We start from the raw sequence: 144179 nt of genomic DNA on the forward strand, positions 1-144179 counted from the left end.
AAAAAGAGAAACATCTATTTTTAATTTGCACAGAAAAAAGGGGGAGTTCTACACAGCAGTCTGAGTGTACCACACCAACACTGCACAAAAACCATAGAGTCCAACTCCTGGAAAGAACACTGAAGTCCCTTTTCTCTCCAGACTCAGGCCACTCCTCTCCCAGCTCGCTGTCTGACAGTGCGTCACCAGGCAGTCAATTCCAGACAGGACACACAGAACTGAGGAGATGGTGCTGGGGAGTCCTGTCGCATTGTGATCTCTGCAGATTGCACCACACTTTTCTAAATGTCCCTTTATTACTTCCTTTAAAACTCCAGTTAATAAATTCTATTTTATTTTGTGAATGAAAAAAAAATCAAAAGCATCATTCTTAACAAATTGTATTGAAATGTTCCATAAATTACAATAATGCAATATGAAAAAAAGAGAACAAATCAAACAATAATATCCAGAAAACTATAGTGTGTCGCATATTTTGATCACTGAATTCTTCTATAGTAGCTACAGTGAAGCTCAGTGAAAAAAATCATAATATTTGCCTCAAGCTTTAAATATTCTACTTGTTTTATCACAGTCCTTCACAGTCATTTTGGAATGTTTAACTTTCCTTCCTGTAAAAAAATCATTTGTCCGCTTTTGTTAGCATCTTTGCTGTTTCGCCCTCAACATAACACATTTAATTTGTGTACTAACAGTAGTTTTAAAGCTTGTTTAACAAGTGTTCTCTTCCCTCACAGTAGCCGAGGTAGTACAGGTGTTCTGAACAAAATTATCTCCGATACACCGCTAAGTGGGAAAAACACTTAGGTGGGGGTAAGCTGAGAAGCATTTTGGTGGAAATAGTTTTGTCTTCAAGAATTTAATATGCTAAAGTAGGATATATTTAATTGGGTTAAAATCTGCAGTTTTATTTGACTTGCAATGTTAAATGTTGATGATCGTCACTCACATGTCACTAATTTTTCAGATGGGTCTCTTTTTGGTTAAATTACTGTTTATTTGTTGGAGCACCTGTATGAAAGGATTTAATTCCCTTTTGGAAATGCTGGACCAGTATGAATGGGGGAATAAGTTTACTTAAGTTGCGCATTTAATGGCAGGTGTGTTTTTATGGGTTATAATGAGTATTTCTTTTTTGCTTTTGATTTTCTCTTTCATGTTTGCTTCTCTCTCCTTATAAGATCTTCCTGCTACCTTAGCAGACAGCAATCATCCCACATTGAGCGACATACTGTTTTCCTAAATAGCAATCAATTACCACACAGTTAGAGGGAATGCATAGGCTGTGTGGAGGTGGTAGGCAGTTTTGGGACTGGACCTGGGATAGAGGAAAAACAAAAGAAATAGGCGGCAGTTCATTATGACACCTGGAAATTTTCAGCCAATCGCATTCCACAAATTGCTCAAGCTTGTTTAGTATTGCCAAAATCTCTTGGATTACCTGGACATCCCTGTCCTTCATTCAAGTCTCAGAGTTCCAGCTTTTATGATGAGCACCTGGAGAGTGGATTAACTGGCTAGCAGGAGAATATACAGTAAAATCACCGGCCAGTTGAGGATTGAAAGCTGGCTCTCTCTTCCTCCTCTGCCCTGTTTCTTGTTGCAGAGAGCAGGGCAGGGGAGGTATACTGGAACTTATTGTTTGGGACTGTCAAGATGGAGGAGGATACTAGCGAGAGCCAGTGATACCTTGTTGTGCTTGCAAATAGCACGCTAGAATAAAAACTGCAATTATTGTATCTACCTGTCTTGTGCTGGTCTAAAGATGCACTGGTGACTCTGGGGGTTCTGACAGAATCTGGGGAGAGAAGGGTCCCAGCACTGGGAGACGAAAAAACATGAAGGAGTAAACTTCACATATGAGATTAAATCAATACATATGCAAGAGCTGGATGAAGATGGTCACATACTAAATCTTATGGAATTACCCCTGGGATGCCTTAATCCAGGCATGGCTCAATAAAGGGTAAAGATGAAGATTATGAGGGGTATAGACCAGTGGGTTTATTCCTACTTGTGCTTACACAAATTAGGGAGCAAAGGATGTCTTTTGTGTGGATCTCTATTCCATTTTAGATTCACTCTGCAGGTGTTTAACTCACATCTCTGAGGTAAGGTGCCTTGGTCAAGGATACACAAGCAGTGACCACAATGGCGGCTTGAATGACTGAGTCCATAACTCCTTTCTTTCCTTCCACACAGCCCGCAAATTCTGTTGGCCAAGAGACTCAAAGGGAGACTTTACTATGAGAGATGCTGTGAGATGAGGAAACGAGAATGAAGATCTTGCGTCCTAAAGAAATGACAGTATAATAATGATTACAAGATATACAATAACACCTTCTGGAACATAAAGACAGCAACACTTAACAAAAAAAAATGTTAACTGAGTGATGAATATTCACAGTTCTGTTGAATGTGGAAAGCTCATAAGCCATCACAGGTAAAACAATTATTTGCAGGTAAACAGAAGGGAACCAAGATTGGAATCAAGGTGAGGTCACACCTTCTCCAAGCTGCAAATTGTCGACAACGCCTGAGCTATGTTCTGTTCTGCTCGGCTTCACACAAGGGTAATTTCCACTGCTGATGTCCTCACAATTTTTTATTTTTCCTTTGTTTATCATAGTGTAGGCAAAGATTAAAAAGTATATTTTCAACAGGGAACACTCTCCCTCTGTCTCAGAGATCAAATTTGTTCTGCGCAACATAAGCAACATCAGCTAATTTTATGAGCCCTTATATATTACTTTTACTTGTTTGTTAAGGAATTGTCATAGTTTCTAATAGTTTCTGGGACACCGTGCTTTTAAGGTGAGAAACCACACATTTTAACAATTATATTATAGTGACTGAAGGCATTTGTACGACTGCCGAAAAGAAAGAACAAAAACAAATTAATATCTCTCCTTCAGCCTTACTCTTCTGTATCCTTTACATAAAATAATTGGTTTTTAGTTAAAATTAGATTATTTAGATTATTAATTATATTAAAATATAATCCTTCTTTCCATATACAGTATTGTGATTAAACCTCCCTAACCACATCTAGTTTCAGTGATTCTCCAGCTTATTTGTACTTTACTTTGTAATATTTTGAGAAATATTTTATATATAGTAGATTTTTACGTAGCCTCTTGGCTTTTGTTGGAAATATGTTATATATATGAAGTCATTAGCTTGTTAATATATTATATTGTAGATTGGATTGAATGATAGTCTGGCACTATACTGTAGTGTACATATTGGACTGGTCCCAACAGAAAGAAAAGCACTTCTTACAAGATGGCAGGAGGAGCAAAACACTAGTTTGTGAAGAATCGTGCAGAGGCCTTCATCTAGCAGTGACTCAACAAAGAAGATGATGTTGATGGTGATGTTAGAGTACATTACTGTATATTTTTGGATTTTGCTTTGCTGTAGTGTTGAAGGTTATACAGTAGGCAACAGTTCTGACGCTGATCCCATTGGATGTTCCTTTATTGCGTTGTTCTTATGGAAGGTTGGCCATCTCTGTCCAAAGAGGCTTTATGTCTCTGAAAAGAAAGACTTTACTTGTCTCTCTGTTTTAGGTAGGTGCTTATATGTGAAAAATCTTCTGATAAAGATCTTCTTATAAACTCTTAACTAGTCACAATTATTTACCCCCTAGAATGTCTGTAACTACAGGTATGCATTGATCACAAAGCAAAACATTTATACAAAACTGCCACTGAACATACTTCCTTTACTTTGGCCATTCCAGGTGTCTTCTGATTTATTGTTATCTGGATTCCTTGTTCTACCTGCAACTTAGTTTTCAGCTCAAGTGGACAAAACTGTAGGTATAGCTTAAACAAGTATTAGGTCTGTATAACCAACAATGGGCTGGTTAATGGTAGTTTGTCGGCTGTGCATGCAATAGCATGACTAATAAAACATATACAGTATTAAGAATATATTACTGACAAAAGATATATAACAACAAACCATTATGCATTTGTTACAATGATGTGTGACGTGTTAGCAGTTCACTTACAAATACAGTAGACCTTATAGGCATTAGCAAAACTCAGCACCTCTTGAATACTGTAGTTGTAGCATCTGTTTCAATGCTTGAGAAGACTCCCCATAGAACCTTGAAGATTTTTTTCAATATTAAACACATTTACCAAGGACCAGATATTAGAGGAAGAGCAAAATAATGTTGTTAGTGACCTACAGTCTCAAGAACCAGTTTCAAACAGCTGGCTACATCATGTTTTGTATTCCATGAATAATGTTATAGAAAGAATATATTCTGTGAAAGTTTTACAAGATTTATGAGCTGCTGTTTAGGTCATAATTCAAAGTTCATGCTCACATATATCAAATTGTGAAGCACATAGATTATGAGGTAAAACACATTTATCATATTACGAAGCACATACCGACTCGCACGCTATACACAACACAATGCAATTTTTACTCAACCTGACCTTATACGGAAGCACACCCACTTTGCAGAGCAGGGAAAAGCTATAATGTTAGGAACAACACATTACTCATTATCTGAATCTCGCAGATGTACAGGATACATCAGAATCTTCAGAGCTAAACTAACCTTTTATCTAAATGAACAAATCCCCACATGGAAAAGACAGCTTAACAGTTGTCAAATACTTGTTTTTATTTAAGCATTAATTCAAACACAAGAAACAATCACAAATCCCTGAAGAGAGACCTTAGTTGTAAGAGCATGTGCAAGGAATAAGCAAAACACTACAAAATAGGCACACAAAAATGGGCGTTTACACACTAAAAAGGGAAGAAAGAAGCTAATTAAACAAGTTTTAAATATAAAATGGATAGTCTTAACTTTTCCACTATCAATTTACTGTAGAAGCCTTTATATGCACTGTACAGTACCGTTTAAACACCTGTGTTTAAGTCTGTACAAATATTGATATCGATTTTCATTTTCAAATGAATATCACAAAGTGCAGTCTAACCTTATCTCAATCTTCGACCAACCTCGGTGGGCTAATATTTTCTCTGCAACAGGAAACTATTTTGGATTTTTTTTTTAAATTCTAATTTATGTCCATAATGAGTGCTCTTAAAGATCTAGTTAACAGGTCAGTCCCAGTTAACAGAGTCCCACTATATTGTATAAAAGTGACCCTTTGTTTCATATTATCTTTCACAGTAATGCTTTCAACAGCTCTCTGGTGTGAGCTGGGTAGGGGAAACACCCTGACATCATTCTATACATACCATACAGTATTGTGTGCAAATCTAATCATGCTTCCCTTTATTAAGATCATACTGTAGTTGATTACATATGTGACCAATATAGTTACCTTATTTAATTAAATTTGATGTTACTTGGATTCAGGATTTAAAGTAATTAAAATGTATCCAAAACACAATATACTGTATTTACCTGGACAGTATGTAGTGATAATTTTGACTGAATTGACATGCCAAAGACTTTTTCCTATTCATTTGAACCATCCCTGTCTTTCTTCTTCTCCATATTTCTCTAATTTAATGAAACTGTGGCGGTTGGTTATGTTGTCTCTTAGTTCTTAGGTCCTGGGTTCAATTCTAGCACAGGGCACCTTCTGATTGAGGGTTGCATGGCCTACTAGTGCTCATACTAGTTCTCCTACTTTCCAAAGACATACCTGTTGGGTTTATTGGTATGTCTAAATTATACCCTCATTCTCACACTTGTGTGCCCAGTGATGGACTGTAAACCCTTCCAGATTGCATGTGGAAAAGGCACCATATTGCCAACACCAGAAATCAGTGGAATTCAGATAATTGATGCATTACTTATATATACATTGATGGGATATAGAAATGGGAATGCTAGCTTGTGCTAAATGCTGCTTTCTGGTCTTTAGGAAATGAGCAATTTCAATGTCTTCTTCCTTGGCTGCTGACATCTCTCGCCACACTGTACTGCTAGTATGATAAGTACATCTGCTTTTACTAGAGCCATAGCACAGTGTCACAATGATAAAGATATGCTGCTTGAGTGCCTTTATGTAGACTGTAAGAAGAAATGTGAAACGGTCTAGAAATACAATTCACCTAAATTGCTTTGGTCTGTGAGCCCTTCAGAGTAAAACACAAATCTCACTTTGTTTCACATGCTTTACTTTTTATTAAATTTTCATAAAGATCTTTCCATCTAAATAAGACACCTGATTGTCCCTAGGCAACTTAAATATGTACAGTAAATTTCACTTTCCACCGCTGGACCCTAGAATCCAAATCTACTCTAAAAAAATTGTTCTGTTAATGCAACTGAAAAAAAAACAGAAAGCGAGGATCTTATTCGATAACATTCCTGTAATTAAATTGAAAAATGCTTTCCCTCAGAAGTGCACCCTTTTGTGTGGTCTTGCTTATTAGTAATATCCTTGTGGCAGTTTACATAGAACTGATCCCAGATAGACTGAGAGAGTGCAGTACTTGGGGATCAGGCTAATGTGCTGTCGCACTTCAAGAGAAGATTGCACACACACCAGAAACAGCTTTCTAACCATTCTGCTGATGAGGTTTCACAAGGCAGACGACCCAGTGCCAGAGTGTATGTCACTCACAAAGCAAAGCACATTTTTCATCATATAAATAAATAAGTTACATACCAAGATATAAATAACCAGGCTTATAATGTAGAATGTAATGCTTTTCCATGATTGACAATCTCACCAGTTACTTCTCACATAAAAATTACTTAATATTTTGGAATGAAAGGATTTGTGAACACAGTCCACCACACACAGCTCTGTAGTCATTGTAGTAGTTAAGATGCCTTTATAAAACTGGAGATTAAAACACCAATTTAAGGCAGGCACGCTCTGTTTATTACCAGTAACAACCTGAATATCAGCATACACCTGTAAGCTACTGCATGCGTGTGGGTCAAATTTCAAAACTAAAAGCCCTGTGGAAGTACTAGAAAAACCTAATCATCAAAAACAATATTGCTTTTTGCTATTGTACTGTATGTAAGTCTGATTTGAGAAGAAAATAGGGGTTAGATATCTTTAGGACTGCTTTTGATATTATTATGGTCAGTACACATTGATATTTTCTAGAGAGATGTTGTGACATTAGGAATCAGCCGGTATTGTGGCATCTTCACTATGGTGCATGCAGTTGAGACGTCTTCACACTATCTGTGAACCTCAATGCAGGTCTAACTGGAACCAAAATACAAAGCCTACTATCCAATTGGCCAGTCAGTGTGCACAGAATGCAAGAGCTGGGTATCCAGGAGGTTGTTACTGTACCTAGACAGATCAGCAATCTGCACTAATATCTCATTCTATCATCAGTACTGTAGCCAGAACATCTTAAGCATCGCAACATAAGGAAGATTACAAATGAGAGGAGATCATTTGGCCCATCAGTACGCCCAACTGGGAATACTGATTTCTTCACAGTATCCTTACAAAAATATTGGAATGTCTGGTGCAAGTCTGATTTCAGCTCTTCAGTTGAGGAATCTCTTCATATTGTACCATGTGTCATGCCACAGTATGCAAGGTTAACCAGGATCTGACAAATGAAAGCTATCGATTTGAGCCAGACCATGAAAAGTAGAGAGAAATGATTAAAAAGGCATCAAGAATAAACATTAACGCCCAGCTATACTTTAATATGTTGAGTGTGTTAAAGGATCAGGGCAGTGGGGAGTGAAGTGTGGGGATTGTGATAACATTTTATGTGGGTAGATCCATTCACACTGAAATTTACAATATGTTTTACACACTTGGGCACACCCCGACTACCTGTGCCTCTCTAATGTGATATCAGCTTCTGTTCAGGAATCCGCATCAGTGTGACACAGAGTGGCACAAAGGCAGAGATAAGATACCAAAGTCATTTAAAAAGGAATTGGCTTTGGACTCAGCAGATTGAGCTCAGTGAGTGGCATAGTGAGCGGACGATGTCAGGATTATAGGGATCAGTCCTGGACTAAGTCATTAGCAGCCAGTAACAAGAATTCCCAAGGTGGCCACATGTGTGGTTGTCTGTACTTTTGCATTCCTGGGTTTCCTCTGTTTTCAGTGCAACAGTGAGCCTGTATTGCTGTCAATGATAGATGCGCTGCTTCTCCAAATGGTGCTCAGACCCCTGCAAGGCATTTTCAAGCCTGTGGGGTGACATGAGACAAGAGGCCCCGACAGGAAAGCATGTCAGAGGAGGGTATGTAACATATCACAAGTTCTTATTCTCCATCTACAGCACAAGGGCAGGCCAAATTCATTTACAGGGCTGATTCCAAATTAAGAGCACAGAAATCTGATTGGTGACTCCTAATTTTACTAAAGAGAAAAGTCTTCATAGAACAGAACTTTATGTGTGTACAGTATGTGCATTTGTTTTCAGACTGCATTGGTCTGAGATGTGCATGAAAGCAGAGCATGTGGCTGTATTGCTCCCAGATTTTAAAAGCACACCTTGTGAACTACAGCTAATTAATTCCATTTCACAGTCCACTTAATGAAAAGCAGCTTAGCTATTACAATCTAGATGTTTAAACGAAGGTGGAGATTGGTCATGGTTTTGTTGAATGATTACTTTTGAGTAAAAAGTATAAAAAAATAGTATACCAATGGTACCACTCTAGCACTAAGAAACAGCATGCTACAGGAAAGCCATTGATGTTGGAAAAAGGAGTAAAAGTAAAACAAATGTAAAAATGAATTTGTGTAACTTGTGTGTTAATTAAAGTTGTATTTTTGTACACACACTTACTGGCTGTGTGTGAGAGAGGAGAACATTCCAGTATTTTCATCTTGGCCTCATCCTATAGCTTCATTCATTTGCCTATTATGAAAATCTACATGGAAAATTACTTGAATAAAATGTTTTCCTTCTGTTTTTTGGCAGAAAAAAAACAGTCTCCATCTTTTTTATCTCCTCCTGGCCTATCATTAAATTTTGAACAGTTTTAGCTGAGGAAATAAAGTGCAATCATTAAGGAGACAGCAAAAATATAACTTTTTTTAAAAAACGCAAGACTTAGCTGGGGGTGGGAGGACTTGGTTCTGAAGCTTGTTAATTACAAAATGCATTAATATTTTATTAGCCCCTTATCAGTAATTAATCAAGCACTTTGATGTAAAGTTCATCTTACAAAAGCACCAGGAAATTGTCCCTCAGATATTCACCAGCTTTCAGCGATGGACTAGAATTTCACAAGATATGGGTTAATCCCTTGGAGTCTTGAAAGCGGTTTTTGCAAGGCCGTGACACTCTGTAAGGACAAGAAAAGAGCTAAGCGAGGAGGTGGCATTGACAACTACTGTTGGGAGGGGTGAAAGACAAAGTGGTTTCAGCAACATACCGCTCAGGGTCTGGATCTGAAATAAAAATGCAGAAGAGGACACTTCATTACAGTAAATATTATCATTTTTACACTCTCATTAATTAAGTTGCCTAATTGCAGCTGTCAAAAGACCCTTGAGTTTGCAACAAGGATAGCAGAGCTACTTTGATTCTGGTGAAGGCGAAGACACACCACTTAAGCTTTTCAAGGGACAGGAGGGGGAAAAAACACATTTACTGCTTGCTCTTAAAGAACAGGCAGGATTTTACATGAACAAAAAACTGTTCGGGAGGGAGATGCCAAAAAACCCTGAAGGAAGAAAACAACAACATTTTGATGAAAAACTATCAGGTTTCATTTCATGGGCTGATTGATATGCTGTCCCCCCTGCGCATTATCGTCTCTGTCATTACTGCATGAGATCCATTTTCATGCAAAATAAAAATCGATCCTCTTTTAATACAACTCCCAAGAGGGCCTTTAAAGTGGAAGTGAGCATAGGTCCTACCAGTCAGTCTAAATTATTGTTGTTGTTATTATTATTATTGTTAATAACAACAACAACAACAATAATAATAATAATAATGGTTAAATAAGGATAGCTATCTCATATAACAATTACCAATTTCTCAACAGTCTTTGTATTTGCTCTGTGTAGAACCTACCATAATACTTTATTTACTGGACTATGTCCAAAAGTTCAGAAAGTCCGGACTTCTGTGGCTTAGGATCTAACTAACATTACTCTGCCTCTGCATAGTCCCCCTTTCTGGCTGAAATTGCATGGGCTGCCTGTGAAATTTAGAGTGGTTTTTAAGGTGCTCCTGCTTATGTATGAATGAAATAGTTCCCGGACATATTGCATTACTGTAGTCCAGCACTAAATCTGCTGATTCAGGTCTTTTCATTCTACTGTTTTCAGTCCTGGTCCTGTGAAGCCCCTGCCCCATAGGCTTTAAGAGAAAAAAAAATGTTATCCATTTCTAAAAACCTGGAACCATTTAACAGTGCTCAATTAATCTAGTGGTTTGTTAAATTAAATAATTTACACATCATTTGGAACAAAAATCAGAATACTTGTCAGCACTAAAGGACCAGGGTTTCTTTAGCTGAACAAATTACTTGCTTAATTAAGCATTGACTCCCGAGTGTTTTGTAATCTTTAAATAACAGATGATGTAGGGTGTCTGTAAGACTAACTAGATAGGGGTTCTCCAGGATGTGTATTTGGGGCACCTGCTCAAATTGATGGACAAAAACCTTCACTTGTTTTACAGACTGCAACTATGGATGTTTTTAAATCTGGTTGACTTCTGTTTTTTTTCACTGAAGTGTTTACTATAGAGCTTTATTTTCCTTTTGGTTCCGCTTGATTGATTCTCTTTTAATATTATAGTTTACTATTGTTCTGTGTTTTAAGTGTGTGTGTGTTGAAAAGGCTGATAGATAAAATGTAGTATTATTACCAAAAACTAATAATAGTATTATTACTAAAAACTAATAGGGCAGAACGGTAGCACTGTGGCTAAGGATCTGCACCTGTGGTTGGAAGGTTGCTGGTTCAAATCCCACAGCCCACAGCTAGCAGAGGAATCCTATTCTGTTGGGCCTCTGAGCAAGGTCCTTAACCCCAACTGCTCCAGGGGTGCTGTACAGTGGCTGACCCTGTGATCTGACCCCAAACTTCTCTCCCAGTCTGTGTGTCTCATGGAGAGCAAGCTGGGGTATGCAAAAAGACAATTCCTAATGCAAGAAATTGTATATGGTTAATAAAGTGATCTTATCTTAATAGAAGTTGCAGCAATAGATACTTGTTTTTTGATTTTCTAGTTAAAATGTGGTCTGTGCATTTAAAGAAGTACAGATGCAACAGCTGCTGCCTGAAACATCTCCACTGCAGCTGTCCAGTAGGAGATTTTACATATGTCTGTACAAATGGCATCAGTGGGGGCCAGCTTGTCCACTAATAGAAAGTATAGGTGTCAACAGATGCCTCCCCAGGCATGAATCAGGTCTAGTTTGCACTCTAAAGCCTTGCCTGGGTTGAGTCATAGGTCAGGGGGTGAATGGGAGTTCACACAGGCCATTGACAGATTGGCAGTAGTGTGTTGTCTAGACCTGGGGAAAGTCATTGGACGTTCAGCCCGTCCAGGAAATATTCCTCCAGGCAGTGGCCCCAGCCATGATGAATTGACCTACGGCCCCCCTGGACAAGGCTGGCAGAGGCTTGCACACTTAACACAGCTGTGGGGCCATTTTTTAAACAGATGTGCAGCCAGGCCAGACACTCTGAAGACCAGCAGCTTCCCAGTGTGATATGCTACTGGACCCAGATGATAAATTAGACAGAGAGAGAGGCTGCAGGAACCTTCTACATTTTTATCTGCTTTCGGCACAGGAAAAGAAGGCCAGGAGGTTTTTTTTTAATGAAATTATTAAAGAATTTTACAACAGCATGGCCAAAAAAATGATATACTGTACTGGGTTTTATTAGAAGAAAAAATAACAGATCCATCCTTTTTTACCAATGAAAACATTTTCAGTAGGCCGTCTTTTTAAATAATTGCAGATTGTCAGGCTTTCCAAAGCTGAAAATCTTTCTGTAGCCAGAACTTTCCAATGTTTATTATAATAAAAATGTTTTTTATTTATTTATTCATGGGTGTGGTACTACCGTTGAGAACCTTAAAGCAAATGGTATTTATTAATTGGATTATTTTTGTCCTTAACTAAACTGTTCTTGTACTCATGCAGAATTTAGATTAAATACTGTACATATCAATGTATAGTTTTGGGGTGTTTATTAAAAATTGTTTTGTACACAACTGATTTCTGTGATTGTACTTTTGTCTGCAGTTTAATTCACTGTAGTTACCACAAGGAGAATCAATATGAAAGACTTTACACAGAAACCTTGTCTACAGGACACAGATGGACACAGTTTTCTTCTGTATTCAGGGTCATGTAAGAAGCAATAGGAATAATAACAGTAACAACTGTTTGATTTATGATTTAGAATATTAATTAATAATAATTTAGATTACACTAAAATTTAGAACATATTATGCACTAAAAATAAAGAAAGATAAAACAGTATAATCCTCTGGGTGACTTTTTAAATATAGAGAAGATTTCACTCACAATCTTTTGTTTTCTTAAAAGCTAAACCTTGGTACTGTAAACATACTACTGTATCTAGGTTGCATAGATGTAGCAAAATAGAAATGAATAGAATTTTCTCCCCAACAACACAAAGGTTGGAAATTTAAATTAGCACATAATGCTACAGTTACAGAAAGCACTATTTAGATTATATACTCTAGCTGAAAATACAGGAGGTTTTTGCTGTAGGTTCAGGGGTTTGAATCTTAGTAAGTGGTTCTATCGTTTGAGCCACACTGCTTTTCCAGTGGTGTAAGTCTATAAGGGCAAATAATCTACTAGATCATGAGCAGCCACAACTTCTCTGAAGCGTAACAGAGCAGAACCACTGCAGAAATCATTCTACCAGCTCCGAGATTACAGTTGTCTTTCTGGTCTGTGTAATAACTGGAATGACAGGGAATCTTGTTTCCTGAATCAGGGCTTTAATTCAGACGGAATGAAAACACATCCCAATGTTCTTAGGACAGTGGGCTGAGTTAAGTTCAATATGTTAAGCTCTTGAAGGACGTGCACTCTGTATTAATGTATTGACAATAGTCATTTCTGTAGATGTTTTTTTGGGGGGGGGTGGAGAAAAGAGGCCATTTCTCTGATTGCTCCTCTGACTAATATCTCTTTGCCCTCTTCCTTTAGTACAAACAATTTTTATCAGCTAGGGACACCTGACAAAACCTTACAAAAAGAGCAGGGAAAAAATCGAAAACTTTCGAGAAGCAAAAGGTTTTTTTGCTTTTAATAAAGCGAATGGTGGCGAGCATCATTATTAGTAATGTAACCCTGTGGCCATTTTGTTATGTCTGGAAAGGTTTGTGTCATTCTTTCATATAATCATAATCTACGTGATATCCATTCATTTAGCACCAAGAGACAGATTCTACGTGCAATTACAGAAAATAAAATAAATTTAGTTTGTGATTTAGCAAACAAACACTGGATGTGCATTTTTCCCTTTGGAAAAGAATGCTATTTTGTGATGCATAGCATTTCAATAAAATCACAGAATCTGCCTATGTTTCTGTTTAATTAGATTTTACTTGTTGATAATGCAGTACTAGTCCTTTTATTTTAAGCACTGTTGACTTTTGTTTTAGGTATTTTATACTGGGAGCATACAAACAGTCTATAAGAACTTTCCATACACGAGGGTTCATATTCAGTGGATGACACATATGGCAATTTTGCATCTATTTTATTTGAAAGCAGTCAGCACTGGTGGTACACATGTGCCTGTTGTATTCAGGTCATACGTGAGTAACTAATGAATTGCTGATGACCATCTGATCACAGGTAGCAGCTGTGAATCCACCCACATGGATCCTACCAGCACAGCAGAAGTACAGAGAACAGGCAAGATATATTTTAAAAATAAATACGCCTGTTCTTTTAAAAGTTTTCTTTCGATGTACTTAAAATTCATCAGGCTACTGAGTGCCAGTGAGATGGAGTTGGATGCTTTTACAGATGGATGACCAAGGCTAACTTTTAAAGAACACTAGTTTTTCCCACAATTCCCCTTTGTGTACTCATACAAAAAATGACAGACATGTGTAAGACAAGGCTAAAAACTATTCTTCAGGGCTTTTGAGCTTCCCAGTCCTTTAAATGAGTCTGTGCACACCACATGCCGTATTTATGCAGCTTTTAAAAAATGAATATGATTTTTTTTAAAAAAACAACATTTTGACAAGAGTATTGTGGTTAATGAAAATCAAACACAAAAATAAAAGGTATATTACAAGACAAGACGCTCCTTTGGTAAATGTCATACTGTGTGTTCCCATAGCTTTCAGGACAGAACAGGACACACAGCATAACTCAGGGAGTTGTGCGGATCTGCGGCTTTCACAAAATGGATACATTTAAGTGCATTAAATTTCCAAAGGCCCAGGAGTCAATCAGTGGCTCAACCAGCAGATCTCTTGCTCACAACACAGGTTACTGTTATTACTGTTAACTATTATAGTTCTGAAATTGCCTTATTGATTGTGGGTTGTGTCATCACCTGACCTTCAGCGAACTAGGGTATCCTCATTTTATCATACAGTATAAGTGCCTGTGGGCAAACTGGCATCACTCCCACCTGAGGGAACTGTGGGGCTTGTGGGGAACAAAAGCTACAAGATATGACTGTGAGCCTCCCAAATTAGTGAGAGACAAGTGACGGGTCTTTTCTTTTAAAAGAAATGCAAGAAGCATTGTTTTATTTTAATCATTCCAAATTGTTTTAACTTAACAATTTGGTAGCAGACTGCAAGAAAAGGGCATAATATTTGACACATCCATCCATCTTCTAATAACTTTATCCAATACAGGGTCGCAGGGGTGCCAGTGCCTATCCTGGAAAGCCTGGCTCACCCTGGATGGGACACCAGTCCATCACAGGACACACATGGACACATAGAGTACATGTGTTCCACTCGCACCAAGGACAAGGCCAGTCTTCCCCAAAGCCAATGAAAGTACAGTACCCAGAGGAAGCCTTCATGAACACAGAGAGTACAAACTTCATGCAGATAGGACCCTAGGAATTGAACCCAGTGCTGCAAGGCAGCAATGCTTATCACTGTTCTACTGTGCTGCCCAAATCTGACATACTGACACAAAGAGGTTTATTACTAATTCACTGATTCTTGTGAGGGGAATTCAATTTTATTGCTAGTATGTACTGTGGGGAAGGTTTGGGTGGTAATTGACTAGAAGCTTAAATGGTGTCGTTCAAGCATAAATAACAATTGATTAATAACAAAAGGCACTATGTGATGCTTGCATTTCCCCAAAACATAAAACTAATTTTAATGAGTGCACTTCATAAGAATAACAATCTTAAGAGTGACTGTGATGAATGCCAGTTTTGAACAGAAACTGGTAAGATAAAAAATGGAAATTTCTCTCTACATTATTGAAGTTTCAAAGCTTCCAGGACAATAAAGCAATCAGCATCATAAACAAAAGGCTTGACTAATAGTGTCCCTAAAAGAAATCCACTTAAAAAGGTGCAGTTTTACAGCTTCGAAGTACAGATACGTGCTAAGACAATACAAAAACCTTTTAATTTCCACTGTGCTTCTCAGGGGATCGATAGACACTGGCTCAACAGCATAGGCTGAGAAAAAAAGTGAAATATCAACATTTTCTCATCACATCGCAAGCTAACTACCCTTTCCTGTCCTTCAAGGAAAGCACAAAGAGGAACCCTTTCTAATGCATTAGGCCATTTCTGTGGCTCTGGGGCAAAGGTCAGGGAGAGGCCTTCTCCTCACCTCTGACCCCTGGCTGCCTCCCAGCACCAGATTTATCAGCACTGGCTGCTGAAAGTTCATGGGGTTACCTCAGTGTTCAAAGTCACCCAGAACACCGGATTCAAGACAGGATGCGTTTTCTCAGCAGGAGAATAACAAAATAAAAGATGTAGCTTAGGACAAAATAAGCTGCCTAGTCTTTTCACTGACGTCAACAACCGAAATCTTTTGTCTTCACATTTTCCTCAGGAAAGTGAAATGGGGTTTTGAAAGACGGAAATGTTTCTTATTTCTCAATTTCTACAGAAATCAAATCTGTTTGCTGGGAAAAAAATGCATATAATGAGAGAATCAAGTGGAAAGCTGTGGGAGCTTTTGAGCAGCAAAGAAACAAGTAGAGGTTAAACAACATTTTGGTTCTGTATCTTTCTTCAGTTGTACAGTATGTGAATATATATACTGTATATAAACAATACACAGCAGAAACACACAAAAGCACACAAATGCTTGTGTCACAAAGACACAAAGGAATTGTCGTTTTTCGTGTTATTGTATATTCCAGAAAAGTGGCAGCAAATTCCAAAGAAATATGACAAACATTGATTTCCACAGGTAAAGATAGTGGAAGGGAGGTTTTATAGTTGTATGAAAGGTTTCTACATTAGAGAGATAGTGCTACAAATGTAAAGACAATAGAGGCAGGTTGTTCAGAGAAACAGGACTCAATTTGCATGTTTGCACAGTTAAATCATATTCGATTTTTTAGCCATTATGTATATATTTGTAAAACATAAGTGACTATATACAGTACATTTCAGAAATAATTTAATTAATCTGAATATTTGTCTCCGGTAAGCTAAATGAAAATGATTGTGGATTCTCCCTATAATGTGCATCTGGGGAGAATTCAAGCTGTTTTCTTATTTATTTCAGTTTCTACTGTAAAACATGTCTGATAAACAACCAGCAACCTTTATCTGCTGCAGATTCCTAAAACAATTTAACTGAAGAATGTTTCATTTTACATTTTGACTCTTCTCAGGTGGTTATTGTGATCTCTTTGGGGTGGGGATAGAGTGTTAGTGAAATAGAGCTGGCAGCAAGTGAACCTTGTCTCAAAAAGTAACCCTTATTAAATAAGTTATAAGGCTTATGTGGTTGGATTTAAAAAAAATGCTTGCTGACCAGCTTTTTTACCATATGTAATGATTGCTCTGCGATGTTCAGGCATGATAAGGAGATGGTGTTAATCATGCAGGAAGCAACTGTTGAGATAATGTCACTCCTCAGGACCCTCCAGATTGCTGAAACCCCATGCAGTTCAAACACCAGTCTTCTTCTGTCAATGGCAGCTTCAAAAGTGCTGGACCTTCTCACTGAGTTTCTGCATCTTTTAGTATTCCATCATTTCATCCATTTTCAAACTGCTTCTTCCAATTCAGAGCTGCAGGGGTGCCAGAGCCTATCTCAGCAAGCAAGGGGCAAAGTAGGAATAATAATAATTAGTAGTACTAGCAGTAGTATTGCTGTACCTTGCTCAGGGATACTGGGGTTTTAACCCATTACCCTCCAGAAGGGTGTCCAGAGCCTTATCCCTGACTAATCCACACTGTTGCGTCAGATATCCCTGTGCATGACATGACAAATTAGTGAGCAGACCTTTAAAAAAATGATGGGATAGCATTCCAGAACCTTTCATCTAGAGCTGCCTCTTCTTCAGATGCTGTCAGACAGGGAAAGGCTCTACAGCAGATTATGAGTGGTAGACTTATAAGTTCCAGTAAAGGAAAGGATTGGGTTATATATACTGTATATTTTATATTAGCTCCATTTGATCACAAAAAGACAAAGAACTTCAGGGAACCTCCAGAGTGTAATTTTTTAATTACTGGAGCCCAGCAAAATCAGCTTCTTTGTTGATTTTGCCAGGCTCCAGTAGTTCAACTTCAATATTGAACAACTTATTTTTTTCTAATGCACGACAGAAACCTAGTCTGTGTTATAATATAAGGCAAAGCAGCAAATTCAAGTACAGACAATATCAGAAGTCATATATTACAAGCAGGAAATATCAACTTAAGTCAATTTCCCAGTACTGGACTGAAGTGTATCTTATGGTTCTCATTTCAGCTGAGTTCTTACTTATCAAGCTTATTGAAGTATGTGGGCTTATTTCTAATATTTTCTGCTCTAAATTAGAAGGACACGATTAGAAATTAACATGAACAATGTGCCACATGCTGCTTTTCAGTACACCTGTCATTTAGGATTATTGTTTAAAATGGCCAGGTGGAATTGAACTAACTAGTCTATACATCACAAAGAATGATTACTGTTGGAGGGTCTGACGTAGTGTTACTGCCACCTGCTTCAACACATTATTAATCAATAATCAATAAGGGTTGTTCTGGAAACTTGGAGAGCGACAATCAAATTTTAAAACTTTAAATCAAATTGAAAGAAATCTGTACAGTACAAATTAAAGAGATTATTTTGGAAGAAGGGTGGCATGGTGGCACAGTGATTAGCATTTAGGCCAATTCCTAGGGTGCTCTCTGCAGGGAGTTTTCCCCTGTTCATGTGTATTTCCTCCGGGTGCTCTGGTTTCCTCCAATAGTCCAAAGACAAACTGGAAGGTTAATTGTCTTCTTTCAAAATTGGCCCTGGTGTGAGTGTGGGCATGTTTGTGTCTGTGTGTGCCCTGCGATAGACTGCCACCCTGTCCAGGGTGTATCCTTCTTTGCACTCAAGATTGAAGAGCTGAAAACACCAGTTTCATTCAGAATGATGAAGCCCATATTGGCATTGTAACGAAAGTGTTCTTTCATGACCCTATGCAGACGATACAATCTGGGGTAGAGTGAGGAAAACACAGGGAAAAAAGCATGCGGGAGTCTGGAATGAAAACAGGGGGCGTGTCTATGGTGCACTGGTGTTCGGGGGAGGTGTGGCTGAGGCAAACAGTCCAGCAGTGAGTCCAAGGGGGAATCCGAGACGAGGCAAAAAGTCCAAAGCCGGGCAGTCCATCCAAGACAAACGGGATTAAAAACAGGAACCAGGTCGGGACCGGCATGAGAACAGGAACTAAAAACTTGACGGGAACAGGTGCTTCCTGGTCCCGGACTCGCCTGGTACAGGAACCAGTGCAGAGCAAGGAACAGAGTAAGCGTCTGGCTTTTAAGGTGAACTGAAAAGGGGCTGGAACAGGGAGCAGGTGCAGGAGATGAGTGAAAAACAAGGAAGGGCTGGAGCGTCCTTAAGAGGAGGGGTTTACGAACGTGACAGGCATCAAAGAACTCTCACGAAGAATGAAGTCCAGACAAATCGACAGCTGTCCTGCGCCAGGTTCAAACATGGCTAAATGACTGCAACCCCATGTGGAACAAGGTGTAAACTCTATCCCAGGGTTCGTAGAGAAGAAACAAGTGTGCTGAGCTTTCCAGCATCTCTGAGGTACCCAAAGAAATCAGTCTTTATGTATTATACTGTAAGAATCCAATAAGAGGTATTAACATGAATATAACATGAATATAACATGTTATATTCATGGAGTTTTGCACCTTTCTATAAGCTGTCTATAAATAAATATGTGACATTCAAGGGAATTGTGGGATAATCCCTAAAATTGTCACGTTGGCAAGGTGTCCACATCATAAATATCTTAATTTTCTTCAGACACTGTTAATAATGGTAAACAGTATTTACTGTATATCCCCTGTAAAATTGTTATAATTAGATTAAGTTCATGGAGAAAATGCTTTATGAATGGTTTTATGATTCTTCTATTCTGTTTGCTTTGATGCCTCAAGATAGACACCTGGGTTTCTCTTAAGTGCAGCTTTTTCAGGCTTTCTGTTTCCCATCTTATGTTAATAATTTGCTTGTGCTACCTGAAACACTGCAGTTGTGTTTGCCCAGTCTTGGCTTTAGCTTTCTGCAGCTCACTTGAGGTCTGTCCATGGCATCTCAATATAGACAAATATGAAAGGTATCAGGAGGCTTCACCCACCATACTGCCTGTGATCACCATGGAGGATTACAGAGCAGAATAGGAGCTTGAACTGCAGGACAATAAAATAAGAGGCTGGGCTGTATAATTATATATATATAGTAATTATATTACTACAATACTACTGTACTGTATATACATTAAATACAAATATTCTTGAGTTTGGGGGGAAAGTCATGGAAAAAGAAAGGGAAAAGGAACAGGTAGCAAAGCTCCCCAGGAATATACAGTGATGGCACAGCAGATAAGAACCTGAAACAATTATAAAATCCCAAAAGCATCTTCTATCACACATCTGGCTGAGCTGTGTCACAAATTATAGGGTGTTTCTGCAGGAGAGCTAAGAATGACTGGAGGTGTCAGCATCTGGGGTCCCAGTGCATTATCATTATTCTCTGTTTGCGTGGAGAAAGTATTTACACATGTTTATATTGAGAGAACTGTATTAATATGAAAAGATCAGACTTGATGGACAATCACCACTTACTAATACATGTAGAGTTGCGAATCCATTAGCTGGATAAGCTACCTCTTGTGATAATTTCTGGTTGGAAATTTTTGATTGGCTCCAGTCACTCTCCAGAGGAAGTATAAAATTGCTTGTTACTCTTGTGTTGCTGTGAGACTGACAAAAGGAGAGGGATATGTTGACAGAGGAGCCTTCACAAGTGGCAGGCTGATGAAACACAGCCATGGATTTTGAAGTCTGTGGAGTGAATAGGTTTATGGCCACAATTAGCATGACAGACGTTGTGGACTGTGGTCAATATTCAGTTGATCTTCTATAAATATAAGTCTATTTTAAAGTCACTTAACAGCCATTGTGTCTTCACTTTAGAAAAACTTCAATGCTCTTTGTGTATAACTTAATTATATAACTTAATGATAAAACAATAATTAATATTATTATTGTTAAAAAACATTAATTTCCAGAATTGCAGTTCTAATATGTCGCATGTATTTCTATTATGTTAGAAGATTACTCTCCTAAAATGTAGTTCAACTTCTGGCAAAATAAATGAGCAACCATTTATACATATCAATTAGATATGTTATTAGCCACTTGTCTTGTTTTGGAATTTGCAGGTTTTTTGTTTTTACCTGAAAAACAGAAAATGCGGAACACTACATATAGATTATTTGTTCAGACATACAATAGTCTGTTAATGAAAGCGCAGAGCTGTTCATCATGTCCTGTGTGATACATACCCACAACCTTTTATTAACTGCTGTGGTTCAGCCATCCTCTGCTGACACTACAGAGTGTTTGCAGAAAAACAGCGACTCACTCACAAACATACACCTAGCCAGGGACTGATTGCCCTGGCACTGCCAATTTGCGCTATTGCAGGAGTTTGGTCCAGCCAGTACTTTAATTGCTTAATCGATCCTTAATTGTTTAATTGATGCTACTGCAGATATACACAAATCATTAAGGAATAGCTGGAAGAAAGACATACAGTACATCAGCATCTTTTTAGGAGAACTACGACTGCTTTGCACTGCACTAAGTTACCATTTAAATGTATTTTGAATTTAGAAGCAAGCTTAAATGGTAAAGTTCTAATTATAATTATTGTTATTTTCTTTTTTTCAGGAAATAGTTATTTTAACTTAATTTTCTATTTCGATTGGACATCCTTTTTGGATAAGTATTTCAAATACCTCCTCCCACTACTGAAGTGTTAAAAATGTGAATAAAAAAACTCTTGTAATTCCATTTTTGATTTCACTTTGGAAGACTTCACTTTGTCATTACTGAGAAAAAAAAACGCAACTCTGCTTGTGAAATCTGTGAACTGTTTTGAATATCTGGCCTTGAGTACTTAAGGTGATAAATATATTAAAATCACAAGCCTTCAGCAAGTAATGACGATGATTACAGGCTGTCGTCTATCTCACCATCTGTAGAAAGTGTCATTTTTGTGATTGAGAAAAGGACCTACTGCTTACTAGTATATCACCCTGCAGCTCACAACTGGCAACCCACTGAACATATGCAGGTGTGAGCCTGGGCAGGGCTTGGATGGGAGACCTCCTGGGAAAAAAACTTAGGTTGCTGTGGGGCCAGTAGGGGGCGCTCACCCTGCAGTCTGTGTGGGTCCTAATGCCCCAGTATAGTGATGGGGACACTATACTGTAAAAAAGCACCATCCTTCGGATAAGACGTAAAAACCGAGGTCCAGACTCTCCACAGTCATTAAAAATCCCAGGGCATTTCTCGAAAAGAGTAGGGGTGTTACCCCGGGGTCTTGGCCAAATATCCCATTGGCCTTTACCAGTCATGGCCTCCTAATGATCCCCATCTATGAATTGGCTTCATTACTCTGTTCTCCTCCCCACTGATAGTTGGTGTGTGGTGAGCGTTCTGGTGCACTTTGGCTGCTGTTGCATCATCCAGGTGAGTGCTGCACATTGGAGGTGGTGGAGGGGAGTCCCCATTACCTGTAAAAAGATTTGAGTGGAGTGTCCAGAAAAGGGCTATATAAGTGTAAGGAATTATTATTATTTCTGTTATGGTCTTATCGACTAATACCTGCCTGAGGCCAGGTGTTGCCCATGATGGATATTCTGAAAAGTACACAGTGACCGTTAAACTTCAGGTCTCCTATAGGGTCACTGTCCTTTTCAGTTAGCTGACCTCAGTCCATCACCTGCTAGGCTAGTTTTCACCTTTCACAAACATTGTCTGGTGAATAACCACAGGTCACAAAGGGAAGCAGGCAATCCCATTGTTCTAATGGCAAAAACATGCACGTACGTTTGTCTTTAAGTAAGTTTAAAAATATTTGCCTTTCTTGTTTCCCTCAAGAACCATTATAAAGACAGTTTTCTTCATTATTTAGTAAGAAGCATGTTTTTGGCTTACACATCCAGTATCTCAAGATTTAGGATCAAGGATTTGCAGCTTAAATTTCTAAGCTGTCCCAGCTTGTTGTCTACAGTATGTAACTGATGTTCCATTTAGTGATGTTAAAATAAGGAAATGAATAAGTGAAACTTATTGCCCTTTAATTTTATCTACCACTATTTCTGTACAGAATATCAGTATAGATATCTTTCAGTGCAGAGGCTTTGAAATATATTAACATTCTTCATTGACTTCTGTATATCTTTGCTATACATCAAAGCACATAAACGTCAGTACAGAGCTGTGTACTGTATAATGCTTTTTCACTGTAATAGACACCCAGATTTAAAAAGACCAAGTTTTATATACTGGAGCTACAGTATGTACAACAACGGAAAAAACAGGCTTGGTCATACAGTAGGTCACACTTAGTTAATGGGATTCATTTCTGGAGAATGCTGTCCAGGCAAGACACAGAATGGAAATGGACTCTCTTCACAATCAGGCAGAAACTACTTTTGGAGAATCTTGATTCTAAACTTAGATCCAGGTATGAATATCACGGTGCCCAGATCAAACCATGATATAATTGCATCTCCTATGCACCTCTCAAACACTGTATCTCATCAACAGTTAGCCACCTTCTCCTCCCCATAATGGAAACAACAACCAACAAATGACTTACTGTACATGCATAGCGAGTCAGGGGAGCTGATGTCTTGATTAACTTCTTCCTTAGTGCAGCACTGTTGGGAATGCAGACAGAATGTGGCTTTGACTTTTCACTTTAATATTCTAAAGAAAATATGCCTTTGGTGTGTGTAGAAGTAGAAGTGTTGGTGCTTGTGTGTGCAGACCATTTACATTTTGAAAGGATTTCTCCATACTGTATGTCCTGAAGGTGTGTGTATAGTGAAATTTGCTTTGGGAAATACAGTATAATTGGATATAATATTCAGATGAGCACATGGTGAATTATTTATTTATTATCTATGAATTTGTTTATACTACAGCATATAATGTGGATATAGAAACATCTCACAACAGCTCATTCAAAAAGGGAAGAGAGAAGCATAGAACAGAAACTTGTTCGACATTAGACATTACATTGCTCTACATTACATTAACTTTGCTCATATTTTGTGTCCATTTTCAGTGCTGTGCTGGCTGTGTGTCCAGTTCCAATACTGTGAGATGCCTGTGTGTCCAGCAACATACTGTGAGGCTCATGTGTCCAGTTCTAATAATGTACTGTGTGTCCAGTTCAAGTACCATGCTGATTGTGGTTCTTGCTGCTGCATTGCTCCTGTTTCATTTTGTGCTACTCCAGGGTAATCTAGCAGTTACAATTTGGTTTAGGAACAACACAAATTGGGCCCTGCCTGAGCAGACATGCAGCCTGCAGAGTGGCATTATCAGTAATAATAGAGTGAGAAATGGTTACATTACAATCTGTGGCTAAAATGACGGAGTCACACCTTTGAGACACTCCTCTGACTCCGTATGGAATATCTGCAATACCTGCTTCGGCATCACCTTTTCCACAGCTCAATTTGTGGATGACTCAAGCAAAAAATGTCTTTAGATTACAACATAACCATGGAGCTCTCTTGTGTTGTAACCTTTCACTTCAGGCAGCAGAGGCATAAATTATGCATTGTGTGCATTTTGTTTTCTGTTTTTTCCCTGTACCGTGATAGGTAGGTATTCAGTTTTACCTGTTTTAGTGTAACCATAATGAAGTGAATGAATTACCACAGTTACAGTCATAGTATTGGAGGTAGACCATTTAGTTGAAAATGTCTTGCTCTTGTATACAGTATCCTATCATCAACATGAACAAGAGTGCAGTGGTGCTGTGTTTAATACCTTAATAATACAGATCCCTGACATGTAAATATCTCTCCAATCACTAACTGTCCCTCGATATTTCTTTAAACACGGTACCTGACTTTGTACATGACCACCTACTGTATGTTAGGCCCCATGGGTGTGTAGGCTAATTGTATTTCTGTCAACTTCACTGGGAATTTGGCCCTTGTTGACAGGTGCGTCTCAAGGCTCTGCACCATAGTACAAAAGGCATTGAGACAGGGGCACTGAGAAACAAAGACTCTGTGAAAAAATGATCATATGGTTTGTGACTGATTTTATTAAACGCAACAGCATCAACAGGATATATTATGGATAGTAATGGATTGGGGAAGAGTTAGTGTGGTGAGTCTTGGTAAGTAGTTCACTACCATTTCCATGTGTTAAAGTAGGAAGAAATCTAATTTTAGAACTACTCAAGGACCTGTGAAAGAAATAGTAATGGAGAGATGCAGTGCAAGTTTTAGGGCTCAAACATGCCTCAAGTAACAGCTGAATGTACAGTATTTTAAGTGGAAAGTTATTATCCCAATCTGGGAAGCATGTCATACTTATTATTCTTAGGCATTATGTTTCCTGATTTACTCAAAGTAATTTTTTGTGCATAAAGTATTTGTCTTTAAATAGCATACTGTAGCCTGTTATTTAAGTTTTAAAGAACCTTTTCAGAGATGATTCCAAGTACAGAAAGGGCACTGAGAGAACCTCTTTGAGTGAAATTCTTGCACTGCGGATCAGCAGGTATTCCTAAAGTAATGAAGCAGATCTCAGAACTACAGCACCAGAAAATGCAAAAGCCAAAAACATCAGTCAAAAGTAAATAGCAGGTGTGACAGATTGTTACCTTCTTAAATTGTTCTAAAAATATCCTAAGAGCCAGCAAAAGTCACATTCGAAGCTGTGCACAATCTTCATAAGAAGGCTTATGAAAACCACATGTTCTCCAACCATGCTTTTGCAGGCTTAAAAGTTTTTGAAGTGTCTTCTGTTATCCTGTTTACTATCTGTTGTGTTATTTAATCATCGCTATATATATCAACTAGAAAAAGTAGTGCCAGTGAATACTTTTACTGTAAATTCAGAAGCAAATTAACAAGTACATGGCACTAGCATAACATAATTACAATGGTGGCTGTACATGCCTTTCTTCTGAGGCTACAGAATGCAGGAATTTGACTCACAGTCCACCGTTTATTAATAAATGGGATAAAGTTACCAATACTCATTTCCCTCTGAGGCCCAAAAACACCTGTCAGAAATGATTTTTAGCGAGTGTTGAAACTCTATTTTTGCAGTGGAAGAATACCACCCACAGAACAGGGAAAGATTAAGGAGTTGAGCTAAGCTGAGGTAAGGACTGAGAATGGAGTTTTACTCATGGCTTTACTTATTACACCGCTACATGTTTTTCCCATCTTGTGGGATCAAAAACAAGGGTGATGTTGGACTTCAGCAGCATTTTAATAGCAAACATTACTCACCTTGAAACAGGCAGATGCCAGGGTTTCTAAAAAAAAATGGAATGGACTGGATTTATTCCACAATCTCTTAAGGTTTGTTTCTCACACTTCTCCTGAGATACAGTGTGTGTTTCAATGTAACCTGTATCTATCTCAGTTTCCTTCTCCACCTCAGTCCCCCTTTATAACAGCCAAAAAGACCACCAAAACCAGAATTGTCATGCTTAATCATTATTTAGCACAACATAACTGTCTGGTCAGATAACTACATCTTACTGGTACTTCAAGGTACCTTTAATTCCTCAAAGTTCTTGTGGTCACATAAAAGCACAACATTAAATAAAACTGTGTCAAATGCCGTGAGTGGGTTCTTACCAGAATGTCCTAAAATGGCTCTCAATTGAGCAAGAATGGTCAGGTATGGTGAGTTAGTTTTCCCAGACTTGATGCCGAGATGCCTGTGCCTGCCTGGAGCCTGTGCTTCTGTTGTCAATGAGAACATTCTGGCTCATTCAGTCCTGTAGGTTTAGTACTTCTGTGTCTGCTGTGTGACTGAGTGTGAGAAGAGCGCAGTTTATACTGCACATGTGTATTGGTTCTCTTCACCTCTCCTCCATGATGGTACAAGAAGTACAGCAGAGAGATAAGCTACTCATCAGGCTCTTTCTTTTCAGTTTTCAAAATGACAAAATTACACATTCTAGAGGAGATTTATTTTTATGTTTTCTCAATACGCAAAGGCCAAAACTAAAACAAAATAAAAGCCAATATAAAAATCCATACCTTTACGTTCACCTCTAATTAGACCGATTCATTAATAAAATAGGGGCAGAATCCCCAGACCTGCTGTGAATGGAGAGAGTAACTTCATTCAGCCACACAGTGTTCATTGTTACAGAATAGTCAACGCATTCTAACATTAAATATATATAAAGACTTTTTAAGTGCTGGCTGGACAAGATCATCGTAAAAAGGAGGTTGAAAGTTCTTTAATGGGCTGGAGTACATTCATTATAATAGTTCACCATGTAATGTGATGCCTTGTCAAATGCTTGGGCTAAGTGCACATACACTCTGGATAAACAGTGACACTGGATTTATGTCTGATAACACTACACAACACCCAGCAGATGTGGGAAAGATCTGACACAGCTGTTTAAAAACAAAAATATAGTTACTGAAAAATACAGGCTGGGAAAGTGTCTCACCCAGCAGTAACAGCATTTTTTTTTTAGAAATTAGTCAATTTATCACAAATATTTTTAGGTTTCTAGCCTGCAACTCAGGCTGGTTTTCAGGTTGTATCTAAATTTAAAAGTTAGATATCTTTTGAAGACACACAACCTTTAAAACAGTTATTCTATTTCCCCAGTGTCAAAGTAAGACTTATTCATAAAATATTTATACAGGATAGAATGCTTAGATGTAAAATCTCATTTGCACTGCTGGCAGAATTTGCTATATTTTTGATAGTTACAAATCTCAGGAAAATCAAAACAGAAGAAGATGAAAATACTGACAGATCAAAAATAAGCCTAGCAGTAAGTATTTAAATCTTTGTACAGGAACTCTAGACTTATGATCAAAACAGCTAATCATGGTTGGTAATGCATTGTAACTGACCTGTTACACTGTCCATTTAGAGACCGCTTTATCCTAACAATCTGACGTGTTGCCCTCACATGAAACATACTGTAGATAGATTTTGGTTGGCTGTGGATGATTGAGCCTTCTGTCTATTCTGGAGAATTAGGGAAGACATAGCCACACGTTTCCTTTCATTTGACGGCTATTAATTATTAGCATTTATTGCATTTATGTAGCTCTATTCATCTCAGGGGATCTGAAAGTGCTTCATGCAGAGCAAGGGACATAAGTCCAAGGAAGGTTACAAACAGGAGGAAGCCATTTGGCCCATCAAGCTGGTAGTTAGTGGCTGATTAATCTGACAAGACTATTCAGCCATTTCTTGAAAGAAGGCAAAGCATCAATTTTAACAACTACAGCTGATTCAGAGCAGCAGTATCTTTTTTACTACTTGGTTAGCAAAATTGTACACAATAGTCTAAATGATGTCTTACTAGTGTGTTACCATTGTACAATTTTACTGTAATGTCCTTTGATTTAAATTCTACACTTTTAACACTTAAATCTCTTTTATGTGTGTTTCTATTTTTGAATTTGTAGTTTCCAAATTTGTATTTATGTACATGCAAAACCTTGTGCTGGCCTTGAACCACTTCATCCTGAAGCCCCAGGTTTTAGTCCTTTTAATTTAAGCCTGGAACAGAGAAGACTACATGCGGACTTGATTTGTATAGTTAAAATCCAGAAAGACCAAATCAGCTCCAGGGATGACTTAAAGTTCAGCAACAGCACAAGTGGAAATGAAGCTTATTCACGACAGAAAACAGGAAGCAATACTTCAGACAAAAGTTTGTAGGAGTCTGCAACCACCACTCACAACACATTTGGAACAGACTATATGGCATCCTTCAAGAAAGGGATGAATAGAATTCTCAGAACATCAAGTGACTTGCAAATCACAATGAGATTAATTAAATAGTGTCCTCCCTTGACTACCTCCCCTCATTGAAGGTCTGGAGTTTCAGAAAATCCATGTGAGCATTAAAATATGAAAGCCTGTTTAATAGCTTTGAATCAAGAAATGGTCATTTGAAGAACAGCAGCTCTAAACCGTAAAATTGACATGTTGTCTTAAATCCATTTCTCTGTAGTTATCACGTTCTCCAGCTGTCTGAGAAATCATTGTTCACATCGCTAGGACATAGTCAGAAATGTGGTGCTGTGTCACGTTGAAGTTCATCCAAAATGGTAGAACATAAAGCTGAAACAGCTGGGAAAGAAGAGCAGAAGAAGATGTTTTCTCGCAAATGTTTCATAATTATATTAGAGTGTGTTCTGCCCAGGGACAGCTGTTGGTACCAGGCCTTAATCTGCATCACATGTAAAAATTAGTTTGCTGTTTTGATTGTCCTACTATTAATTTTTCATAGGTGTTTTCCTTGCAGCAGTATAAAAATATTGTCATTTCTGGCCAGCTCGTGTATGAAAGTGTTATAAACAGCAGTGTTTCGAAAAGCTGCGAACTTAAGCTGTTCCAGATGTTATTTTTGAAAACGATTGCACACTCACTCTGGAGATTGCAGGCTAATTTAAAATGAACGCCACTTTTCAGAGACTCAAAAAGGAGGAACAGGGGTGAAGTGGTGCTTTTATTCATTTTAATGTTGTTAATAGTTCATTTTCAATTTTTTGGAGGAAAAATATTTATAAATTGACACTTGCTTCCTTTTTCTACCACCAGTAATAATCGCCACTAATATAACACTATGCCCGTTCATACATCGGCTTTTTTGACACAATAAAGGCCTCCTCATTAAGCATCATCTTTTAATACTATGAACCATGTTGTCATGGAAAAGAGAAATTTAATGATTCTCAATTTTCAGCCAATTCTCAATTTTCAGCCAACAGTATAATTTGCCAAATATACAGTTAGTATAACAATATATTTTTTTTCATTTATGCCTGAATATTTCTGTCATAAAATCTTACTGCTTTACCAGGAATAATGACATCCTATGTACTGTCTTACATAACATCTTACATCCTTACCAGAAAAGGCTAAATTAGTAATATAACAATACTTAGTGCTCCAGATTGATTTGAATGAATCAAATATGAAAGTTTCTGAGAACTCTTCTTGCAGATGTGTAGATTGAGGATTAAGCTGAGATATTTTCTACATTTGTCAATGTGCTATTGTAGTGCCAGTTGAACAACTTTAACAGTTTTAAAATGTTAAATGTACGAATAATTCCATCCAGTTGCTTCACAAGTGCCTGGATTTAAGATGTAAAGTACATAAAGTTCAATAAATTTCTTGCAGTTTACCAGTAAGTGTACTGCATTTAAGAATTAAGAATCTGATCTTGTCCTTATACTATCTGAAACTGACAAAATAAAGATTAAGGGATACTAAATTAAAATCCTCTCCTTAAAATAGCAGAAGCACTGTTGCACGGGGGTGGGGATTTAGAAATACATGTGTCACATTTATGAATATTAATTAAATCTAAAATAACATGAATGCCACAACTAGAAATATGCCTGCTGGACAGAGGAGCTTGTCTATCACAGAGAAATAATTCACACAACAATACAAGACTTTCTCAAACTTCTGTGCAACATGACCCAGAGTTGAAGACCAGGTCTAAATAACGTTGCCAAAACACCAATAGAACACCTTCCTCCATGGCACAGGACAATGTGCACAAAGGAGAACAAAACTAGGTTGCCTCTGCCAGCTCATTTGACCCAAGCGTCCTTTCAGTTACATCTGTAAGCCTTACATATTTTTACAAAAGATTATGGCAAACTGAACCCTCTTTACAACATATTTATCAATAGCTAAACAATACCATTCGACAAGGGATTAGGCTTGTACTGAGTGGGGATTAAAAAATGACCTCTTAAATCAAAATTCCTCTCTATTTGCTGAAGAAAATGAAATGATCCTTAGTGGCTTTTAGCTGCCTATAAGGAAGGCTTGTTGAGTTTTGCGCATTACGAGAGCGATATACCAAATCCCATTCCTCGATTCCCCTCAGCTCCCTCAGTTGCTCATAACCAAACTGATTATCTTTTTCACGTGTTCATCACCTACGAACAGGATAGAGTAAGTTGTGTTGTTACATGCTGCAGTACCTTTCGGGTTCCCTGCAATTGTGTTTTACTTCAAATGATGGGGTTGCCGCAGTTTCAGACTGCGTTTATTCAAAAGGTGGAATTATAATAGAGGTTGCGCACTTTTTATTGGAGGCAGGAATCTTTCTATGGCAAAAGCTAATTCATGCACTGTGACTTTATTTTGTGCAAAAAGGATGTGGAAGCTGGGCAAGGCACTGCTAGATGGTGTCGTCTCGTTTGGGCAGTAATGCAGTGCAATAGGATCTCACTCCCATGTACTTGCAGCAGTATGTGTAGCGCATTGAGTTTCAAAATCTCCTGAAAAAAGTGCAACGTTTCTTCACGGGCACCAGTGAATCAGGGGAAATGTTACTGTTAGTGCAATGAATAAAAACGAACATGAAAATGCCCTTTAGATGCCCCATAGGTTCAGATGGCCTCTGTCTGCGATCCTAGGAGCCCTGCTGAACTAATTATGTTCCTCTACTACGCAGGATTGCTTTTCTTGAATGTAGCACAGTAATCCCTGCTATTGACTATGGCATGGTATCATACTGATTATTGCATTACTGGTATTTATGTGTTTTTTATTATCACGTCATATTATATTTTTTCTTGTCTATTGAAATCATTCTACTGAGACTGATAAGACTAGATAAGAGCATCTGCCAAGTTAATGAGCTGATCACCTTCCATATCCATTTTCACACACTTCCTATTGTCCACCATATGCACACCTTTGCTTTTTGCACCTGCTCAGTTTTGTAGTAATACATTGCAAAGCACTCTGTCAGAGAACATAAGAAGAGTTTAGCGGTAATGATACAAGCATCTTCACAGTGCTCAATGTGTCTTTTCAAATTATAGCGCTTTCAAAAATGAATTATTTTTCTGTGCATAATCTTTCTAATTATGTTTCTATCTGAAAGATTTGTCTACTATGAAACAGTTGCTCAAATGTACAAGATGTGATTTAAAGGAAGAAAGGCAACTATAATTACATAAATCTAAATGATTCTTCTGTGTCAACTGTTTTGTGTATGAAATGGCATGCTTTATGGCTGTAATGTGTATTTAGTAACCAAGATTTTAACTTCTTAGAACCTGGAATGTATTATTCTAAGCCTATTGTGAAGAACAGGTTACCCTGGAACTGCAGTTTCCAGAGCAACCTGAATGGAGTAGGCAACAGTCTTACTTCACAGTCTGGAGTATCTGGTCATATTTTTAACATTGTCTAGAATGAGTTTTTTTGTTTTGGAATACTTTCCTTTTGATCTTGACCCAAGATCAAAAATGAACACGCAATTCAAGTCTGTAATGAAAGAACATGATTTGAATGCTGAGAAAATGCATAGCCATTATAATATAGATGTGGCAATATTTCAGAAAATTCGGACTACGTCAGATTCGTGGTAAAAAAACAACATTGTGTGACTGTAGCCTGCTCAAAGGCACACTACCGCTGTGTGTAAAAAACAGCAAAAAGTGATAATTACAGAAACTGCAATTATTTCATATCAATTATGAAGTTTTTTTTTTTCCTTTCTAAAGTGCAGCAGATTGCTTTTAAAAAGGCTGAACCAACTAAGGGGTTCAGTTTGAATCTCAGATTATTTTTTCTTGTAGAAAAGAACAACACCACAGCATTTGAGGAGTGTATAAATGAAAGCAGAGCTGCATTTCAGCAAGGAAGGTAGCTTTATTGCCTCTCAGCTGCAGGGCACTGGGCTCAATTCAGGCCTCAGACATCTGTGTGGAGTTTGCATGGTTTCCTTGTGTGAGACTTTTCCGGTGATCTGGTTTCTTCCAATTCTGACTACATTTAATTAGCAAGTCTCGACTTTCTCCCTGTCTCCCTGGAGCTGTGATGGACTGGCATGCTGTCGAGGGTGAGAGCAGTTATGTGCTGTCAGTCCTGCCTTGTGCCTTATATTTCCAGAATAGGCTTCAGCATACCACAGCCCCCACAGGATAAGCAGCTTAGTGATAATGGATAGATGCAAAAAATAACCATAAAACTTTTACTCTATCCAGTGAGCAAAAAATAGAACAGATAATGAATATTTTTAAAAGCACTAAATAATAATAGGAGGGAAAAAATAAAAGGTCAGTTGGAAGCCTCAGTGTATTTAGTTATCTTAATACTAGAGATTGGCTGCTCTCCTTTCTAGTGGGAAATGTGCCTTTTGCAAGAAAAGGCATCTTCCCATAGGATAATTCTCAGCTCACAGAATAATACAGGCTCTTGTCCTCTTCAACTATGTAGATGTTTTTGTGTAGTCTCCTTTGATGAAGTGCACTCTGGGAAGTCCGCTTTGATTAAGTGCATTCTGGGAAACTGAGATTACATGACTGAGCTTTGACCAAAACATAATTTGTTTTAGTTTTCTCTGCCAGGAATCCTGTAAATAAATAATGCAACTGATTTCCTAATGAAATTAATGTATTTCTTTAAAACCTTTTTGATTTGCAATGGTAACAGTGTTGTTTGCATCTAATTATTTATTTTTTGTTGACATGGTTTCAGTAATACTAGTTCTTTAATAATCCTGATGAGTTAAGGCCTCTTACATCTGCATTTAAACATTGAAATACTGTATTTAAAGCATGATGTTTTTTAAATCTGAAAACTCAGATGCAAAAAACCTTTTTCCAAAAGAGAATGTATAACAAATCTGTTCTTTTTTAAACCCGTGAAGGGGAGACCTTGTGATGCCAGAGGCCTGATTGATTCTTCTGACACTGAATGTGTTGATATCTCAGGGAAAGATTATTGTCTGTGTTTTGTGTAGTGTGACACATACCACAGCCCTTTGCAGGTTTGTAGAAAGGTAATGCCATTTGTTGTTTTTAACATGCTGTAATGAGGGAAATAAGGCAGGAGACTCAAGGCAGAAGCTTCCTTCACATTGTACCACAGGTATGAAGATGAAAATGAAATGTTCTTATAGGAATGTTGACTGATTAAACTTTCTGTACTGCAGCATCTGCGTTATCAGTATTGTGCTGAAATTGTGATGCCCATGCACATGCAAGAATGGTGCAACTCAGTGTGAGGCCTTGCACGCAGCACAGAGGGTTAATGGCATGAGTGAAAGCTGTGCAGCTTTAAATTCCTGCTGCCAGTGTAAAACTTAATGAAAACCCTGGAGTATACAATAGCATTCTGAAAACAAGAATTTGTGGCTGCTGTGAATCATCGCTCATGGCAGGGACACAAAATAAAACATGGGAATAGTTGGAAGACCAGGAAGGGCTTCTGGTACCCAGCCTTGAATTTATTACCGATACATCTTAATTTATAACAAAGTATTTACTTTGCTCAAAGAGCCTTTATGCTGAGTGCTGAACAGGCATTCTTCTTGAGGGAGAAGGTGTTTTTTTTTGCTTTGTTTTGCAGAGTTTAGTTACCTTTTAAGACAGAATATAACTGCTAGAATGCAGTTTAAAAAAAAAACAGGTAAATTGTATTATATCAGCTCAATACAAAGAGCATATCCATGTATATTCTAAAAAAAAGAGCTGAGAGCAATACCTTATGTACTAATACTCGTTTTCATTGGAAATGTCTTTAGGTTTTGCTCTTTCAAGATTGTGGTGTTAATGTCCAAAAACTGAAGGGTTTACCCTCAATGCTTTTTCAGGTTCGGAGCACAATTCCAGGAGCATTGGTATCGAACCACAAGACCAGCTTCCAGAGAATTCTCAAGCAAGAAAATGTGAGCTATATTCATAAAGCTTTTGCCACCAGCCAAGGTGTAAACATTTTATTCCTAATTAGTAAAAAGAAAACAATGAATCTGTGAAGTGTCACATGATTATTTCAGGATGCTAATTTAAGAATCCCTGTAGGCAGTTTTAAATGTCTCTTTTTGATTCTGTCACATTAGGAGTTTGGCTTTCCTTTTTCAGAAGAGTGGAAAAGGCTTTATGAATAGAGTCTCAGTCTTTGTCTCCCTCAGGTCATTTTTCTTACTTATTTTTTCATCATCTGACATACCTGCTCATATCTATTCACATTAAAAAACTAGTGTTTTTGGTTAAGCTGGGCAAAACAATGCCACCCTTTATTTATGTTTCTTTGTACTGTACACTGTGAACAGGCTTTCCTGGGATTGACATGAAGGATTGGTGTCATTTTCTGGAGCAAAAGCTCTTGAATGTTATATGTGGTGGTCTTTAGAAAAGAAACCAGAATATATCACATGGGGGAAATATTTTTTCACACATCATACTCTTTTGCCAAACTTGGTACTCACGACTGATATTTGGATATTTGTGATATAGATACATACAGTATTTGTATTTGAATACACTGTATATTTGAATTAGAAAATGTGTCGTGTTGCTAGAGTACATACACAAAACTGCATAAGGCTTACATAAATGCATTGCCTCCCTTTACAAACATTTCTTCTCTCCAAATTATGTCTTTCTATAACATCTTTCTAGCAACCATGTAAACTTGTAATTTCTTGCATTTCAAAAGAAACACAAATTGTGTATTGTTGCTTTTTCTCCTTGGATTGAGGGATTTTCGCCACTCTGTCTCTACTCTTCCTGCACCATAAAAGTACTTGCTAGTACATTTTTCTATATCCACTCCATCCAAGTTATTATTAATAAGACTGTCACTTTTATCCAAAGCAACTTGCATCTTTACCCACTTGTAAATCTGGGCATTTTATTGATGCAACACAAGTGGAGAACCTTGCTCAAGGGTACAACACCAGTGGCCTTCCACCTACAATTTACACCCACTACCTTCAAGTTACAAATATAGAGCCCTAACCACTGCACCACACTGCTGCTAGATTAAAACCAGCCACCATTTCCATGTTTGCTGTGCAAACATGTCAGTCACTGGTGGTTGCTATTTGCTGCCGTCTAACTAACTTTCTAACTATCTAACTGTTACTTACATTTTACATTTTAACTACTTGTAAAATTCTGGAACAAATGTCCTAGCCATGATGTTGAAACCAATACCCTGGTCTCTTTCAGGAAACAGGTGATTGAGATCCTTTGATCAATTACTTATAGTACTATACCTAATGAGCAAGATGAGCTGAAGAGTCAACTTCTTGTTTGCTGTCTTTCTTAATAATAATAATAATAATAATAATAATAATAATAATAATAATAATAATAATTGCTTACACTTATATACCACTTTTCTGGACACTCCACTCAAAGTGCTTTACAGGTAATAGGAACTCCCCTCCACCATCACCAATGTGCAGCACCTACCTGGATGATGCAACAGCAGGCTGAATGCACCAGTATGCTCACCACACACCAGTTATCAGTGGGGAGGAGAACAGAGTGATAAAGCCAATATATTGATGGGGATTATTAAGAGGCCATGACTGGTAAAGGCCAGGGTGAAATTTGGCCAGGATGCCGGAGTAACACCCCTTCTCTTTTCAAGAAACACCCTGGGATTTTTAATGACCACAGAGACTCAGGACCTTGGTATTATGTCTCATCACTATACTGGTGCATTAGGACCCACATAGACCTCAGGGTGAGCATCCCCTACTGGCCTCACTAACACCTCTTCCAGGAGCAACCTTAGTTTTTCCCAGGAGGTTTCCCATCCTCACACTGCGTAGGTTCAGTGGGTTGCCAGTTGTGAATTGCAGGGTGATATAGCTGCTTATTTATTTATTTTAATATGAACTTTGTAGATCCCATTTCCTTCACCAGTCAAAAGACATACTTGGAGGTTTCTGGGAAAATGGATGGATGTACTGTATAAACCTTGTAGCCACTGTTATGGTTGATGCAGGTCAATTTCTGTAACATTGAATTTCACAGTCCCATTTTTACTCCATCATTATCAATCTCTACATTTGTGTCCACTCTTCAGTACATATAGGGCTCCAGCATCATTCCCTTTCATATTTGTGGGTTCACTGTTTGCCTCAGGAATGGAACTATATTTAGACATCATTAATTTTCTTATATAACATCCTCCTTATTTTTAGGTCTGCCTAGACAGTTCACAGTTAACTGCAAATGTTTCTACTGAATGGGGTTTGCATAATGGGTTAAAACACTTAGACTTACATTTTGCTGGTGCAGGAAATGTTGTTTTTCTGGGACATGAAGCTTTAGAAGTAGCCCCACAATTTTTTATACCAGAGGTTTTTCCTATGGAATCCACCCTATCCCTTGTGTGTACCTCCTAGATTTTCTTTAAATACAGTGCTTAAAGAAATTGGTGCTTTGTCACTTACATACCCTGTTAGAACGTCTTCCTAAGATTTAGATTTGCAGATTATTTTGGGGTGGTTTAGCCAGTGTTACAGTGATGCTTTGTTGTTTCGCAGTAATGAAACTCTTCTTTTAGGTCACTCTTTAAAGTAAGGGCAGGCACGGTACTTGATACATTTTATTTTCCAACAGCCTCAATCTGTAGCCTTGGTGTCAATCTCTTGATGTGAACATGTGGCATTGGAGCATAAACTCTTGCTAGCCCATCGGGCTAACATCTCCTGCTGATGCAGTTCTAATCTAATCTGTCCAATTGGCCCCAATTTAATTTGGATCTCCTACTCAGAATGCAGTCTAGAAGCATCAGTTCTTCCCTGCTGTAACTCCATGTCTTTTTTGCATGACCTCTGCTCTGTCCATACTTCTGGCTCCTGTTTCTACAAGTTTGTTTCTGCGTCTGTAAGCATCCAAAATGAAGCAATGACAGGTGCCCTCTTCCACCAGCTTTGAGCCCAGGATAGACACTTTATCAGGGTGCCATGTGATTTTTCACTTAAGCATTTGGCTTGTTTATATTTTTGAAGGCCTCATGGGAGAAGAGGAGGTTATTAGTATTCTTAGACACGAAGGCCTACTTGGTTTGTTCTTTGAGGATTCTAGCTGCCTCATCAATATAGCAAGGCTGTCATCCATAAAGACCTAAACATACCTGTGGCCCGTACTATATGCCCTTTCTATTTGCTAACACAGTATATTTTGCACTCTACATGAAAGAAAATCATGCTATCTCTTCCTTAATTATGCTGTAATGCAGATTTTTTTATTTGTTCCTTAAAGTGTTGATTATACTCTGTGTATTCTTCAAAGACGTGTTGCAGGAGGAGCTGATTCGTCTTGGAATTTCAAGTACCTTGTCCTCATAGCCAGATTGTAATGCCAGATCTCTGAAGTTGGAGGGTTGAAGGTTCAAAGTCCTACAGCAGAGTTTTGTACCTTGAGTGAGCTAGTACTTTTCCCAATTACCTCAGTCCACACAACTATATTAATGGGAACCAGCACTACTGGGCGTAGGCCCTGTAATGGACATGTTCTACCATCTATATTGGAGATTGTCTGCTACAATTGTATTTCTTCATTACTATAAATGGATAAATAATTGTTTCCATTTGATCTATGCAATTGAATATCAGTATTAACACAGGCCTCCTCCTCTGTTACTTTCTGCCAATAATGGCCTTGGTGCTGGGCATAGATCCTCTGGTTGAAATAAATGTATACTCCTCGAAATACAGCATGGGGGATTTCCATGTGTGAAACTTTAAAGTTTACAAATGATTTTACTGTGTTCCTAAAAAGTCAGAAACAAGTGACTGCATTGTCTGGCATGCTTTGACATGCACTGTTTTTATGCCATTGGAATTCAAAGACGCTTCTCTGACACTGGTTTCAGAGATTAGGGGTTTCAGGGTTTGCAGGTGCTGAACCTGCCTGTTTTAAAGACAAATAAGAGTCTAGATCACAGCCTGTCAGTGCCGGCTCTGCGGGGCGAGCTAGCTCTGATGCAGGAGCCAGTGACATCATCATCAACCTGTCTCCCCTCCCCTGGCTACCGCAGAAAACTAACCACCTGGAGACTCGCAGCACCTGGAGTCGGTTTACCACCACACCCGTTCCAGGTGCTCCTCAAAATAAATACTCTGACCTGACACAGCTCGGGCGCTGTCTTTGTGTTTTTTACCCGTGTCGTGCTTTGCTTGGATTCTCAGCCCTTCTTGTTTTGACCTCGCCTCCTTGCCTCCCCCTTTGCACTTTGGAACTGCATTTCCTTGGTTATGAAACTTGCTGGCCTGTCTCAACCCCGCCTTTTGTATTTCCCCCTTCGTGCCTTTGCTCCATGTCATCCTTCTTGCTACTGCTTGCTACTGCTAAGAATTTTGACTGTTTTTTTTTTACCTGCATCACACTCTGGACTCCCTAGCTAGCCACAGCACCACGTCTGTCTGCAAGTGTGGCCACTCGGCTCACCAGTCAGCAAGCAGCCTGCTCTTTGATCCCGTGATCGCAGAGTGCGTGTTTCTAACTCCCTCTGGTCTACATGCAGCTCTGGTTATTCCCCATGTGCTGTTTGCTCCCCAGCTCAGCAGCCTGCTCACCCTGGGAGAGTGATATTACACAGCCACTTTCATAATCATAGATAAGTTTAATACAAAGCTTAAAAGAAGGTATATCCGTCCTTGAGCACTTTCATTGTCACTTTATGCAATAAAATTCCCCCTGTCTAGTAGTACAGTAGGTGTTGATGGCCTTTACAGTCAAGTAAAGTGACTTTTTTTTCCCAGTAAAACAAAAACACATCATATTCCAGATAACTCTCTATCAAAACTTTTCTGTTTTTATTGCCAATCTGTGCTGTTCATGCATGAGGTCTAGAAACAGCTGTTCCCATTACTTACAGGAATCACCTACTATGTGATTTTTCAATTTTATTACTGTTAGTTCCTAATGAGCAAGTAACACATTTTAGTCGAGAAGTCACTGATGGTGAAACTTGGAAAAATGAGGTGCTCTCAAACACATTGGAATTTGCTATTAAAAAGAATAATCAAATTGCTGTGTGTGCAGTTGCCAGATTGAACAATATGTTTAAAAATGTTCAACAATATGATGACAATATAATGTGTAATTCAGTCAGTTTTTATTATAACTTTGGGCTGGTTGGAGATAATAATCTGATCATCTTTATTTGATCTCTGATGATCTTCAGAAATCAGAGCACAGGCCTGAGATATCCAGCTGTTATGTTTTGTGCTATTTAGTCAGGATGCATTTTTAACTTGCAGCAATTACTTTAATAATAGTAATTATAATAACTTTTATTATATAGCACCTTTCATTATGCATTATATCACCTTAAAGTGTGCCCAAATATAAATTAAATAAGATCAAATAACACTTTATTCGGTTAACATGCATGTTTTTTAACTTGCACATTTATTATACCTTTTTTAGTAATACTGACATTTTTATTGCCTGTAATTGCTTGTAAGTGATTGAAATTTTTTAATGTAATATTATGCTGTCTTAAATTCTCAGGGGTCATTGTTCAATATCTTTACTGTACATGATCTTTATTATAGGGAATACAGGCCAAAGCATACGGGTTTACTGTCTGTGCTCAGGAAATGCCCTGGGTATCCTGCCCTTCTTTTGACCAAGAAGAGCCTCTGGCTCCTGAGAGCTGTGCTGCAGTGTAAGACATTGCAATCAGGGTTGAATTCAGTCCTGACTGCAGGATGAAAGAGACATACTGTAAAAGGGAGGACGCACTGAGCATTTAGTGTGTGAATATACTGTATTTGCAACATATATTTTTATAAAACATATAATTTAAAATAAGAATTTTCATTAAATGCAAAAATTGTCATTGTGGTCTTTAGAATTATTTATTTTCTGCGTTTCACGTCAATAATTTTTAATAGTTGTCTATTGAATGTACCAGACGTTTCACAAAAAAGTTTAATCATCCAAATGATCGCAATATGGATATGTGTAATATGATAAGAAATAATCTTCCATGATTATGACGTCTATATGAATGAACTAAATATAAAATTATGATCTTTTTTAAAAGCTACCTAATACCTAATAAATTCCTACTCCTACTACGTGTATGTCATGGTATTGTATGTCCAAAATCTCCAATTTGTCACAGAAATTATGTTAGCACTGCAGAGGGATCAAACAGTTTGCAGCCTTATACAACAATTTCCACAACCTGCTTAACTAGTTTGTCATTATGAGACAAGCTACTAGCAGGGTTTTGTCATTTTTTTCTCTTTAGAAGTTAGACTAAAATATCTCTGGTATGTTAAAAATGGGTATATTTAATATACTGCTAAATTCCTGAAAGTCAGTGGGGTCTTGTCATAGATCAATTGTTAAATACACTATTGAGCTTTGGGAAGAGACATTGCTGACAAAGCTTTCTTTCAGCTTTGTGAAGAGACAAAATGAATCTAACCAGCAGCATACGCCGATAAATCTCAAATCTCATTCTTTCGAGCTATGCAAGTTTGTAAACTGATAGAATGTGTTTTACAATTGCAAACTCATGTCACCACCGAGAGATATGCAATTATCTGCTAAAAACTACCAAATGATACAATGTGACTATTAATAAAGTTGCAGTAAAATGTAAAATAATCTAATCTTTGTATCTTGGAATAGAGAGGATTACACGGGCACTTAACTGAGGTATTTGAATTCCCGAAGAATACTGACCAAGGCAACAGATGATTTCAAAATCACAACAATACAAGGGCCCACAGACACTTTCGAAAGCAAGACAAAGGTTTTCATGTTCAGTTATTTACGATCAGCATGTACACCTTTGCACAGGTACAGCATACAGCATACAGTTACTTATGACCTCAGATACTGCGCTCTGCTTGATGGCTTATTCCTTCTTTTTGGTAATCAGTGATACCTTAATTACACATCGTTTACCACTCAGTTGATAGTTTTCATTCTGCATTTGCTGCACTTTAACTGTTTTTTATCTTCTATTTCTTTTCAATTGTTTTTGAATGATGTATTTTTTATGTACCATGGTATGTTTAATAAATTGCTCTGAATAAGGAGCTATAATAATAAAAAATGGATAACACTAACCAATTAAGGTTTTCGAATAAGGTGTGATGAGAGGTTGCGATATGCGTTTTGAAAATGTTACAGGTCATGCTCCTTTTTTGCACTTTCCACTTCCTCCTGAATATACTGTGACAAGTGTCACATCCTATCTGTAGCAAGCCTTTGTGTGAGCCTGTGAGTTTGTACGTGCAAAGGTGAGGTTGAGGCACCTCAGTGGAAGATACTGTAGGTCTGCCAGTTTTTATCTCACAATGGAGGACAGAAGAAGCACCTGAGGGTGTGTTGCTGGCAGAAGCTTCACAGGAGCTTCACAGGAACCTACTAGGGCACTCTTGGTCCATCCATCCACTGTCTCCAGAATTCAGCAGGGTTACTAACCGAAGGCAAGTGTAAATTGTCTATCCACACTGGGTCAGACCACCTGGGAGATTGTTTCACACAGCAGCTACTGCAGCTGCTAACAGAATTCACAAAGTCCAAAGCACTGCAGTAGAACATGATTGATTGACTAATATTACATTAGTGCTGACTGCTGGTTCACTCCAGAGATAAAGTAATTTCTTTGTGTGTTTATTATTGTTATCAGATTTCACCCTTTTTTCAATATACTGCACAATAAAATAACTGTTTATTTAAACCCTAGCCACAATATGCAGGAGAAATGTTTTATTAACAGTCAATAATTCAGTGTGCCTGTTAGCTATCATCTGAGCAATGATGGTTTATGCATTCTGAAATAAAAGACCTAAAGATCACTTATACAACTGTAGTGCAAATAAACTTGCAAACATCATAGAGTTTTCAGCATAGTACTTTACAGTCACATTGATCTCCCAAAGCATGCATGATTTTCACTGTTTGAAAGGTATAGATCTGTGAATTTCAAGCCCTGGAATTCATCTTGATCAAAATATATTTGGGCCTTTTATATGCAGGTTTACCCTGGCACATTGAAGAGGCAAGGTTGTGTGATTTGAGAATGTTAAACATTTGGACACCTGGTACCTGGTGTTTGACTGCTGCATTTTCAAGTAAATTTCGATCAGTTGGCAGTGCTCAAGTGGCCCAGCTGGTAGAAACACTAGCTTAAGTGCAGGATAAGCCCTAAATCCAGGCATTGCTAGTTCAGGCCTGAGCCAAGTCATTAGCTGATTATGACCTTTGTTAAGATCAAAACACAAGGGCGATTCCATAGAGATGCACTGTTCCTCCAATGGGTGCTTATTCTTAAGTTTCACATTCCCCTTGTGTGGTACAGTGGTAGCGATAAGTTTTGACCTGTCACAATTGTAGTCCCTTCTCCTTAAGGGCGCTCCGGCTCTTTCACTTCAGACCTGATTTTGTGCACCTGCCCCTTGTTCCAGCCTCCTTCCAGCCCCCCTTAAAAGCCAGACGCCCACTCAGTTCGGGGCTCTGCATTGATTCCCGTATCGTGCGAGCCCGGGACCTGGAATCGCCTGGCTCCGTTATGGTTTTAAGTTTCTGTTCCCCCTGCCGGTTCCGACCCGGTTCCCGTTTTTAATCGTCAGTCTTGGATGGACCGCCCGGCTTTGGACCTTTTGCCACCTTTTGGATTCTCCCTTGGACTTCTTCCTGGATTGTTTGCCTCGGCCACACCTCCCCCAAACACCAGTGCACCAAGGACACGCCCCCTGTTTTCATCCCCATATCCAGCATGCCTTTTTTCCCTTGTGCATTCTCACTCAACCCTGGATTGTGTCGTCCGCACAGGGTCCGGAAAGAACACTTTGTGACATGACCATTACTAATTGCTAGTTCCAATTTAGGAATGTGCAAATAATTTTTAATTCTATTGAAAGAAGGTGCATGGTATGTGTAATGTAATGTAATGTAATGTCTAATTTACATTTATATAGTGCTTTTAAAATCAAAGTTCCCCACGAACAGAAAGGGGCCCCACCATATCCACTCCAGAAATGCAGCAGCCAATGTACATCAGCAGCTTCGAAAAAACAACACATCAGGTGGAGATGTGAGAAACTGCTTCATAAATTGAATTGATGAGGTGATTAATTCAAGGACAGATTACACACACACACAGAATGGAATTTAGCCTCTAAACCAGGGTTAACACTGATATTCTTCCGAAAAGCTCCATGGGATCTTTAATGACTAAGTAGTCATGACCTCAGTTTAATGTCTCATCCGAAGGAAAGTACATCCGATTGCCCAGTATTTATTACAATGTGAAGCATTTGTATTATAAAGAAAATCCTTGTAATAAGCTTTAAATCATGTCAGGCACTTTCTTCCACAGATCAATGCCCAGTTCCATTGGAATAAGTGAGGGCATGCTAAGGGACAAACATGAAGCAGGTATTTTTGTATTCAACTGAGGTGGGTCAATACCCGACTGAGATGGAGAGATCCAAACCCAGACAGCCACTGGAATTGCAGTACAAAAATATCCCAGACTGCTGAATAAATCTGCTGAAATCTGATAAGACAATGAATACATTGGTAACAATTTTTGAAAAAGTGCCGTGATACTCCTCGGTTTTGAAATGCTTGGACACTAGGCAAAATACACCGCACATTTCCCCCTTTGCTGTGTTAACATCTTAAAAACGGTTGCCGGGTAACAAAAGGAAACTCAGTTGGCACTTGTTTTCCAATAAGGCAAGGACGCTGCAGCGTTCATGCTCGCGGGATCCTGTCCTTTCCAGTCGGAACTGATAGACAGCATCTGGAAGGCAGCCTCATCCAGCCATTCCTGGTTTATCTTTCTGCTGCCCGGAACCAGCCAGCCTGAGAGGTGCACAGTGAAAAATGGCGTAATGAGCGCGGCTGTCGTGATGTTGTTGAGCTGGGGGCGAGGGGTGGAAATGGGGCCCAGTGCAGCAGGCTATCTGCTCGCACTGGAAGAGGCTTCCTCTGAGCTCCCTATTGTAATCAGTGCTGGCCCAGTGCCGCCAGATTATTTAGTGTATTCATGAAGCTGCTCATCAGCCGTCAGGAGAATGTGCAGTAATCCTTGGATGAAATAAGGCCAATCACAGGAATAATGAGGAAGGTAATATCTCCCAAGAGGCCGCAAGTGGGTTTTCATCAAACCCGGCTGCAGCTCTTCAACCATTTGCTTTACAAATTCAGCCTTTGATCTTTGATTTGGGTTAGTAGGGTGTGGGAGGGGGAGGAGGGGTGAGGCAGGGAGAGAGCAGAGAGGGATGGGGGGGTGTGGCCAGTTGAGAAAAAACAGGGATTTGGGTCTGTCCCCTCTGTCCAAATAATAAAAGCATACTTCCCGGAGGACCTGGCTCAGAGTGTCAGTCAATTTGCAGTGAAGTGAACACGCTGCCTAATGGTTTAACTATAACAGTCACTTAAGGCTCAGTTGGAATTCTCTACCATACCCTCCCCCCCTTTCAGCTTCATTCAGATGATCAGTTTGATACAGCTCTCCTGTTCATTTGCATCAACTCAGCCACGTATTACAGGTGGTGTGTGATTTCACCGGTAATCAAAACTTTCACAAATACACATGGCAGACAGGTGTGATGTCAGTTGGAACAGGCTGTTAAATAAATATATATTTCTATTGAACACATTCTGTGAACTGTTAGCTTCTTGGTAATAGCACAAAGCCCAGTTTAATAATGCATAGCATTTCAAATTTTAACAAAAAATAAGCTGCCACTTCCTACTGCTTACTCTGCTTATGGAAGTGAGAAAGAGTAAAGTCAAAAAGCCAGGAATCTACTCCATTTCAGTAATGCTGCTCCAACACAGCAAAGTAATTTAATGTTGATTTGGAAATGCAGCTATCAAATAAATGTTGCTCTCCTGTGATTCATCTTAGAAGAAAAAGATGAAAAACTGTAAAATAAAATGCAGAATTCAACTTTCTTTAAGTAGTGTGTTTCAAATCTTAAGTGTGAAGTGAAACACTTAAGAAATAAAGGTGGCATATTTAACTCTCAGTCAGGATAACAATGAGGACTGTGTCATTTCAATGCATGTCTGCAGTACCATAACCAGCTCAAAAAGCAGTCATTTGTTATATTTTTTCCTCAGCATTACGATTTCCCTTTGGATCATTTACCAAAAAAACTCTAAATGTCTCTTTTCACTGCAGTGTAGGAGGATTCATTTGTTTATGCTTGAATGTTTCTCACAAACTTTAAGCAGGAATTTATGTACCTGGATTTTCCCTTTATCAAAGCAATGTATCTACCAGTTTACTGCCTTAATACTATTTTGTTCCTTGCTTTGTTTTTCCTTTTGTTCTAGATTTTTATCCCGGAGATGTGTTCATGTCTTTTATTCTAGCTGTAAGGAACACTAGCTAAAAAACAGAACACTGATATGATTAGTTTTGTGTGTGTGTGGCAGTCTTTATGAGTACAGCAAGAAATTGGAGACTTCATATGAAAGTAAAGCAGTGGTTTTCAATTCTAGTCATTCAAGACATACTGTACAGCAGTGTTGTTTGACTTGGCGGATCAACACTTTTCCAACTCCTCTGCAGTGTCAACCAAAGAATAAGCTGTACATTTTCCATAAATGGTGCACTTTAATGGTGGTTGAAATGAGTCCTTTCTTTCCTGTAAAAACACTAACTCATCCAATTATCAACACATACTGTATATACGAAGTCCTTCAAGTGCATCCTGACAGTGGTCTGTGTGAAAATTTCTTACCTCTGATGAAAAGACTTTTGCTTTTGTGCATCATTTTCTGTACATATTTATTTTACAGAACATAATACCAAACAAGGTTTATCATTCCATTTTAAGGGGGTCTTGGAGCAATAGGTAAAATGCCATATACTGTATGAATAAGACATAAAATGTTATTTTAAAAAATGAAACAGTTGATCTCAACAGGATTTGGAAAAACTTGTTACAATCTGCAACACTATACAGTATCAATCTCATACTGAAAATCGGTTTCCAACACTTGAGTATATGATATCCTTTGTGTCACGAAACCTGCTAGAAAACGTTGTAAATGAATCAAAAGTAGACTACTGATGAAAGTAAAATCAGTTTAAAACATGGTCTTCATCCATCGGATCTCTTCTCTTTGTTTCCCTAAAGTCTTAAGACCCTGATTATTTAAAGGAGAACTATAAAACAATTGTTGGATTACAGTTTTGGGGCATTGAAGGCTCAAATGTTAAAATAGTGATTGAAAAAGGGCAAAATAAAGAAAAATCAAAGGTTCAGAATTAATGTACTCAATGAATTAGAAACTCTATGGTTAGTCTGAGCCTGGAAAAACTTTGGAATTGCATTTCTAATCTGTCATCTCTAACATTATCTTCAGCAGTTCTTCTTTCTCTGAACTCCCCCCAGCACTAACAATCCTGAGATTTTTAATTTACACTACAGCATGCTGTTGTTTTGTTCTTCCAATTATACTGTCTACTGCCACTGATATTTGCAATGTGCCAGATGTACATTTTATGTATAGTTGTAAAACTATACAAAACTATTACTCCATGCGAATACCAAACCTACACCTCAGAAAATAACCAATATCCTCTTGTATTAAAACAGAGTAGAACGTAGAACGGCATTAAAATCAAACTATCATCAAAAGAACATGTTATTATATTATAGACATAAATTCTTATTTTCTGATACATATACTGTACTCCTAGTCATTGGGAATCAGTTCTCTTTTCACAAGGACATCTTTCATGGTACCCAAATGGATTGGAAGAATTGCACATCTGAAAGCGTTGCTACCAGTTTTTAAGTATAGAGTCTATATTTGTTTATGTGCCTGTATATCACAGTTGCTAGCCGAACACAAGCCTTAATAAGTGTATAGTGGCAGATACACAAGAGCCACAGAGAGAGAAACACCTACACCAAACTGCTCTGGTGAGGTTACATCATAGAAATGAGTGGGATCGTCTTTTACCAATATTTATAATAGTCATTTAAAAGATCAACGTACATGCTAATGATGACAAACATGTTTTAAGGGGCTGTAGCTGTATCATTTTTTAGAAATTCCCCGTCTGTTCTATTAAGTGCTACAAATTAGCTTCTGTAGGTTAACTTCGAACTGAAACATTTTGCATGAACCCAGGAAATAACCCACACAGAAGACATTGTGTGACATGTGATGATGTAAATAAATGGCCTGCAGTGGCGCGCCAAATTGAATATTACTGTTGCGTTCTAGAAGCCATCTGCCCCGGAGCCTGATCACATGACCCTGAAGCCTCCAAACTTGCAGACTCATTTTCCCCTTTCCCCTCCTGTATAAATAAGGGTTTCCTTACCCTTTTCCTACATTCTTGCGTCAAAGCCCAAGCTCAGCAGTTGGCTCCGCTATGCTTTCTCTCCTTGCTTTGCTGCCTTCCCTCCTTCACCTGAGTGACTAGCGTGCCTGTGTAGTCCGAAAGGGGAATTAATTAATGAGCTGCAGTTTCAGTCTCCTGCCTCTCTTGTTACACCGCCACCCATGCAGATGAAAAATTAGGGGGACCACAACATTACTACTTTATTACTGAGCTATGATATTACCACAGGGAGTCAGGACCTCGGTTTTACGTCTCACTCGAAGGACAGTGCCTGTTTAGGGCATAGTGTCCTCGTCACTATACTGGGGCATTAGGACCCACATGGACCACAGGGTGAGCGCCCCCTGCTGGCCCCACTAACACCTCTTCTAGCAGCAACCTTAGTTTTTCCCGGGAGTTCTCCCATCCAGGTACTGACCAGGCTCACACCTGCTTAGCTTCAGGGGGTTTATATGCCACTATGCTACCCCATCCTCCACTTTCACCTGGCAAAGCAAACGAGCCTAGCTGTACACAAGACTGCTTGTCACACACACACTTGGGCAATGCAAGTCACATTTCCATTTCTGGTGATGCAAGTCAGTTTCCACTTAGTAAACTGTAATGATTATTTTGAAGGGCTTTCTGGTTGCAGGAGTCAGTTCTTCCTTTTAAAGAGATATTTTAAACTCCACCTTAGCATCAAAGTGTGTTTTAAGGTTCCATGAAAACAGAGCTTTAAAATACACACAGATTCTGCTGTTTGCAGTTTCCACTCACATAGGAAACAATGGGGTCTTGCTTGAAACCTAGAGCAAGGCTACAGTAACTGCCACTGTTGTTAATCATCGTGAGAAATGTTAGTGGTGAAAGGTCAAATTAAGGCCTAGGAATAAGGCTTCGCTAAAGTGATAAAAAGACACAGCATCATAGCAGCCCAAAGCCTGCTGACAAAACAAGACCCAAATCCTTGAATGGACATTAAAGGGTACAATCAGCTGTCTTTTTACTGGTGAAGATTACTTTCTTTTGTTCTTTTGGAGAATGCCAGCCTTAGGGTTCAGAGAGCCTATTGAAAAAATGTATTGGATTCTTACAGCTTGATTCTGAAACCACACTGCTGTACGAAACTAGTCTAACTACCAGATAACAGCTTTCAGCTTGTTTATTGTTCTCAGCACAAAGGAGTGTCACCTGGGGACTCTTTCCTGGGGTACCGGAGTTATTTGTAAAAGAAAACAAAAATGTTTTACTTGTGGCAGAATACTACTGTATTTTTGTCTTTTTTTAAGATGTACACTGTACAAGACAGATATTAGATATTAAAATGCTAAGTGTCCTTGTTCTTAAACACTGGTGATTGATATAGAAAGATGATTGTATTCTTGATGAAGAGCTAGAAAGTTACAAGCAGTTTGATACTGTAGATCTCCAAGGAAGCCCCATTTCACAACAACTTTACTTCTCAACTTTTTTTTTTAATGCAAACAACATGCAATTAGTAGCACATGCTGTATATCTAGGAAGCACTAAATACCACTTTATGCTTAATATGTATATGGGAAAATCAATTTGGGGATTTTTACTTGTGGTTCCACAGACCTCCACAGACTGGTTACTAAGAAACCTAAATTTATTTAATGTTCAATTTAGATATGATATCCTGGGAGCATGCTGTAGTCTTGAGCACTAAATCCAGTATTTTAATATCTAACTACTAAAAGAAGTAACATTAGATGGTGGCAGAACGTGAACAAAAATGGCAAAAGGGAGATGAGCAGTGTGAATGAAATGTGAGCAAATGAAGGTTAAAAAATATCTTTAAAAAATAGCTTCCATTTCTTGGAATCCTAAAAAGTATAAAGAAACAGTTCTGTCTATCATTCTTGTAAAAAGGAAATGATTTCTTTAAAAACACATACATTCTGAACCTCACGTCCTTTAAGATAAGGCTTGAGATAATTTTTTTTTCAGTTTTTAGTTCATGCAGAAAGTCACTTATTCTCAGCAGGGGACATGAGTCTAACGTGGAAATATTGGGTATAAAAGAGGCTTACTCCCTGGATGGGACTCCAGTTATTAACTAGTTAAAGTGAATTACAGTACGAACCCACGTTTCTCAAACTCTGGGCCATGGATTGGTACAGTACCAGTTCCAGAGGCTGCCCAGTCCCTGCAGTAACCCTGAGCAACACTGTTTTTTGTCACGCCCGACATCCCTCCCTAGAGGGCGCTCCACTGCTCTCATTATTGTCCGTGTGATTAAGCTCTCCAGGTGTACCCTTTTAGAGTTATTATTTAAAGACCAGCTCCTCCAGTCCTCGGGGCTCATCATTAGGGTAAGATGTCGCGAGGCCAACCTAGCACCAGGAAACCCTACGTCCGTCTCTTGAGGGCATAGGCCTCATCCCCGACACCTCCCGCTTCCTGAGCCCGGGGTCTGGAGGATCTCGCCCCGTCACTCTTGGACCTCCATGTTTTGTTTGTCCGTGTGCTCCCCCCTCCCGGGAATTTTAACTTTGTCGCGTCCCAGGATGGATTTCTTGTTGATGGACTCTCGGACTGTGCTTTGACCTGCCCTTGGACCCGTTTGGATTTGGATGCCGTTTTGTCTTCCCTGTACACTGTCTCACGGATTGTCCCTATTATTTTGTGCACTATTAAACCCCTGTGTGTTCCCTTTTACCATGCCTCCTGTTTTCTCCAGCTCTTACCGCATCGCATAGGGTCTTCTACAAGATCTGACATAGATTTCAGTCCGTGTTCGCGACATTTTTAAGCCTATGTGGCCCTCGAAGAAGGAAGACATTTGTAAGAAGGTTGGAAAAACGGTTGAAAAACATCTAGAGAAGACAGACACAGGCGCAGGAGAAGTACTCAACCTCCACTCAGAAGACACGAGTGGACACCTTGAAATTGTTCTGGTTCTCAAAACTTCACAAAGTCAGTGATAATATTCGGTGTAAACACGGTTTACGCTGTCTTGACCTGAATAGCTAGGATTGCGAGCACCTGATTACTGCCACCCATCGGCGGTAACATTGTAATGTGTTCATACACGTCTATAGTTCATATTAGTGTTGCCTTGATATCAATATAATGAAAGCTTCACTCTTATCATTTTTTGTTCCTTATCTTATTTAATCTCCCTGCTAGTTTGATTTATTCCCCAAAACAAACATAACCTTATCTCAAACACAATTATACTTGTATTTGTCTCACATTTTCATGTGCATGAACAACAATCAAAACATCAAAATAAATTGCTCATGGACTAACGATTGTGGAAAATTATGTAAAACAAACCAAACAGTTTAGAAAATATATGTGGATTATCAAATATTCAAAAACCAAAATGATCTATATGAAAACACTTGTGAATATTGTATTGCAGACTCCTAATTGAAGCTGCTCTTAAAAACAGCAATATCTGTGTCAAAACACCTTTCAGGCGCATGATTAAGACATAACGGCTCATCACAAAATCATTCAATCATGGGGATCATAAAAGCACATCTGTACAGAGCTGTGATTTTATTCTTAATTTAAGAAAATAAACTGAATTGTAATGGAATAAAGCATTGCGTATGCTTTCTTAGTGTTATCACCAGTCCTGCTAATTTCTATCTCTCCTCTGGCTGGGAATTGTGTATCTTAACCCCCTTTGTACAGTACATGTTTCTCTTACAAGTTCTGCTTTTCTTCTCTGCAACAGAAGTATTCAGAAATCTTTCCAAGCTGTAATGCTTTATTTTTGTCTCTTCAGGAGGACTCTAAATTAGCAGTTAGAAAGAGAGCTTTCTGTTGTAAGACTTTAACTTTTGAATGTGTTTTTTATGAGTCAGCAACTTGCAAACAGATCAATTAGAAAGTACTCATCATCTACTTAATTCGAAGCAATTCTTTTCTTGGTCTTACATTTTCTATCTGATCTCTCAGTATGGAAATTGAATTAATGAGCTGAACCCTGTCCCATGTTTACAGCAGGTAATGATTTAAAACAGTGACCAATGCTCCTGAACCAGCAGAACTGCAGGATCGTCTTGTTTTTTACCAGATTCTACCCCAACATTTAATGAGTTAATTGAATCAATTTGGCCATTGCGCCTAATTATCAAATTAAATCATTATATGTCTTGAAGCCATTCAGGAGTTTGAATTTCCCCAAAAAACCTACAGGGAAAGAACTGTATCAGTAATCCTACACTTATACAAAGCAATACTATATAAAGAGTAAATCATGTAACATATTGTAATGTAAGAAACAGTGTTGACATGCAGATGAACTTACTGTTTATTAAAGACTTAATTTATGAAGGCTTTTTTTCTTCCTTTGGCAATGTGGTCAGCACAACTTTATTCCTGGATGACCAGGTGATTTCTGGTTTTCTTTTCACCTGAGCCTTTAATCACCTAATTGAGATCATTATTTGCTTAATTGGACAAGATGAGGCTTCTCCTTGTTGGAGAATTTACAGAAGCCTGAGATTTAAAGAGACCAATAAAACATACTGGACAGAAGCTCTTGAGGACTGGAGTTAGGCTTCCCTGCATCACATGCTTCAACGTAGGGCAGGGGAAGGCACCAGCAGTTCATAAATGATGCTTTCGATGATGGTGTCATTGTTGAGGGACAACAACAGTCCAAGAGTTCTGTTTTTGAAGCTGATATCATTGATGAGTGTCAATAGCAGTCCATGACTGATGTTTTTGATGATGGTTTCATTAATGGGTATCAACAGCAGTCCATGACTGATGTTTTGGATGATGATGTCATTAATGGGTATCAACAGCAGTCCATGATTAATGTTTTTGATGATGATGTCAGTGATGAGTATCAACAATAGGCAATGATTGATGTGTTTGATGATGATATTATTGACGAGTGTCAACAGCAGTCCATGACCAATGTTTTTGATGATGAAGTCATTGAGGGTCAGCAGTAGTCTATGATAGCTGGTTTAATCAGGTGTTAAGTGTGAGGTGCCCCTAAAACCTGTAGGAAACCAGCTATCATAGACTACTGCTGACCCTCAATGACTTCACCATCTAATGCATTGATCATAGTTTCTTGGTCTGTCCATGAATGTGTGCTGTGGTGGGCCAATGAAAGGGTACAATGTATTTTCATTGTACAAATTTCACTACATTACATTGTATAATTTTCACTGTACAAAAGGCTTAACTTAAAAAAATAAGGAAAGAAGAGCACACACAATAAATATGTGGCTTATCATGTAATAGCCACTGTTTCACTTTACCTTCACTCTTCTTTCATGCTTTTTATATCAAACTAATCTAAGCCAGTTGTTTGCTGTAAGAAGTTCTACCCAAGCATATACCAGTATTTCTGCTTTTCTCTAGGTGGTGGAAATGGTAGGAAAGACTCCTATTACACAGCAATGTGATCCATTTCAGGTTTTATCAGCTGCAAAATGATATACTAAAATCACAACATTTGTTAATATTCATACACACCTTTCTGCTTCACGTTTGCCATATGTACAAAGACAACAATATGTAAAAATATGTAAAAGCTGGAGCAGACTGAATTGTAACAAATCAGAATCTTGAAAACAAACTTGTGCAATCAACCTATTGCTAGATACTTCTAGCAGCATTTATCATGAAAGCAGACCAATTTTGGGTAATACAAATAAGCCCATTTTCTAACATTCCATATAGTTCACTTTTCAACCTAATATATCTATTAGGTGCACATGGTACTAATACCATGAGATCCAAATGGTTTTAAATTTAGATGCCATTAAATAAATTCTTTACTTTAGGCAGAACTGTATTTGTGTTTGTTGATGATTATGTTATTTTCGTGCAGACAGCATTCCGAACAATGTCTGAACGTCAGACCCTGGACAGACAACGTTTCACATCATTTGCTGTATCCAATGGTGATAATGAGAGAGCCCAGGGGCACTCATTAGGCATTGTTAACTTTGCTGCTGGACTTAGCTCTTTCTTTTGAAAGCTATATTTCTTGTGTGTTTCTTAAACATTCTGATGGTCACTCTGGCCAAAAGGTGTGTTACCACAATTCAGCCGCTTAGAAAAAGCAAAATTCTTGGGTTTGTGAATACTGTAGGAAAGCGAACTTCAAATTAATATTATCAAGCCCTCACTTTATACTGTCTGTCATCTTGACCCTCTCTCTCAGACTTCCACAAGCTGCATTAAGTTAGTTATGTTGCAGAAAAAAAAGGCAAAGTGAAGTAACTGAAAGCTCCACAGACATTTAAAACACACTGATGCCCAGGGAAGGATTAATACAAGCCAAGCTCAAGCAAAGTGTACTCTCTAATCCCTGCCTACATGCCCCATTTACTACATATTTTATATCTGCAGGAAGAAGAGAAAGAAAAATATTTTGCTGGCTTTGAGTTGGGAAACACACACATAAAGGCACTCAGATATTGATAAATTCTACAGTGAAACATAACAGATGAAACTCTAGTGATTCCTCTAACAGCATCGTAGATTTTCTGCAAAGCTAAATTACTTATCCCTGCAAAGGGTCTTCCCTGGTTCGCCTGCTCTGTGCCTCAAGATAAAGCAGTCCTTCCTGGATTCTGCACTGGCCTCACAGTCTCAATAAATTTTACATGAAATAGTTATAAAAAACAGTTATGTTACAGGCAAGGGTTTACATCATTTATTACCAGGGATTTGTGCAACACTCAATCATAAAATCTTTAGTAAAACCAAAGTAAGTAGGCTAAATTTGATTGAATGCAATTTTTATTTGAGATTTCGTGCTTCGATGAGTGATTATGTCTTTAGGGAACGCTGACCTTTAATTTAAACTGCTGTAGAAAGTCTGTTTTAGGTTGAGAATCTCAAACCAAGAATTTTATACAACCATACTCAAATAATACCATATATACAGTATATATAAAGCACATAGTATATATATAATGTTTATATAGCATACATAGTATATATAATGTGGATGTGTGTATGTATAAAATGTGAATAGTTATATTACAATTTACAGTATCTCTTACGATGGGTCTTTCAAATAAACTAAGTCAGTTTCATAACCCTCCTCAGAATTATTTAAAACAACCTGGAGAAGCTTTGAAATGCAGTTATGGACATGTTCTAATCTCTGGTGGTTTAAGAGTTATGGCTGCTGAATATGAAAGAGAGGGTGAGGCCTTGTTTTGAATGCAAAGTTTGGTATTGATGGTTTTTGAGACCCCCGAAAATAGAATCATTAAGTGAAGCATAATAAAGTCATGGATGTCTGTTATGCAATTGGACAACTGATTGTAATCCATCCTGTGGAAATCTTATTCCATTATATGGTTAGATTTCACCTGCTGGTGGCTAAGAGACAGCACAAATGCTCTGCATGAATGCATTATTAGTCATGCAACACCTCGGCCACGCTATCATTAACTCTGAATAATTGGATTATTCAATTTTGAGAATATACTAGTCATTTCAAGGTAGTTTAAATGTTTAGACATTTATATCTTTTGAAAATAATAGTTACTGTGCAAATTCCAATCACCAATATCCAATTATTGCTTGCAAAACTTTTCTAAGTTATGGAACAATGATCTATTGCCAAATGTCAAACTACATTTTAAAAGAGCGTTTGAAAAACTGAGGGTGAGATATGAATCTCTGGCCACATGTTTATAGAGAGCTAAAAAATACAAATTTCCCATTATTTCCCCATTCTGAGCCTTATAGACCCTGGTGACACTCACGTGACTCCACTGTCCTGTTTGCACTTCTAATACCTGTTTTATAAAGTCCTCATAAGAACATAAGAAAGGTTACAAATGAGAGGACACCATTTAGCCCATCTAGCCTGTCTGGTGATTAATACCTCATTTCTATTCAGAAGTGTACTTATTGACCTTTTATCACATTTTGGGGGCCCAGCATTTCCAGTAAAGACACGTCTTACAGTATGTGATTGAATTTTTAACAATGCTAAAACAAGCTGTAAAACTATAAGCTACAGGTGACTTATTCCTTAATCAGCCATGTTGGATCAGGTACTGTATGTAGTCAAAGGGTTTCCAATTCTGGTCCTTTTGTCCTATAACACAGGATGGTTTCTAAACTCCCTTAAATCATTAACAGCTTGAGGCCATGGAGTACAGATAAATCAGCTCTGTTAAACCTTAATTGGACTTGGTACGGAATTTGTTTCTAACCGAAAAGATAAATAAAAATGTGATGAATTTTGAACCGTGAGCACCAGAGCTGAAAACCCATGGTGTAGCCTGTGATCTGTTGTTGCCTATCTGTGCACACCAGATACGTAGAAATAGAGGTTGTGTTCCACAAAACTGAATTTGAGCACTCCCTCACTTAAAAGAGTCATCACACCATTATGGCAGTGCATTACAGAGTCATTATTGATTACATACTGCACAAACAGAGGTATAAAACAAGGTATAAAAGTAACATGGCATACCTACAAATGTCAGCTAATAACAAAGTTCTGGATTAATAAATTCATTAGCTTTAAGAACATTGGAATAGACATAAGTGTTTGGCTGAACAAAACATCTCAACATCATGATGCTTACAGTAGGTAAGTGGATGTGGCAGTAAGAAACCAGCAGAAATGACCAGAGATGACAATGGACTGACCAATCATACCTGAAACTGGCCATCTTGTGCAAGGTGTCATATTGTTTAGAGCTGGTCTGTCTTCCCAGGGAGACCCAATCCACAGTGAGAATCATGCCGAATGCACACACAGGAAACTGCTTTGCATAAAATGTACTCAAAACTTTAAAGGTTGCAACTATTTTCTGTTTTCTGTAATAGCCGCCAAACTTATTATGCTATACAGACTACCTTCATTTAATTATGTTCACTTTTCAATTAGTTAAACTATTTTTAATGAAACCCAAGAAACATAACTGTTTAAAATATTGACCACTTCCAAGCATTAAGTTTATAAGTTCACTTACAGTATATGCGTTATAAGGAGTTTTAATACTGCATATCCAAACAATGATGACATCGAACATTACCACAATAAAATTGGGTAGAGTGCACAAAGAATGATTCGTTAATTTGCAGCCACAATTAAAGCACTTGAGAAAAACGACAACTGGAATCCGGGCCTGCTAACGCCACTTTGCAAGACAGCGAGAGAGGAAGGGAGAGAATGAGAGGTGGGAGGAGGGGGAGAAAGAGAGAAAGGGGGAGTGAGAGAAAGAGAGACAGAGCGAGAGCACCAGTGAGAGAGAAGCTTCAGGCTTCAGTGCTTCCTTCCAGGTGTCTTCGCCCGCATGATTTCATCTGTGAACCATAATCAACTTCCTTAATGAAATACGTAATTAACATATTATAATTGTGGTAAAGATGATTTTGACAGAAATCATTTTCCATATCTAATACTATGCTAATTTAATCTGTTCCTCACTCCCCAACATGACCTTTTGTGATTAAGTTTCATGGCAGATTTTTTTCTCTCTCTTTTTTCCCGAAGTTTTGCATTTGATGGATTGATTTATCCACAGTGGCACAGACCCTCTTCTGATATGGCTGTCATTTTTTATAGGAAGATGTGCGGGCAGATGGCAGAGAGAGGCAGGAGATACACAGAGGTGGAGTGCTTCCTGTGTGGTCCTTTGCATAAAAGATTCAAGGGAACATTTTGAAATACAGCTGAAAAATGGTCAGAGATACTGAAAGAGAAGGACCTCTGATGCTTTGAAGGAAATTAGAGGAGATTTTCCATTTGTCAGTGCAGCTGTGCTATGAGAGTTCCCATATGGATACAGTTCCTGCCTGTGAAATAAATGCCGTAAGTCTGTTCATTGTTGATTGTGGGTCACTGTATAATAAACCAGCACTTTGCCATTGCATAATGGCCGACCAACTTTGCTCAAACGCTCGTTTGAGTCTGCAAACGTCTCACCTCACCAGAGACTCTTGACAGCAGCTGATACACTGTGTGGGTGCTGTGTCACTGCAGTTTCACACATAAGAAACAGATCTGCCCTTCAAAAAATTGAAAACTTCGAAGATTATGGTAATAATTTTCACAATGTCTTGTTCCTGGGACATATGTACGTATTTACTGTACTGTATTTTCCTAGTGTAATAAACTAAGGTGAGAGAGCTAAATTAAGAGAAAACCAAACCACATCGGCTAAATGAATATGGTTTGTACTCTCAAATGATGAATGTGATCAACATTCATGGCAGTAACTGTTTCTGTACACTTTTAACTCCTGTCTTTGGCATTCAATTCCAGAGATACATGGACACGGTTTCCCAGAGAAAATCAAAGAGAAAGGTTTTGTCTGACAGCTATACTGTTAAAGTATAGTAAACATCAGGGCTTAGGTTTGAAATGAGGTTTTAACTCCTTTCTGAGTAATGTTCAGAAAGCATTAAAGGTGAAACTGAAACAAACACCTACAGTAGCAAAGTGCCAGGTTTCAGAAATTGTAACTGTACCTTTCCATTTGTGGAAGATGACATTTCACAAGTTACTTCTTAGGAACTTCTCAACAAGCTTCACAGCCTTGCTGTTCAAGCTTTTGGGTTCTTTCAAGAAAAAGCAGGAGGAGGTCCCCAAATCAATTAGGTACTGGCATACAAATGAGCTAAATGGGTCACATGGCTTATTTTTTGTTCTAGGCTTTTTATTCCTTTGCCTTTCTATTATACCTGCAACATAATCATCTGATTACTAATGACATATTAAAATTATTGAGATTAGGATCCTTATAGATTAATGTCTTTATTTCTTAAGAGGAGACATGAGCTATTGCTTTACCACCTTCATGGAGGCCAACAAATGTGGTCTGGGCATGCACCATGACACATTTGTCTGTGTACAACAGACCATTTGATGTGAAGTTCTAAGTGTGATGGCCTAGGCAGACATACAGTACTTACTGTATGTAGTTACTATAGATCTCCACTTCTAGTGGTTGATGGCCACCTAAGTACATGGCACTACTTACACCCTTGACCGCCTTCAGCAATCATCTACACCAGACACTTACCCCTGCAACAGAACACCCTGCATAACCTGTAAATATATATCCAATACCAAGCTCATTCAAGGCACCTCTGGGACATTCCGGATCACTCAGATGATATCTTGTACCTCCAGAAAACATATTTACAGCATCTCTTAAAGAAAATGCCCAGCTACATATCTACATAGGGGAAACAGGAAGGAGACTGGGAGACCGCTTCAGAGAACATGTCAGGGCTATTAGAATCAAAGATTTCTCCAAGCCCTTAGTTTCTCATTTCACCTCTAACAGCCTCACATTGATCTCTCCGTCTGTGTTCTCAAAGAGAGGTTTCTCAACTCTTATTGCAGATAGACATCCCAAACCAAAATCATCCTGAAACTAGGATCACACCTTCCCCCTTATTCTAAACGACAGACTCGTTTTCTTCTAATCTTCTCTACTCATTTGCAGGTTTCAGCTTCACACCTCTCTTCACCTCTCTCGACTTCGCACAACCTGAGTGCCCACTCTGCCTCCCTCCTGCTCCCTCCTCTTCTCCACTCCCAGCTTTTGTTCTCCTATGCTTTATCAGCTGCTGTCTTTCCTCTCTTTCTTATACCCTAAGAAGGCTCCAAAGCCAAAACATTGTGTTTCTTTTCTTCTTTCTTCAGCATGAAATAAACCTTTACTTGTTCCTCTTCATGGCACTACATCAATCAGGTCCTAAGGCCCAATTCCTGCCCTTCCAACAGACTTATCCTGACATGACAACATTACAGCGGTACAACATACTGTCTCACAAAGCTTCTTGTGAGTTAAGAATGTGACAATGGTAGAATGTGGCAGCTCATCCTACTGCCCCATTGAACATCCATGCCATCTAGGTCTTGGAGACCAGTGAACAGACACTTGCTTTGACTGGCTTGAGAGGAAAGGGGTAGAATCCCACTAGAAATCAACAACAAAGCAAAGCAAGCATTAAAATGTGCAACTTGATATTGGCTATCATGACCACATAACTACTAAATTGTGACTTTCACAGTTGAACCCCTGTTGAACATCAGTATTAGTCATATATGTTAATCCTCATAATTCATTTGCCTGTGTCATTAACAATATCTTCAAATAATCTTGGTTTACCTGTAACAAAAACATTTGTTTAGCCAGAGAATAATAATGTTGCAGTTGTGAGTGATGTTTCTTTTTTGCTCAGTACAAGTAAATATAGAAGATGGAATATCCTCTCTTTTACAGTACCTCTATTTAAATTAAGATTTTGGCACATCTGTGTTGTAAGTTTAACATACCTACCCACCTGTCTCTGCGTGAATGTTACTTTGTTTAATGTGTCTGCTTTACACTTCAGAATAATTTGAAAATGATGAGGCTTTGACAAAAGACTGAAAAGCAACCTGTGAGAGATGCAACATTCAATTTGTGTCCCTAACTTGCACAGCTAACCTCGAAGCCTCATCTCAAATAAGCCCTGCAGGTTGAATTTAAAAGGATAATTTGGTCCATTAGACTCTTTCAAAGGCTTAGTCTTTAAATTTAAGTGCGATCACAGTACTACCAGTAAATTGTTAAGTATTAATAACTAACCCCCTTATGTCTATAATTTGAATGCTTTCCAAATATTGTCTTTATATCAAGGTTAAAATGTAGTAGAATTGCAGAACGTTTAGGTTTGAGAAGGCAAAACCCATTTGTGTTCTGCATTTTTAAACAATGATAATAATGGTTATAATATTTTCTTCTCACTCGCTTGGCAATACTAAGCCATGAACATTAGCTGAGAATATACTTCATATATATGTATTATTACATCTTTGGCACTGCCTCACCTCCTGTACATCAAGCAGTTGAATTTGGGTCTTCTGTTGCTTATGATCAAAGATAACTTTGGAGTGGCAAGATGTCTCTTTACATGTGAAATCAAAGCAAAAGAAATATTTAACAGGTTGCGATGAACAGCAGTCTAAAGAAAATAAGACAATGGATATGTCCCTTGTCAATGCTGTCATGAAACCTGTTGGAAAAAAATAATGTTACTTCCTTAAATGGACAACCTTAGCTGAAGTACGGGAGGGATAATGACAGACAAGCTGATTTTTACCTGGCTATTCTAAATCATAATCTTCACCCATTTTATATATACAGCTCTTTGATCATTTCATCTCTTGCATCCCTCCTCCACCCCAGCTCCATGTTTGCATCTGCCCCTTGGTTAATGTCTCTCTCTAAATGGGGTTCCAGCCTCCTTGACCTATTGAAAGGGGGCTGCCCCTTAACCAAGATTGTTAAGCCAAAATTTATTATATTTAAATACCAATGAACATTCCAAAAGCATTTGATTTTTGAATGCTGTTAATCCTTGTGAACTGTGTTGTGACATACAGTATTATGATGACACAATAAAAGACCTGCACAAGCTCCTTATGTTGTCAACCTGGAAGAAGGCCTAGCAGATCCATAAAACATGGAAACAAACTCTGAATTCAAACTTCAGCTCCAAATTAAACCCCTGATCAGCCTGGAGTCACACTTGGAGGCTGATTGCCCACAGACCGATTGCCCAGCCAATGAGAATAAGGTATGATTTTCAAACTGGGCAATCAGCCAATTAAGCAAACATCCAAGCAAGCTAACACCTGAACCACATTACCTACTGTAGGTGTGGCAGCCTCAGCCCACCACAGTTACTTTTAAATTAAAAAATGTAGATACAGTAAACAGTATATGCAGGAGAGAACAAATTCACCTCAGGTCAGATTGAAACAGTATTATTTGTGGATATACAGTAAATTGCACAATGTGTTTCTTTCCTTTGCTACTCTTCAGCTGTGAAGTCTAACAGGGAAAACCGTGCTGAAAGACACACACAACTGTTCACATGTGCTTTTGTTCTTTGAAAGGAGTTTATTTATTCAATTAAGAGCACAGGCCAGACCTTCAGCTAGTTTTCTGAGTAACTGAATACCTGAGTGCCCTGCAGCTCAATGACGTTGTACGATGAATAAGGGAGGGGGGCCAAATTGCAGGTGGTAACTGTCACCAAATGCCACCCTTGTTTAATGCTATTTCTCTCAGTGGCCTGCGCTGCAGGATCGCTCAGTACCCATCTCCCCAGACTTCACCCAGCCTTTCTTGTCTGCTACTCCTTGCGTGTCCCCTGCAGTAAAGTTTTCTTTTTTTTGTATGATTTAATGATCCAATAATGAGGTGGAGGAAACAGAGGATACATAATATGGAACAGCTGAATGCGAAGAATATGCGATGAGTGACAGAGCACATGCCACTAAGTAACGAATGGAGCGATGTCAGTGCCCCTGTTGTTTCCTAAGGAAATATGGCTGCCTTCATGTTGATTTAGAGGTTTATTATGGCCTGCCTTAGGCACAGTTACAACTTATCATAACCTGTTGTTATTAAGTGTTTAAGCTTTATCAACATCAGAACAAAATATCACAAGATAGCATTCAGGTTTAACTGGAAATTTAAAGTTAAAAACATACTTTCATCAAATATTTGTTTCCTTTATTTATGCGGTGGTTACTTGTTTTCTTACAATCAATTCTAGCCATATTGCTGTCAATCATTTTTCTAGTCATATCTAAGGCCATATTTCTAGTGATGAGAAATGATGGATAAGTGTCAAAAACTCAATTTAACTTCAAAATTCTTATTTGCCTGCTTCAGAATTAATAGCATTCATCAACACATTTTAAAACCTTATGCTCTTAGTATTGTTAAACATCTCTCCAGAAATGAATGGAGCTACTCACAGCAAACCAGGGTTTTATCTTAACCAGTCCCTAAAGAAAATATACACAGGAAATATTAATCACTTTTTAGCATCACTACATGCAAGTTCCATATTAGTGCTATAACATTCTTCATCTAGTTTTCAGTATCTCAGGTTACAGAAACAACAGAATATTTCATCTCATGTCCAGCGACCAAGGAGAGCCATTTGTCAGTTGATCTTAAAGACCCCATAATTACATGCCTTCTTTTTTCCAGGTATGTGAGTGGAAGTTTCATATTCATTAAAATCTTATTTTTTATTTAAAAAAGCTGATGAAACCAAGGGCAACTAGTGTTTGGAATTACATCTTCTGGCATTTGACAGTATGCATCCAAACCTTTAATATTACCATCTAACAATTGCCAGAATTCCTATTAACTCTCTGAATTATAATGCTAGATTGATAGTTGTTTGCAAACAACTAGGGTTTTATCAAGGCTTACCAGTATGTCAAATTCAGGGTTGTGCCTTCAGAAGCCTTTCATGTAAGAGGTTTGAAGTCATATCCTGGTAAGGACTTTCCCAGAGTTCAGAATGACATTCATTGAACATGACAAAATTTGGATTTTTTGCAGAAAAAAAAGTGAGCTCTATATTTAAGAGACAGGAAACACTCCCCTTTTTAATGTTATAATCCTTTATTAGATTTCTGAATTGCATGTTTTTTCCAGTCATAGTCCAGTTGCATAAGCTCTGGAGGTTTCAGTGTCTTACTCCCTGATTGTCAGCCAGTGCAATTCTACACAACACTCAGAGCCCAGTGGGTTTTGAGCCCTCTAAGGCTCAAGTAATGGATCTAGGGACTATAAGAACTTCAGAATTCAAAAGCCAGAATTTCAATAATTCTCATTTTGCATTTGTCTTACACTGTACCCTACAGTTTTTTTTTATAATTGTACTTAATGTGTGTCATCATTCATAAGTTAATCATATGTTTCTAATGCCACGGTGCTATTGAATTTGAATAGCTTCTACAGAACTGCAGAAGACAAAGACAACTTCTCATTTTGCCTATTTGTGCACATAAGTTCAAAGTTAACAAGCCACAGACAGCTGTATTTAAAACAAAACCATTCTTTGTTTTGATTAAAAAAAGAGTAATTCATATACTTACCCATAAATAAATGTGATTGCTTCTCACAACTCCCATCCTAATATGGAGATGTTCCTTCTAAGATAGCTTCTCAGTAGCACATTCATTTCGGATGGCTAGTCTGATGAAGACATGAGTGGAAAACATAATACAGGGCAAGTCAGTAACAGTAGTAGGTTATGGGGTTTGATACCTGTATAATATTGTGATTTAGTTTTGTTTTTAGGTTTCTCTTCTTTTCTGCAACATGCAAAATACTATGAAATAGTCCTCCTACTAAAAGTGTTCTGATATTTCCATCTAGAACTAAAGAGAAAAGTGTAAAATCAGTCACATTCACTAGTTAAAAGAGAACCATCATACAGAAAATCACCTTTTCAAACAATAATTTTGAATTCTTTTTCATTTGTATTCCTTCTGTGCTGTCCTTGAAAGCATCACCACCCTGTACAATTCTTATAATTACTTCAAAAATGATAATTTCACCCCAAAGGTGTTTTGTTTTATTTCTTTACAAATCATATTTCAGGGTGGCTTTAATATAAATTTACAGAATCCCACATCAGGCTTTAAAGGCACAAGAAAATCGCTCTCCTATCGTCATAGGGAGCTCAGAGTCTCACAGACAATTGAACTCGGATTTGTTGTCTTTGTGCCTGAATATAAAAAAGGGATTTACGTGAAACATTTGCCATGGCTAATTTTTTTTTCCTTTTGCCCTGCGGAAATGCTAATGTGAAGTTCATCGCATTTACAAATGGGAACCGATAACGTCTGAAAATACTCGCGTGCGCTCGTACACACAGATCAGGCAGTTCTGAGCTGCTGAACTGTCGCACTCACACCCCACATCTGCATGCTGCTCAGCATGACTGACAGGTGTACGTGGACGCCACATCAACTGCCAATATGTTATGAGACTGCAGTAACAATCAGGAGTCTCTGAGGAGCCTTGCTGCCTCGTTCTACGCTATCAGACATGAAAGAAACAATTTCAGGTGCCAGAAATGGAACTCTGATAAAAGAAAACATTTTGGGTTCTGTGGCTCTCCAGCTTGCCAGAGGCAAAGGCTTTGATAAAAAAAGGGTTTTAATCCTTGATTATACTCAGCAATCTGAGACAGACTACTGAGTTACTCTCTTGGACAGTTCCTCCACTCTTCCTCCACTGCATCAACTATTTTTCCTTAATTTAGGATTTTTTTCTTTTTTTCCTGGTTGCCTGTTACCAGTTTGTAGGATATTGGGTTCTTTGAAGGAAACACTCAAAGGTAGAGAATCAGTGTTTTGAATAAAAAACTAGGCTAGAGAAGATAATGTCTTCAAACAAGGTAATCTGAGGTAATACAAATGTCACATAGTTCTTCTACAACGTGAAATACTTTACCACACTACCAGTTTGTCTTAATAATAATGTTGTCTTTTTTGCAGGATTGCTAGCAAATTATGAGAAAAAAAAGGCAAAATGGTACATATGCTGAAATTTTGCAAGACAGGGAACATGTTTGGTGTTTGACCAAGACAGGAAGAAGAAAGCAGGTTTCAGCCCACAGAACTAAGGTGAATTAGATAAGCCAAGTTCGGAGCAGGCCCTACTCCAGCACTGCGGAGACTAACCTACTGTACTTGCCCCCAGTGTAGATTTATATAAATAGGTTACATGAGACCCTCCATCTCAAATGTGAAAAATAGAAACAAACATGTTATAGGATCTGTGAGATTAGTTTCTAATGCTCTGACTTTCTTTATTTGTCTCATTTAGGCCTCTACTATTATGGTCTTTTTTAATATTATTAATATATCATCATAATAGTTTGTTACATACTGTAACTGTGAAGCTAATATGAAATGCATTTAGCCCCAAATGATTAAAAGCAGCAGAACTGGTGTCAATAATCTGAAGATCAAACAGGAAATAGCATGTTGTTTCTCTTAGCAATTTATGTCGTTTAAATGCTCAGAACATAAGAGTATTTATACATGAATGGCTAGAAACCAATGTGGAGCAAATCAGAATCCTCAAAGGCCAACTTTTGTCAAAGTCTCTCAGGCAATTATCTGAAGATTAAGGTAGATAAAGATCATTAAACTAACACAGTTTGTCTCATCTTTTTGTTATGAGTTGTCTTGAGGAAGATGGCCAGACATCTGTCTTCAGACTATATTACAACAGACAGAATAATATTAGCAACCATGTTTCAACTGTGATTTTAATGATAGAGAATATCTAGTGGGTTTGACTTGGTAGCGATGGAACCTATGTCCTAACATGTTTAGTGCAATTAAAAATGGATTTCCTTTTAAGTTATTATTTAACACTGGCATGCATCAACCTGAAATTGTTAGATGGGACTCTGTGAGTTGAGTTTGACCAAATGTGCACTGTGTTCTAGCGCAGCATAATCTACAATCACTGCGTTCTCCACTGACAGGCCTCAGAGCTGATGCCAATTGTTTCAACGGCACCTGGGTGTGCTTTGCTGTTTTGATTGCTCTGGCAATGAGACTTGGACTCAAGGAACCAGTGGATCAAACTGTAGAGTACATCAGGCCAGAGAAACAATCCTTGGAGATTTATTTTATTTCTTTTTTTGTGACAACGTTTTCATTTTTGTTTCTTCAAATCCACATGTACTGTAGTGTGCTAGACACAAATGATTCCGTTGGATTATGTGGCAGTGGGTAGGATCATTTGTACTGTTAAAAGCTGTTCTCAGAGACCTTTTTTGTCAAATTAAAACCATCCATTAATTCTAGTGAGGGTTGTGGCAAGTTTTATATACCAGAAGTTCTATACCTTTCTATACCAGAAGCTAAAGGGACAAGATGGGACTGAAGTCACATTAATGTTTTTTCTGCTGACAAGGATGCCAGTCCATCACAGGGCCAGGGGCAAAAGGACAAGATGGAATAATGAGATCAGCTCTAGCACCTGGCCAAAAACAAATCTAACTAGGTGTGAACACGTAAGCTCCACAAACATTTGGAATTTCAACTCAGATCCTGAAGCTGTGAAGCAACATCTCACCACGTCCCAATCAGATTTCACCATATTATAAATCTCAGGTCAGATCGTTCTGCAACAGTCTTGGCAATCGAACTGCTGTTTGGTTTTTCTTCCCTCAGAGCCCTGTTTGCTACATGTTACTGGGGTCCTGTGAGTGAGGATGAGGTGCCATCACTGAGTTGAACATTGTTCCACCAGATATCCCAGATTCTGTTTTGGAGCACCTCACAAACGTATTGTCATGACATTTTTTTTGTTGGCCGTGCTGATGTCTATACTTACTGAACACTTACGTGCTACAAAATGTTTTCCAAAACAATTTCAAATGGAGTGTTAGGCGCATCAAAAATATGTAATTGTACATTTTGCTCTGGTGCTCACAGTAGTGAAAATACGTCTGTCGTTCTAAGGTCCGAAGAATTGTGCATCTATAGGAGGATATAATGTGTGCCAAGTATATAGCATATAATAATTCTTGTGATTAGACATTTCTGCAGATTTTGCAGGTGGTTACCGGTTGTTAGGATCATAAGATAGCTTCTGAAAAGTTGTCAATATAAGATGTTAGATAAACACTATGCCTCCAGTTACAAATTCTGCATTACCAACAGAAAGACAACACCAAAACAGCATTTGTACAGAGCCCATATCTGTCTGCATGCATTCACTATTAAAGAACAACTCCCACAATGACACAGACATCATGCAAAACATGCAGATTCATCTGAGTTACAGAATGGGCCATCTCACAAGTGTTTTGTGCAGGATCGTGGATAGGTGTTTTGGATGTGCCCTCTATTGTGAAACTGAGCTTGCTGCCATGATGAGAGTAGTGCTTGAACACCCCAAAGTATTCCTGCACAGCTTTGACACGCAACACAACAGTGACTGAGTGCCTCTTGGTGCTAATGTGCACACGGTTCATCCACACTGCTAACCGTGTTAACATGCAGTCCTCACTGCTATGGAAGTTTTGGCAACCAGAGACCTTTTTTTCCAGGAGTTAAACAGTACACTCCAGGCACTCGTTCAAATTCTCATTTGAACATCCACATACCAGGGATTTTATGGAAAAAAACCCAAAAGCACCCACTTTTCTTCACAGATAACCTTCCTCCTAAAGTTGAGCCGCTACAGATAAGCATTTGTGGTGTCATTAATTTTCTAAATGGGCTTAAGTAAATTACAAGCAATTACAGTAATGTATGGTGCATTAGTACTGCTTCACCACCCTGAAACACATGTGGTGCATCATTAAAGGCAGTCAGTACACAATGTGTACAGTATGTGAAGAAAGACAACCAGAAGCCTGACCTGTCTCTTAAACTGTGTATAGTCAACCTATTTCTCAGACAGACAAGAAATGTACAGTACATAACATGTAAGACACATGAAAGGCATTGATGCCATCATACATACTGTATATAATACCCTTTCTTTCATCAGATGATTATACAGAATTCTTGTCATTTTGATGGGGGGAGGAAAGGAGGCAAAAATTATTCTGACCTCAAGCATAATGAATTGTGGGATATACATTGCAGGTAAAATAAAAAAAATGTGTTCAATTACATTCTCAAATTGCAAATCAGATATGCATTTAAAAAGTTCTGTGACTCCAATGACCAGAAGTACCTGTCCTTAAGCCACTATAAACTGTGTTGAACTCTACATAGGGGGTTTCTGTAAAATAGATTTTCATGTTTAAGGGCACAACAATTTCTCCCTATATCAAAGAAGTAATGCAGAGGTCACAGGAAAAAGATTGACTCTCTTTATCACATTGAAGAGCAATTAAGCAGGATCTTTCTTCAATTTCACCTGGTAAACTAATGCAACTCAACCTAAGCCAATCCCACTGTATTGTATGTGCACATCATGAAATATTACATCTCCAAACACATCACAAAAAACAAGTTAAAAAACAAACTGCTAGTTTTTGTATAAAATCCAATTCAAGTTACATTACAGTTATAGTTGTTGGTATTATATTGGTTGCTGTCTGTGCTATGGTGTGGCAATAAAGGACCATAGCACTACAGGGAATAAGTTTTATGTGAGATATTGTATACTGTATTCTGTAGTCATAAGAAAATAAACTGCTAATTTATGTATTTAAATATTACAAGAGCTTTGCTGTTGTATGCATTATACATGTAAGCCAAATTAAAAATGAGAATAAGCATTTATGTGTAACACAAAATATCACACATATCACTGAGTTTGTTTAAGCAAGAAAATCATTTTTAATCTTGTGCCAGATCTGGAGCTTTAAATCTGTTTACAGAAGTGAATCTTTGCAAGTTTCAGCATCAGGCCTGTAATCCAGACTGAGCCATAGGCTGCTGACAGGTGTACAGAGCCTGCACTGACATGGTGCCTCTCAGTACTGTATATGTTGTGAGTAGACTTGACGCCAGTTGCAATGCATCTGATAACACGTCATTGCCAGAACAGAACTTGGGCTCCATCGCCTCAGAGACTCTTATTGGGAAGTAAGAAAATGAAATACAGTATGGAACAACCACACATTTATTTTTTCAAACATTATTCTTGGCCTCCAAGATCTCTATTTCTGATCTTTTGTTTTTTAATGGAAGTTCTAAATTGGTCTGGCATTACTAATAATACCACTGTATTGTTACTATTCCCACTAGTACTTCTACTTACTAATGGTAATAATGCCTATGTTTCTCCTGATGTGCCTACATTATAAATGGAGATTATTTTTTTTCCCTTTTGTGTTTTGTTAAAAGACAGAGAGATTTCCCTTTTCAACATTTACTGTATATAAGGGATGAAGAGAAATCTGTTGATACTTACTATCTTTTAGGTCTTGCCAGTCTTGTGACATGTAGATGATATTGAGCTTGTTTCCTTTCCAATCTGGGTAACTGATGAGCCTTAAGACTGGTGTTTTTTTTTTTATTTAAAAATATTGTAAACATTTTTGTTTGCAATCATAACATCTGTTATGAGTAACATTAGAACAACATTTCTTTCACAGAACTAGAAAAAGGTGGACAATTATCTTCCAAATATGTTTTTTTTTCAAACCCACGTATAAAAAATAACAGGGCAGTATATGAAGTACCAAGTATAAAAAATAGGGTTCTGGACTTACATGTCCACAAATGTCACCTGATTCTGTGGGATTTTCTATCTCTGAGTGCTTATTCCAGGTTATCCCACTCCCTACTGAGGAGCAGTGAAACAGGATGTTTCTTCAATTTCAGTTGGGCTCTGTGATTGAATGTTTGGGAAAATTAATTGAACCTATTTTGAAACAGAGTACTGCTTTCCATTGTTCAAGCATAAGTGGCTCACTTGGTGTATATTATCTGTCATATACAGTATATACAGTATAAAAAATGCAATATTCAATTCAGAAAAAAACACTTTGTTATGCTTTTGTGCTTGTTCAAAGTCTTATCAGACTTCCTTCAATAATTAAAAAGGCATAATGAACTGTGATATATTTTAAATATATTTAGCAAGTATGAAGCTTAAACTAATGTATTACAACTGCAAAAAAAATTAGCATGATTCCTTAAAGATTGTCAAAGGCTGTTTTCATTTTTGTATTTTTCAACAAGACCTACAGTACAATAACATTAAGCTGTGATACCATTTCATTGTTTTACATGTATATTTAATATACAGTACTATATTGTATATTATATTTAATAGCTTCAAATCATAACAGCTAATCCATTCATTTTGAATTGCTAATAGGCTGTGCTTACAAACTTTCTGTTAATTTAGCACACTAAATTAACAGAAACACACAAGCAATGTTCACTTTCTGTGATGTTGCATTCGTTATAGAAAAACAGTAAAAATCATGTTCAAAATAGAGCCTTTATATTTTTTAAACACATTCCTTTTTTCACAGAACACACTACCTTTACTTTTATTAAAAAGGACCATTATTTTGCATTTCCTGCCATAGTCTTCAGGTAGTTATGCTTTGTCATTGTTTCCGAGTTTGTAATCTTGAGGTGAGCAATAACTTTTAGTGCTTTTAATGCACTTTATTCTTCTATTACTACTGGCAGAGCACAGTATAATGTCACTGATTATATGAGACAAAATAACAGGAATTTTGTACTGTACTTGCCAAAATCGTCCTTAACCAATGCTTTTTTAAATTTTCAATATTGCTGTCTAGCAAAGTCAAAGTACCTGTTGCTAAGGTGTCTTAGTGCAATTGGTTTATGTGAACAACAAGATAGCACTTTACTACAGTGTGTGGTCTTCTTATCTTTTCACAGAAGAGCTAAACAGAGAATAAAGCCTTTCGAGACATTTTAAGGCCCAGTTCTGAGTTGGAACTCTGACTCTCAGTTTGATGAAGACTATCACTGTGACAGGAAACCAAGGACACCCTTTAACTTAATGAACAGCTTTTAAAATAAACTCAGTCATTAGGATGTAACATATTCCTTAAATATGACTTTTAAGTTATGCTTAAATTATTTTAGAATTTAACATAAAGATTCTAAAACGTCCATTTTAAATAACAAAATAAATAAACTTTTATAGTTTTAAAATATAAAACTTTTTATAAGGTAAACTACTGCACATTAAGCTAGAGAAAGGAATGCCATATATGGTATATATATTTAGTGAAAAAATAATATTACACTTTCAAAGAGAAAAAAATATTTATTAATTGAACCAACAGAAATCTTGCTTGCTTTTTTAAATATAACTCCTTTTAACAATTAATGTTTTAAACAAAATGATAAGGCTTGGTATCCTAGTACTTATTGCAGTTTTAATCCTTATTCTGTTGTTGAAACAGGAATTTTCTGCTGCAGAATGCTTTCTAACTTCATCATATCAAAAGGACTTCTACCATTCTTTGCTTAATGCTCCTTGAAGAAGCCAAATTAATATGGAAAGATTGCAACAGGAAAATAAAGACCATTTAGCAATTTAGCTACATTACTAACACAACATAATTACCACCTGAAAGGAAAAGAAAAAAGAAAAGAAAGCATTACTATGATATATCATCTTGTCAATAAGCAGTTGTGTTTCATGGCACTGTATTTAAATTATTAGCCTGCAGTGTTCTCCAGTGTGTTTCACAAAGTTGTCAGATGAATGCCCTGCTAGAGATAAACCTGGTTGAAAATGTACATATTAACAGGTTATAGTTTGCTAACATAGTACAGGAGGGAAAAATCTTATTTCCCTCTTGACGAATGCAGACAGACCAGACGCGATGAAGAGAGATGATGCTATCAACAAGGGTGTTAATAGGTCATTGGCATGTGTCAGTCAGTGAATTACCAACATGTGTCTGAAGATTCCAATCTAATACACTCTTCCAGACACTGTTGGACACTGCCATTAGCCAGACAAGACATGAATTAACCCAACATAAACTGATAAGTATCTAAAATGATTTCTGAGGCTTCGGGCAAAAAGAGTGGCTACAGCTATCAAATACCTGTGGAGATAAACGATGTAGGACCAGATTTATCAAATGTACCGGGCATAAAAACGCAATTTGCACCTTTTATGTGAAGAGAAAAAAAAGTACTGTCTGTATTTAAAACTTCATCGCGCTATAATACTCTTTGTGGTTTGGACTGTTTCAAAAGTGATGACTTCTGTATCCTGTCTTGCACACAAAAGATCAAGGACCTGTAGTGTAGTGCAACAGCATGCAGGTGAATTGAAACAGAAAGAGCTTTTTTATTGTACTGTAACATTCTTCCACACTCCACATTAAAAAACAGTGAAAATACATAAACACTTCTACTATGAATTATATGCAAGAGTGTGCTTTTCAGTGTTTCACAGAACTGACTTGTTGGCTTGCGTGCTTTGGTTAACAGCCTCCAATGTCTGCACAAAGGCTGATCCCATACCTTGCTTCATAAATGAAATAATTGACAAAGAGCACTTTTAAAATACAACTAAAAAGTAACCCCTAGCTTATAAACGACTGTCTGTAAGTCTGGACAAAGTTGCCCAGATCTTATTTTGAGCGGGGGCAAAGCAGTGATCTCAAAATGGCAATACATTAAGGACAGCAAATGAGCTGTGCCATTTCTTCTTGAATCCAATCTGAAACGATGTATTCTCTGTCTTTGTGTTCTGCTTCCTAATTCAGCAACACTGTGTCTGTTAAGAAGGGAGCTACTAAACAGACTGTCTAGCCCAGGGGGAAATGTGCTGGCATCCATCCACAGATTAGCCCTCCTGCAGGAGAGAAAATGGAGCAGCACGATAAAAACCTTCTCCCCTCAGCCATCTCCGCTTGCTGCCTCATTCTGCGTGGAGTGGCGGCATCCCGGCCTGAGAGCTTGAGAAGAAGAAAAAAGATGAAGTCGGACAGGCTATGCGTTTGAAAACACCAAGTTGCCTCTTGATTGAGCCAGAAATAATGCTTTTTGTGATTCCCAGCTTTAACAGATGGAAACTGTATGGCTCAAATTAGTCCTTTCCTTTTTGTCATCAACTTTCAGTGTTGCTATGTAGCAACTGACAGACAATCATTGACAACGTGGCAATTGCAGCGTCTGACAAATCCACATATTGCCCGATATCTGCTTTCCAATGGGCTTGGGTGAGAAGCCGCTGCTTATACGTTGGGGATTTCTGGTAGAGGTGTCTGTGTGTGTGCGGGTGGTGGGCAGGGAATTGTGGCACATGGAGGAAAAATGTGGAAACAGATGAGCAAAGGGCTAGTGCTCAGATACATGTCATTAAGCGTTATTATCCATCCAATATTCTGCCCCTAAAGCATGACTTATTCAGACAATTGTGCTGCTTAATTACTGTACGGTACAGGGAAGGTGAAGTGAGGAACTCCTTCCTCTAGCCAGCCACTTTCACAGTTTAAATCCCAATAAAAGGTTTGTCACGCACTGGCGACTCCCATGACTTTGGCAAGAATCAGCCCACCCCCACCCTCTAATCATCTGCAAGAGCACGAAAGGGGTGCACTCTCATTAAAACCTCATATATCCATTGCCATAAAAGCTTTTTTGAAAAACAACAACAACAAAAAAACAAACAAATTATATCATTTCATGTTATGGCTTGCTTTGAGGCTTTGTAATTGGCGTGAAGATCATTTTCCAATATAAAGTTCAAGTAATTAAAGACATTAAAGAGCAATACCCATGTTACCTCACATAAGATGCTCTACGAAGTAATGTTAGTGATGGGATGTAGAGCTTTTCGACACAATTAATGGAATGTGAGGTTAGCAAATGACTAAGAATGGCAAAAAAAAAAACAGGATATGCTCATTTACTCCGAGCAATTCTGTTTAAGCCACCTCTTTCTTTTTATATTAATAAAAACATATGAAAACGGTATCAAAAGTCAGAAGCGCTGGGATCTTGTCTGCTTTAAAAAGGGGCCTTTTGTTTTGTTTTTTTGTTGCTATCACATGTGGCGATGTCGACTTTTCACAAGATTTTAAAAGCTTAAAAATCCCAGCTCTACTGCCTGTGCGCCTTTTGGTGTATGAAGACCCTGTGGAAAGAAAAGAAGAGAGACAGAGAGTGCGAGGGGGAGAGAGAGAGAGAAAATCAGGACATTGTCAGTGAGCTAGCTGGCACTGTATTGGATCGAGGAGGGTTTATTATTCTGAGCAGCACTCAATCAAATGGTGCCCCTATGAACAGAGAGTAATGTTGGCGAATCATCCTGGGGGCTTTTTTTTCTGTGTGTGAGTGGTATCCATCTGTCAGCTGTCAGTGCCAGTGAGAGATATACAGAGCTGTCACTTCTCGTCAGCCAGCGTTTGTGAGGCCTTTTGCAGCTGCTATGCAACACATACTGTCCTTATTGAAGGCCAGCACGAAGCCCAGGAAAAAAAACAGCACTGAGCAGATAAAAGAGAAAATGAAAAAAAAAGACTGAGAGATGAGGAGGGGTGGTTATTGTGGGGGCAGATGAGTCAGAGGATTCTAGGAGCCTACTGGCACCCCATCAAAGTCCTTAAAAGGGGGGTGCTGGATTAGTGATAAAAACAGGGCAGAAAGACAAAAATGGCAGTGCCATAGGCTAAAAAAAAGGGAGCAGGGGGTCTTGAGGAACTAATCAGAAACTAATTGGGGTTCTGGACTGAAGCCTTACTGTGCGTCTTTCCTCCAGTGCTAGTGTGTGGCCTTTAAGTGAAGAAAGCTTGCTGTGTTTCAAAGACTTCTGTGCACACAAATATGGTTTGGCTCACACAAACATTATGCACCAGCAGAGAGCAAAATGTACAAGAGGATATGTGGGACACGCCAGAAAATACTGCCTTGATGGAGAGAGGGATGCTGCGTGTCACAAAGGATGCAAATCCAGACAGACATGAGAGCACAAATACTGTAACTCAGAAGCTCCAAAACATATCCTCTCCCACGTGTATGGTGAGACACAGACACTGTTAAACAGGCACACACTGGATTCCACCAGAGATCGATAAATCTCAGTCATCCATTAAGGACACAGTGTGCGCCACTTGCGCAAAGACAACATTTCTCTCCTTTCGATTTCCCAAAGTATATTGTGTGCCGGAATCCCAGCAGCCCTTAAATGTTAGAAAAATATGGAATGGAAATAATGTACGGGCAATGTCAGCTATACAGTACACTCGGGTTATTAGCGCGACCGTGTCCGGAGCCCACGCAGCCTTTGCAGGAAGAATAATGGATGAAAAAAAAAATGGCTGTAGCCACTTTAGAAGTAAAGTGCCATCTCAGGTTGCTTTACATCTTCTGGATAGAAATATCAAACAGTGGAAAGGAAAGCATTTTCCCTTGGTCCTGGAGTGCTGTGAGAATGTGACACATTTGCTGTCGAAACAAAGTTAAGGATTACAGCTTCAGCCACACACTTTGTTCAGTATTTAAAACACAGGTCTTATTCGTGTAGTGTGAGTCAACCCTGAACAGAAGGGAGTGCAAGGAAAGACATTCCTTTCGATTGTGAGCCAGTAGATTTGAAAGGCTATTCTTCTCCCAAGGGGACCTCTGGAGACACCAATCAACGAATCCACTGAACCCTCTGATATGAGGATTCTTACGATGAAGCAGAAGCCGACACATGCAAATAATGAGTTTCCTGTGGTGATTTTGTCACTGTCTTACACAAAGTGAAAGTGCATATTTAATTTGAATGTGAAAACAAGGCAGGGGGTGCTGGTACCATAGTACAGTCTATATCAAGAAAGCAAACAAGGCTAAACACATGCACTATTCCACGTCATTCAGAAATGCACGTGATTTGACATCTTTACTCTTTGTATCCATTGAGTAAGATTTGGATTCTTGTATTCATACGTACAGTATAAGACTTAAGCCTCTCAGATTTGTTCCCCATTTTAGAAATAAAAATGAAGAGAAAATGAACTTTTTCCCTTTAAAAGGGTAGCTATACAGAATTAAGCAGTCAAGATTAAATTTAGGAATTTAGAATTTTGGACTGTGATGGGCATATGTCAGAGAGACATCCTCTCCTTAGGCCAAGTGAGGCCCGTCCTAGCCCAGGAGGCTGTACTGAGAGACCTGCCTTTTAACATTTCCAGTGTGGTATTACGTACAGTAGGTGTGCTGGCACACTTGATAATTATACAATCACCAAACGTTTCTGGAACTGAACTAATTCTGGATTTATCTATAAAGAAAAAAGAGCTGTCCTGGAGACACAGAATGTTGTTAAAGTAGGATGTCCCTGAGGCCACTGTGTACTGTATGTTTTACTTGTTTTTCATCAAGCCATGTATGCAAAAGTACTGCAGTAAATGAATGTCTAGACTAAGAAGATTTGCTGGCCTCTCTTTGTCATGATCTTGGAATCACAGAGAGCTCAGGGTTTCCAAGACATGTGAATTTCTTTTGAGAAAAAGGTACTGTGCACTACATACTTGCAACATATTTGTTTAGGTTTGTGTTCTCAACTCAAAATATTTAGAAAATAACAGAAATCTGGAATTCTTTTACACAGGGCCATGCTATCTGGGACTGTGTTACTGTCATAATAATCCCTTCTTAATCAGAACAAGAGGTTCAGAATTCTCTGTGAATGATTAAATATGACATCAATTAAGAAATGGGCTTTGTTGTTTGTTGTTTTATAAACATGTTTTTTTTTAATCAGCACAATAAGAATTTTAATTGGGTGGAGTGATTTAAAAAAGAAACCGGTTCATCCACCTGGTTCTTTGTCATCCAACCTTTTCCTGGAATGTCCATGTGGATTGACTATGAAGTAAACCATCATGACATGATTTGTCAGATCTGTCAAGATACTGGATTCTGTATAAAAATCACCATTATAATCACCCCTGTTCAAATGTATATGTAATTAGTATTAGATCCAGAAATGCCCTAGTAAATGTCCATTGATCCATTTTCTAAGTGCTTTATCCAGTTCAGCATCACAGGGGAGCCAGAGTAGTCCTGGCAAGCAACAGACACAAGGCAGGATATACCCGTCCATCACAGGGCACACGCAAGCACAAACAATCACACACTCACACCAGTTCTCCAAGCCAATTCTCCCAGTACCCAAATAGCCTTTTGTTCCCATTCTGGAGAAAACTGCCAATAATACACTGAAACAGGGCTTCTTTTCTCAAGACCACTGATCATCAGAAGTACCACTTTCTTTTAAGGACGTGTCACAAACCATAGGTTTGTAAACAGCCAAAACCAGTGGACTTGCACTCAGGGGATCCCTCTGCCTCCCGTACATACTATTTATCAGGATTATGCCACTTTGGTGCAGATTCCTTTCTGTGGTCAGCCATGGAGTCAGGAAGGCCCTCCAGGATATGTAACTGTTACCCAACTGTTACCCAAACCAAAACCTTCTAGGGAAGACAAAGTTCCCCGTCTCTTCACTCTGTTATTCTTCTTAACCTACATTATGCCTATGGAGTGTGGAGGAAACTGTAGGACCTGGCTAAAACATGCAGGAGCAAGAGGAGAACATACAAACTCCACACAGAGAGCACTCCAGGTCTGGAATTGAACCCAGGGTCCCAGCACTGTGAGACAGCAATGCAAACTGTGGTGTGTTACTGTGTTGTCCCAGGGGTAAACACAGGTAAATATAATTTTCTGGATTTTCAGTATGCAGTATATCATACCATTGTTGACTTATGTTTAGATATTTATAGTTAGTTTGTATCTATCTAAACATCATTGATTGTTTTGTGTCTCTCGGCTCACAGCAATAACTTCCATAGGTGCCAGCCTCATGGGTTATCAACTGATCTGTTAGTGTACTGGGAGTGTACTGATTTGCAGTTTAGTGACTTATCAGTGAATTATAAACCACTGTCATCTGATCTGAGAAAGTGTCTGGACACTATTCTGCATATCCAAGGATTTACATGTGCCACTACCCTCGTACTTGAGAGTGAGGCTGAGGATTGGTGCACATTCTTCTCGGACACCATTTGGAGTACTGTTTTCTCTTTCACAAATGGCAGTGCAAGTTTGCAGGCCTCCAAGCCCAAGAGTTTGCCTTTATGTGGGGGAACTGAAGATCCAGACTGCCTTATGCTCAGCCAAACCTGGCTGTTACATGAGATTTCCTTGAGAGAGTTTAAACACTGTTGCTGTGCTTGATTTCATGCCATACTCAAAAAAATGTAACACAGCATTTGCGAAACCGACTGTAATTCATAGTGATATGAATTAAATGTTTTACATGCTTTCTGTTTCACAGTTGTCTTACACTGTTGATTGCCCATTTTAAGCCATGAAGAGCAGAACATTTTTGTATTACTATTTACTGTATCTCACAGTCCACAGCCCATTTTTTAATGGGAGGATTATACAGCTCTTTTTCCAAGCTAAACAGAATACCTGGTAAAGCTAGAGTTCAATGTGTTTTAATCAGCAGATACTATATACTGCAACTTTATTATGTCCATTACACCTACAGCGAAATGTCCTTTGAACAATACAGTCATTGATTCAAAAGCTTGGGTCTGTATTTTTTTACCCTGTAATCTGCATCCATTTAGTTTCAGTGAAAATCGAGTTTGTGTTGTAAGGTCCCATTGGTGAATATGAGTACAGTATGATTTCACCAATTACTTCTCTCACATATACCCTGACCATAATTTCTCTGGGAATGTGGGCTTTTATAACATTTTACACTAGCAACTTGTTTGCTCCAGTAAACATAAGTACCACTGTAAAAACTGAATGAGAAATATGGGATAAAACATTTATTAAATAAGAGATCCAAATAGAGTCCATACTTGGATGAAAAACAGATAACTGGGATATAAATATTAACTATTTTCTCAATTCTTAGGTCCCTTCAGGGCTGGATGGCTGGTGTCATTTCTGACCGAGGTCATAAGAATATTACTAATGAGAGAAAGACATTTAGCCCAGTTAGCGCTTTTGTTTTTTTAACAGCTAGGATCTCATCCAGCTGTTTCTTTGAAAAAAGAGAGGAACCCAGCTTGCTCCAGACCTCCACAGTCATTGTGTAAAGAAATACCTCTTGATCTCAGTTTTAAATTCACTTGCACTTATTTTTCTCTTGTGTCATCTGGTTTCACTGTTCTGAAAAAGTCTGTTGTGACTTTATCAATACTTTTGAGAATTTTGAATTCTTGAATCATCCTCTCACTATCTTTTAGCCTAATCAGTGTATTACTTTTCTTTAAGCCCAGGAACAGAATATCTGAAAGGATATCAGCAGCAATATCTGTTTTTTTAATTATGTGCTGACCAAAATTGTACACTCGTCTTCTCTTAATTTAAATTCTAAACTTTTAACACTTTTTCCTAATATTCTGTTTGCCTTCTCAATAGTGTCAAGAAGAGGAAAATGTGTCAACAATAAACACCTAAGTCTTTCTCACCATTTGTTTTTCAAGATGGGACTCAAGGTTAGTGGTTTGACAAAGCTGAAGGGGACTTCACACCCCCAATAACATAATTGAGAACAAGATGAAAAACACATTAAAAACAACTTTATTTATCTGATGAGCAAGCTTCTCTAGCTTTAGCAAAATGGATGTTTTAAGCTGGGGGCGGGTTGGCACCTCTGTCTCTGAGGGGCACAGATATTGTATGCCCTGATCCATATGGTCTCTGAGACTGTTCTACAGCAAAAGCTTCAAAGCTCCACAGCTAACAGCTTTAATTAGATATTAATATTATTTTGTACTTTTTACTGTTGTACCTCCACACCTACATCAGTTTAACAAAGTCTTGTACCACAAAAATGTATTATTAGCTGCACTAATTATGCTCTACTGCTCTACTCTACTCTACTGATAGCAGTAGTAATGTTAGTAATAGCAGTAACACAGTAGTAGCAATAGCATCAGTAGTTGTTGCAGGAGAAGCAGTTGAATGCTAGCAGAAACAGCAGCATTAGCAAAAGTATTAATAGTAGAATATTATTTTAATATTTCTGTTCACAAAAAAAGCAAAAGTGTAAGGAATGTATCAATCCCTTGCACGGTCAGTGGAAGTTCCTTCCTTTCAATTGTAATTTCCACCCCCGAAATCTTCATTTCATTACGAACAGATACAATAACCTTCCAATGTGCAGCTTACTCAGGCGTGCAGTTAATGGAGTCTGCCAATACAGAACAACATCTTCTTGGTCAAGGCTAAGAATGTAGCCCATATCCCAGAGGTAATGCTTCAGTACATTAGGAACACTTCATTAATCCAGCCTTCATGATACTAGTCTTACTCTCATTTTAACAAAGCTATTTGCTGGGATTTCTCACCATGTACTCAGTGATCTTAAGCAAAGCCATATACAGTACAGTAACACTCTGTGGGTTTGATTCAGCTGCATAAAAATCTGCATCCTGTTTAGCTCAAATCAAGTTGATGTATTGTGTATACAGTAGTATATATGTGTATACATACTGTATATGAAGTGTGTACTACAAGAAATACTGTATTTCTTTTTCAGTCATTAGCAGAATTTAAAAATGGAAAATAAAGGCAGTGAGAACCAAACTGGAAGAGTGTTCAAGCTCATCCTAGCTGTCAGATTTTTTGTCTCCTACATAAAACTGCATTGGATTCGAATACTACTAAAAAGAAAAAGACAGTTATTTTTCCCAACTCTTTAAATGTTAGTATCGTCACTGTGCATGAAAAACTAACTACAGCTGCTGCATGGCTATCTGAGGAGTGGATTTTACTAACCAGCTTCTTACAGTTGAATGGCTTTGAATGTCACTCAATTAGGATCAAGATGACTGACATTCAATCAGCTAAATAGTTCCTCAGAACTATGATTTGTAATGGATTTCATCCCAGTCCTTAACAATGATACCAAATATAATTACATTGACGCTGCAATGTATTTGTTGACACTTAAGAAAACTTCTCCACTCAACATGTTTGGAGGAAATGGTCTCAAGTTGTCTTTTTTAAATTCCCCAAATGTTTTCATAAAGCACGCTGGGACAATAAAACAAAAATGGCAAATTCTATTTAATGCTGACAGTCATTTTTTTCTTTCAATTGGCATAACCATTAGCACATCATTATCACCTCCGTCAAATTTCCTTCTGCCACGCATGAAGTCTTCCTTTTTGGGACTTGAGTGTCGCGCAGGACACGGCTGTCATCTGGGAACCCCTCTGCTTCTGGCTGTATGTTAATAGTGTTGATATCTGTGCGGTTGTTAATACACCACACGGTCTCAATGTTTGTGCGTGCAGCCTCAGCACCATCACTCAGTTTTGTAATGAAAAAAGGAGACAGCTTTGTTAAAAAAAACAAACACACTCCCACAGCTTGAAATACAATATCGATAAGAAAATAGCTTTTTTTAAAATAACAGTTCATAAAGGAAATGTAACAAATCTCAGGGCAGAACAAGGGGAAAAGGTAGAATCAGACTTGTTGACAAACATAAATGTTTCTTTCAATACACAGGATAATCATACAATCATAAAGATGGTGCTTTGTTAATGCAAGGATAGAAAAACTAGTCTTTTCAATGTTTAAAGAAAGTGTGATTCAAAGAAGGATTTTTTAGAACACTAGGGAGCAGTATTCCTGACAAGATACCCTGCAGGAAAGGGATTTCACTTAGCAGGCTCTGCCAAATTAAAATAATCTCAGTTTTATTCACACTAAAAGTAGGTTCGCTGTGTTGAAGCTGAAAAGCACATTTATTTAATAGTTGCTTATGGTATATACTTGCTAGAGGCTTCTGTTGGTAACCTTAGGTCTGTCGCCTGAGATTTTTAATAGGGTTATAACCTATTATTTTATTAGTTATTTTGAATTGGTAAAATAGACAGTGTTCTCTTGTAACGTAAAACAATTATGTATGGCTGCCTTGTTCTGCATTATACTTTGTGTGACTCAAACAGACAAAGCAGAAAACAAAATTGAGCACAAAGTCAGACGCTCTAAGATAAGCAAAACATATCTAATCGCTTCCATATTTTTTTGAAACAATTTAATGGATGTGAAAGAATATTCACAGCCACCCCCAGACATAAGAAAACAAGCTCTTTTCTGTTTCTTTTTCACAGCCTCAGGATATTCAAACAGTATTGAACACTTCATCCAGCAAAATGCTACAGAAACGCTGGGACTTCAGGCCAACGAGGGCTGCCAAACTTCAAATTTGGAGTTAACCAACTGTATTTTACCAGTGTCCTCATTACCAAACCATCTTCACTCTCTCGTCTCCACTTGTAACTCTTCCTCTTCTTATTCCCTTCCTTGTTACCCCTGCGGTAGAAATGAAAACCACAAAACATGGCTGCAACAGCATTGACCTCTTCCTGGAGCCTTCACACACCCTTTCCCATTTCTTGCATCTTGGAATGTTTCACTTAAGTGGAATTAAGCCATGTTATACATTAAACTATATACTAGGATTTGTTTTGATCCCAGGCCAGGAAGTGCGCTGTGAAAATTAAAGAGATAGGCTACTATTTTGTCTGTGTTCTTTAGCCTTTAATAGCAGGTGTTATTGTTAGTTCAGGTGGAGCTACACAGTTAGAATGAGTAATCAGACAATGTTAAGTTAAATTAATTTTAAATAGTTAAAACAAGAATTAACACCTAAAATGGGAAATGGTTACATTTATTAAAGAGCATTCCGATTAAACATACAATCATAAAATTAAAGATTTAAAACAATCAGGTGTCATTGCAGGACAGAGGAGGAGGCAGTGAAAGCAAGAGACTTACACATTTATTTCATTCTTGTAAAGCACAGTGCTCTTCAGTCCAATGTTTTTAACCTTCTTCATTTTTCCTGCACTGTCTCACTCCATCTCCTTGTGCCCACTCTTCTGACCCGGGAGTGACCACTCCTTACCTGTGAAAACAGAGGTTTTATGTTTCTCTAAATTGGGGATCAATTAATCAAATACGTTAACAAGCTTTACACAGCTTGTTAAGCTTCAATTAAATTCAAAAGTGCATTTAAAAATTCAAAAGAGTTAACCAGTACTACAACAAAAAGGGAGCAAATTACCAACAGGACGAGGGCCACTATGAGCTTTTCACAGTTCATGAATGCTTTGAATGTCACTCAATTAGGATAAAGATGACTGACATTCAATCAGATAAATAAATTACTGCTGCTACTTGGAAAAAAATTAAACTGGAGGATAGCAGGTTAGGTTGGACACTGCAGTTGTATCCTTCAGTAAGGTACAGTACTGTACTTCACTCAAACAGCTTCAGTAAAATATTTAGCTTTATAAAAGGATATAAATGTACAGTAAGTTGTTCTGGATATTTGCATCAATTAAATAACATTAATAATAATAGAAAATATCTAACATCTGTGGTACATATTCTAGCATGACTAAAATGGTAGCTGTCAGTGGCACTATCATTCACTTACAGAGTGTGTGTGACCATAGTGGCTCCTCTGTTCAAAAGCACAAGTGACCCTTGAACCTTTCTGTGTCAGGCCTGCGGACATTGAGGATTGGAGTCCACTTAGGCTGTGTTTCTGTCTTTATAAAGCATATTTTTTCAGTCTTCTTGGTTTTACTACCTCTGGAGTGTGAGGTTGAGGCTAAGCAAAAGGCACATTCTCTCTTTCAATTTTCTGTCTGCACGCAGACATTTGTGGGTCACTTTCAGCAGGGAGCAGAGAGAATGCAGTGGGACTGAAAATCAAACTGTAGGTAACAATATCACATCCAAATAAGGAGGGACAAAAAAAGCCTTAATCTTAAGATACACATCACATTTAAACTGCAGAGCTCATGCTCATCACTAAATAAAGATGTGATATCTTTTTGTTTTGTGCGAAGGGAGAGTGCAGTTGACTAGACAGGCTATGGAGTGCAAGATAAAGAGTTATGTTGTTCTGATGCCATCACTGGGCTCAACCTTCTGTAAGTACTGTCTTATGTGAAAAAAGAGAACTCTTCATAAGAGAGAGCAGGTTGGAGAGATAGACTTGAGGCTGATTCTAGACACTGCTTTTTTGTTTGTTTGTGTGCGTAAATGCAGTTTTGATTAAATATTTATGTTTCCTTCCAAACTGTCTTGTAAGTTATCTCCTTTCTTTTACTCCTCCATCTGTATCACCTGAGGTAGACATCTTGTATTCAGCTCTGTCTGGAGAGATGTGGAATCACTTTGTGCACCAAGCTGTCAGCTCTGACACTTTTTTAAAGTCTGTAAACTTTTTTTCCCTCTTATATCAACCACAACTATACAAGGAAACAATTAAATGACTATCTGCTGCAGTGGCACGCCGTCCTATTTTTAGAATATGTGTAACCGTTCGTATTCGCCTGCATTCTGGTAACCCACTGATGCAAGCTGCTTACAGCTTTCAGATTAATTAGCAAACGAGGTGTTAACTAGGATATGCACATAGGCAAATATGCACGTTGGCCCTGAAAGGTCATATAGCTGCTGGCCATCGTGTATATATGGACTGTTTCATTGCAAATGTACTTGATATTTCTACATTGTATAAGGCTTTTCACTTTCTTGAAGTTCCTGTCCTAAAATTGAAAGCCTGGTTACATTACAGTAGGCAAGGGCAGCTAAAATGGAGGATTTTGACTCATGGCTAGGTCAGAGTTGGTTCACCAGGACATATTTAAAATACCAGAGACAATTGCAATGAAACAGAGCCTCTCCATTGGTCACCACCATTCAGGGCCAATGTGCACATATACCGTATAAGTACTCTGATGTTATAGTTAACAACTTTGTTTTACTGAATTTGGCTTTTTCAGGGTAATTTTCCAGGGCTGAACTAATTATCTTTGAGAGGAAGATTTAACTAACGGATGAATGTGAATTTGATCTTGCCATCTGTCAGCTTGCAATCCACTTTCCCCATGTCAGCAATGCCATAATGAGAGAAGCAACACTTGACTTTAGATTGCCGCCCACGCACCTCTCTGGTTGTAGTATCCTGATATGTAACTTGATATGTGGCATGACCTTGGGTAAACTGAGAGACATTACAAGATAAGTCTGTTTTTATCATGGTGACTGTGTTCTCTGGCTATCTTCTCAAATAGACGTCCACTGCATACAAGATCTCGCATGATGTTCACTGTGGTCACGCACACTCACACTGTACTGAAAATAGTGGTTGCCTAACCATTGTGGGGACTGGAATGGAGTAGGGGTTAGGGTCCCAGACACTTTATCAAGGGAGCGATGGATTCTCTGCCCAGCAAAGATCTCAGTGCAGTATTCCTGTCCGAAGTACTTTAAACCAATTGTTCCAGTCATATTACAAGGCCTGAGATACTGTATACCCCTGTATACTGTACACATACAGTAGGGGGATTAACTTGCAGTGAACCTCACATTTGCAGTTTGCTAATTACTGTGTAAACCACACTAAACCCTTATGAATCAATAAGCTAATAATGATAAAAATATATTTATGTACTATACATGTATATTCATTTTACATAGCATTACCTTAAAGTTGTGATACCTAGATCCTGAATGCAAAAATGGTCCAGAGCTGCAGGAAACTCAAAGAATCTGTATATTGACAAGATGACATCAGCAAGTTTTCGGGAGCCTGTTCAGTGAAAACAGATGAAGATCAACACTTGTGGAAGAATCCTGAGGAGGCCTTCATCCAGTGGATTAATAAAGGCTGAGGATGATGGCTAAATAGTAATAAACTTCTATATAAAACTAAGCATTTCCAATGAATAGGACCAGGTTAGCTTGAATTGTTCCTTTTTTAACAAAGTCATTTACACTGGCCCCTTTTTTCTGATATCCTTCATATTTTTGTTAACCCCCTTCCTATCTTAGTAGTTTTTTTTGTGTGCATGAAATAATTTTGCCAGACATGTAACTACAACTACAACAATGTGGAAAAAGAAGAAGTGAGCTCTGTTCCAGTTATTCTTATAACATATTCCCGTGTTTTGTATGGTAGTAAAATTGCTTCCAAACCAATTTGCTCCAGCACATAATTTGCTCTACATTTCTTTTTAAATTCCACATAATCTCCAGACAACTTGGCAAAACCTGTAACCTCGTAAATACATTAATTTCAGGGCGTGCACCTTCTGCAACGTCAAATTTTCACCATTCAAACCAGAAAGAGTTCCCAGTAAGAGTTAAGCCTAAGATGCTGCACACTGCTCAGATGGAATTGTGAATTTACTGTATAAGTTTGCACTTGGATAAGTTCTCTCTGCTTTCCACTTGAAAAAAAAAAGAGAAAAAAAGTGTGGATGTGCTGTCAGTGCTCTGCTCATGTGAGGGCTGTCATTTGAGGGTTAAGTGTTACTCCAATCACCTTCATTACATACAGCACACACTTTGTCATGCATTTCCAATTGAGCTGTTGGATGGCCTACAGATGACCTGCTGTACACTTCTGTTTTTTTAAATTACCTTGGTGCGCTCTGCTTGTTTTGGAAATGCTCTAAACAAAAATAATGGACTGTCTTTTAATAAGTCTCATTGTGAAGATTCCACACATCAAACACACAGCGCAGCTTGGAGGCAAACGGCAGGCGTGTGAGATCTGGCTGGAAGAGAGACAAATGGTGATGGGAGCAACTCCATCTAGGGACTGCTGACAAGAAAATGGCATTCACAAACTGACACATCTGTCAGGGTGGAGAATATTGGCACCTGTCACGCAATTTCAGTCATGACTTTTAATAACGCTGCCTTCCCTTAGGTAAAATTGAAACTTGACTGTAATATTAGCTGCAAGCCTGTCTTGTTTTCCCCTTCAGAGCCCCTCTTTGTACGTGTGGCAGTTCAAATGAATCTTTAGGCTGGAATAACAGTGTTTACCGTTCCATTTTCTTCAAGTCAATTTTCTGCTGTTTGTTGCGGAGGTCTGGCTGTTGTCTATTTTCTCTCACTCTCTCTCTTCCTTGAGCTTTTGTTTTTTTTTAAATGTTTTTCTATTGCCTGGTTGATGGTGCCAGACATCTTAGTATTTTTGAGTGTGTGTGTGAGTGAGAGAGAAAGTGGGTGAGTGTGTCACCTCTGTTTTTTCAAGGCTGTTGTTGGAGAAAATTTAGCCTAGGGAAGTATGAATGTCATAAAAACTGGGTTGGGATTTGTTGGTGTCAGTCAATAAATCAGTCAGAGTTTAATTACCAGGCATGTGATGAAGAGTGGTGACAGGCACCAGGTCTGTGGGTTAGCATTCCTTCTGGGCCAGGCAATTCCAAAAACTGACAGAACAGAGGGAGGCAAAAAATCACAAGTACACTCCAGAATGTACCATTTTGGGTGTGCATATGGGGGGGAATGACTTGGAGGTTCTGCAAGAGGCTTTTCTCTTTTTTTTGCAGTAGTGTTCCCTAAAAAACAAAGAATCTTTAATCCCTTATCCTTTATTAACTCCAGTTTAGAAACTTTAAGGCTAATCTCCCCTACAGTGTATACACCACTGCACACTGAATCTTTTAACCCTCTGCCCTTTTAATCCTATAAACAAAAGGTAGTGATAAGGAGGCCACAGTAGAGTCAGGGAAATAAAGTAACAGTGGGTAAAGTAGAAGAGATTAATGAGCACGAGGCTGCTAGGGGAGTGTCTGCCTCCGTTTAGGAGTGTGGGTAGGAGAAACGTAGGGGGTAAAATAAAATGAAAATTAAATTTTACTGAAGGAAAATTGTTGTCTTCTTCTGTGGAGTATAGAGGCACAGCTATTAGGAGGATTTTATCCACCATCAACAAAGATAACAGAAGACTGAATTAAGTCAAAGAGTTGGCCTTGTCAGTCTATCTCTATCTGTCAGTCGATCACAATCTCTGGCTGAATAGAATGGACTACTCCGCCTGGTGTCGACCACCCAGAAACTGACAAGAAACCCTCTTCTCATTTCCCAGCGAACAGGGGAATATTGATTTTAATGAACACTAATGCTGTTAAGCTACACGAACAGCTGAGAACTTAACACACCTCGTCAGTCCAAAAACACACTAAGCATAGTTTGACTTTCTATCCTGTATCAGGTACTGGATCTGTACAGGCGAGTCAGCTGTATGATGGCCTAATGTTCTGTTGTGAGGCAGTTGGCAGGCAGATCTAAAGCTCTAATACCAAATAATTCCCCTTCAGCAGAAAGTGAACAAAAGTTAAACACAAGTTCTTTAAACTGCCTCCCTTCCAACCCACACCAAATTCAATTAACATACTCCATGACAGAATAGGCTTTTATTTATGATCTATGTGCTGTAAATAGTTTAAATAAGACTGTGGTGCAGTTAACAGAGATTTAAATTTAATTTTTCAGATTCTCAATGTGGGTTCCAGAAACATCCCATTTAGGATTGGGTTTAGGTTCTTTTGAAGAACATCATCTGACTAACCTCTCTGCTTGTGCCAGATACTGTAGGTCTAACAAAACATGTATGATAACAAAAATTACTAAAACACTGCCTCTTAATGCTGTTTGCATTTTCCCAGCCTTCAGGCTAAGAAGGTTTTCTCCAGGGGAGTTTAGAGATTCCCAAATGAAAAAAAAACAGTACTGCAGTTAAAAAAGTAAGAGCTAGAATATTTTCCCAACTGAACTAGCTTTAATTGATGATCAGTCCTTACCATGCTGAAAGGTATGTCTCTAAGAAAATGATTGTAAATCTTAAAAATGAACCAATGACAGAAAGACTCAAGCAATTATAGTAAATATGCAGTTTTATACACAGATGCAAAGTCAAAAGAAAACAATAGGATTACTTCCTTCTAGCATAGTCTTAACCTAAGAGGATCAGTAAGGCAGGGCCTGGTCAGTACTGAGATGGGGAACCTCTTTAACTCAAACCAGGCAGCTGCTGTACATTGTGTGAGTGGACCAGTAAGTGGCACTCTTCCCTCGGGCTCATATTCTCTAAATAAATGTCCCAGTGTGGTGACAAGGGACCATGTGCTTTAAAAGGTGTCGATCTTCAGATGAGACATTAAACTGAGGTATTGACTACTTGGTCCAGAATTTTCAAACCAAAGTCTCAGTGTGGTGGCTACGGTGTGAGAGGTATCGTAATTCAGAACATATGTTAAACTGAGGACAGGACTATTTAGTCTTTAAAGATCCCATGATCTAGTGAAAATGTACATACATGAGAATTTAATGTCAGATATATATATATAAAGTATACAGTATGTAAACAAGAACATTTTAGAAATCTTTGTAACTTGTTTTTGTTGGTGGGTTTGTGAATGGAAAGGAAAAACAATTAAGTGGCAAAAAAAGATCCCATGACACCATAAACATAAACATCACCATAACATTTGTTGTCGACTCCATTGTCCTAGCTACTGTAAATTCCACTCTGGACTTCAACAACTTAACTTTACTAAATTCTCCCCCTTAATTCAGTTGAAGATTTAACATTTAACTTCTCTATCCAATCTGCTGTTTAGCAGGGTTGCTGACATAGGATGTCAGGTGGTGGGTGGGGGCTACACTAGTCCTGGTTGAAGTGTGTGTCCTAAGGATAAAGGACTTTTGGGTATGAAAAAAGCTTTAGGGATGCAATTAATACTATTATTAAACTTGGATTTTAAAACTGGAGACAATGTGTCACAATTATGAAACATAATTTTTTTTTATGTTGTGGAAATTGGACTTACTCTCTTAATGACTCGCACGTTGTATAAGCATCCCAGACCCGCCTGGTAGAACACCATTCATTATTTTCTGAGAAAGCTCAGAACAAATGTTCATGTCATTTCTCTGTGATTTGTATTTAATGATTCTGATAATGCTTTAACAAACCTGTATCTCACAACTGTAAATTCCGAAGCTCCTGGAGCTCGAAAAGAACTTCATTTGGTTGGTTCACTCTGCAGTTTCAAAGATGACCACAGTGGGATCCAATCACTTGCACACTCGAGCCTGTAAACTAACTCGCTGCTAGTGAACAGATTTGGTAATCACTCCCCAACCACAATTGTCAATTTTAAATTTAATTAAAATTAACAAATTAATTTACATCAGTATTTTTTATTTTCAGTTTTTTCAAAGACATCCTAGTCTGTCATTGCGTGGGTTTTTGTACTGGTGTAAATCCTATATACTGTAATTTAAGCTATTTAAGAAAATTGCTGCAACCCCTTGTCTGTGTGATCTGTTGCTAATGGCATTTATTGATTTTTTGATGTTTCCGTTTGGTTTTGCACCGGTGAATCCTAGAGTAAGGGTTCCTAATCCTGTTCCTGGAGGCCTATGCACCCAGTGGTTTCTGTACCATCTGAGCTCTCATTTACACGATTGAACTCTTAATTCATTTAATAATATGATTAATTAACTAAATTAATTAATCAGTTATTTGTGACTGTTTTCAGCTCTTAAATCTGATGGAGTTGACTTTTAAATAGTTCATTTCCTACGTAAAATAAAGTGTTATACATTTTAATAGAAAAATAAACTTGCAAATATTCCAATCAAACAAAGTTTAATTATGGCTTCATTTAGGTAATTAATCTCAAATGAAAACCACCAGGTGTGTGGTCCTTCAGGACCAGGATTGGGAACTCCTTGGCCTAAATGGTATCCATTTTTTTTCAAATGTTATTACTGGGGAGTGCTCTAAGTGACTCTTATCCCCACCCATTTCCAAGCTATATGTGAAATGACATCAAATGACAACAGGATGTTGTGGCTGGAAATGTAGGGGTCCAGTTCCAGGATTGTGGGGTCACCACATCTGCTTGGAGCTCGAGTTCCACTGTCTCTTTAAATCCGCCTCTTACTGAGGGAAATTTGTGGCCCTGATAGATGGCACAGCAGAGTCATCCATAAAAGGGCAGCGAAGAAATCACATTCATTTGCATACAGTAATTATTCTCTGAATCAGGCCACCTTTATTGCTGCCAGAAAATCTACTGTCAGCATCACCCTATAGATCACAGATGAAAACCAACCCACTGAGGGAAAGTAACTGTTCGGAGCTCATCGGTGCCTCCATCAAACACCTCCCCCACACCTAGCTCCCTCCACCCCCTCTTTGTTTTTGAAGGCCTGCTCTCTGATACTATGAAAATGTGTGCAAATGAATGCTTTTTTTTCTTCAATGGTAGTCAATGTCATCTTTAAGTCTAAAAATGTAACGCTAAGGCACAGATTAAAAACCTAACGATCTTAAGGCCTTTGAATTGTGTAATTCGCCATTCTTGTTTCTGCTGTGGCGCCTTGTCCATTCTAAAGTAGAGTGGTCCTGACAATTCCCACTGAAGTGTAAAAATATATCAGAGGAAGGAGAAGTCTGTTTCTTAATGAAGTGCTCCATTAGTAAACACTTTAGGATAAGGACATAGTCACAGAAAAAAATATTCATTTACAGTGAAAGAAATGGAGCATACAGTGCACAAAAGGTAAGAATCATTTTTAATTACGTTTGATAAAAAATGCAACAACAACAAAGGAATACTGTATATGTACTGTAGCTGTACAAACCAGGATGACAAATGCTGACATCATAAAGACACAATCACAGAAGTCCATGATTTGCTGTGATTAAATGTGATTATGTAATGGGAAAGTAAACATTGACAAAAACACCTCACTGTCTATCTGTTATAAAAACAGAATGTGTGATCAAAAACAGAATCAATTCTGAGGCAAATACCAGTTCCTTTAGACCTTTAATGTAGCATTTCTACATTTAAACTCAATTTTAGGGATAGATTATAATATTCTGCTCACTTGTCTTTCAAACCTCAGTAACTCATGGCACTCATTCTTATTGGTAACAGTGCTGGTGCTCCCCAAGTTAGCTTTCTGAGTCCATTATTATCTCTAATTCTTATCAGCTTAGACAGACATACAAATTTAAGATATTGTTTGTCAACAAAAGCAGAAATGCTAAAAACCAGACAAAAACTTCAGAAAATTATGAAATTATGAAATCTGCAGATTCATTTTGATTATATTTTAAAATAATTTATTATTTTATTGTGGTATTATCATACTTGATTGCAGTATTTTTGAATTCCTCCTGCAATTTCCATTCATTCACTTCCCTGGATTAAAAAAGTTTTAAATTATTTTCAAAGAATCACAAAATTAGGTAGTTATCTGCTTTAATATCTCCATATATCATTGCAATCTGTCCACCTGTGTAATGTCTGATATGCCTTTTTACTCAAAGACATTACCTTTCATGAGATCACTGAATAACAGAAAGATGATGAATGACAGAGAGATGTCACAACAGGCTCTCCTGAAGAAAATGGCTGGCTCTTTCGTTTTCATGGTGGGCTCAGAAACAATGTGTTCAACTGTTGTTTCTGTTAAAAACCAATGTTTGCTACCAGGAAGGATTGAGCTAACCTAAATTTTCAAGGGCCACCTCAGAAGTAGATGCTTTGTGAATGTTTGGAATAGTTGCAAGGATAGGCTTGGCTTAACCCGCTTTTGTTAATTGGTAGTATCCTGGAGGAAGAACGAGGAGGCTTGAACCCCATTCAGAAGAGGAGTTAACCAAGGGGTAGTTGAAGGTCGAGAAGGTGTGGAGGAGGGATGCTTGGTGATACCTCCCTTTGTGTACCATATATACTGTATAGCTACTGTACCTGTATATATGTAACGACTGTGATTAGGAACAGCTGTGTGAGATTGACTTGTTGCTGTTATCCCTCCTAAACTTCAGTTAGTAACTTTCATTTCTTCTTTGCCAACTCGTTGAGCAATATTACCACCCCAGAGGTCATTGTCTCCTCTGATCTTCAATGGAACAATCTTAATTCTTTCAGAGAAACTCTGAAACATTTTTCAACACTACTCAACTATCCAAGTCAAAGGTCTCCACTTCACCCACTTCTTTTGTGTGTGTGGGATCCACATGAGAGAACAAGACTATTAACAGCACTGGCTTATACTGTATTTTTCTGTGTGCTTCTTAGTTAGCTTGCAGTGCGCAGGACTGTTTGTACAGTAGTTATTTAATTATTAACAACTTATGATTATATAAATAAATTGTAACTGTTGTGAAATAACATTTTTAATTACTGTGCAGTTTGAACAAATTCTCAAAAAGGCACCAACAGTATCAAAAAAAAAGTTCCAGCATAAGACAGCACATTATATCACAGTCAATTGAAGATTTAATTGAAAAAAACATGACAGATACTGTACATAAAGTACATTTGGAGTAACACTTCTTTAACTTGCTTGTCTAACAATATTGTAGAGATTGCAATACTACACTATATAAAGAGGATTTGTGTTCCTGGTTAGTTGGTTATTTTATTCATATTGAAGGTATTCTCTCTCTCCCTGGACTTATTCACATGTGCTAATAATATTAATAATTGCACTTTTCATCTCAGAGGATCCCAAAGTGCTTCATAAAGGAGTGGACCCATTTTTCTTACTACCCAAGCTCATCACCCATCTGGGCAAAGCATGGACATTATCTGCCAGCACTCCCTCTACACAGCAGATCAAACAGAATTTTTTTTTCCCAACTGAATTTAGGAGGAACTTAATGGGCAGAAAGTCCATTTTTTTCAAGACCAGAATGGAAATGTAATTGGGTCAGCAGGCTTAATGTCCCTAATGAACAGTGTCATGGGATCTTTAATAACCAAGTAATCAGGACCTTTATTTAATATCTCATCTGAAGGTTGGTGCCTCCTACAGCATGGGTCAGAGAGAAGAGAGCTGCCCACTGGTCCAACAACACCACTTTCAACAGAAATATAGTTTTCCACTGAGGTTTCCCATCCTAGTACTTACATACTGTAGCATAATGTTTAGCCTGAAGTCTGGGTATACATCTGGGTTAAATGGATATCCAATTAAACTAGTCATGTGAATGGCCTGTACATTACTAAGACTATAGGTTTTGAAATGCACTGGGTCATTTGTAAGTCTTCAATGAGAGACATACAGTTTACTTTATTTTTTTCAGATTTAATATCTTGTAATTGAAGTTTGTACTTTTTGGAAGGGAGCCACAGGTTCATAAAGTGGCACAATGTTTAGCATTGCTGCTATGCAGTAGTGGGGCCGTGCATCCAATTCCTGACCTGGGGATGCTGTCTGTGTGGAGTTTGTATGTTCTCCCCTTGCTCTTGTGCATTTTCTCCAGTTGCTCTGTTTTCCTCCCAAAGTCCAAAGACATACGGGTAGATTAACTGGCTTCTGGGAAAACTGGCCTGGGTATGAGTGTGTGGTGTTTCTGTGTCTGTATGTGACCTGAGATGGACTAGTGTCCCATCCAGGGCGCTTCCTTATTTGAGCCTGTTACTTGCCGTGATATCCTAACTGCCCACACCTGCTTCACTAATGCACTGTTAATCTGGGGTGATTGAAAAGCATGATGAAACAAGAAATGCCATTGTCTCATTGGCTACTCAACCAGTTAATTGGCCAACTGGAGTCTGTTTAATGCATTTTGCTCTCCTCCATAAACATCACTTTAATAAAACACACATACAATATACTCCTGTTTACTCCTATACAGTAAGCTCCCATGTGGTAAGGAATCACTGTATATCTGTTTCTCACCCAACAACGTGTCAAAAACTTCAGCAAACCCACTACAAATCTAGATATAGCTTTTTCATTTAATAAATGAATTTAAAACTCAAAGTGAAGGACTCACACATTCAAGAAGAAGGTTACTGTGCCACAACTAGGAATAGCAATAGACTGTAACTCAAGTCAGAGCTAAGAGATATATTGTAAGAGATATATTGTTTCTTTAAAATGAATGGAATCATCTCCTAGCCACGCTATTTTTTATGTAGAAGTAAGCTGCCAATATTGGCTGTCTGAAATGAGTACTTATGAAACCACACCGATATGTGTTTGCATTCCTCTTTGGCTAAGAATTTGTCAGAGAAGAAAGGCATTAAACCTGTCACCTCAGATAAAGATCAGATGTTTGATTTCAAACAGAAGAAAGCAAACACTTCTCTGCCAGCTTCATTAACTCCCCCCCCATCCCCCTCAGACTCTGCTCTGTCAGGCACATCACTGCCTGCTACAGTGAGAGCTCTGGCTCTGGCAGGGTGCTCCTCTCTGGTTAAAGACCAAGTAGCCTTGTTTAAACAAATCCAGATTCACCAAAACACCATTGTAGTATTTCCTTCTCATCTCTTTATTCTGTTCTGTGTTCATTCAGCAAGACACATAATTGACAGATTTGCTTCACTGACACTGTTAAAGAAAGCAACTTGAATTTGTACAGCAAGGCAGTTTATTAAAGAACTGTGAGTGAAATACAATAACCACGTATCACCTTCTGTTGTACTTGAACCCACAGCTTCTCAGCGTCAAGTACAGGGCCCTAACTGCTACTGCTACTACTGCCTACAGTGGTTGAAGTGGTTTTTGACTTGCAGACACAGGGTCTCAAGGAAACAAAACCTAGCATCTGTGGGCCTGTATTTTTAATATTGCATGTATCTATTACTATTCCACTTTATACCACTGTTCTATCCCGTCTATCGCAGAGATCCCAGACAACAGAGATGATACAGTATTACTACAGTATATCATGGTGTGTATGCTTGTTTCTGTTATGTATTACATGACTACTGATGTCTTAATACACATCCATTGAACAAATTATATTTTTGGTTTACATGTTCTCTGTAAAGAACCTATCCATCAAGTTTGCATCAAGGGACTGTTGTTGTTAGAATGTGTATGAGGGAAGAATTTCACCAGTTTGCACCTATAGTGTTCATCTGTCAGCTGGCTGTTTTTTCATTCAACTGCTTACTTAATGAGCTGCAGAAACATTTGTCCTTTTAGTTTTTTTTATCACAAACACAACCTCTCAGGGGAATGGTTGACTGGTTTAAGAATAACCCATTTCAATAAGTACATTAACCTTTTATTTTAAAAAAATATGATTTTTCATTATTTCCTCTATTCACATAAATGTTCGTGGTGACCAATTTTTAACCTTCCCTATCTGTACCTTATAGCAGAACAGGGGAATATCAAGCTGTAGTTGTCTAAATTTAGCTTGCCTGCATACAGTAGGCGTCCCTAGAACACACATTGTCATCACCTGCTCCTTTTTTGTGAGTGGAAGACCCACTACATTAGTGGCAGAAGTGGGAATCAGATGGAGGACTGACTCGAGTCTCAGCTAATAAAACCACATGTGCAAGCTACCCAGCAAGTCACATGACCCACTCCATTTCCAGTCAACCCTTTTCATCAGATGCAAGTAATAGGTTTATTCCATGCTGAAAAGAGAAGACAGAAAACACAACGTTTCGGCCTTCATTTTCATGATTTCCCAGACAAAGTGTGTTTCACCTGGATTGTGATTTTTTATATTTCATAATACTGTAATTTGAGTTACAATGTCAAGATGATAAGTCACTCGTATGTCATTAGATATTTGGGAACAAATGTACAGTATACAATATCAGCACAACTATGCGCAATAAACTGATCATCACATTCGATATTTGCAGCACAAATATCTCATTAACTCTTTGGAATATATATGCATAAATAAACTGGAAACTTAAACTCTTTTTTCAGTCTGGCACCATTTCCAATGAAGTTGTCTGAAAACTCATAACTCACAAAGTGAAATCACTTTCCTTCCACATCTCTACAATCTACACTGCCCCCTACCCTTAATTTCCACAGCCAGCATCGACAGACCAAAGGAACTGTGTAAAGAGGATAACACGTGCCCTACATTTTAATCCCAGAGAGAATATGAAAATCTCAGAGCTTCTTACAGTAGCTGTTTTGTCATGTTTTATATCATTCTACTAATAAAATGCAAGTGCTTTACTAAAGACCCAGTCCCCAGAAGAGCTGTGTTCTAAATGTATTGCAAAGGCAGTGTGTGACTTCAAAACCTGTTTTTTTTCTCTTTTTTCTTTGTTGTTGTTAGCAGAAACCGTTTTGTAAACATACTACACAACAGTGTTGTTGATGAATATTAATGTGAATCTGCCAGATGGCACAACTGACTTGGCCCCTTGTCATTCAGTGTAGGATAAGCCTGTCAAGGAAACAGCTCCAGCCTCCCCTCCTGCTCATGAGTTCCTTACACTTTCACAGTGTGGAGGCCTTTGGTCTCCATACCTGTCTTCTGTAGCTATTCATTAATCCGGTGTTAGATTGAGATGGCTACCAATTAAATGCCTGTAGACTGGACTGTTTGAATGAGACAAAACATGTCCAGTGCAGCATCACAAAGATGAAGACATTCAAGGACATTGCTCTGTTGCAGTATACCCAGTGCCCTGAAAGACGAGATTCAGATCAGACTTCCACTTGATATTCTAGCTACCTATGCCCCCATATACCATATTATCATACTCCCACATTATAAGAAATCCTGAATGCTGGATACTGCATAAATTCCCATTCATACTTAATACATCTGGCCTGCTTGCTCTTGTATACAGCTAGTGAACCAGTGATTCTGCACTTCTGCACTGCTGCACAACGGACTAGCATAATTTCACTCTGGGCTTGAACAATCTGGTCTCCTAAAAGTGATGATTTGTTTTCTCCACCTTCCCTACTTCATCTACTGTGTAGTGGGGAATGATCGTCATGCTTCACTCAGTTGGTCAGTGCTACACATCAGTTGTGGATGAAATGGGTCCCCATCCTTTTTATAAAGCACAGTATTGTAGTTCCTAAAGCATATTATTATGATGAAGAGAGAAAAAACACAGCATTTCTGTTGTTTAGGTGAGGCTCATCAGATTGTAACACCTGTTGATATTATTATTATTATTATTATTATTATTATTATTATTATTATTATTATTATATTATAGAAGTCTATGACTTGGCTTACTGCTGTTTCTGCTATTTTGTCTAACGTAATATTCTCAGTCTGGCTGAGAATGCCACCAGCCTGTAGTTTCTTTGCACTGACCTTGTCAGCAAGAGGTGCTTGAAAGAAGATACGTGGCCAGATTGAACCTTGTTGGTGTTTTTGCTTTCTCATGTATGTTTTTATTACTATTCAAGTCTGTGAAAAACAGCCTCCAGCATGACAAAATAAGAAGTGCCCCAAAGTGACCTATTAGTGTTTAACTGCAACCTGCGTTTGTTGATCAGTGGAATCTGAGGGGCAATGGACCGTGGAGAAGACTACTGTTCAAGAGAAAGGTCTGTGGGTCTGAGCCAGCCACAGAGGAGCATTGCATTTTGAAAATACTGGGACTACAGAATAATTCCTTAGGCAACAAGTCCAGTATGATACTCAAGGTAAAGGTATCTACCATAAAAACCGGCTCGTTACACAAGTCAGTCACCAGAAATACACATAATCCATTTGCAGTAATGTTAGATAATGGGACAGGATCACACTTTTCTGTACGAAATAAGTACTCAAGAAAAAAAGGCTACTTTCCAGACTCAAAGCGATTGGGCTACTCACGAGTTAAAAGTGATACCTTTCCTTTAACAGTGGTCTGCTTGGGAGAAAGTATAGCATTATAATAAACCTGTCGACAATATTCAATAAATCTCAAGTGCTGTGTTGAGAAGCCAAATCCTCAAAGAGTATGGATGCACAGGCAGAATCTTTCTGGTAACATCTTTATTTTTTTAACCATGTACGGTGCCTTATAAAATATGGGAAGCTTGACACCTGTTGCAGCACAAGAATGGGACAGCAGCTCATTGATTCAACAATTAAAGTTTTTCATAAACAAACATTTGATAGTTTTCACTGAATGTCATGAAAAATGAGTAAATGAAGTAATTGACTATGGCACACACACATTCAGATTTTTATGAGGTGCATATTGATTAAAACTCTATCCAGAGTTTCATAATGTCTTCTGTCTGAATTGACTTTTATGTTCCAACCCGGCCTTCATCGTCAAACATTTTTGGTCAGACGTGCAGTAGAGAAGTCTTCATGGTCACTAAAGCTGGACAATTCTGATGGCTTTATCTCATCTATATTTCATGAGCTTCCTGACAAATAGCGAAAATCACACCCCATGCTTATGCCCACCAGCTTTATTTTAATTATCATTTATTAGTTTTTTTATTGCAGAATTAGGTTAAATTTAAAATATATCAAGTAAATGCTTTGTTTAAAACCTTTCCCTACAGGATCCCAAAATCCCAGATCTCTCAAGGTGATTTTCTGCCTCTGCTAGAAATATGAAGTTTCTATCAGCAAACATTACCTCTTTTCCTGTGTTGATGCTCTCTTGGGAAACAGCAACAAGGTAATCGCTGTAGGTTGCTATATACTGTAGGTAATGATATAGAATACCCACTGATCAGCAGTGCTGAGGCTCTGCATGTTTTTATATGAGATTGACACAGAGTGACGCACAGATGGAATCTGTTTACGAAGCAAATCACTCTCCCTAGGTACTGTATTTGAGGGGGAGATACACCCACTTTCTATTCCTTTATACAGTATGCTAACACCAGTGCCAAACACATCACAAGTTTAGGCTTTCTATTTTCTTGCTTCAGCTTACAAGGATGATGAGGGCACTGTAAGGATGGTTCCTTTTACTCTTGGCCCTGTTGACTTTCACACTGATTGCCTTACTAGGTTTCAACACTCACCATCAATTATTATTATTATCAATCACCTATTTCCCCCTCAACAAAAACTGCCGCAGAAGGGCAAGAGTGCATGGCAGACGCCCTTCTCTTGTCATATCTGTATCTGCAACTTCTTCTCCTCTGCTCACACTGTTTCACATCTCATTCAAAGGACAGGACTCAAACCAGGAACCTCCTGGAATCACATTCTGGTTCCTAACACATACTGTACAGTTCATAGGGATGTAAATGTAGAAAATAGGAAGTCAGTATAATATATACATACTGTAGTAAAAACATTAATTTGGCTAAGACTTTTACCCAAAGCATTTGGACTTGTTTAAGTTTGTACAGCTGAGTATTTCACTAAAACAATTTGGATGAAGTATCTTGCTCAAGGGTACAACAGCAGTGTTACACATGGGATGTGAACCCACAGCCTTCCAATTACAAGACCAAATCCCAAACCACTACACCCCTAAAGCTTAACACTAAGCTGATACATAATGTGAGCTGAACTGTAAAAATTAATGACATTGTAACCAGCCTGAAGAAGAGTGTGGTCCTTGCCTTCTTCTGTAGTGGTTTCCATACCCTGTGTTATTGCTCTGGCTCCTTGCAGCTGTGTGTGGATATTGTTAATAAAGGTTGCTGTACATCATAAAGATTAGAATCCTTAATTATTGTTGAGGGGCAGGTTTATGAATTGAAAGTAAGTGATTTAATTTTGGAGCTGTTTAAAAAGCCATTAAAAGTAAGACTTTTATTAGAAATAGATATACAGTGTATTGGCAATAAAATATTAAGCACAAACGTCTATGAAATCTGATACCTGTCACCCTAGTCAAAATGTTCACTTAAATATGCCATTATTTAATGATCTTTTTTTTTACTTACAAAGGAATAAAGTGAATTGTAACCTTAAGCTAATATCCTTTAAATATAGGAACCACCTTAATTATGTACTTTGAGTTCAAAAGTCTAAAGAATGGAGCTAGCTTGAACACAGCCCTCCAGTGGAATTAACTGAAATACTCCCAATTTAGGCTCAAAAGATGAACAAACAATGCTGTCATCATTATATTTGCTACAAAACAAAGTTAGGCTCTTTGATAAGACAGAGTTATTAAAATCTCTTACCCACTATTGTCTTTAAAGAGAGATTAACTCAATTTATCCCAATGAATTCTCTCATGAAGTGCTTGGGGTGGTAAAATGGGCTTATGGTAGCTAGGATTCAATAAAATCTTGGAAAATTACACCACAGGGAAGGCAAGGAGGTTGGAGGGGAACTGTTGTATTTATAAGAAATTGTGGTTTCAGCGGTGTTCCTTAAAACAAGTAAATGGAAGTTACAGTTAATGTGCAATGAAAACAGCTTTGGATTTAATAGGTAATGATAAAGAAAAAAGAAATTCACAATGCAAAGACCTTCTTCCATTCCATTTCTTCTTTCCACTGCTTTCATATATTTTGTTTCCTAAACAGTGTGAGAAAAACGTCATGATGTGGTACAGCCCCCTTTTTAATGTTAAACTAGAATTATACCCATGTACCTATCAATTATTTTAGCGGGAAATCTCAAAATATCTTTTTTAAAATTTTAAAGTCATGTAAAAAACACCAAAAATAAAATGACGAAGAAGACGGCACAAAAAAAAACAGACATTTTGGATCTAGATACATTAGCCACAATTTTCTCAAATTCATGGAAACCATTCTAAAATGTCTCCACTCTGAGGATGAAACTACATGGTACAAATAGGAAACCCTGCTAGTCATAGAAAGGCTTATTTTGAATGATATGTATGGTTATGAACCTACGGGATATTTATAGAAAGCAAAGATGTTAGACACACTATTTGGGTAAAATGCTCAACACTAATACTATAATTGATGAGGCATGCCTGTGTTCACATAAAAAGTCCCTTTTGTTATTTCAGGAAAGTGAAGTATTGTTTAAAGAAAGGAAACCCAATGCTTTTTCATTACCAATAACTGTCCAAATATATACTGTATGTATTTATGTTCTCCTGTTTTGGAACTGCATTGCAAAAATTCAGAAATAAGGACCAAATATCCAGATATATGGTGTAAATAATTTTCTAAAACGTGATAGAATATTTTTACAAAGAGTTTGATTAGAAAAAAATGGCATTGGCCTTGTACAATATTATAGCATGTACAAAGATTATTAAATAGGGACAAGTCTGAATTAAGTTTTTTCATAACTTAAAACAAGTCACCTTTTAAAATTTCCTCTATTTTCCTGTGCAGGTTACAGCTGTTTCCAGCAAACTTCTGACTGCAATGCAGTACAGTTCCCAAGGATATCTCAGATTTCATTTGACCTGAAATACAGCTGCCACTAGTTCAAATAAATAAACAAGGACTTGAAAATCATATCAAAATTGATTTTTTGATGATGCACTTTGGTTAGATAAAGCGTCATATGTCCTAATGATCCAATCCTTCTTGGTGGATGTGAGTTATTTCATACTTCCTGAGCAAGCCAGCGTTTAAAAGGGATGCTGCAGTTTTATTGCTAAGTGGGCTTCAGTGCAGTAAAGTGCCTAGGGGCCATGGTTAACAGGGTCGTTTAGAGAAGATGGGAGATCAATACAGAGAGGTAGAGAAGAGGTGTATCTTTGTCACTGTGATGTGTAGTTAGTGCGTGATTGTTCTGTGGTATCGAGTGCATGCAGGAGAGAGCTTGGGTAGTTTAATTTCTTTAGTTCTAATATACTTTCATCCACAGCAATTAAATTTAACACTTTCCTGTGGTAGAATCAAAGTCACAACATGCTGATACCAGCCAGTAGTTTGTGAACTATCACTGCAGCTAATATATTTCCATCTTGGAAGGTTGATCCTCTTAAAAGTTTGCAGAGTACATTAAATATGTAGCATGCCTGTGATTTAGTCCTGTTTGTACAATGTATTCATTCTGCCCTTTTCCACATTTTACATTATGTTTTACAATAACTTTAATATGTTATTACTGAAATTTATCATGGACCACACCATGGTACAGTGTTTAGCACTGCTTTCTCACAGTGCTGGGGCCTTGTCTTCAATTCTGGACCTGCGGTGCCATCTGTGTGGAGTTTGTGTGCTCTTCCTGTGTTCTTGTGGGTTTCTTCTGGGTACTCCAGTTTCCTCACACTGTCCAAAGACATACTGTACTGGAAGGTTAATTGGCCCTGGTGTCAGGGTGTGTCTGTGTTTGTTTCTGTCTCTGCCCTGCAATGGACTGGTGTCCTGTCCAGAGTGTATCCCGCCTTGTGCCCATTCCTTACAAGAATAGGCTCAGGTTCCCCATGACTCTGAATTGAATAATGTTTTAGAAAATGGATGTACTGTATGTATGTACTGTACTTTTTATAGCATTCCCTAATTCAAACATGATATACCACAGAAAACTCCATTTAAGGGAACGAAAAATGGAATTAAAATAATCTAAAACAATCAGAGAATGACTGTATGGATTAGTGATAGAATACAGTATGTGATTTGCTTTCTGCTTTATTTTTTGGTTGTAGCGTAAGAATAAGAAAAGCATTGCCTGTCTTTCTCCAGACAAGAGGGAGAAGGCATGGCTGATATCACGATTGCCATTATTGTGTATGAAATTTCCTGCTCCACTTCAGAAATTCGCCACTGCAGCCTGAGGCTACACCCCCTGGCAAGCCCCAAATGGGTCCTCTACCTTCCTTCAGGACTCAAATCAACGGTCAGGGGTTGTCAATCAAACCTTTCACACTGTTCACAGGCAGCAGGAGCTTATTGTAAGAATGTGACGTGTAGTCCTTCAGATATCAGAAACACTCCCCCGTATTGCTCCCAGACTGCAAGACAGCCCAGCTCAATGTGTGCACTAGCTTCTTTACTGGGGGAAACAGAGTTCTCCAACTTGTGCTACACTTTTTCTCCTTACTACATAAATTAGTGCAAACCAGATTTCCTTGTTTCCTTTGGCTGTCACTGATTCAGTGACTGAAATGTGTAACAGCAGAAGGCAAGATGAGATTGCTTTCTAAGGATGATTGTAGTCAAGGTTTTTTGATGGTTTCCAAGTTGTGACTGATGACATTTCACCTGAATTGACTTCAGACAGCCACAATGGAAGTAGAGCAAATTAAAAACCTGTCTTTGCAAGAACTTCTGCAAGCCTCCATCCTTGCTCCAGCACCTGGTTCCATAGGTCCGAGCAGCAGAGAGACAGGCATGACTGGAGTAAATTAAGGAAAATTGTTTATAAAAGAAGACAAAGTATAGGAAACCTGTGTCCAACAAAATTTAGCACTAACAGACATTCTCACAGAATATTAAAACATTGACTAGTATACTCTGTATACAGAGCATGCACAAGGGAGCAGGGATAAGTTTCATATAAAACCATCTATGAAGGAAAACTGCAAAAATATTTCAAGTAAATCATTTAATGCTAAATATTCTGGAAGCCAAGATTGTATTGTCCCAGGAATGTTCCTTCAATATTGTAGTTGTCACTCTCCCCCTCCACCTGACATTCGGCAGGGATACACACTGGGGTAAAACTGGCTGACTCCAGAACTGGAAGCTATAGAAATGAAGATATGTTTGGGACTGGTCTTCCATCTAAATTAGTAAGAGCATTAATGTTCTGTTCTCTGCACACTGTGTTGGAGTCTTTAACAACCTCACACCACAAAATTCCATGTCCATACTGTAGCTCAAAGTTTGCATAAAGCCTCTAACAGAAAACTAATAATAGAGGAAGCCAGGCCTTTTGTTTTGTCCCTAAAATTCAATTCATGATACACTGGGTGTATGGACAATTTAGTGAAAAAAAAATAGTATAAAAAGAAAGAAAAATAAAGAAGAGCTGAGATTGCAAATCCTGGAATAAGTAAAGACCAACCATATTAAAAATGAACTTTCTTTGAGCAGTATGAGAAAAAATACAAATGCCAAGATTAAAAATGGAAAACACAAAAAGATGTTTAAAGTACAAACACGATTTCAGAGAGCCAATGATCAAGGATGTCAGCTACTTTTCTGGGGAAGTATGATTATTGTTGAGCAACTATGTCACAGAATGAGAGCAGTACATTGATGGTGAAAGAGGTGCTCCAATTGATGTGGTACCCCAGCTGGTGCCAACTGGTGGAGAGTTTGAGCCCCCACTGTTTCACTGTGCATGACTATGAGTGACGAGATCTGATGTTAAGCAGTACATCATACATTGTTGTATAGTTAATTTCCCAGTCTCTTCAAGTTCACTCTGGGCAAAATTTAAATTACTCTTATACAAAAGCAGAGCTGGGCATGGTACTTATGTTATTTTTTTTCTCTAAAATAGGGATTCTTAAACTCTGATCTTTGATGAATGATTGAATGATTTTTTCAACACAGACTTCATGAGGGCACACTGCCTGAACAAGTGGAGTAGATCCTACACGCTGCCTGTGCAGTGTGTAGACACACTTTTATATTCAGTTCTGCTGACTATCATGCCTCCCTCTTATCTGAGGTCCAGGTTTACCTCCTGTAACATTTCTGGTTTATTACAATATATATATAATAAGAGAACTGTCACAGATCTTAGAACCAACATTGAACCAAAAATGATGTTCATATTGAACAACATTATTGTTTCAGTTTTAGTTTGTAAATATCTTTCTGCTATGATCAGAGCAGGTTGAGCTCCATAGGGCCTGCCTGGACTATGCTTTCAGTCCTTTGCTTTTTTAAGTTGGGCCAGGATTTCCAAAATGGCAACATGCATTTCATCATATGCAGTCAGAGATTGGTCTGCAGCGGTGATCCCTCTGCGTCTCTGTAGCCTGTGAGTTGGTACTGAGATTACCAACTTCTCATCCTTACTACTCTGCACAGGAATTGTGAAACTGTAGTTTGTAAAATGGCAAATAGCTTGCACAAGTCATTGGAGGTTGCAGTGTAATGCTGTGGTTAGAGGTCTTGACTTGTAACTAGAAGGTGATGGGTCAAAAGCACAGCTGAAAATATTGATGTTATACTCTTGAGAATTGACTTCACCCAGAGTATTCCAGTAAAATGCTGAGCTGTAAAATGGGCACAAATGTAACTTGCTTTGAATTCAAGCTAACACTCTGCACTTATTTACTTTGAAAGTCATTTGCAAGGTTTTTGCCCATTTCTAAATCTTGAATGCCCTTTGCCACTTCTACAGTAATTAGTCGTTCTCCTATTTTGTTATCATCTGCACATTTCACCACTTTAATACCTATATCACCATCTAAACCAGCAACCTGAAATGAGGAACAGCAGATGGGCATCAATCAAGCTTTGTGCAATTACCTTTTTGTACTAGTATACAATTCACGACTAGGAAAACCACCAACATATTCTTTGTGTAAAGAAAGTAGAAATATTGTGTTTCTAAAATGATCAGTTTTAATATTCTGTAACATAAAGAAAATCCTATATTTTTCTATTTGCCACATTTTCCCAGAATGTTTAGAATTCTAATTATGTCTTTTAAAAGACTGCTACGGTATGAATTTTATGGGATAATGACCTGACTTCAGGCTTGATTAGCTGGCTACACTTCTCTTCAGTGACTGCTGTGCTGTCAGAACTGCCAGCCTTGTGCAGGTAGAATCAACTCTCAGACTAAACAATTGCTGTCCAGGGTTAGAGGTGCTGGTGAGACACTCGTATTTCCATTTTATTTTCTAATTTTAATGACATTTCAAAACCTACATTGCAAAGAACACAGGCCCCTCTGTTATCATTTCTGTCCCATCTGATGAAGTTCTGTTCATTTTACGTCCCCATTGTAAATCCTTCAGAAATGCAGCCCTCTCTCCACTGTCTGTGCTAGAGTTTGTTACCAATCTGAGAGCTGTGGCCTCCAGCAAATAATGCCAGTCATGATGAAGTTGTCAGTCAAAGATTTATTATAATCATCCCTCCTGTTTTCAATGGCATGCATCCCACAGGTGTACCATATGTGAAACCCCAGACATTTTCAAGATTAATTAAGTGTCTGGCTGCTAAAATTCATCAATATATTTATAACACTATACACAAGTTTGGGTGTCAATGATAAAAAAAGTACTTACTTAGCTTGTGTGATATTCAGGATTATTAGGAATATTCAGTTGTGCTCTGTTGTGGTTTATCATACACACAATATGAGTAAAATAAAGCCTTCATAATCAGCTTACAATAATGATTTTTTAAAAGCTGATATGTCACACCTAGGCTGCCGACAGCGTGCAGCCCATGGTTGCAAATTGGTTGCCCATGTTTGAAATTGCAACTTTCCCACAGGTGATCGCATTTGTCCCAGGGCTTTCAAAACACAGTCTGGCCGCCTCTCTGTAGGTCCATTCCCCTACCAATCAGACACCCAATTATCAAATCAACCATCCATTTACTTTCCCTATTTGATTGCTGAAACACCACTAGAAAAGTTCTCTGACATTGAGCTACGCCCAGCACAGCTCCCTGAAAACTTTTAACAAAACCCTGAAAGTCCTGGAATCCGAATCCCTGAACCTACCTGTTTCCTGGATTGAAGGACATATCTAGTGGCATCCTTCCCTGCCTGTTCCTGACTGCTTCAATCTCATTTGTTTTCATTACAGACAACCAATACCTTCTTCCACCTCGGCTGTCTTCAGTGTGTTTCAAGCCCTCCACCTTCAGCCTTTCATGGAAATCCCACAGAAACACTCCAAGCCCTACCACTTGGATTTCACATCCACACTGTAACTCTAGCTCTTGGATTTCTGCCTGTCATTACAACACAGCTGCCTGCAATTCACAGCCATGCCGTAACATGATACTGTAGTTCTGTTGTAGGAAATTTAAGTATCCTAAACTGCAAAATGTCAATATAAGTTATTATTATTGTATAAGTTCTTGTTAATAAAAGTTTCATTTTCTAATGGGATTATTTCATTTATAATGGGATCTAGGGATATAATGGGTCCCAGTATACTGTATGTAAATGTTGCAAATTAATTTCTACTTTGTAAATGCTTCTTCTAGTTTGACTGTTTCTTTTGTACAAGCAGAAAACCACATTGTTGGCTTCAATTTACTTTGACTAGGTAATAATGGTCATTAGGTGAATTGTTGGTTACCTTTGTATTTTGATCTGTGTTGCAGTGAATGCTCTTACCCTCTGGTACAGCAGCTGAGTGCTGGCAGAGGTTGCACTGGAGACATGAGTCCAGTTCCGACAAAAAGGGGATTGATTACCCGTTGTTTTACAGTGGATGTGCTAGTCACACAAGGGATAGAGAAAAGACATAGAGATGGCAACCACAGTCTCCCATCGCAGGATATGTGTAGAAAGAGAAAGACAGATTGAGATTGAGAATATAGGGAGGGTACTGCATGAGGAAACAGACGCGGTCAGGGTCAAAGGTTAAGAGTGCAGTGGTGTGGTCCAACCAATGGGAGCTAAGCACTACGGTATGATAGTGTGATATTGTATTATTATTATTGCGATTATCTTTATTGTATATCTGTAGACTACTTGAGTCTCCCAGTAAAGAAAGAAAGAAAATACCATGCACATAAACCTAAAATAACCTTGGCCTTTTACATTGCTTGCCTGCTTCCTTGGATTTATGTTTTATACTGTAAGTAGATTTAAAGATTTTGTTTTAAAGTATGATGCCAGATAACTTACTCAGACATGGTGTTTTTGCATAATGGACATGGACTCCAACAGAACACAAATGTAGATTTATTAAGTAAGTTACTGATGATGCTATAATTTCTTTCTTTTAGCTTACTTTTCCTTAATGAAATCCTACTTAAATGATAATTTTGTGTATCTTGGAGCTGAAGACTGTACTGCATTGTATTGAGTGATTTACAAATGTGTCGGCAGGAACACATAAGTAGCCAATAGCTCTGTGAAGCCAGCATCTCAACAACATCTTTCCTGTTTCTTAAGGAAAAGCATCACACTGTGGAATGAAGAATGTCTGCTGTTCTTGACTTTGGGGTGAAGTATTGAAATCAGGGCCAAATGTTGTCAAACAGAGAGCCTATGCATCAAGGAAATCGTGTTACTGATTCCTCTTACTGATGGTTTGCATCTCAATCCCTGACGCGAGACTGCATCTTCTTAATCTCATTACTAAATGTTAATTATTGAAAAATATCCTGCTGTACTAAAAGAGGGTCATATATCTATTTGATATATTAAAGAAAAGTGAGTATTTGCTTAAATCCAGTCTGTCTTTGCTTGGTATCTAACAAGTTTTATCTCATTTGGTTTGATTTCCTCCTTCCTGAGAGAGCTCCTCCTGAGCACAGCAGCAACACTGGGTTAGGTAAGCCAACACTGGAGCAGTGAGAACAGATGAAAGACAAACTGTCCCCCCTTCCTAAGATTTTCAACAATGAGTAAGTGCTACAGCATGGATTCAGAGAGCAGCAAAGTAAGAAAAATAAAAAAGTGCTATTTTGTTTTTACCAGTTAAGCTTGATTAAACCTTAAGGGCAGCATTGCAGGCTTATTAATAATATTTAATCACTTTTACCCTCCCAGAGAAAACCACCTTCAGTTTCTATTAGTACCAAAGCATACCAAGTCTATGCCACAAGTTTTAAAGTAGCAGAGCTATGCAGCACTGACACAAGCTAGAGCGCTGCACGGGGGGGGGGGGGGGCGTCAAAGTTCTTGAACATCTAAATGTGAACTTTGAGCAGTCTAAACAAATTATTTTCATTTGCATGTGAAAATAAACATTGGTTACATACAGCATACATACAGGTCACATTGGTTACATAAACATACAGCAGCATTGCCAAGTCTCCCACGCCATTGAACACTGCACAATGCACCTTGCCAAGCTACACCAGGTGCTGCTGTGCTGTTTGACCCTGTTCAGTCATGGGTTTGATGTTGCATCACTGCATATACACTAGATTCACCAGGGTTTAATATGGCAGAGCTGTGTAATAGTACTTTAAGTATTATCTGTGATTTATGCAACATATGCTGTATACATTACACAGCATACATTTTCCAGTGAGAAGAAAACTTCAATAGCTGGAATACAACAACAGTTTACATTTTTGAAGTGTGTGTGAACTTTGAAGGATTTGTTTGCATGAGAAGACTAAGCCATGGTACTAGTGGGGGATTGCAGCCCCTGTACTTCAGGATTGTTTTTGTGTGCTGCCACAAATTAATCCTTTACAGAAGAAGGTCAACACAGTGCTCCATTTGAGGGAGGCTTGGTAGCCGACATGTCAGTTACTTAACTTGGGTTCTGTTACTGGATAAACACACATTCTGCACAAAGCAGAATTCCTTATTCACTATGAATGAAACAAAATGAAGTGTTCCATGATGTTGACATGGCAGTTATTCTGAAGTCAAGGTTATTCACTTGCACACTTCGCACCATCTGTGATTGAGCTGACCAGGACTACAGGATGATTAGAGCTTAGACACTGAAACACGCAGTGCCATATTTTAAATATGCAGTGAGTGCTGCAGATAAATTTGCCTGATGAGATTCCTCCAGTTGCAAGAGGACTTGTGTGCAAATTAGACAGATTAGATCAATGTTGTATGGCCGCCAGTCAAGGGGCCAACATACAATGGCATCATGTGGTGGTAGCTCAGAAAATGGTAGTGTGACTAAGACTCGAATGCCTAATCATCAGGTACAGAACTCTAAGACTGAGGTGGCCACATATTAATACGGGGGTCCAGCTGCATCGACATGGTAAAACCTTGAAAAACTCTGCAGACAAGACCAGTTTTATATAATACATAAGGTATATATAGCCAGCAGCCATATCACCCTGCAACTCACAACTGGCAGCCCACCGAAGCTAAGCAGGTGTGAGACCTCCTGGGAAAAACTAAGGTTGCTGCTGGAAGTGGTGTTAGTGGGGCCAGCCGGTGGCACTCACCCTACAATCTGTGTGTGTCCTAATGTCCTAGTATAGTGACGGGGACACTATACTGTAAAAAGGCGCTGTCCTTCAGATGAGATGTAAAACTGAGGTCCTGACTCTCTATGGTCATTAAAAATCCCAGGGAGTTTCTTGAAAAGGGTAGGGGTGTAACTCTGACCAAATTTCCCATTGGCCTTTACCAATCATGGCCTCCTAATGATCCCAACTATGAATTGGCTTCATCACTCTATTCTCTCCCCACTAATAGCTGATGTGTGGTGAGTGTTCTTGTGCACTGGCTGCTGTTGCATCATCCAAGAGGGGATGATCATTGGTGATTGAGGGGAGTCCCCATTACCTGTAAAGTGCTTTGAGTGGAGTGTCCAGAAAAGCACTATATAAGTGTAGGGAATTATAATTATTATTAATTTTTATTATTATTAGTTAGCAGCATGGGATGTTGAACAATGGTGCGCTACCTACATATACCTACCTACATGGTTATAAGGGGACAATGATCAGTTTCTCCCACAGGCAGTGTAAATAGCTTCTTCTATCAGTAGGGAAGGCTCTGCTTTGAGTCAGTTTGCCACACTTTCCACATAACAGTGTACGACTGACATAGACAAAGTTTGTTTAGATGCTGTCCCTTACCTTAAAGGAGTAACATCAACTCCAACACCTGAGGAGATGACCTTAGGAAGGAAATCCACTTTAGGATATAACAACACTCTTAACAAGGGGGAAGTGAAACAAGGCCCAATCTGCACTGAGCCCTGGAATGTGTAGCTCTTTTACATTTTCCAGGTCTTCATAAAGAAGCATAGAATGAGAGGTCAGTCTGGGCAAGGGGTCAAAGTCAAAGTCAAGTCCAACGATGACGGTTGTACTTTGTGCATCTCATCTGTTTGGAAGAAACCCGTGCAGGAGAGCTTTTTAAGTGTGAAAGCCATTGCACTGGGAATGTCCCACTCTCTCAACCTCAGAAGCTTGGGTCCAGTGGTAGTCGTCACGACTGGAGACTTCCTTGGTTGCAGTGTATGATGCCTTTCTCTGCCTTGTAATGCCCTTCACTTTCCACAGAGTGTTGCAACAGTATAGTGTCCCATCACACTATACTATACTGGGGTATTAGAACCCACACAGACTGCAGGTTGAGCACCTCCTGCTGGCCCCACTAACACCTCTTCCAGCAACCTTAGTTTTTCCCAGGAGGTCTCCCATCCAGGTATTGACCAGGCTCACACCTACTTAGCTGCAGTGGGCTGCCAGTTGTGAGCTGCAGGGTGATATGGCTGCTAGCCAACTTCCAGATAGATACATGCAAACTGAAGAAACACAGACTCAGTGAAAGACCAACAGAGGGAGACATGAGCCCTAAATCACAGTGGACTAGAGGTGTAGATAGTGTGTCATGCAGAAGGTTTTTTGGACTGTGCCTCATAGCACTGGAAACTTGACTTCATTTCTGTTGTGTGCAAACTGAGATAAAAAAACAGTTTATGTACTAAAATGATTAAGTTAACAAATTAAACAATTGGTGGAAACAAATGGACAAAAATAAAATAGGTCCTGAATTCAACATATTTTCCTTCCAGTGAATAAGTCTTTTATCTACTTTTTTAGAATATATCTATCTGATATACCTAACTAGAATCTCTAACTTTCATTGAATATAGCTTCTAAACATGTAAAGAGATTTATACCGCTGGCCTTGTGTGGCATAGTTTAATTTCACCTTCACACAGTTTTTCAGCATTTCTATAGGATGTGAGTAATATATTACCATTAGGAGAGATGTGATCATAAGCCTCTCTGTGGCAATTAATAATTATTCTGTCTTCAGTCATTTCCCCTGCATAGAAAGTTCTTTTTTTCACCTCAAACCCTCAATATTTCTTCTTGAAAGCTACGGAGAGGAAAACTGGCTTTAGAATGACTTTATGGATGTTCTTGATTAAGTAATCTTCCAATTCTAAATCAGTCCTTATGACTAAGGGCCTGAAGTTATGGATTTGTAAGGGCTGAAAAGATGTTTTCACCACAGTAATCATTACCTAAATTGCGGTTCTTGTTTTTTCCCCCTTTTTATATTGTTCCAGTGTCAAACACTGGAATCTAACAATGGAATACCTGGCCACCCCTACAGTACCTCAGCAACAGAAAACCAACTTTCTGTTCTGCACTTAAAGTGAATTAATAGTTTTTCACAAACCAGCCAAAATTAAATAATTCTACAGAAGAAAATATTTGAAAGAACACCCCAATAGTGGGAAGGGTGATAATTACAGTTGTAATTACAGAGTCTTTTTTTCCTTTTTTTTAAGCAAGTCCCTGCCCTTGACCAGCCTCCTGTGTAATCCCGTTTTGGCCAACATCCTGGAAATACTTTGGAAGATGTGTTTGCTACAGATGCTTCTATCCATATTTCTCTGGACTGAATCCTCAGCCTGAATGTTAATAAGAGCAGACATCACTGCACTGTTCTATGCCATTCCTTCATCCACACAGCAAACAAAAGCAGCACACAAGTTATTCAGGGAAGTATAAACTCAAAAGGTGATGGGGGTCATTTGTCATATGCTCCACTGCCAAGCATGCATCATGCGTTTAGTCTCACTTAACCATTGATGGTCTGATACTGACCTGTGCCAACCTGTTCCCAGTCCATATACATGTTTTCACAATCGTGGGACTGTCTAAACCCAGGTCATCTTGCTGGAGAGCCACCGCTAGGCTAATGATCATCTTTCCAAATAGGACAGTCATTTTTGTTGGTGGCTCAACTCACAGAAAGGCACTCCAGCGTTTCATACTGCTGCTTTATCTTTGCTAATCACAGGAAAATAACCCCCTGATATTTGCACAGGGGAACATCTACCAATCTCTGAGAAAGCGGTCCAGTAAACTCATTTCCTGGGACTCCCTGAAACAGATCCTGAGCCAGGAATAAGCTTCAGTTCCCACAGAACAGTTCTGTTGTTCTCATTAACACAATTTTCAGGCACATTGCTGCCCTGCATGTGCAACAGGATGACACAACAAAGTGTTAGGCTGTTATGTTTGGCTAGCACAGTGCATGGTTTAAAGACACATGTTCACATATGCTGTGCAGCGTATTTTGGAAGAATGCTGAACTAAATTAAAGTTTACAGCAGAGGGATGAATTATACAAAGAGGAAACAGCTCTAGGTGGGTGTTTAAGGCCTGCCAGAATGTTAAATAGGAAATGTAACCCAGCGTGTAAATATTCTCCAACTTTTTTTGATCAGACTTAACAGAAAAATCTCAAGTGGTCAGTTATCACTTTTTTGCAATTCCATCTGACTGCTTTGAAATCCATACCTGTAACTCCCTGTGCATCCAGATTTAGTTTAGAGTAACACTAAAAGCAAAAAATGTTTAATCACTATAGAAGCTAGATGAAGATGTCTTGATTATCTGACTGTGCTATAAAACTTGCATTTTACATTAAGGTGACTTTAGAGCAAATATCATTGATCTCCCTCTTCTAGGTTTTAGCAAGGTCTCAGATTTAGGTGTGTGTCAATGTGGAACTTTCCTGCCAATTACTGTAAATCAAGAGCAGTTCATATATTAGAATCTGTTTGCTCTTGCTCAGCAGTGTCCATTTCTAAAAACTTTTCTACAGTTTTCTTCTAATGGCTGACTTCCATGAAACTTATTTTGGAGCAAAATATACAGTATTATACACCCACCTACCCAAACACACACTTATAAACCTGCACAGCAGACATACAGTATACAGAATGACTGTAATTGGTATGTTATACAAAGCCAGCACTGAGCACTTCTAAAAAAAAGAACTTCTGTGAACTTCTTACAGAAAGATTGATCTTTTTTTTCAAATCCTTCTAATTATTTCTTAGCTGTCTCCTAAAACAACAGCATCATTCCTTCAGTAAAAATAAATCTCCACAGAAGTAACCCAGTGCAATTACAAGCTTTTACAGCCAACGAGACAAATGTGGAAAACATTAGCAAAAATTGGATAGGTCTGCTCAGTTTTATTGTGTTGAAGACAAATTTTGTGAAATGTTTAGCCCATTCAGTGACACTAATAGTCCCATGAGACACAAAGACTTTCCCATGATTCAACAATTATTTCCCTCCATTGCTATTTTGATAATTTGAAATTACAGCATGTGTGTTATTTCACTAGATCTCACTGGACACTTATTGGAAACTACCTTGAAAGATGTATCACAATTGCAGCATCTGGAGGTCATATCTAATTCACCTAATATTTTCTGGGCATGAGTTTTAAATCTGCTTGTTGATTATGCTGTAATCATAGCAGTAACCTGAGTCCTTCATAAACTGATATGATATGCTTATGATACATACAGTACTGGAGTACTGGCAAAAAATAGTTCCTACCAGTTTACAATTGCATTTTCTGATCAAAGGGTACTCAGTCATATAGTATACAGTATGAACAGTACCCAATACCACTGGATCAAACATGGACACTGGCAATTTTAATTGAACCTGAGAAAACTGTTTTGGGTCATTAAAGTAATTAAGAATAATTAAAGAACTAAAAAGATCAATTATATTGCAGCTATTTAGAAAGCATATACTGTATATGCAGGGCTTATATAAAGCCCCCTCATTGAACTACATGACCTTAGCTGTACTGCCTAGTCATTCACTAACTGAAATTCATTTATACAAATCCAGACAAGGCTTCCTTTTTTGCTTCCTGATGACATTTTTGTGCTAAACCATTAATGATGAATTACACAAAAGCCTGCACAACACAGATTTTGGAAGAGATAAAAAGGAATAATTATTTGTATTCTGTCCAGTCCTATTAGCCACCTGTCACTGGTGAGTTTGAAAGCATTTTCCTGGATCACCCTGTGAAGTAGGCAGTAAACACAGAGCCAGGATGGTCCCAGACTTCCAGGTTTGTGGAAAATGTGTTACAAGGATTTATGGCACAATACAGTGAATTAAGTTGTGTACTGTTACAAGAAAGTCTTCTTAATCTTTAGTGGAATCCCCCCAAAACAATCTCTTGATCCTGTTCTTCCTTCTAAATAAATCCTTTTACTCACAGGTTGATGGCAAATTTCAAACTATTTGGTTTTCTGACTCTGACAAAAGGCCGTTTCATTAAACTGTTGCATGACCTCCTACATACTGTATGAGGTATTTTATGTTTACACACACAGATTACTCACCTGTTCTGTATCATTAACATCCAGGCTCACCCATCATCCCATTGTTCTTATTCTTAATTGTGATTTTAATTTTGTTTCTAGTTCCTGTATTTCTCATCCAGTACTCATTTGGTGAGACAAACTGATTAACTGCCATTTATAAATTTACTGATTTACAATAAACAATGGCATCATGTAAACAAATAAGGTGCTTGAAGTGTACATGATTCTGTTTTGGTTGTCTAGGGTGTTGCCATGAGATCCTTAAGTTTTCAAAGGGACTAAAACATTGCCTAGTTAGTGCATGAGAAAAAAAATGCTCCGTTTCATATTCCTTCTTTAAATATTCGTTTGCATTGTCTTCTAAAAATGACTGATCTGTCAAGACCTTCTCCAAAAGCTCCAACAGAATAGAAGTAATCACCTCAGAATTATAATTACCATTACAATCTTTGTCTAATTGCTACCAAGAATAATAGATCAACTTAGCCTCCAAATTAATTAATGCAGAAGCTGGTAAAAATTTGCACAGTACAGATTGCAATGATCATCTGTGATTTCAGAAGAATTCCGCTTTACTTAAGAAAAGAATAGCTTTGCAAATTTTTTGTTCCTTTTAATCACATGAAGTTTAAGAAGCTCTAAAAACAAAAGTGTGTGGGCTTCCAAGTAGCACAAGTAGTAAAAGCTTTCACTCACTGTGTAGATTGAGAGTAATAATAAAGAGAACACTGGTCTGAATCTGGACTATATCACTATCTACTGTAAATATGAAAAAAATCACAAAAGGACAAGACATAGTTAAAGAAGGAACAAGTAAAGGTTTATTCCATGCTGAAAAGAGAAGACAAGAAACACAACGTTTCGGCTGTGGAGCCTTCTTCGGGTGTGTTAGTTAAACAGTTAACAATTAACAGTAGCTAACTAACAGGTAGTTAAACAAGTACTACTGAGAGTGGACGATTTTAAAGTCCCATACAGTTAGGTCACATGCAACAAGGTTTTCTTGTTCTCTATGCAAGAGGGACATGCAACAGTTCTCCATCAGATAACTCTGTTTTGCTGTTAGTGCTATGCGAACATCATTTGAAATGAGGAAAGTGAGTTATGGCATGTACACCAGTGCATTGTGACTTATACCTTACCCATAATCAGATGGGAGTTTTAAGCTTGGTCACAAGTTTCTCTAAACAGCGGGAATATGTGACAGAGACCCTTTTCTGTCTAGAAATACAGAATGTGCATACAGTATACTGTATATAATGTATATACTGTAATGACATTGCCTACCAATCCACTGAGTGGGAACTCCTTCTGTTGCAAACAGGTAGGATACCTATGAACTGCAGAATGGTGATTGGAGCCCACATTATCTTTAACATACAGTATGTCTGGGTATCTTGTTCCATACTCTCTCAAAGTAGCACCTCAAGTCCTTGGTTCCTCCCTCCCCACCTTGTGAAATTAAACAAACACATAGAATGTATTCTCTCTGTGCTACCCCTTGTGCCATGTGCTTGGAAGTGGTTAAACCCACTGATTCATAAAATGAAAAAGTTAGCCTTATTTTGCCTAATTCCTCTGACTTCAAAGCCTTCTGCTCAGCCCCACTTCAATGAGAAGAAAGGAGAGTAACATACAGTCATGGCATACAGTTTGCATCTTGGGTACACGAGTGAGAGCTCTCACTCGGGAAGTTTTAGAAATCTCTAAAAAAGGCCTTGAAAATGAACTGTGCTATGTTTGCTTCCAAATGTACGTCCTTGAGCTTCAAGATTCTGTCAAGGAAGTGAATGATTGAACAGCACTCACAACACACTTCCTGTTGACATGTCAGGAACTAAAATATTGGTGTTTTCCTACTGCACATAAATTATGATATTACTGCTTTCCATTAGGAGGAAGTATGTTTTTACCTCCTTCATGTGCTTAAACAAAGGGAATAATGTGAACAAATTAATACAAGATGGGTTCCACAATCCAATGTCAATCGAATTAGCAAGGTTCCTCAACCAAGTCACAATTCATCAAAATTAAAATCAGTTGCAATACATGATTCCTTTCTCTTTTGGAAATGTTAAATTACACAACATCTTCAAAGAAATGCAGAAAAAGATAAAGAACAATCAAATATGATGGGCTCTGCAATATGACCTTCTCAAAGATTCCCCATAGACCACAGATATTTATGATTGTTTATTTCTGTTAAAATCTCCTTAGAACCTTGCACTGAAGAATGGGCGGAGAAAAGAATTAAGTCTCAAGTTTAAACATCAGTAACAAGCATTGCTCTAAATACTTAATTCTCAGGTCCTGTAGAGATAGTCTGAGATTTGTCTGTGTTAATATTAGTAACCATAACATTACATGACTATCTTTTCTTGGTGCGTGATGTCAAATTGATTTTCCAGGCTTTCTGTTGCAGCATGCAATTTTGGCCACCTGCAAAATTTCAAGTACAGCTTTCTGCAAGTACAGTAATTGTAAAGGTGCAAATCCAACAAGTGATTCCATTCAAAGTGAGTGTCAATGGACAGAATGTGAAACTGAAAGAAAATGCTTTGAAAACTGTGTATCAAAAAAATGTTTTATCAGCACTAAGATCTTAGGAATGTAAGAATGGCTGCTTAACAGTAAGTAGCTGCATTAACTGGTGACCCAATGTCTTGCCAATTAAAACTTCATCAATGTGAGTCTTGCACAGAGAGGAGGTCTTGACTGGAAGTTATGCTGCCCCAGCAACACGATATATAGTCTATAATCTGGTCAAATGAAGGAGAGTGTTTGGTCTCAGTCGACATTCGACTAGGATCAACATAGACAACACAAACCTATTGTGATAAAAGATAACAATAAATTTAAAATAATCCCCTTTTTACAAGAGAAAGACATCAGCATGTTACTGTATGTCTTACAGTGCTCTCTTTATAATACTGTGTGCTCTTACTTATCAACTAATGTGCAAGTGCTTCTTTGGCTGCTCAGGTACTGATCCGATTCTGCAACTTGCATGGAGCCCCTCTCTCCAAGCGAACAAGGCACAGACTCAAGGAGACAACATTGTGTGCTTCCTCCTCTTGTTGTCTTGTCACAGCACTTTGATTGTCTCCTGCATTGTTTTTTCCTGGAAGAGCAGCAGTGTTGTGAAAGGCACAGCTGTCAGAAGTTCTCAATAGCTCTCAGCTAATTGCTGACCCTAACAGGCTCAATTAGCTGTTACAAGCTCTATGAGTCAGCCCATGGGAGATGTCCATGCAATCAGACTCACGGAGACATATACTGTACACACACATAAAACAAAGACCAGGTATGCCTTCTTTTTTTAATGTCCCATGCTCACAGAGCTTGAAAGCTACCCTAGGCATCAGCAGAGATACTGCTTCAGGCATAAAATCAACATTATCACACAACAGCCAACCCCAACTCTACATCCAACAGCACACAATGCAGAGCCCCACCATCAAAAACCTTAAACGATCAACTTTAAACTTTCAAATGATACACCTAAAATAATCCACGGGAAATTAAATATTGATTTTCCTTTTTTTCTTAGAAGGAAAACATTAAAAATGAGTAAAGGAGTAAGTACAGTTCAGAATCTGGATATCAGTTGCATTTGCAATTTATTGTCAGTGATTGATCTTGCTCAAAAAATTATAAGCCCCGTGCCTGTGAAGAAAGAAAAAATCTGAGGGTTCTGGTTGATTGTGTGTAGAACCATTGACATCATGTGATTGGTAATTGCTGCTCTTTGTCTTTCATATTAGCTTTTCTCCATTTTCCATGCAGAACAAATGGGAGTAATAGGAAGAAAATAAAAGCAGTGAAAATGGAGCCCCAGGTGGTAGGATACAAATTATAGACACCACTAAATTCACTGCAGGTACAACAGGACAATGCATCTTGAGCCATGAGAGCATGCTTCAAAGTGCTTAATTAAAACTAAAACGAGTTACTTTCGCCTTGGCCACCATTTATCATAGCTGATGGACGATAGAAGAGCATTTTCCTGTTTCTCCTGAAATTAAAAAAAAAACTTGATCCAAGACTTCACAAAGAATTACAATTCCCAAGGGTGGATCGTTAGTGGTGTGATAGCTGAGGTAAAAGTACACAAAGTACTGTGTTGGTCACATGTCAGACTAGGTCTATCAGTGTGCATGCTGATATTTTCCATTAAATTGCAGATCTTCCTCAAACTGTCATGTTATGCAAACCCCTTGTTGTAGAGAATCTTTCAAATTCATTATTCATAATGAAAGGCATAATCACATTTGCTTGGAAACCTGGGTTGAGAGGGCTATCCTAGAAACAGCTGCTACAAGTACTACACTGGCCCTTTTAACAGATACTGTTAGCTTGTGACTAGCTTTGAATATTCCTGTCTAAGGGAAGCAGGTATAACTGTATAAGGTATAAAATGAAGACAACACTGTGTTAATATACTGTATTACTGGTCAGGTACTGTAGTTGTTAAACATCAGCCAGTGCAGTGTTATTTCCATCATTATCTATCAAATCTATCCCAAAAATAAGCTCTGTATCAAGACATTCCTTCTTTAAACAATTGTACCTTACCTTTATACTTATTTCATGGTCATTTTAAATGCTGTACAAAGACATAGACAGGTTTTTTAAAAGTACTAAGCCTTATACAATAGAGAGCATCAAACACCACTGCTGTTTCAGCTACTTGTAGACTGGAGTTAACCTTTATGAATCTTCCCTTTTTAGTTTATCTGTAAAATAAATACGGTAGTTATTTCATCCACAGGTGACTTAGTGCATGGTAACTTCAATAAGTGCTTCTCACAAACATTTGTTTTCCCCCAAAAAAACTCCTGTAAAGATGAAGACGAGATGGAGTACAAGCGAATGAAACACTAGAAGCCACTGGATCGGCACTACACAACCAACATAATGAAATAGATACAGCTGTACTGAAGAATTCCCAAGAAAACCCACTAAATTGGGTGCTTCACTCTAATTAGCCAATTGTAGAAAAATACAAATTGAGTCCACAGAGGCAGAAAGCAGAGGGGATCAGCCCTTCAAACACTCCCAGTTGGTATTGCATCTTTATTGCAGAGTTAAATGCAGAGTGGAATTCATGTGTATTGATTATATTGCCAAATCAACAGAAAATAATCTATGCTGCTTATCAAAACACTAACCAAAGCATGACAAGACACACACACTGCAAACAACTTCACAGCAGAACACACCAAAAGAAAGTAATACATTAACAAGATAACTGGATCTTCATCGGGACAGAAAACAATTCATATTGTATAGCCAATCTGTCACAAGAGTTGTCAGGTCACAGTCACCCCTGTGATTCACAGACTGGCGAAGTAATGGAACAGTGAGACTGGCAGTTTATTTTCCATGGTTGTTTTGTGGTTGGGTGGTAATCGGATGTTTCTTCTTGAAAGACAATTTCACTTTACAAAGGTTTCCAATCCGTTGCAGGATTCATAAGCTACATAAAACCGTACTATACAAGTTGAAACACAAAAGTTAAATGCACAAGGTTATTGTATTAACAGCATGGGACTGGGTGGAAATTCAATCATTTCAGCGGACTGGCAAAATGTTAGGGAATTACTTTTTGGTGCAAGATACTTTTATCTCCAAAGATAGGCAAAATACTGGTCTTTCAAATAATATAAAAAGACATTGGCATAAACTACAAGAGAAACAAAACCATACCGAACAAAAGCACTCCGGGTCTAGGCTGACATAAAAATGCTATCAATCTACTCTAACAATCCATAAGTGGAAGCTAAAGTGAAAAACTGCAGATGGGCTAACTTTACATAGCTGGTGACTCCGCCCCCAGCACCTGATTGGCTGACTGGCTGTACATTTTGAATGAGACATGTGGCTGCCAATCAGTCAGGTCCAAAGAGACAGCACTGCAGCTTGTTATCTAATTAAAGACAGGGCAGGCGGCCATATTACAAACTGCCTATACAAATTTAATCAAAATATGGTAACAAGCCTGAGACTTCCAACCCTGTGATGCTGGCATAGGCTTATAGCTCTACAACCCTGTGCACTGGAACTATTTCCATTTCTATAATCTGTCTCCAAGAAATGAAGCCATTTTCTCAGCAAAACTCTGAAGACTGCCTTTTGAAGCTAGCTTGGGCCAGGAACCTAACCACATAGTTAGGGATAAAGGTCTTTTACAAGTTCATTACAACATAAAAAATGACTGTGACAAAAATGGTTGCATATTCTGCTTTCCTTATATATGTAAATTCATTGGTGGCTTAGTAAACCTTGGCAGTAGACAAGGATTCCACTCAGCATGAATTTGCCCTTTTGTTACAGTCTACAGAGGCAGCCTAGCTTGGAGGCATTTTTAATTTTTATTGTTATATAGTGGATTTATTTTTTCTGGAGAAACAGGCACATCACCTGAATTTGGGAGTGAAATGGTTAAGAGTCTGATTGCGGTTATTGCTCTCTCCCATTAAAAGGGCTGTAATTTGATCAAAAATATTGTGGAGCCTGGGATTATCTGTTCCTGACTCACACTATCAGCAACACTCCAGCCTGTGTTTTCTTTTTCAATAAATGTCTGTGGCATCATTACTGTGTAGTCCTGCTCCCTCTTGCCCCATCAAACAAGTGGGCTGCAGCATATGCCCATATGTATTACATTACACTCAGAATGTGACAGAGCCACATTATGAGGTACGGAGGAAAATGATGACCATATCAAAACACTGTCATGTCCATTCTGTAAAATCATAACATCGGATAAAGAGTTTCAGACACAGCTCTGGAGCAGGATACGTGTTGTCTCGGGAGGCTACAGTGAGACAAGAGCACATGCGTTCTAACTATTACATCTTTAAAATATATATTTTGCCATCAGATATTTTTCTTTGAATCCATTAAATTCCACCCTCTGAAGGACAACTGTATGGGAAAAAAATTCATACAGAGAAAATGTGAGAGACTGGTGTGAATTGAATATGTAACTGATAAAGGGGATTTCTGAAGCTTTTTAGTCCTAATTTGCTGAAAGTTATTATATGTGTATGAGCTGGCAATCAAGCTAGAGGCAATATGGGTGTGATAAACAAAAAATAATGTTTTTCAGTGAAGTTGACTGTTTGGATTTTGAGAGGGTTTGTTTGGAAGAAGGAACATTGGAGCAAATTTAACTATCTTCTATATATCCTTCATTCTTTTTCTCTATGTACTGTACAGTATATACTGTATTTTATGCACACTGCTGTGGGAAGATCTTACACATGTTGCAATGTCCTACTCTGTTAATGTTTTATTATGTTTAAATAATGTTTTATCAATTTTATTATGATGTTCTATTGAAATTGTAGCCATTTTGTTTTAAGCTCACAGATAATCCTGATATATATGCACTTGCAGTACTAAAAGTAGCCCAGTAAGATATGTAGAGGAACAAATGATGCTAATGACCAGGAACATCTGACAATGAGTCAATTAGATTTGACTGCTAAATGTGATAGATAACCTGTTAAACACTTCACATTGACCGCTCATGAATTCCCAGTCATGTTTTAACAGATCTTTCCACTGTCTGGGTGACATTGTCAGGTCAATTGGCTGCTAGTAACCCAAAAAGCAACACAGGTCACGTGGCCTGACCTTCTGACATACACAAGTTGAATGTGCGAAAACCTCAAAGAATATAATTATAATTTTATGTTAAATGAAATCTGCATTTCTGCATTCACTTAAGATATTACATGAGACTGTAATAAGCTTTTAAAAAATTAAAAATTTAAATGACCAAAGTCAATGGCCTCCCTCCTTTGCTGTGCATTTTATGATGATGTCTGAAGTTGAGTGAAGGGGGTCCCAAGCCCAGATGTAAAGGGAGGAAGGTTGGATTTAGAGTCAGGAGCCCCATTCTGTTTAAATTATAACTACTAGAGAAGAGAAGAGAAGGGAAGGGAAGAACCTATCAAAATGACCACCCAAACCAATGGGTAGAGTAAAGCACAAAGATGTCAGTGTGACAGGAAAGTTACAAAGAACCCAATCTCCCAACAAGCTTTATCACCAATGCCAAGAAAAACAAAAAATACACTGACTACTCTGAGTACACTCTGCGTGTTGAGTACTGTGGGAACTGTGGGAATGACAGTCCAGGTAACTGAATAAACTATAGTCTAAAAGGAGTCAAATGCAAAAAAAGCTGCACAAAATAGAAAGAAAACTGGAACATAAAGAAACACAAGCAGGCCAAGGTGACCCCAAAGTCCTCCACAGAATAGTGTGAGATTTTAAAAGTTCTAAATTCCAAACTAACATGTGCTTCACAAAGGAAAGAGGGTGGTAGAAGTGCAAAAATCCAATGGTAAATTTATAATGCTCATCTGCCAAAAAGGTGCACTTGTGGTGATCAGTGTTATGAAACGCAATTTGAATCATTCAGCCATGAATGTGGTTGTTTCTTATGCAGAGTTTTCTGCACCTTTGGGGCTCCTCCTGCTACTGGAGTTGAACAGTTTGTCTTTCAGGCTTAATTTGATTACAATTAAATACTGTCATGTAGGACAGCTTAATGTTCCTTGACCTCTCTGGGGAATATGGTGTATCAGTAACGGTGGTCAGTGTATTTTGAGGCCAGTCAACATGGACTCATCCCATAAATGGGAAGCAGCAATAAGATGCTTAAAAGCATTAAGGCTTTCATCTTGATGTACTCATGGAGTTTGACTTCCAAATAAAATTAAAACTGGTGGTCAGAGCTGAGATCCATGTCCACACAGCAGCCAAGAAAACAAATACTTAAAATAAGTAAAAAACTAAAATAAAATTATCTAGACTACATAACAAATACGGTCAAAGAGTAGTGCACATACAAAGACAGAACACAAATGAATGTGTTTCTGATACATTCGGATGACAAAGAACAATAAGCTTCCAATTTAAAATTGTTTCAGTATGACAATTTCACACCTTGTACATGGAGGAAAAAAGTGAGGACTGGCTTTCTCAGTGCAGTTGTTTTTAGACCTTCCCCGTGAAAGAACTTGAGTCTGGCATAAATACATGATACATCCATTTTTCTTTCCTCCTCTCCGAAATCTTGTGACTGAAATCTCCGACGAAATTGAAGTCGTGAACTGATATTCGGGATGAATAACAACAAGTCAGTCTTACCCTGCTGTTCCTAGTTATAATCATTAGTGAAATTAGCTTTATGTTTCATAGCTTTATGTTTATGTTACATCTCTGTTTTCCCCAATTGTCTCGCACATTCATCCTCCACTCCATCCCTACTTTGCTGCTACCCCTTAGTTAAATTCTCTCTCTGAAGAGGTATGACCCTCTTTGTCCTGTGGCCAGTAGACAACCCTTTAATCAAGCAGGTAAAGTCAAAACTCTCCTACCTATGATAATAAAACACCACAAACCATCTGATTCTTGGATGTTGTTGTCTCCCATTAAACACGAGACAGAAGATTAGATGCTGCTCAAGTCACAGCTCTTTAAAAATGATTTTAGCTTTAGCCAGAGGTGAGCCCATTAGGTTCTGAGCTAAACAAGTTTGAGACAAGAAAGTAGAACACCGAACAGCCCCGGACAAAACCATTTCAGAAGTTACAGAAGTATCAGATCTAATGATGTTGAGTATGTTGGACACTTTCTAAAATTACAGGGATACAGCCAGATTTTGATTATGCATTTTTATCAAAAACGTAAACTCTTGTGGCATACGGCCTTGAAAGATTTGCAGCAGGATGAGTGAATTTAGGCTGGCTAAATATCCAGATTTTCCTAAACCACTTTTTGGAGTGTGAACTGCAAGCCTGGGTTAAATCAAACTCCAGACCCAGTGCCTGACAGCGGGTTTCCATTGGGTAGTTGCAAGAAGCCCCTGACAACAGAAAGCTGCTGTGGAGTGACATGCTTTGAATTTTCTGTTGGCAGGCAGGGTGAAGTTTTGATTTAATCCAGGCCTAAGTCTATAAAGAATACTTCAGCTACCAAACCTTTAAAAGCAAAATGTCACCTGTTTTCCAACAATCTATTGCATCATCATTTTGTTCAATTATATGCTCTTTTTCCCACTATCCATGTCGACTGTATGTGGCTCAGTACGTGATCATTCAGTTTTCCCTTGTTGGGAACAAATTAAGTATTAAAGCAGCTAAGAGATGTAACAGTTAAGATGTTTTCTAGCCTCACATTGGTTAGCCATACAGAATGTAAGTTCCCAAGTTTTGAATAATAAAACAGTTTGGGGTATTTGAAGTTAATGTTGACTATGGCAATTGTAATTAATCACTGTTTGTATTGAATCATTTCCCTGTAGTTTGCTTGATTTGTTGCACCAATCACTGCGTCATACAGAACAGACAGAAATAATAAATAATACAATGTGATTCATCCCAAGGATCTGAAAGACAACAATAGCATTTGTAAATGAGTTTTGTCCTAACATATTTTTAGAACAGCTTTCTGGCAATCGTCAGAGAAATTCCACAAACCACCTTTCAAACTATCACTCTGCACTCAGTCTCTAGCTTTTTATTTTATAGTAATTTTTTGAAAATTATTTTCAAAAAGAAAATAATTTGCTGTTTCAGCTGCCAGACAACCATCTATAGTTTGTGGAACCATATTGCCCAAGCCACAATGTCAGTGGTTCTCAGACAGCCCATCAGGAAGTACCATGATGCCTCACAGCAAAGAAGCATACAGTATATAATGATGCCAGTGCCGAGTTTTCAATATGTGGTGAATATTGTAGCTCTTTGGACGGAAATCTCACATGATAACATAGTGATCTATGTTTTAGCTAAAGAAGGAAACTCCTATCAAAAGATTGAATGTCATAGTTCACACTTTAAAATAAGACACTATGAAACCTGTGCTGCTCACAGTAGAAGAAATCAAGGAAGAAAACCCAGACTTTTCACAACTGAAGTCAAATTCCTCAGCGCAAATTCTCCACATAGGAGGTGATGCTCGGACAGAGATGTTGAGAGTAGCCTTGCTGCAGGTTTTTCTTCAGGAAGAGAAAAACAGTGCATTCCTTGAAATATTGCAAAAGAGAAGACCTAAAACAGACTTACAGCTGCTCAGAAACCTTTAGGTTTTGTTTCTTCTCCTCAGTAAAGACTAACGAGCAGCTACAGGTCAGTTTTAGGTCTCTCTTTTTGTGATATTTTAAAAGACCCCACTCTTTTGATACTAAAGGTCAACAGGATCTCAATGCTGCACATCTAATTTGTCAAGGTTTGAGTGGAGATAGGGGCAGCAAAGCTACAGGTAGAGGTTTATTCCACACTGATAACAGGCATGTTACTTTTACACAATGGCATTAATATATAATTTTACTCCATTCCATGGTTCTTTTAATATTTTCAGAAGTGTTTAAATATGTCTTATTTGACTTTTAGAAATACCAACAAAAACAAACTTCTTGGGTGGCACTATTTTAATCCCCAAAAATAAAAGGTTCCTACAACACCAGAAGACATTCAAGTAGGGGGTTCTTCCTGTTAAGAGGTTTATTTCCCATTGGTTTAGTAGACTATCATGATGAAGACATTTTTCTTTTTGTGGGGGGAGGGTGGACATGGTTGTCACCTGAAATGTTTTATTTTTCTGAGGTTTTGTTTATTATTCAGCTTGTTTATATTTCTGAAATTGATTTGATACCCCTGAAATCAATCCAACAGTCCCTGTAGCAGCAATGGCATTTCTTCTATGATAGAGCAAAGCTATCCTTTCTCCAGAGTTGCAGTTTTCCTTTAAAAAATAAAATACACAATACACTTTTTTTTAAATAATCTCTTATCTTTTTATGGACTTTGATATGTAAACCAACAAATTCTTACCTCGGGCTAGACAAACGGTGTTATTCTTCAATCCTCTGAAATCAAAAGAAAGTACAGAAAACAAAAAAAAATGATTAAACGCAGCAACAACAGTGGCTCTATATGAGAAAATGTAACAATATAGACAGCGTGTAACTACACACCAGTGAATATTAAGAGAAAAAACAAGGCGTATTTCTTTATAACAGTGTTTTCAAACAAATCCTTTTTGTTTTTTTTAAACGTCGAGGGTACCATGAGAGGAAATTGCTTGTTTTTCTTATTTTATTTAACAATCTCACCGTGAAACTTTGCCCCCTTTTATAAAAAAGTTTACTTGAAAATGTCGCGCTGTGCAGAGCTGTAAAACGGACTGAAGTCACGAAACGGACATTGAACTAAATTCTGCAAATATGCATTTGTGACTTGCTGTTTGAAATGGCGCAGCAACCGTGTGTGTTCGAAATAGCTGCAAAATGGAAGATTAGATTCATGTTTTCGCCTTTACACCACTTACATCACTTAAAATGGCCTGGCTGAAATTAGCTTAACCCCAGAATGACATTTTTATTTACATAAACTGTATAGACAATAAGAGCAGCTGAACATGAAATCCAAATCAACACATTGTTTTTAGAATGTCAGGCGCAGCTACAGAGCGGCCATCACTTTCTGGCTCGGGGATATTTTTTGTCAAAATGGTAGCTCCACAAACTGTTTAAAATAATTTAATCTAGCAAATCTTTACTCGTACGTTTATAATACAGGCATGACCTCATTCTGTTCAGATGGATTCTTCTGGGTAAAAAGACTGTCTTGTAAACAAGTGTAATTTACACAGTCAATACCTATAATATGTGAGAGGCTGTTAAACGGGTGGCTTGACAGTAGCAGTATCACAGCTTTTGTTGACTTTATAGCCCAAGCTCCCTTGAGGTGCAGAAACTTGTTTCAGTTTAAAAAATCTTGGGGGGTTATATATATATATTATTGGGAAAGTATAGGGTTTATATCAATGTCTCCCTTGTTAAACTTGCATGTTTTTTATTTTTAAGTACATTTCTTTTACATATAATATATAACATTTGAAAAGCTATTCTTTTTTTTCTTATGTTAACATAGGAAGAATAGCAGCTAAAAAAATCAGTTAATTAAGAGAAAGTGCTGAAGAAAAACTATATCTGTTATATGTTTTCCCTTTTTGCTTTTTGGGTTTCAAAGTGACTGATGGTGTTACCAAGTCAAAACACGAAAGCAATTTTCAGATTCTAAACACATCAACAAATAATAAAAATGGGATCAATATGATTTCATAAACTGAAATAGTATGAACATCTTTCATCTATTTAGATATTATACAAATGCTCAGAGCAAACTAGCAAATAATGACTACATGAATAAAAGTAACAATTTTGTTAAATTTGTACATTCAAAATTCCTTCTACAAAACTTTAATTGTATAGAAAACCTGAATCACAGTTTCAAGCATTACATACATAATGTCAAAGATGACAACAAAGTCATGCTTGTCTAATTCTGAGCCACACCCAAAATATATATCATGAAATTCTTGTCTAAATTGTCAATGATTAAGAATAATTGCTTTAGAACTAAACATACAACATTGTGAGTATATAAATACTGAAGTAAGCCAGCTAAATAATGTGTTGATGTATCTTTGTTGCTGTTCTGTTTTTCTTTTTGACACAATGTTTGGAGTGTCACAGTTTTATATAATATTCAGTTATATACTGTAATAGTGCAATGTTGTTGTCATATATCAAAATGGAAGAGAGTAGTTGCAACTCAAATGCAAAAACCTAATTTTAGTAGGGTTTTGCATCTGAGGTGCAAAGGGCTACTTAGGCAGACTTGGTACCTGAAGTACTTACATGTAATAACCGATGAAACCATGAAAACACGTTTCATGTATACTGAGCATCAAAATAATAATAATTCCTGACACTTATAAAGCACTTTTCTGGACATTACACCCAAAGCGCTTTACAAGTAATGGGGACTCCCTTCCACCACCACCAATGTGCAGCCCCACCTAGATGATGCCCTGGGATTATTAATGACCACAGAGAATCAGGACCTCGGTTTTATGTCTCATATGAAGGATGGCACCTTTTTACACTATAGTGTCCCCACCCACACAGACAACGGGGTGAGCATCCCCTACTTGACCCAGTAACACCTCTTTATGCAGAAACCTTAGTTTTTCTCAAGAGGTCTCTCATACAAGTACTGACCAGGCTCACACCTGCTTACTGTAGCTTCTGTGTGTTGCCAGTTGTGAGTTGCAGGGCTAATGGCTAAAAGACACTATACAGTATGTGCAGCTATGCTCCTAAAAATAAAGGTTATGGATTCTAGATATTAGTTAAATGTTTTTAGTGCTATTTTGACAATGATTTGTGACTGGTAATAATACACTTGAGTGATTTTGTTGTACAAGCACAAAACCATCTCATTAGTGAGAAAGTTGATTGTGCACAGGTTACAAGGTGGTTAAATCTGTCAAATGTCAAGCCTGGTGAAAATAAAAAAAGACAAAAGCACAGTTAATAACCAATATGTTAATAACCACTTACCAAGAGAACAGCACCTTCTAACTGTCAGTTGGAGGCTAAACTAAGGCAGTACATCTTTGCTTGCCATCTGGAATGCTCACAACCAGCAATTTCTAAGCAGGCAAGTGTAATACATCTATGATAAATCATTATCTGGAAGACAACATCTCAGATTGCCACATCTTCATGCTCCATCTTCATGAGTCTTCCTACACTGCTTGTTCTGCTGCATTAGAAACACCAGGTTGCAACAGGTGATTGATGCCAACATGACTGCACTGTTCTACATTGATCACTTCACTTCCTGCATTTCCCAGGGATCTTCCTGATGCGACAGCAACCCAATGGCCTCAAGCTGCTCATATACAGTAACAGCAACTCTCTTCTTAGGTAAGAGTGTGAAAATTATGCTGTGGATGCCATACTCTCTAGGCTTGAGCCTTATTGACCATTAATAGGATGAGCTGGGATAATATGTGACACGTAGTGCTCAGAGACCTACAATGAAATGGCACATGCTTGCTCAGGCTCTGCCATGGGCATCTTTGGAAATGGACAGGATCTCGCAAGACACCATAGGCTACTAGCCACTAGCCTGACTTTCACAGCATATCTCGTCACTGGTATGTCATCTCTGTTCAATAAACCATCAATGCTGTTTCCGCAACTGAGCTAGCGGAAATGCTCAGTTGACACCCCAGGTAGGGTTAGTGTTTGCATTCATATACTAGTTAGACCATTTTTAAGCTCAGTGCTGGATTTCAGGGCCCAAGTCAAGTTTAGGACGGGTGGTTTTGTAGTCCTATCTGAAATTTTTTTTTTCAGAAACTCTCTGGGGCCTTGATGGCACGGTGCACCGCACAGTAGTTGTATTCCGAAACTGAGTCGGTTGGATGAAAAGTTACCAACAAGCATTCTTGAATCCCTTTTAATTGCAAGATGTCTGATCAAAGGTCTTGATTGTTTCCCACATACTATTAGATTTGGGGAACATGTCAAAATCCGATGCCCAAAGAGTCTCAGATATAGATCGTGGAAATGATCAGTTCACACCCCAGGTAAGGTTAGGGTTAGCATTCATACACTAGTTAGACCATTTTTAAGCTCAGCGCTGGATTTTGGGGCCCAAGTCAGGTTTAGGATGGGTGGTTTTGTAGTCCTATCTGAAAATGTTTTTTTCAAAAACTGAGGCCTGGATGGCGCGTTGCACCACACGGTAGTTGTCTCCCGAAACTGAGTCGGTGGGATGAAAAGTTGCCACCAAGCTTTTTTTAATCTCATTTAATTACAAGAGCTTTGATTAACGGTCTTGATTGTTTCCCACTCATACCTTTAGGTTTGGGAAACATGTCAATATCCGATGCCCAGAGAGGCCCAGATATAGCATTTGATGAAGATTTTCCTCATAATAACTTTGTGAATTTGTTTTAAGTGATGTTTTTTTATGTTGACTATATGCGTACCTTGAACTTAGCAAACAATAGAGGAGTGCTATGTCTCTTATAATATCTCTCAAAACATTCACAGTACTGTAACCCCCTGGAAAGTCATAGTGGTCTCAATTTCACAGCAAGCAAAGGGATCCCTCCTATCACAAGCCTACCTGTGGACACTTGGCAAACTGTACATGTCCATTTTTATCATCTTTCTTTGCCTGTCTTGCCAAAGTAAGCTAAATCAAGTTTACTTTTCAATCTATTCTTCAATGTTATAGATTTTGCTACAACCCCTTGGTTAGTTAACCTGCTGGCTCTGGTTTAGTAGTTTGAGGTTAGGCAAAACAATGGGTTAAAAACAATCAGTTTAGTCACAGTCCTGTTCACATTTCACATTTTCCTTCATTTCAGAAGTATTAAATATATATTTTAATGGCTTACTTTGTGTTGTATTCGGCCACATCTGGTGGCAATAATACTGCAGATCTAATCTCAGAACAGCCCCACAAGATGGACAGAGAGCTGGATACAGGTGGAGAGATGAGATAAGCAATATGTAGGGGTTCCTTGGACAGGATTTGTGAGACCGTCCAGCTGGGGACAGTTAATAGCTGATGGCGATCCTCGATTGTGGTGAACATTTTAAATCACTCAGTCCCTGTTCCTTTATTCTGTTTTCTTTCAGAGACCAAATGCAGTAGGACCTTGCAGTTCTGTATTCTCTACAGGGCTGTTAAAGAGCAGGGAGAATACATTTGTTCCAGTTTTTGAAACAGTCACTTTTCTACATCAGAGGATGTTTTAGTATGCTGCATGTTATTTAATGGTATATCAACAAAAGACACAGCATTTGTTGCTGAAGCACTCACAAGCAGTCGCTTGTGGTTTAAAGCATTGAAACTTTCCTTCAGAAAAACAAAAAGACTAACAGGAGGGCCACTATAAAATCTGACACACTCTCAGCGCTTCTCAATGTGTGTTTTCCTCTTCAACTGACATGCTTCTTTATTGTTACGGAAACAAGAAGAGTAGTAATACAGGCAGTAATTACACGACTATCGTTTGTGGTTTTACATGTTATAGTTGTTATTGCTTCTGTGCTGCTTTGATATTTCAGTCTTGGGGAGTAAGAGAAGAGATGTACAATTGGCCTGTATCGGGACCCTTATAGAAAAAAAGGGTCAAGATCTGGGATTGATAGATGCAAGATGCAGTTTGGGGGCATCACTGGCCTAGCAGCTTTAAGATGATGTTCAGTGCAGATGAAAGATTTTGAATGTTGGAGTATTTAACTGGAGGGCTTGCAGTGTCTTATTGGGAAAAGTAAAGTATGGCTGTTAAAGCTTGTACAGCATTTTATAGAAGAGGCTTGCAACAAAATCATGAATTGACAAGCACTGGTGTTTAGATTCTTTTCTTTTTCACACTTTTTCTTGGCCTAATAAAAAAGTGTTTATGAAATAATCTGTGGCCCACAACATGAAAAAAAAATTTCATCTGTTCTGAAAATTGCAGTTTTCTTTCTCCTGTACATTTAATTAAAAACAAACTGACACTGCACCCTACATCTATTTTGGTACCTACAGTGTATGTTGATTGAGAAAGTAACTTTCTCTGTCATAGTATGATGAATGTGTGTTTTTTTCATGATTAATTGTTTTTTTGAATTTTTGTGTAGGTGCCGGCCCCTGACTTGTGACTGTGTATAGTCATTGCATACTAATCCCAGTCACAATTCTTACGTTTCAGAAACAGTATATACAGATGCAGATATTCAAAATGCACAGTAAAACCCCGTACCACATGAAATTATCTACAGTGTAGCACATTATACCGCAATACGTGATTGGCTGGCTAAAATGACCAACAGGCGGCACCCGTGGTGTATTGGTTGTTAGTGAAACGATTGCTTCATTTAATCACTTTACTGTCTGCTTAATATTGAATATAAATATGGAATTTTACAACTAAAGAAATTTTAGTAGCTGAGCATAAAAAGAAGAGGAGCATAACGTGTCTGAAGGTCATAAACGAGATTCATTTAGGAATATAAACATTATGTTAGCTCTACTCTATATGGCTGGTATTGGTAGTTTAAATAAAAAATACACATCAGTATTCCACTTTCTTCCTAAACATTTTAAGCATTTGGTTACATGCTGTGGCTATTCTAGAAAAGTTTTTGCACGCTCCTTCTGAGTATATTAAGTTTATATACTTCATAAAAAGTTATAATGTTTTAACCTTTTCTATGAATACTTGCGGTCGTTATCGCAGTAAAAAAACACATACTTTTTAGAATTTGATTAATAGGGAATATAATATGGAATGGCGTATCTAAAGAAATTAATAACTATATAATTATATTCATATAGCTAAAATTATTACAGTACTACACTTTCTTTGTAAACATCTGCTTGAATTTGACCCATTCACCCACGATTACCTGGAAACTTTTTGTCTGCCCTTTTCAGTTACAGCTTAAGTTGTCAAGTGATGCGTTGGTGTAATGGCTTAGGCGTGTGTCTTGCCTGCTGCAGGTCAGGGGTTAGAACCCAGCTCTCGCTATAACTTTTATTTTAACAAATATACATTTCTTTGAAAAACTAAAATAGTAAATATTATCGACACCACATTGAATTTCTTGGTATTTCTAAATATCACAACATATTCAAAGTTAAGTGATTTATTAATAACAACTAATAATTTCAAACTGCTTGTATTTTAAAATTGTGTTTTGTTCAGGGTAATTCGTCACTGTTTTCACAAACTACAGGGTGTTCCAGACCTCTGTTTAATTTCTGAAACTCCCTCTGTATTCCATGTTTTAACCTTTTCTATGAATACTCGTTCTCGCAGTGAAAAAAACTCATACTTTTTAGAATTCTCTAAATAGAGAATATAATATGGAATCTGTTATCAAAATAAATTAATAATGATATTAATTTAAGGATCTAAATATATGTATTTACACATTTACAAAGCTGGAAAAACCTCTGTTGAGAAACACTGGAGACCCGGGATCAAGCCCATGTGGGGCAGGAGCAAGTGAGGGCACAAGCCCAAGAATCTGAATTTGTTACAAAGTTATTAATAATATATTCCATATTTCATTTAAATTGGAATGTTTTTACATATATAAGAAGAGGCGATACACAATGTGTAAATATAACCTTTTTCCCTCCTTTAACTTAAAGAATTCCGTGAAGAAATCCTAAATCATGAACCCATGAACTCATAATAATTCATCCAGATACACACCCTCCCACCGTAGCCAACAAGATATAATAGTGGGCTATTTTTATATATTCAGCTATGTAAGAAACAAAGTAATTCTCTGATCGGGCTTTGAACCACCTGGGTGCAGCGCACTACATGACAGTCCATTGCCTATTACCACTATAAGGACAATAATATATATTTTTTAAAACAAACTTCAAATGTTTCCAAAATGTCCCTTTGTCATATTTTAGCTGCTTCGTTACACGACTCCATATTAATATTACTATCAAGAGGTATTAAATCAGTACAACTTTGATTAAATTCAAGTATTTTAAACATTTAATTAAAAAGCAAAAATCTTACAGCGTACACAAAGATTCTAAGTTGATCACGAGGAAGAAAAATCACCCGTTTGTCGTGCATAAAAAGTGTTTTTTAACTATCTAAACCAGTTATTTACAGCTTTTAAAGTCATGCAATGTTTGAGTTAGACAGGAACACATCATTGTATCTTATTTTTTATTTCATTTTCGTTTGATTCTTAGAAAAGGATAAAACGTTATAACTTTTTATGAAGTTAATGTTAGAACAAGCACGTTAAAACCAGAACCCATGTAAGTTACCGAGTTCAATACCTTGATGCATAAAATATTTATGCATAATTAAAATATTTATGATGAAGGTGGAAGGTTGTGTTCTTTTGTCCAACTGAGCAATCTTGCTTTTATAAAATATACTGACTTTTTAATGTTTAATGATTAACATGCTGTAATACACAGTTTAAAATTATTAAAAGTCTAAAGAGTATAAAACTTAAATTCTTAATTGGAAAAAGATTGTCCCTCAGCAGTGACTGGGATTCAAAACCGGGCGTTTTCTGGCGACGGCTCAAATGCTGTAAATGAGACGTTAAGCTTTATTAGCTCCACCTGGCGGTTTTACAAGGGACTTCCAGATACTATTATCATATTTCAATTTACATGCGGTATTATGCGGAATACTGTGCCACGCCCACCGTGTTTTAACGCAGCATACTTCGTGTTTTTGAATGGCTGGATCTGTAACTGAATCCAGTAACTGAATTATGCGCTCAGTTACTGGTGAACTGCATCCTTTATTTATACTCCAAAATGACTTGAAGACATGCAGTTTTGTCAAAGGTAAGTGTAATTGCTACTTTTTTTTTCATGAGGTAAAACATGGAGAGAAAAGACCATGTGAACTTTTATTCCTTTTACACTAGAAAGTGCTTATCTGTCCAGGCCATGCAATGGGGACGTGACAAATTACTGGGGGATTTTACTCTTGCTTTGAAATGAGTGTTAAAAGGAGAATTGTGCCAGCTGAGAGTTAGCTGCGATATTCCCCCATGAATCCCCCAATAGAGTCAGATCTTACAGTCACGAGAACATGAAACCCTTGTGAGAATAACACCTGTCCATTATTTACAGGGGCAGACAAATTACTGTTTTTAAATGGGCCCTAGGGTTCTGAAGAACATGCTGCAGAAACTCTTTGTTTACAGTCTTTACCTCTCCCCACATAAATAAATCATTTAGTCTTGCTGGCATAAATCAATGTATAGTAGCAGTTGTCACAAAAATGTGTGTTTATTTATCACATGCGTGTATCTTTATGCTTTCGAAATAAGACTAAAGATTACAGACATGTTTGCAAATAGATGTTGTTTATGATTTACACTTCTGATATTAATTCCTGAAGTACCTACAAGGTAAAATTTCTGTGTTATTTATACATTCTCTCCAGATCAGCAGTACATCACAGCACTTAACGTAGGTTAGAGTACAGCACAGTGAATGTGCAGAATAAGCGTGATATACAGTGCAAATAATCAATTTCCTGACAAAACATTATGTACCATAGCAAATATTCAGTGTAATGAGGTTATGCAATTTAAACAAGGCTACAGTAAATGAGCTAAATGATTATACAAAGTCCAACAAAAGAACAGGGTCTTCAAAAGATTGCAAATTGTTGATTTCCAAAGATCAGTACCAGCCTTTCCATGTGCAGTTAAAAAAGAAATGTGTGGTAGGAGGTCAAATCCTTATCCTAAATTCAGCCCACCTATGTGTAAATATGATGTTTTCTTGTTTACTGTCTTGCATATTTCATCGTTAACATCCCTCCCTCCACCCCATGTTCACCCCTATAGCAACTCCCTGGAATTTCCTTCATTAAATGGGGGGGGGGGTATTGTTCTTCTCTGCCAGGTGAGTTACAATCGTTCCTCTTCTCCATCTTAATTAGGCTTTGACTGAGCTACTGATATGAAGATTGTGATGCTGATTTCTGAAATTATGTTGATTTGCAACTTCATTCTAGTTAGTTAATCTATAGTTTTTAAAAGTACATATGTATTAGTTATCATAAATTGCCAGGCCTTAATTGACACATTTAACAATATAGTTAATTAATGAATTCATTACAGATGTCCTTTGTTCTTTCAAAATGATTACTGAATCGTTTTAAAATTAATTGATTTCCTGTTTTCCATAGACAAAAATATACCACCCTGTTATAAGATATAAGGGAGTTGTTACATTTTTATTTTAAATTAGAAATTGTAATTTGATCTGAGATATACAGTATGTATGTTCCTGTTTCATTTCTTTAAAGTTTTTTTTAATGTGACCTTTTTCATTTTTTAAAAAAGGTAAAATATAAAACTATAATAGGTTCAAGAATTAATTTAATTTAAAATCATTTTGATTTAAATTAATAGATTTTAATAGAATCTTTTAATGACCGTGGCCAATATAAATTATTAGGGAAAGTCAATAATAATTTAAAATAAAATTTGATAACATTACTTAGTAAATGCAGGGAATAGGAAAAGTGTTTAAATTAGTGCACATACACTGAATACATTTTTTTTTCCAATATTTAAATTTAATATTAAATACAGCTAAATGCAAATTAATAAGAACTGCTAGAAACAGCGTACAGTATGATACTATTGCTTTCCAGTAGTATTTTTTTCTGGAAACAGCTTCATGTGATTTATTCATTGTTTGACTGGTATTGCTCCTTGGTATGACAAAATACTGTGATCAAGTCAAAGTGATTTTATGTAAAAAAAGCACAGTTCTCAGTGTTAGGGTTTACAGTTAAGTTAAAACAGCCACCATTGTTGATCAAGAATCTGAATCAAAAGCAGTTCACAAGGACTTGATTTTAATTAAGACAGGAGCTATGAAAGATAACCCATGCCCAGCTTGAGCAATGAAAATCACCTGGTTGCTACTGGCACAATGTCTCTGTCCATAAAAACTAGAAAACTGAAGGACAGGACACATCCTAAGAGGCAGGGAACTATGCTAAAGGGAACTGTCATTTCTCTGATTTGCATAATCATCTTCAGAATGCAGTGAAATGAGAAATTCCACGATGAAATAGCCCATGCCTCCACTCAATGACTGCAGCACACTGCATGCTTGGAGGCCACAGAGGGATATAACATTAACAACTGAGATATGAGATTGCTATCAACTGTGGGACACCAAACATCTGATGTAGCACCAGAGACCATGATGATACAAGCAGGGTTGTCAGCAGCACAGATCAAGACAACACAACGCTAAGATTACAATGGCACCACTTGCAAGAAATGTCAAAGTCTTGCTAAGGCCAGCCTTGTCTCTTTGTCTTAATCAATCAAACATCTATGGGATGAGCTAACAAATGCCGTCAACAGTAGACAATCAAAACCAGTGCAATTTCACCAGTCAACTGCTGCTGTTCATGAAGAGTTGAAGCAACTTCCCACAACAGGCTTGTCAGCTCTGCATGTTCACATTATCAGTACCATTTTAATGCTCACATAGGTCATACTGATACTAACTTTACTGTACAAGTGGTATTTTGACCATGTGTCATATTTAAAACTTGTTTAAAATCAAGACATTTTGGTATATATTTTTGTACACACTTTTCATGTTTAAAATGACTAAATTCATTATACCTTAGCTTCATTTCTAATGCACACAGGGCCATTAAAAAAATTAATAAGTAAACGTACAAAAAAATGAAAACAACTTAACACTCTGATTGTCATCTGATTGCAAACATTTAAACAAAAGAGGTCTTTTTTTCATTATATTTCTTATATGACTACAGTAAATGGAATGACTGTTCAATAGTGTTTGCAGTATCCAGTTGACTCACAGGAATGTTGAGGAATATGGTATCACCTGGAGTGATATGCTTTGGTCTAAAGATGTCTGCATAAAAGAAAAACTGTTTTACAGATGGCAGAAAGGGATGATGCAACAAGAATTTGCATCCTCAGAACACCTCCTGCATGTTTTGAAATGCTGTTTGAGGCTTATTGTTTGGCATGGAATTACAAATAGAACATAATGTAATATAAAGTATGTCTAATATACCCCTAGACATATTCTATCCATAAGACAAAGGGACAAGACAAAGATGTTATTATTATGCTTTCAAACATATATACAAAAAAGGAAATGTTACAATTGAAACAGGTTGTTCAGTCAATCAGAGTCAACATTTCTGTAGACAGTAGAACCTTCAATGGTCAATGTGTTAAGGAGAATTTTGTAACATCCCTGATTGAGAGCCTCTGCAAGAAGTCCTGGCAATTTGTTCCAAGCATAAATAAAGCTCTTTGTAAAAACAAGTTTAATAGAACAAGTAATAGGTTTATTCCATGCTGAAAAAAAAAAGAAAGAGAACACAACGTTTCGGCCGTGGAGCCTTCTTCAGGTGTGTGGAGCCTTCACACACCTGAAGAAGGCTCCACGGCCGAAACGTTGTGTTCTCTTTCTTTTTTTTTTCAGCATGGAATAAACCTATTACTTGTTCCTTTGCAGCCAACGCATGCTGACGCAGCTACCCACCTAAGTTTAATAGAAACTGCAAAACGTACATTTAGAACATTACCATGGGTGCCCTTTTCATGTGCCCATTGAACATAATGTGAAAAATAAATAAAAGGTGGGATATTTATTCCTTTTAAATTTAAAGTCTTCTCCAGCAACTGTCTTTTACAAAAACAGCTGACATTAAGCACCTTAAAGCTGTCCTCATCATTTATACTTTGTGCTCTTGCATGAGTCTTTTTGTCCTTATGTTGCAGAATGTAGCCGTGATCCAATTTAAAGCAAAGTTAAAAGCGTTTTGTGAAAGTATGATGCAAAGTGTGTCAGGTTAGAGAACGACACCCAAAAAGCATAGCTCCAGTATAAAGTGGTAGATGATGGACTTTGTTACACAAAGGAACCAGAAGGCAGTTAGATTCCAGATAATCTGTTTCTTTTCATTGGGTCGTTATCTTTACAATGAAGACCCTTAGTACCATATCAGCTGTAGAGGCCAGTGTAACAGGGCCCCCAGAGAAAGTCAGGGAGAACAGCGAAATCTGAGCACCTAGACTTTCAGGTTTAAAGTTACAGCATTAAGTGCTAATTACAGGAAAGCATCTCCTGTTCCTTCTCCCAATTATATGTCTCAAACAACATCAACTGCATGCCTAGCAGTCATTAGTGAAACTAATTATTTGTCTTCAGTTGTAATTGCAGTGTGAACAGGTATTCAGGTAATTGCTTTGTGGTCTGTGATGTTAAGTAACGCTCTCTGTGTTAGTAGACACCTAGGGAAAAGAAATAAGGTTTATATGTGCTATACCAGAAGCAGTAATACTCTCATCACTTAAAGAATAAAAGAACCAAACTCTCATTTCTTTTAAATGAGATTTTAGTAGTTCATAGTAGTAACTTTTTTGTGCTTCTGTTTAAAACAGTATAATCTGCTTTCAATAAGATAATGTCACTAAATAACACACAGCCATTATACATACCGTATGTTTGCGCAACAGACTTAAAATTGTTCCAGCAATTACAGGAACACTAAAAGAACTCCTCTAGTCCTCTACAGTCTATATACTCTGTTTCTAGTCTTTTTCATTCTCAATATCAGAGTCTTTTTTTAAAAAGTCGTTTATTTTAATGAATTGGTTCTTTAAAGTTTGCTGTTCATTTTGTTACATTCAGTTGATCTCTGAAACTTAAAATCAAACATAAAATACTTGTATATGAATTGCTCTCCCAACCAAACACAGACTTTATGAGGGCAGTTCCCAGTACTAAGTTGTTCATTTAATAGAAACAGCACCAGAAGGGAACTTCAAATGAGCCACAGCCCACGGTTTTTCCTTTATTACTTTTAGATGTATGACCTTAAAAGGTCTGCATGTTTGCAAAGAGTACATCTTATAAGTCCATATTGAGAATCGCCCTTCTCATGTCTGAGCTTGCACAGGTCAGAAAAACACAAATTGTTAGTACTGGAACGGAGAAGTACCAATGGTGAAGATTATATTGCTTTGATTTTCCCTTTCCCACCCAAGGTTTATGAAGTAGCTTGAATTCCCGAAACAAATAACAATCTTTACATTGTGAATATACTGTACCTAACAAAGATATGAGGAAATAGGTTCTCATGTACAAAATATCTTTTTCTCCATGAAAGGAGGGAGCATATGTGTACAATGTGATTTACAATGTTTTGTTTATCAGACAACATGGCGTAGAGCAGTGAATTAAACCCTGGACTCATTTCTGACAGGTCATGGGTTCAGACTCTTCTGTTGTAGGAGGTACTTCACTTACAGTAGGTTATTCTTTTTCCCCCAGCTGTGTAAGTGAGGACCAGCACTGGGTTAATCCATATGATGGACAAGTGTTCTATCTAGAGGTGGAGTCACATGCTCTCAAGTCCACTTAATACTGCAGAGCTCCTTCCTGGTATTGTTGTAGCTCTTGTATGGGCCAAATCTTTGCCTTCTCCCAATCCTATTTGGATTAGGAAATCCAAATAAAAAAAACATATGAGAGACAGAGTTTAATTACCATATGTACAGTACGTGTACGTGGGATAGGTATTCACACTGTTCTCTTGGGACATGCGCACTACAATAGAAAATACTTTCACACAATGTGCACAGTACATCACAAAACAATAAATAATAATCACAGTAAAAACAGTAAATAATAAATAATGACAGTACAACAATAACATACAATAATTGGTACAGAACATTAAACACACCAGATGATAAATACAATGTAAAAAAGTTTAAAAGTGCAGAAGTGCATTCTGAGGCATTGCACAGTTACTGTAGCTTTTAAATATGCACACTGTTGTAGGATAGACAGCCTTGTAGGTAGTAGAGTATAGACCAGTGTTTGTTTACAATTATCATCAACACAGAATTAGAATATGACCATTCTTTTGTCAATTTTTCAAAAACCAATGTAACCAATCTAATTTACTATGGTGTTTTTTTTAAGCCAACACACACACTCAGTTGGAGATTAAAATGGAAACATATCGATAGTTCAACAGGGAATGTTGCACGGTTAGCGCACATTTAGTAAGCATAAATGTAAATCAAACTATTTATGCAATAACAGAATGCATGTATGTTTATCACTAATGGTGTGAGGTCAATCGCATTTATGAACAGGTGACATACAGTACTTTAATAATGACTCGTGATGTTAGTGGGAACTCAAATCCAAGAGACCACAAGGCTATGGCATAGACTCTGGGACCATAACTGAGTGAATTAGAATTTCATGCAGTTCTAATATCACCAGGACAATTTAAAAGGTCTCATGATAGTGATGATCCCATAATCCAATAACAGCCCCCTGCATACAAGACACAGAGCCTGCAGGAAAGCTGTTTCCTCTGGAATCTGCAAGGGTGTGAATAGACCCGCTTTGCAAAGAAGAATGAACTAAATAGCAGCTTTCTGCTCCTGCAGCATGAGAAATGCACAGAAGAACTCCAAGGAGTTGGTGCTGACTGACGAAAACGACCTGGATATCAATACTGAGGAGTGATGATGTGAAAACTGGGCTGTCGTTCAAATTTGCTCATTCCAGAATGCCCTTTTGAACTATGGTGCCTAAATATATATGGATAACCTGCTACTTACTGTGTAATAATGATAGAAATATCCATTGCCTTTTATGATATCATCAGCCTCTTACTATAAATCCTAAAAATGCTCTTTTCTGCTGCCATCAAAGTATATGTTGAAGGGCAGCTGCTCATACAAGTTTTATCCTTTTAGGACTTTCAGAGTTTTTTTTAAAAGAAAATATAGTATTTACTGCATTTTTCTGCAATGACTGATCATTATAAGTTGGCTCCCACTATTCTACTGAGATTTCCAATGCAGATTTAATAGTACAATTCGGACACCTCCTGTCTCGTGACTGAACTGTGAGACACTTGGACCTCACCTCTCTCTCTCTCCCACACTTCATAAAATCTGTCAAAACCCTCATCTAGTTTCCAGACACTGACAAAATCTGGAAATTTATAATCTGCTCTTCCTGGATGCGTCAATCTTTGTAATATGGAAATTATGTTACACTAGAGAAACTTTATAAGAAGACTTTAAGAGGGGTCATTTGAAACAATAATCTTGTTAACCATCTTGAGTATTTACATACAGTACTGGTGATTCCAGTCTGTTCATTCATTTAATTAATTCTTTAGTTACTGATAATTCATAGGCTGTAGCTTATGTGTTATATTAGTATGGCATGGCTGTTTCACATTGCAATACAGTGTCACTTGTTTTGTATATACTGTAGGTACAATTGTGTATCACAGTTTTCCCAACTGAGATCACTGACATCAAATGAATAAATATAAGTGTGATGAATTAAAATGTGATTTTATTTCAGTGTCTCAATTTGTTTTAAATTAACTTAATTTCTTTTTATATGGATTGCTGTCTTGGTTCTAAAAAATCTGCTTTCATTCCTTTTACACTGGATGTCTTTTTCAAAATGCATTTTTGTCCAACATTGATGCAACAAGGTTAATCAAGGACAGTTGGACATTATGTCAGGTTGAATATGATAATTGGGGAAAAGAAGTCTCTTTGGGAGGTCTGGGATTTTAATCTTAGCCCTGAATCCACAAACACTGTGTATGAACAACCTGAACTGGAAAACAGCTAAATTAAAGCACATCACGCTGCAAAGTCTCCATCCTTCACAGAGACCTCAATCTTCATCTTCGCACAGCTATGCTGCTTTTTTTGGAAATTTCCCTGAAGCCCTTCGCTTTCTTCTGAGTAATACGCAGAAATCTTTTAAAACTGTTCTGTTTGTTTGAAGAAAAAGGCTGCTGTACAGGAGTTGTTAACAAAAGGGATACAGTGAAAGACCCTTGTATCAAACACATTTCAAGAAATTTCCACTATATAAATTCTGACTGGTGACCATTCTCAATTATTTGTAAAATAATTCTTTTTTTTTCCTTTTCATGCATGAAGGCTTTTATTTTCCTTTCAGCATCTGAATTCATGGAGCACGAAAAGGTTGTATTTTAAAATGCTCACTGTTCTCTCATTTCAAACAAAAGAAATACATT

Source organism: Atractosteus spatula, chromosome 12 (genome assembly GCF_055471065.1).
Source record: "Atractosteus spatula isolate fAtrSpa1 chromosome 12, fAtrSpa1.hap1, whole genome shotgun sequence".
NCBI classification, from domain to species: domain Eukaryota; kingdom Metazoa; phylum Chordata; class Actinopteri; order Semionotiformes; family Lepisosteidae; genus Atractosteus; species Atractosteus spatula.